Below are 140,660 nucleotides of genomic sequence, written 5' to 3'. Positions count from 1 at the left end.
CCTTAATTCCTGCTGATTTAAGAGATCCAAATCATGAAATACTTTTTTACAACAATTTACTGAAATATGTATATATTTATGTACTTATTATTATTATTATTTAAAAAGGAATATTAACCACTTTGGGCCTAATTTAAAGCACTCTATCATCCAGACTGTTGTTGCTGTGAGTATCAGGAGACACAGTTTCTTGGGCAGCTTGCACAGTTTTCCTTCTACTTTGGACAAATTGCAATATGACTATGTATGGTTTCTCAAGAATGCGTATAATCAGCACAAACCAAGCCTGAGTGGACAGAGAAATGTCCTCTCGCTGCTTTTACAGTTTACTTTTCTCATATTCTTTTACATATTTTAATACAGTGGCACTATTGTGGCACTATTAACTATTAGGATGTTTTATTACACCTTATTATTTCACCCATGCTCATTTCAATACACTCAGGAGTTTTGCAGCAAGGCTGTACTTGGTCAGGAATGACCATTATCTTATTGTGGCTCATTTTAGCTAATGTTAGCACAAACTTAATGCCTAATTAATGAATACTGTTCAACATACTGACATGACTTCATCACTTTGCTGACTTTATTCTCTACTTTTGCTACAATTGCACTACATTTTAGCATTTTAGCATTTACCATTATCCTGTAATAGCACTTATTGCCACAGTGGCCACTGTTAGCTAGTATGCTATTGTCCGACGTGGGTGCAGTCAGTTAACTTGATTTTATTATATTGCAATTGGCTTATTTAATTTGAGAATTTCATATCAACTTAAATGATGTTAGCAATATTGTTCTTTTTCTTTGTTACATGGACTGACTAAGCTAACATGATGCATTAGCTCAACAACTAGCTTGTTGCTATTAGTAAATGACTAACGGAAGGAAATGGCTTGAAAAGTAAAATAATGTGTAAAACCTGCTGTAAAACAGACCAACTCTGAATCTCGTACTCTCTCCTGCACATGAGGACATCCTGTTTTGCCGGGCGGTGCATTCTCCAAAATCTTCTCCCTTGAACAACTTCAAATTAGTGGATGTTGCCATATTTATATGTGCCTCTGAAGAGGAATAAAACATTAAAGCCATGCGCACATGTTTAGGACAACGACAAATACAGATACTGATTCAAACCTCTCTGTTTTTACACCAAAAATATACTATTTACCAAAAAATAAGAACATTTATTTTGTCACATGTAAATGATTATTAGTTACATTTATTATATGATGGTTTACAGAACACAAGCAACACATCGTTTTGTAGATGGAGAGATACTGTATATTCACAAGATATAACACAATTATTTATGGATGTTTTCTTGCATTCTTGGGGTTTGTAGTATGTAACGTTGTCCCATTTATAATGTTGCTGAGCTGAAGTCTACAAAAATGTCTCCCATAGCCACATAATTAATAACTGATGGACTTCCTCCAGTATACCTCAATTAATTAACAAACAATCACATGTACAGTAAATATTTTAAAATTTTGGGGCAAAAAAGGAGACAGACAGATGGTTAAAAGCTTTGTTTTTCTTTGTTTATCAAATACAAAAACTGTGTACACTGTATTTTATATCATATATTTATTTATAAAGTGCTTAATAGGCATAGATACTTTATAGTATGTAATCATATACTGTCATATTAGTTATTTTGTATGTTGTTGGTGGTGGAGTATTCCTTCAGCAATGTGAAAGCTGTTATTTACATAATGTATACAAGTCCCAGGTTGGTACGCCCACGTCCTACCCATGGTGGAGATGGGAGTGTGGTTCTGCTGAAATCACGACAGTGAGCAGGTGACGCCAGCATCTTCAGAGTGGTCACAGTTGTGCACATTCCAGGATATATGGGAGCACTCCTGCAGGGAGGCCTCCGCACCGCTGCACTTGAGATTGTCCAGCAGGATTGTTCCTGTGCCGGGGCCGAAGAAAGCTTCTCCCCGTGCCGCCGTGGCCTCTCCGCAACCCAGTTGGCGACACACGACCTGAGCGTCGGGGAGGTCCCAAGCGTCATCGCACACCGTGCCCCATCCAGAATTTGAGTACATCTCCACCCGACCCTCACATTCGTGCTGGCCGTCAACCAGTCTCACCGTTCCTGCACAAACAAAGGAGAGTCATATAAATTCTTAGCTAGAGTCTTAGCTGTTTTTGAGATCCAGTCTAGAAATGGAAATGGGTTGATTTTGAGCTGGCTGAAGATATATCTAACCTACCTTCAGAGGGTTGTGTGGTGGTGGCGGGTATCCTTTCTGTTACTTTAAAGTCACGTCCATGTGCAATGTAGTATTCAAAAGCTAAGGGAAGCAGAGGAAAGCAGAAAAAACAAAGTGATGCATCAGGGAATATCAAGTCACAAAAGCAATAACAAGGCTCTCTTATAATTACTCTAGTTATCAATATAGGAAGCCTCTTGTTTGGCTCCACAATACAGAGATTTTGTTGTGATTTTGATGCTTGTATCCCTCATTGTCAAGCACAGATTATGTCCCCTTTGCCAACGACCTGCTAAAGGAAGAATTACTTGAGAGAACTGAATAAAAACCGCTGCCTTGAGAAACCAATGTATAATCATTTTTTTCCGATCAACCGGAAACCAAGGATGTGCTATCTAAGTAAAGAGGAGTCTGTATGTGCTTTTGATTTAGCCTCAAAGAAGGGAAATTTGGCCTGCAGGCATGCAGTGACGCTGATGTGCCTTGACTCATCCACTGTATTTTTTATGCTCTCTGAGCTGTCTCCTCCTCAGAGTACTACAGTCATGCATTGCAACAGGACAGCTCAGCAGGGCGGGCACAGATGACTGGATGAAAAGGAAGTATGAGCTCCCAGGGGAAGTGATGGCTTGCGATAGAGGTTTGTGATACAGACATTCCCTATGTTCAGTATTGTATATGTTCATGTCATAAAGGCATGCCCAATGGAGCCTGCTTTAGCCCCACATGATGTTAGAGAAGTCCAGTCAGGTCTTACGTGAACAGATAACTCCAGCATCCTCATGATGGCCACAGTTGTGCTGACCCCAGCCCAGGTGGAAGCACTGGGACAGCTCCGGTTCAAAGCCGCTACATTCCACGTTGTCCAGCAGGATCGGACCCAAACCGTACCCGAAGTAGGCCTGGGTCTTGGCCGCGATGGCCGGGCCACAGCCAAGCTGCCTACACACCACGTTGGCGTTGGGCATGTCCCAGTCATCATCACACACCGTCCCCCAAATATTTCTGTAGAAGACCTCCACGCGACCCTGGCAGCTACTGTTACCATTCATCACACGAATGGCTGGTTTGCCTGCACAGGAATCAATAGACAGGAAGATCATTGTAGAGTAGAAGTGCCTTTTCTGATCAAATCTATATGGCTGATCATTGCATAAAAGGCTATAATGTTGCCTGGTCAGTCCAAAATTGAAACCTACTGTCTTTGTGTTTACAAAGCAGGGATCAGTTTAATATTGTTACCTTTTGTCTGGGCAGTTGTGGTAACAGTCGTTGTAGTGGGTGGCTTGGTGACTGGAACTTTATCTGTTGCTGGAGGGAAAATGTAATATATGACAAAATGACTTGGTGGCTCAATACACCAGACTACCTACTACTGCACACTTTCGCCACCATATTTTGTGGCACTGTGGTGTAACACATTTAAAGCGGGGAGAAATGGCTCACCCTGTTGGTCATTTGGCAAAAGTGCACACTTTTTATTATGGAAAAAAAAATCCAGCTAAACCAATTGGACGTGTTGAGGCAAAGGAGTAATAATCAGTGTGTGCTTGCTTGCTTACAGATAAACATGTACTGTATGCTGTGTTCGTATACCTTCAGTGTTGTATGTTCCCCAGAGTCCTCTCTGGTTTTCTGTTGCCAGAGGAGGCACAGTAGTGGATCCTGAAGTGGGTAGAAATGGAAATTGAAATATACTTTTTACATGTACAGTACAACTTCTGCTATTATTACTAATATTGCTACTACTTGTTACTAACACAGATACCAATGCTAGACTACTTCCATTGTAAACTCTTCTTGTCCTCCTTATTCAATATCCCCCCGAGAATCAATAAATTACCATAAGATTTTAGCTTAACTACACCTCCACAGTACTAACTGACTAAATATTTCCACCATTAGTATTTCTTATTATCTCTAGTACAACCACTACTATTATCACAACTACTAACTTTACTATCATCATATAGACAGAAGAAATTACACAGTAAATGGTTGCTATAAGAAGTGGTTGTCATACGGTTTCTCTCTTGTGAGCATGTTAGCTGATATTAATAAGTACAACCTGCCAGAGCTGCTAGCATGGCTGTGGACTCTTAGTTTAGTTATTTGTTTGAATAATAAGAATAATTCCTGGTTTCCATCTGTTCGGCTTGTGTCAATGCAATAGTACCATAACTGAAAGCAGCGTACCAGTGCAGGTGACCCCAGCGTCCTCGTGATGGCCACAGTTGTGTTTGCCCCAGCCCAGGCTTTTGCATTTAGTCAGGTCCTGTTCGGTGCCGTAGCAGTTGACATTGTCCAGGAGAACCAGGCCGGTCCCGTAGCCAAAGTAGGAGTTGGTGTGTGCGTAGACGGCAGCACCGCAGCCTATCTGTTGGCACACCACCCGGGCATTGCTGAGGATCCAGTCATCATCACACACTGTCCCCCAGTTTCCCTGGTAGTAGATCTCTACCCGGCCCTGGCAGGGGTTCTGTCCATTCGCCAGGCGGATGGTGCCATCTCCTAAACCGAGAGGGAGAGGGAGGGATTTACAGGGACTGCCGTTGAATATCTTTCTCTACAGCATATTTTTTACTAGATTAATTGATAGTACGTGCTGATTTGGGGGGGTATCAGAGGACACTGTAACTGCTAGGATTTGTGCGTGAGTGTGTGTGAGACAGAAGAAATGACTAAGAGACATTGATACAGAGACAGGAGAAGGGTGTGGGCCTATACAATACATACTGTGGCTCCAGAAGAAAAAAAAAAACCCCACTGAAGCAGGAGAGTTAAGGTGAACATCAGATATTTCACTATGCACAGATGTTGTCATCTTATGCCTCGGCCCAGACAAAAACACACCTTTAACGGAGACAATGGACCCCGTCCAGCATTTCAAAATGCTCTGCACCTGAAAGGAAGCCGTGAATCGGGATGGCCTCACCGCATTCCCTGTGGGTTTTAAGGCCACCGGAGAAATAGCTGGACACGTCACTTGTTAACTGAATTTGATTCCTCTCTAGTCTCTCAAGGTCCTTTGGGGAATTAAGGGGAAACACAACAGGTCGGCCACAACAAAGGCAAAGCCAGTAAACAATAAGGACGGCCTGGAATTCAAGAGGTGTATTGTATGCTTTCCCTGAAGACGTCCAAAAAATACTTTCCACTGAACTGAAAAGCCTTTGATGCTGTCTCACATTGTGTAACAGTTTTGTATAACTGAAATAATACATCCCTTCAATTCAATTTCTGTTTTCTTAATAAACCTATTTTTTAATTAAGCCTGACTGTGTGCGCTGATTGCATGTGCATTCCTGCATTTTGGACTCACAATGGCCAAATAAGCCATCATTCATTATTTAATGAAACCTGCCCCTGCATTTTGTAGTAACATCTGGCATGCCACCTGTCTGCTAGATTTGGGTGTGTGTGTTTTTGATTTTGATCCTAGAGCATAAAAAAACAAAAAACATGCAATCAAACACAGAGAAAAGCTGGCCTGTTTAACTCAGTTTAATTAAGTTTAATTCATTTGAATATACAACTTATTTTCCTCTACAGTCAGTAGTAAGTTTTTTTAGCATTTTTTACATTTGCATTGGAATGAGATGTGAAATAACAGTCTGATCTGCTTATTTAGCATCTGTCCTTAAACCTTTATGCAAATCAGCCTGATGGCACGATTCCATTTTTGGAGGTGGACGTCTAATCTCATCAGTTGGCCAGATTAATGCCACATACACGTGTGGTTTGTGTTGTCAAATTAGAGTTTTTTTTTGTTTTTACTGAAAACAGCTCCCTGCTGTGGCCAAAAATGATGATATGGGAGCGTTGAGAGTGAACCAAAACAGTAAAGCTGAAGATGCTATAAAGCTCCATGGAGCTGAGGGGAGCTGCAGTTTTGGTTCCATTTCTCTGTGGATTTATCACTACTGTATGACACCTTTTACATACAAGTAGTTATGTAATCCATTGAAATACTGATTAGTGCAGCTTTAAATTTATACAGGAAAAAGGTTTCAGTTTATTGTTATTTCCCTGTAGTACTGTTGTTTCACTACCTGAGGGTTGTAGTTATACACATCTGGTTTACATAAGTATTTGTTTTTACATAGTTCCTAGTTTATTATCTTAAAATCATCTTATTTGTTCCTGGATTTTGGCCATTTGCCTTTATGCTGTTTAAAAAAAGACAAATTCATCCCTCTGACGTTTCAGGTTGGCAGAGGACCATTCTCATTTAGATAAAAGCAGGGAGTACTTACGTAAACCGGACTTCTCCCTAGGCGGTGTGGTGCGATCCTCCAAACCATTTGTCCCCACCACTGCTGGCTCTAGCAGCGAAATGAAAAGGAAGCGGGTATTTTAGTCACTTTGTCCTCTATTCTTTCCAGGTTTATGCATGAAGGGATGATTCACCACTACGTCAGCCAACTCAAAATGTATTAAGGCTTTACCTCTGCAGGTAACACCCACATCCTCATAGTGGTAACAGTTGTGGACGCCCCAGCCCAGACTATGGCACTGGCTGAGGTCTGTTTCACTTCCTCTGCAGTCCACATTATCCAGCAGGATGAGCCCTGTGCCTTGTCCAAACTGAGAGCTGCTGCCGACCGCCACTGCCACTCCGCAGCCCAGCTGCTGACACACCACATTGGCATCCACCATGTCCCAGTCGTCGTCACACACTGTGCCCCATGAGTCATTGTAGCGCACCTCCACTCTCCCCTCACACCTGTTACGTCCATTCACCAGTTGTACTTTGGAAAGATGAGCAGACAATATCTGTCAGATTCATTTTGCCGCCAGTGTTTAATCACAACTCCATTCTCTGTCTTTGAGTGACATGAGGATGTTCAGGTTGTTTGGTTACGATTGTGTCACCTCACTGAAAAATCCCATAAAAGCTCTTCTGTTTGAGGGACATTTTAACAACATGTTTGTATTTGAAAAAAAAAAAGAGAGAGAAGATGAGAAGACGGACTAGCATGGCTCTAATGTAATGACAGTTAATAGCAAGAAAAAATCCTTCGGAACACAATGAGCCACATGACTCCTTGGAAGTGAGTGAGATGGATGCAGGCGGGTGGGAGGTTACATAGCAAATAAGTGGGGATTAGGGAAACGGAGAGCTCGGAAAGTGACCTTGTTTAAAAAGCCCCAGGCACTGATCTACCTTCTGTACTCTCTCTTTCACTGACACACAGCACAGCCTGCCACTGATACGTTTTCATGGCGTGGCCTGGATGCAGACATATTTGTCTGAGAGTCAGGTGCGGAGGTGCTTACCTTGGTACTGCGTCCTCATGGGGGATTGCACGCCATTGGCTGAAACTGAAGGGAGGAGGGGATATGGAAGCGAGAGAGGGAGAGATTATTTGTTGAAAGGACCTTGGCCTTCCATAGTTACTGTACTCTATATCTACTATATCTATTTTCCTGTAACACTAGACACAGACTGAAACCACAACAGGAGGCCTGTTCAGACACCAGCCACAACAGAAATATGTTAGCCTGCTCCTTTAATTTGGGTTTTTAGCCATCCCAGCATTGCCATTCAAATTTGTACAGACATTCATGGCCCTCAGAGGATGAATCATTGTAAATTTGGTGATCCCCTGACTTTTCACCTACCACCACCATGAAGTTGACATTTGTGGTTTGAGTCAAATTTCTCTACAACTATTGGGTGGATTGCTATGAAATTTGGTCCACACACACATGTTCCCCACAAGATGAATTGTAACTTTGGTGATCCCCTATCAGCATGTCGACATTGTCATTGCGAGCATGTTGGCATTAGTATTTAGCTCAAGCGCAACCTCACAGAGCCTCTAGCATGGCTGCTGTTATTTTGAAAGTGAAACTCTTATCTGTGACGGGGGGAATACAACATCTAATCAAATTGTTCTCTCTATCATAGCACCTGTCTTTTGATGTTGGCCAAATTAATCAATTAAAACAGTCAATAAATATTCTTTATGCAAAACACAGAGGGTCCATGTAGATCTGAGCTGCCATCTGTGAGAGACATACAGTCACACTGAAAGTTTCTGGACCTGCGCAGAGGACAGTCTAACGCCTGAAGACTAATATCTCAGGTTTCAACAACTCACAAAGACACCAGAGAGATTTTTCTGACAAACACACCCAATGTAGGTCGATTCACAGGCTTCTCCCATTTGTTTGTGGCGTTGAAACATGTACAGTATGTATATATTAAACTACTTATTTTAGCTTCAGGTGCTGGTAATGCATCTGTTTACGGCCTCAGGTTACATTCTGGTTTATATACTGGGGAGACCCAGTTCTTATTGTAAGGAGGATCAGAAAGGTAAAATCAATAATAAATATTACTCACTGGATACAGCCCGTCTGCTTACTTTCATGTCTCCTGCAATTTGAATACAACAAAAATATTAGTAAGGCACACATTTATTTATCAAGAGACAAAACCAATAAGATGGTGTCGGCACATTGAATAATGCTCTCTATATATTTGTTGATCCATAATGTCCAGTGAGTGGAATTGATCCTGGCTCCCTTCGGAATAAGTGCAGGGCTTTCAGCCAGCTATCACTGGTAAACACAGGGCAGACAGTAACAGTGGACACAAAAGCACTCATCTACAGGGAGTTCGCTTGCAGGTACACCAGGTTCTTGAGCATTATCAACGTCCCAAACATGCGGTTAAACACACTGACACACAAGAAATCATCTCATGTGTCACATTCTCTTTCAGTCTACGGCAGTATTCCCTTGCAACCAACTCTTCAAATATGAAACGTAGCATCTCAAAAGGAATTTGCCGTAGTCTATGGACTGGAATGGCCAGCAAAAAGCATATTGAAGAGTTTAAAAAGCATGGGCATTTGTTTAATATTACAGTAGCGACAGTATGAAAAATGACCCCTTAAGGGAATGACATACTGTAATAAGCTGTTCTATCCGACACTTGCCAATGAGAACAAGTGCACTAAACTTTCATGGCCTATTACTTTTCCATATATAGTTCATTACATTGTTCCCCTTAACAAAGAGAATGCATCACAAATATCACTGTCCTTCGCTGTCCAATGTCCTTTAAATATACATTAAAACTTTTTTTTTTTCCTAATCACATGTAGTATTCTGTATGGCAGAAGGTGAACTCCTGATAGTCCACTGTAGTTTCTGGACAAATCCAACATGGCACCCCCGGTCTCACCCCCACCCACATACTCACCGAGTCGCAGCACACTGAAGGCCACCAAGACAAGGGATCCCAGCAGGGACACCAGGAGCCAGACGGCCGGGTTCCAGCACCTACATTCGCTCTCCACCACACGCTGGCCTCGCATGGCTGCCTAACTGACTATCCGCCTGCAACACACACACACACACACACACACACACACACACACTCACAGTTAGTCTCTCTCATCAAGCTTTTCAAAGTCCTGAGCTATTTGTGAGCACATCCCTAAATGTAGCAGACTAATGTAGTAGACACTTTTCTACTACTACAAAACAATCGCTACTTTTTGTCCTGGTTCGGAGTAGCCTAATTATAGTATTGGATTGTTTTCTCTGATGAGCCTGCAGCTGTTGGTGTAGTGCTGTAGTAGCTATTGATGGCAGTCTGAGGTCAGGCTTGGGAAATGTGCGGCTCAAAAAGAAATCGTTTCTAGACAGTCATGTGATGCACTTCATCCCCTATGGTCATAAGAGAGCTGCACGGATGTTCTCGTGGTATACTTCTCGGAGCAAACCAGAAACTGATTATAAACATAAAGTCACCCCAGTTGCCCAGACATGGGCTTGTGCCACCGAAAAGTGCTGCTGTTGCCAATGATACACCAGGAACACGGAGTCGTGTTACATCGCTGTTTTGTAAGCACAAAATGGCCGCCATGCACCAACCTGGCAGCAGGTAAGAGAGGCAGCAACAAGAGAATCAGTCTGTTCCACTGATGGTTAGAGCTGTGGAAGTTTAATTTCCAAGCATCATCAACAGCTGGGGACAGCTTGTGTTACAGACAGAGGCAGGCACCTGTGGCGTGGCTTTTGATAATCAGGGGGATTTTCCTTCAGACAGAGAATATTGGGATTCACTGCCAATCACTCAATAATCAGAGTTAGATAGTACTGTGGTCAGACACTGAATACCCTGCATTCTTCTCAAGTGAGAAACTGGGATGAATGAAATGTATCTAACACTGCAAGGGAATTCAAACACTTCAAGAAAATGTGCTGTAAGATAGTAAGGCATGCTGTCGTGTGATGTTATTGAAAAAAAAACATAAAAAGCCACATTTTTAACACACACTGCCAAAAGGAAAAGCAATGCAATATATTGTAACGTTTCTATGGGGAAGTTGGAATGATCCAAAGTTCAAAAGAAAATATCCCAGAAATGAATTGAACAGATAATTAGAGGCATGTTGTCATTAGGAGACCACAGTGTGTGGCTCGGCCTTGGGTTGTTTGTCTCTTCACTGATGCAGAATTCCCCCTGACCTTACACAGGAATGTGTATTAGGGGATGATGAGGGGAGAATTTGATATTGGCCCCTCGAGATAGTGGACATTCCGGGCCCAGGGGGCACAAAAAGACATTTCTGCTTTCTGTGGTCCCCATCGTCAGGCATAAACGCTGCTTCCTGCAATCTGTCACTAGAACCCTCCAAAACGCTTAGGCACCCGATGACACTGCAGGGGCGCCTCTCATCTCCTTGGAGAGCAGGAGGCAGGAGGGAGAAGGGGGGATGTTCAAATCTTGAGCCACTGTACTGTATAAATACAGTTATCTTCAGCTTGTGGAGGTAAATCTAACACACAACCTTTATGGGGCAATTGGTGACAAGAAAACAATTAACAGCAGCCATAGCAACAACTCTGGACAGTGCAGTCTTCATCCAGGTCTTGTCCTTTTTTCGCTGGACTGTGGCATTGTCTCAAAAGGTGCAGCGCAGAAGGCCAGAGGCTCACAGAGAGGTCATTGTGCATCCAATTGGGAGGTGGGGATTTTAACACCAGCACAGCGCTCGAGAACCACTGCTGTCTCATTTGCAGACTGTCCCAACAAACCACTCGAAACTCTGGGACAAATGGCTCAGTTATGAGGGTTGAAAAATAATCTAGTCCCCAATGTTATGTTTTTCAATACTCCATTCATAGTAGGATGTAGCGCAGATCCGCTGGGGAATAATGTTGCCTTTTGTGTCGGCTCTGCTTCCCCTCCCTTCTCACTTCCCTGTGCTGAGAAATAGCTGAAAGATCTCGGCCCCACAAAAATACCCCTTAATGTCTGAGATAAACCAGAGAATAATACTGTCAGTCTCTTTAACTGAGACAATCCTATGCCAGTTAAACAGAGAATAAATGCATTTGTCAGCACGTATGTCTGAACATAACCTTTTATGAGCAATATCCTTTTTCTGCAAAGTCTATTTAGTTTTTTTCAGGAATGTGACAACAACTAACAGAAGAGTACATCTTGTTGAAAATATGGAAATGTCTTTGTTCAATAACAGAATTTAAGGTAATAATTCACAGAATCTGAGCATGTTTGACATTGTATGATCATTGTATGACAAATATCAGCCTTGCAATGACACTGTAGACTCTGTCCCTTCACATTATGATGAATGTGCAATTGTAGAGAAAACAACTTAAATGGCTAGAAAAGCTAGATTTAAAGACACAAGCATCCACTGATATTGTCACAGAGCCGGGTTCATGTTGAAATTGATCATTATAATCAAATTTAATAAAGCAAAAAACAACAACTCATATTTCATTTTTAAAAAATGATACATACCTGTTGTGAAAGTATTTATCTTCACAATAAAAAAACTCAATCAAAATAAAATAGGTTTCCTCCCCAAAAAAGGCACTCAAAAAATGTCCTCAGAGCTCAAATAGCAGGCAGCTTAATTCCACAAGTCACAAAGAAAACACAGAAACTTTGTGTAGAAATGGAGGCAGGACACTCCAGGTGTTTCATCTCCTTCACCCCGCTTGACTATAAGTACCTGGCTTCAGTGACAGAGATTACGTAAAACAATAAATACCAGAGCATTGTATGTTAATATTCTAACGCCCTGTACCTGTCTATGCTTAAAAGAAGCGGGAGGGGCAAAAAAAAAAAAAGACAAAGACAATGAAAGCTAACCCTTCACTGGTACCCCTGCATCTCCAGTTTCAGGTAGCGCTCACGGAAGGTGCGGTCCTGCTCATCTCTGCACACACTCGCAGAGGAAGACCAGGCTGTGGCTCAGGGTCCTGTGTCTGTGTGTGTGTGTGTGTGTGTGTGTGTGTGTGTGTGTGTGTGTGTCTGTGTGCATAAGGACTCTCCCACACAGAGGTAGTCTAGAGCAAAAGACGATTAAGAGGCAATGAAAGTTACAAATCAGAACGTTGTGCACAGTAGTTCCTGGAGAGTTTTGGAGGTTTTAGAAATCCTCCAGTCCTCCTTTAGTCCCACAGAAAACTGATGAGTGACGAGTAATACTGGATCCACCACAGTGGAGTGAAAAGACAAGGCAAACCAAACATGAACACCTTGGCTGCTTAATAATGCAGCTTTAAACTGCTTTTTGTTTTAATCAAAATATTATGACCTGTGGGTTGTCAGCTTTTGACCTTTGAAGGTTCCCGCAGCACCTCCAAAATTGTTATAATCTTCATGTGTCACCAACATGATCTCAACCTCAGCACAGCACATCCCCTGAAAGACACATTACTCCTCAAATTCCTTATTCCATGAATTCCTGCTCTCCATCTTGTACAAAAATTCTCTCCTTTGAGCAAGAAGGAAGTGTTATTTCAGGCATACAACATATTCTATTATAGTTCTTTCAATTGCATGGCATCTTACAATGAAAAGCCCGGGGCCTCTCTGAATTGTTCAGCGGACTAATAGCGATTGCTTCCGAACACTAATCCTTCCTGAGCCGTGGAGAAACGTGCAAGCTGCCCATGGCCATTGACAGGCTTTTCAGGGACCAATTCAGGGCTCCTTCCTGCGGTGTCACCCGAAACAGCGGTTGATCCAAAACACGGGGATTCTGTTTCACCAAGCTAATTTTCTGAACCTCCAGGATAGGATTGAGAAAGCACCACACAGCCAAAGTTACCTTGTCTTGCCTCGAAAACACGTTTTGCTTTTTGTGTGTCTGCACCTTCTTTTTCTTTACCGAAGAACTGGTGAAGCTGCTGACTAGTCAACAGTAAACATGTTTTTTATTTTCTATTTTTAAGGTGGGAAGCTAACAAATATGAATATGTGTGTGGTTTTGAATCAATCCGTGTGTTTCCTTGGCAAACTTGTTTGAGTGTAGCGCTGACAGTAGCCTAGTTAAGCCTGTAAACATACCAACCATTACACCACATTACTTAATCATTGAGCTATTAGCTTCAACTACTTTACTACTTTTTTAATTTTTACTTTAATCCTAAATGACCAAATTTCTTGATCACTTTGGGGCCGCGTAAACCAGCTGTGAACACTGACATATTATCACCTTGTAAAATTGTTATAGCAAACGTGTTAGCAAACAGTGGCCCCTCCAGGAGACACTGAGCAACATCAGCATTCATGCGGAGTCATGTTTGTCACTTTTTTTAGCTCTGTTTTTGGTCTCTACCAACGTCTGAGGGTAAAGTCTGGCTCTTTAGCTGCTAAATGCCTCGTTATATTCAGTTGCTAACTTTATCTGCTGTGTGGTGCTGAGCAGGTAGTGTACAGTGGGTTTAGCAGAGTTTTTTTTCCCCCACTGAAAACAGCTGCCTGCTGCCTCAAGGAAACGCCACTGACGAGAACGCTGAAAATGAATCCAAACGAATCAAAAAGTTGCGGGCCATGACCCCAAAAGAATGAGCTGAGAAATGGATTTCGTAGAGCTGAGGGGAACGGTGATAATTCTCTATTGGTTTGTAACTACGAGTGACCCCTCCCACATAATATAAATGAAAATACTGATTACAGCCAGTTATATAAAATGAACCTTCATTCATTCTGCACCTGGAAAATAAGTGTTTGTGGCCACCTGATGAATGTAGGTCTCTCTTTTAGCAAATACTCTCTTTAAAGATGTGTCCCTTCAAGAAATATTCACTGTACCACACTCTGAAAGCAGCCACTTGATTCTTATCGACAGCCAGGCAGAACACTAACTGTGAAGAAAAAAGATTCTGTGCATTATAATCTGCCCCAAAGGTGCTAATGTATGTATAAGAAAGAGCAAGAAAGTGTTTCCCTTCTTTATGACTTCTCTCTCTTCTAAATAACAATATGTAACAACATGAAAACGTTGCTGGTCTATTAGATCCACAGTAACCACAACTGATATCATTTTCGTTGTTGCCGACTTTCTCCTTTGCTGTCTCCTAGCTTTTAAAACTACACATGCGGCACGCAGTCACAGTTCATGTGTAATCTACAGGTGACGCCCCCATCCCAGTTAGTGACAGCATGTGTTGAAGGGTTCAGGTGTTTCTGGACGCTTCCATACACATATGACAAGGATTCCCAGCTGTGCTAAGAGAGCTGATCGGTTAGCTATAGTGCAAGCCTGACCTGGCTGATCTATGGCTGTGACTGTGAGTGTAAAAGCCCCCCCTGTCTTTTTAAGTGCTTTGAAAGGGACTCTTGTGGGACCAGCTCATGTTAGCTTCATGGACCCACAGTGACAGTTAAAGCTAGATTCCTAACCTGTAAGAATTTGATATATTTTTTTGCAAATACGTACGATGAGCTCAGATGTTTGTGCCCGTCTATTCTACAGTTAATAGAGCTAAGATGGAAAGAGGAAACAAAGCCACCACAAACAAAAGGCCTGAAGGAAGAAAGGGCTCAAGGAAGACACGTCACGTCATCTCCCAGTTGAATTTCCGAACAGAGACACACGCAATGTGGGCAGACGGGCCATTCTCATGTGGGGATGGTGAAGTTTCTGGAATAGATGTCTTGTAAGTGTGTTGGTGATTTGGCGAGGTCAGCTATTGTACATGTTCTTGGAGTCTATTTTACATAACTGCCATAATGCATACTGTAAGGAGTAGCAAGTTCATACATCACCTCGGGTTATATGTCATGGTGTCAAGCTCTCACAAAGATATGGGTAATCTAAACGCTTTTGTTCCCTAGTTACGAGGGTCTTGAATTTGAACTTGACACAAGTAGTGCAGTGTGACATCCTGGTACCTTTGTCTTGGATAACTCCTTTAAGTGGGCCATGAAGACAGGACGTATTCTGTGTCGCAGGTGGTGAAAACTGTGACACAGTTCTCAAAAAATAATGCACACGTCAAGACTTTAAGATTTCAGTCCTTTACTGCCATGTAAATCCTAAATTCCTTAATTACAAATGTAGGACAGCAGTGAGTTGTATGTATATATAAATATGGGCTCAATAAATAAACTTGATCTGACTTGATCTGGATGTTTGTTTTGAAGATTTCAGTAACACAATGTGGTATATTACATAACCTGCGGGGTATTATGTTTAAGGTAAGGAAATAGCAGTGTTGTGCAAAATGATCGTCTGAAGCCCTATGTCCCACACAGATAGTGCAGCATATAGTGCCAACGCACGACAGGATGCACACTCGTGATGAAAAAGGAGATCCAAAAGTCTTGGAAATTGGAAAGACTGTAATACAGCACTATACCTGCCTCCGGTCATTTGGCTTTGTGTGACTGAAAACAATATACTTGAAATACTGTTTCGGTACAAATTACAGAACATAATACATCATGTAGATTCACAGCTGGTATAAAAAAAAAGAAGACACAAAGTTACAAAAGACACTTTATTCTTGCAAAAGATCAGATTATAGCAGATGAAACTACAAAGAATAAGGAAAGGAGGCGGCGAGCATCACACATGTTTAGGCAAATATATAATGTCGTGATGCTTCTCACAGTCTATATTCAGAATGTGCACTGGTGGCTGTCACATTATGAAATGCACAGAGAGATTTACAGAAATGAGTCAGGGCACGCAAATGGGGATTCACAGATGGTATCATGCTGAGTTGTGTCCAGAAATACAGAAACCATATGTGCCAGAACATATTGTACATCTGTGCATGGCCTCAGATCAATGTGTCCAAAGATACATAGGTGAATACTGCACGTACATGTCACAGTCAAGGCAGACGTGCAGTCCAGAGCAGCCCAGAACACAGAAACAAGGTACTTATCTATTTGCAGGGAGGTCATGTCGCTGTTGGAAGCAAACTGTGTTAAATGATTAAGGAGATACAGCAGCAGGCATTGGGATTTATTTTGCAGTGCATGTGCTCTCCCTCTCTCTCTGTTCCTGCCTCTTCCCAACAGTCTGCCACACGTGAGCAGACAGAGATGGAAATGAGAGAGGGAGCGGCCCAAGGACACCCTGATAACACAGAGTGGTATGCTGAATCTCTCTGTCTCTCTCTGTCTCTCTCTCTCTGTCTGTCTCTGTCTGTCTGTCTCTGTCTCTTTCGCCCTCACAATGAACACAAACCATTGGAGATGCTCTCACCTAATGCGCTTGCACCGCTGATGTAAAACAAACAATGCTGCAAGAATACAGCGTAAGAATACAGGCTCATTCTCCGCCTATACAAATGCCACCCAGTGGTCAGACGTGGCAATGCTCTGTCTCTTTGATGGATTTTTGGCAACATGATATTGAAAAGGTATGTACATACCTTTGAGGATTTAAACATTTCAATATCATTGCCTTTGCCAAATAATGAAATCTCAGGAAGCATTTTATCAAGGTCCCAGGGATCATATTAAACAGTGCATTCCTGTTGATTATATCCTCACGTGCAGAAAAAAAAAGTGAGATATAACATTGGGATGACTGTAATAGTAGCAACCGCACATTAGATGGCATGCATATTGTGAAATGAAGCTCTACCAGGCTAATAAGCTGTTGTGACAAAATAGAACTGTGGCCAGAATGTAAGCACAAAAGCATGAAGGATTCAATTCCTGATAAAAGGAAATGTAAGATGGTACATATGGTCCTCACCCATCAGATCAGGTAACATAAAGTGATGAGAAATCAGGGCTATGGGAAAAAAAAAACAAGGAGCCATGCCAGCACTGTCTCCCACCACCAACAGACTCTCCCTCCCCAGTCCCTGTTTGTCCTTCCCTGCCTCCTCATTAGCCACTTGTTCCTTGTTTCCTAATTAGCCTTCCTTGGTGTATTTAGACCCTGGGCTTGTTTCCTCTGTCTAGCTGACTGCTAAACCCCACTGTCATCCTGTTTCCTGTCTTAGTACCAAAGTGTTTTTTTTTTTGTTTTGTTTTTTTTTCATCACATCCTGTGTGCCTGCCAGTAGTCTCCACGAGCTTGACTTTGAACATTGATTTAGTAAACTTATTTTCAGCCCAATCTGCTGTGTTCTGTGTCTGCTGCTTCCCTCCTTCCTGTTTGCCAGTTATCCAAAACTGTGACACAAGGGACGTTTTGTGACTGCTTTGAAACACATGCACACACACACACACACACACACACACACACACATATCATAGGTATTCCTCTGCCATTAAACACTGCGCAGACACCTGAAAAAATAAAATTATAGGTAAGAGATGACAAATGAAAACAATCGAAGGTTTAGTGTTTATACTGCAATGTATGGGAAATGTGGTTTCTACCGAATAGGCCCTATTCACAGCAGACATTTTGACTTGTTATAGTAAGAAAAGCACTAGTGTTAACAACATTAACGATGGCTTCGTTCAAGTGTCCAAGTAACTCATGATAGTGTGACTGTGAGCCAGGACGCAAAATACCTGGACCCTGAAACTGAAGCAGCATCATTCATTTTATCATTTACACCTGAGCTTTTCCTCCTGTGTCGCTGGTGAAAAAGGAATTTTTGCAGATCGGCCTACTGGATGTAATTTTGGACATACTGGTTCTATAAAATCAGATAAGTCATAACATTGGACATTGTTTTCAAGAAAACATACTGTAGCAGATTCATGAAATTGTGTTTTTGTCCAGAAGATACCAGTGACATAACATATAATTCTTCCTCCCAGAGGACATAATTATACCGGTTTCATAAGACTGGATTCTTCTTCACAGCACATCAATATACAGATCTATTTAGCCTTGACAGAAAAGAAAATAATGCAGGTTGTGTATGGCCATCGGTCCGCTGACTTGACCATCAGTTAGTACTTAAGGAGCATTAGGAGAATGCTTTGTATTAAAATATAGTTCAAATAATTACCCCTTTTTCGGTGGTGAAAGAAGTACTCAGATCTGTTATGTAAATTTGAAAAGTACAAAAGTATTTGCATCAAAATATAATCAAAGTATCAAAAGTATTCGTTATGCAGAATGGCCCATTTCAGAATAATGTATATTATATTATAGGATTATAATCATTAATAGATTAATATATGTATCACTTTAATTTTGCAGCTGGTAAATGTGGGGCTACTTTAAATGTCTTTGTATATGTTACTGCTGTGTAGCTTAATCAATAACAATATGTCACATTTTATTCATTGATAATATTTTGTATTATGTAGTGGAGTAAAAAGTACAATATCAGTATCAGTAATATACAATATGATGTATAATATGAAATGTAGTGAAGTAGAGGTATAAAGTAGCAAAAAATAGAATTATTCAAGTAAAGTAAAAGTACCTCAAAAGTGTACATGCAGACGGCCCTTTTAACAATTAATTAAAAAATGATCCAATACAATGAGCCCTCTAACAGCCCTGCACCAGCAGCCTGTGGCCACTAGTGGTCACCCAGCTCACACAAGTTGGTTGGACTCAATGATTATGTTGCTTTCAGTGATTGTCGGAAATACTGCAATTACTAAAAAAACGCACATGAACTCAACAAATCTGTGAATGCACACAAGAAAGGCGGAACTTTCTATATTAACAAGGAAGTTTAGGAGTAGAAGAATATGCAATTAGAAGTAATGGCAGGGATATAAACAATGACACCGGAGAGATGAATAACTGAAAACTTTACAATACACATTACTCTCCTCGTTCTGTTGTTGTAGGACAATGCGAATCCATCGCGCTTGACTTTCAAAGTTCACATGAAAAATGTATTTATTTTGGTATTCCTAATCAAGGATTTAAATGTTTGCCTTTTAATTAGGAGACAAGGGCGAAGCGCCCCTGAAGGCAGCACTGTTCCTGGACGGGCCAGCAGAGTGACGCCGGACACGGACTGTGTGTGACACTGGTGCCTGACAGATAAACAAACCCCCTCCTGCATGGCTCTGTGGACCTTTAACAACTTACGTTATCAGTCTCAGTATTGCTAGACAGCGCCTTTTAATGCCGACCAAGGTACCTCGGTTGAGAGAGGATAACTCCATTGATGAAAAGTGAAATATAAGAGTTGAGTCTGCTGAGAGGTGAGTTTGATACAAGTTGTGGCTGGAAAACTTAACGGTTAGCTAACCCTGGCTAACAAGACGTAGTAGCTAGTATTCAGGACTTCTTTCAGCTCCAGTATACTACAGACTGTTATTCACGTTATTAAATAGCGTTACCTACATTAGCATCAGGTACCTGACCACATAGTAGTTTGCTAAATTAAGCTAGTTAATTAGCCATTGACCGAAGTCCCATTCTCTGTAATATGAGCCGTATCTCAGCGCCCATATGGGCACCGCTAAGTTGAGCTAGTGATGGGTAAAACTGGCTACAGCAAAGATAGCTAACGGTGCGGAGCTGGTCGCGCTTTTCAGTGGAAGTTCACCAGTTCACTTGTTGCATCCCCTGCTAACTCTTCATAAGCATAAGCTCCATTAATGGTATCTCGTGCTGAGTAAATATAGAATTGTTTGTTTTTATGTTGTCATCTGCTTAAAGGTTGTGAGTGCTACCATACATCTGCATGATGTGGACATCAGTTCATTAAGCCTGGTGTAGATAGAACATATTAATACAATATATCATCATTTGCTCGGTAAGGCTTGGCACAGCGAGCTACAGTATTGCCACAGATTTCTTTGCTCCTCACTGCGTAGAGGGGGTTTCCAGAGGCACATTATTTCTCCATTTATAACAAAAATCACAAGTTTTCTTGCTTTCCTAAAGCTGTTCAGAGTGCTACCCTCTCTTTTCTTCCTGAATTCTCCCTCTAACAGAGAGGACCAAAAGTGCAGTCATCCCCTGTGCTTTCTCCATGCTGGAAACATTGCATTTCTTGTTACTACATTCATCTAAAGCAGTTGATAAGACCTGACCATTTCTTCAATTCTCTCACATCCTCCACTGTCTCATATTTCTAGTGACCTGGTGTGATAATTGCATGCAGCATGTCTGATAACCACCCATCACCCACCTGCACCTCCTCTCTGTTCCGATGCATGGCCCTTCTTCAGAAATGAAAAGGTCCCACCGCTTCTTGCATGTTGTGCTGTGAATGTGGCGTCATGAGGAAAGACAGGGATAACCCTCTGGCACTGTCATCCAAGAAACCATGCCAGGGCCAGGCAGACTACGGACGAGAGCTAGAGAGGCTGCATGCTGATTTGGAAGCAGAGAAGAAGCGAACACGGCGGGACCGTGGACACCTCTGTGTGGCGCTTAGGCACCTGCGGGAAGAAGCGGAGAGGGAACAGCAGAGGGCTGTGAGGGAGCTGATGGTCAGGCGAGGGTGTCAAAAGGACAGGCACTCGAACAGACACTGGCGTCTGCTGGCTAAGGAGGTGAAAATTAAAGACAGCGGACGATACACTGCGGTTGATTCCACAGCGAAAGAGGCTTTTTGTTTTGGAGAAACGTATACAAAGCTGGAGCAGTTGCTGCTGACGCTGTATGAGAAGATAAATGGTGAGCAGGCAGTCTATAAATTGCATCACAGGGAGGAATTGGAGCTAGAAAAGGCCATCTTCCTCTGCCACCTGCTAGAGGCCCATGGAAGACTGGTGCAGGGGAGGCAGAGAGCAGGACACCCCAGCTACATTTGTAAAAGTCTCTCAAGAAAGCCAACTCAGGAAGACAGCAGGAACTCCTGTCAGACAAAGCCTCTCCTGACCTACTCTCGGGCTTCACTACAGAGTTCCCAGTGTGCCTCCCCCTTACCTAAGAAGAAAACCAAACCAGATCGGCGAAAGCAGTCTTTAGGGAGGGCCCCCAGTGCAGCTGACCCCTGCACCGCTGCTGCAGTTGTGGACACCTGTCGGAGCAGCTCTCTGAAAAATTGTCACCCTCACAACGCTCCCCATGCAGGCTGGGACAACCAGCCCCCCCACTGCGAGTCCTCTGGGTCAGGCATGTCATCGCCCTCCAAATGCATGGACAGAAACATGGAGGTAAGCTATTTCATATTTGCAAATTCCACACGTGGCTCCAAAATTTAATAGAATGTGTCCAAGTGAATAAATAAGTAAAGTACGGTTAGCATATGTTTTGTCAAGTGAGGAGTTGTATTAACAACTGAGTCCATAATATATACAAACCAGCCGAGGCTTAAACCATTTATGGTTTATGATTTTGCATATGAATAATAATTCCCTCCTATCTGAGCTGAGCTTACTGTGTGGTGTTCTTCTCAGGCACCACAATTTTGTAAAGGCAGCAGTGTTGTGTAGTCAGCAGCAGTAAGATGGAGAACGAAACAACCAACAAGTAGCATTTTCATTTGCAGTTGCAAATTTACAATTTATTTTATTTTTTGGAGCAATTAGATTAGAAAGGAGATTCAAACACTAGCTTATGTTGTAGCCTTTAGCCTTAGACTTTTTTATTGTATTGTATAGTGTAAATTACATTTCTGTTGTCAGAGACAGAGAATTTTGCAGGGTGTGAGGAGAGAGGGGGGTTAGCGAGCGTGGGTGGATCTTGTTGGAGTGGCAGAAGTGGGTCAATGTGCTTCCATCTCTTAAATTTCAGTTTGAAGTTTTCATAGAGAGGAAATTGAATAATTAATCAAAGCCTCAACTGTGTCTAAACAGCAGTGCCCGCTTGCCCTTACAGTTGTTTCATGTGCATTGCACAGCCCAGCTAAGGCATCACCTTTGTTATCATAGCAACTGGCATCAGGGTGAAGAAATGGGATTCCCTTTTTAATGGACTGGCTCCCGCGTGTGTGTAAAAAGGCATCTACTGTAATTCATGTTAATTGTTGTACAGCACAAACATGCCAAATTTTCATTCCGTTATTTTTTGAATAACCTGCCTGTGCTATGACAATGTTTGTTTTTTAACGTTATTTGCAAGGAGAAATATATTTATCATGAAGCTATTTAAAGTGCAGCAGTGAGGATATAGTCCTACATTTGTATTTTGGCTATACAGACATGTTCATGGTATGTTGGTGTGAAAATGGAAAATTGGCTTTTTGGATTTGTGATAAAACAGAGCAAAGCTATTATTTATGTTGCGTGATATGATACAACACAATTACTGATGGATCCATGTATCTGCTGTTGTATCTGAGAGGTGTGGTGATACTGCAACAACACAATCAGCTAACAGTTATTGAAAGCTTTTTGCTAAATTGTAATTGATCTTTCAGAGTTTCTTCTCTTCCTCCCTGTCCTAATTTAATTTAGTTTATTTTATGTGAGATGTATTTGACCAGCAGCCGGCTCTTTAGTCTCATGACAGACAGACGGGGAGACTTTGTCAAAATATGTCAGTGTGTTAGGATGTCAGTACCACTGAACCATGATGGACCTGGCTACAGCCCATTTCTGTGCAGAGCATATGCTGTTTGACATGCATGAGGTTATGCTGACTGAATGCTTTTCTTTGTTGTATGCTCAGTGAGATGTTTTCTGTTTACTGTGTGTGTTCTGTGTACAACATGCGATAAGAGCACTTGCTGATGGCAGCGCTCATGTGTGCAACAGTAATCTCACATATTTACTTCTTTGTTGGCCATGTTGCTGTCAGCACCTCTGTTCCCGTTCAGAGAGTAAATTGATATTAGCAGAGGAGCTGAAGCAGAGTAGAAATTGCGTTCAGTGGAGTTCGCTTCAGGCTTGGTTTCAGTCTTTAGGCTACTAAAGCCATGGTCTTGTGAGCACACTGTAATCAATATGGGAATAGACTGGAGCTGTGAAATGCAGTTTTAGGGCAAAGTAAGAAGCCCATTTCTGTGGCAGGAGCTTGGTCTGTCTGGTTGAGGCCCTTCATTTTTTCTTTAACCTTTCTGTCTGTCAAAATCAAGCCATATTCCCTGTGTTACATAGTAACATACTGCACATACTTGTCAAAGAAAAAGGATGTCTCTGGGGTGTCCTGCTCCCATTATTAATGATGATACTTGAGGGAAAATGGATATCACTCACTCATTTCCAGAGCGAGCCTTTGTAAATGTAACAATCTCAGTGTTGACTGCACTGGCAATGTACCAGAAAAATGCCTGTTGAAAAAACTAAGGCAAAATGTCTATTTTTAACTTTGCTGCACCCAGCTATGGGTTTTCTAACAGTGACCTTTAAAGGAACAGAAGGTAGACTGTTGCACTCTAAAGCTTCAGCAAGCTTTGTGACTGCAGCAAAGCAGTCGCAGATACAAATACATCTTGACCTGCCGTAGATGAGTTGAGAATAGGCTTGAAAAGAAGTGTTTGGAGTGATACCTGAGATGAATGTGTAACTACATTTTACTTACTGTGACATAACTATGTATATAGCAGCGGGCGATATAAATACAATCTTAGAACATGCAACATGTCATTATATATTTCGACAGTGCAGTAATTACATTACATACATCTGGATTTGTAATTGATAAACTATTTAGAGACAGACTAGCCCGATGAGACTGCCTGTGTATTCATTTGCAACATGCCGACAGTGGCCTGAAAGAACCTGAGATACAATATTAAGTATAAACAGTGTAGCAAAACATGTACCAGCTGACAAATCTCCATTGCCTTTTGGTATATATATATATATATATTGTCTCCCATTCCTAGTGTCTATACAATAATGATTCTAAAGGTACTTTTGGATAGTTAGTCCGATCCGATATGCCAGATCGGTATCTGCACCAATGTCATTATAAAACGATGTGTTTCCACAACCAGTTGCATTCATTCCGTACATGGAAATGATCCCAATGAGTTCCATGCAGTGAGATATACAGATTTTAAATGTGGGAAATAGAAAGCACTGCAGTGGTTTGGTATTTAAAATTGGCAAACGCTCTTGAGTTGAGGTATCAAAATCGATTTAGGAAGAGAAAAGTTGGATTGGTGCTTTCCAATTTGCCCTCCGCAACTTGTTCTGTGACCATGGCAAACATAGAAGGAAAAATGATGGTGGTAAATTAACAGGTATTATTATTAATTGTCACCAGTTGTAAACATACTTATAAATTAACAAAAATAGTTAGCTAAGTTTGCTTTACTGAACATGTCATATTGCTAACCATTTCTGGCAGTTTAAGCTACAACCTGCTCTATTTAGCAACTTAATGATGAGTAGATGGATTGCAGCAGCCTGCAGCGGACGGTACAGGTTGTTCGTAGGTTTGATACCTACAGCAGTTGAGTTGCGCCCTGCTGCCTCCCATTCAAAACACAGAACACAGACGTCAATCAGTGGCAGACTCAGTGCTTCTCAGTCGCAGTCTGAAAGCAGCTTAAGGCTTCTGTATGATCATTCAACCCCTTAAAAAACACCCCAAATAAAAGGGTCTAGATCCCTTCTGATTATAGTCATGATCTTGTAGTTCACTTTTTAAAAAGTCAGTATTAGTCTTGGTGAAAGTGAACCAAATTTGCAGAGGTACAGTAAGCAACTGCCACAGTGATAATGGGATCCTAAATAACTTAACAACCCCCCCCCCCGGCGCTGCTTGTTAAGGGGATTTATTAAGCTGCCTTGCTCTTTTTATAGACAATTAGCTGGAGTACCTGATGGTACCTCCTGTAGTGAAGAGGAGGGCAGTAAGACCAAATGACAAGTTCGATTGTAAACCACCGTTGACTCGTGACAGAGTTTGTCTTTTGCAGCATCAGACCTACAGATTTACATGTTTTTTTAATGTCTGTGTCCAAGGCTGAATTACTTAAACATGAGTAGCATTCATCACCTTGTCAGACATTTTATTTGTTTCTCTGGTGCACAACTGCAGTAAAACATTAGAATTAGTCTGGGCTGGACACACTTGTTCCTCTGCCTGCCTCCTGCAGCCTCCCTGTGTTGCAGTGTGCGCTGCCTCTTGAACAATCAATAGGCAGCCAACACCATTCCAGCGTCATCTCCATGGAAACGAGCTCTAGTCGTGGTAATGATTGGGCCCCGACTCAAAGCCTGCCTTTTTGTGATAGGACGATGGATGCAGTCCTCCCTACCCCCTCCTCTCAGCGACACTCGCCGTCTTACACACACACACACGCACACATTTTTCCCTTCGTCCTCTTTCTTCACCTTTATGGCGCTGTAACCAAGATGGGATTAAGCAGCCTGTCGAGTCTTATTGCATCTGGATGAAATGCTTTTTGACACAGCGGCATCAATGAGGACGGACTCACAGCTGGAGAGTCAACATGCCACCCACGTCTCAGCCTTACTGAGAGAACGGGGACTGGAGTGAGACCTGTTAGTTAGATCGTTCTCTTGTTTTTTCTCTTCATCGCACATCGCTCTTCTTGTTTGCTATTTCAGTTGGGCCTACATGCGCTGTTTCAGCGTCACATAGGGTAAGAAGTCGACTGGTATGTCTTATCCCTTTACTGGATGAGTATCTATGACGAACCCCAGACAACAGAGCGGTAAGGCATGAAGAAACAGTCAGTGTAGCGAGCTGGACTCTGAATCTGAAACACTGTGATGAATACTAACCACAGTATGTTCAAGAATACTACCAGGACGATGACATTCGTTGAATTTCCTTCACAAGCCAAGGCCCAAAATATGTGATATCCCTTTGGAGCTGATTGTCCTCATTTTGGAAAACGTCACAGCGCAGAGAGGGAGGAGGTACTTTACAACTCCTGGTTTATCTGTAACTGGTTTTGTCTTGGACATGGCTCACAGACTCTCATTTTAGGCAGCTTCACTAGTGCCGTTTTTGTCAGCTTAAACTTCCACTTTATAGGGATTTACTTTGTTTTAGGCTTTGGTGTTGGGTTACTGAGAACTATGGCATTAACAGTCCTTTGCTTGGTTTCAGACACTTCACCTTAGCTGTAAAAAAAAAAAACGCTTCTGCTCATGAGCCGTTGGAGAAAGGGAGGACAGTGACATCTTTAACGTTTTGAAGTCAACCTGCCACAGCTGATCCGTGTAGTTCCCCTCCAGCAAATGAAAAGCCTGCGATGGCTCGGTCTTGGCAGGGCACCTCATTTGGTCATATCGATCCCATCTGCGCTGTTTGACTTTGACAGAGAGTGATGTACGACCTGTGCACTCGGCCTGAGCAGCCAGAGCCGGCACCGGCGCACACAGAGATGGAGAGCGGTGAGGTGGCTGACGCTCTCGGACGTCAACAGCAGGAGCCGAGGAGGTCGGGGGAGCAGGATGATAAGCAACACGGGCTCTTGGACAAGGCAGTCCCGACCACAGCTACTGTCACCTCGACGTCTTTGTTAGGGAAAAGGCACCACTCGCTTTATGCAAACCTTAATGGTTTTGAAGTGGAAGGCACACGCAAGGTAAGTGTGGAACATTTGTTGTGTAATTAGTTGGTATGAAAATGTTTGGGGCCTTGAGATGTGAGGCGTCTTGTTCTCCCACTAATCTTAGAGAGTAACAGACATAGTGTATGTATTACAGGATCACCAGTCTTCAAAAAACAAAACAAAGTGTTTTGATGAAAGATTTTCAGACTCTTTTCACTTTGCAAACTATAATATATTGTCAGGGTCTGGTCTATAAAGCAGAGGGATCTTAAAGTTACAGGATTATGCAGGAGTGTGTGCAGCACATTTTCTTGACACTTAATCTGGGACAGCACTGTAGCTGACTTATTGTGACCTTGGCCCTAATTTCACACCTCTGCATATCCTGTTAGCACAGAAGATCCACTGAATGGGAGCCAAGTGAAAATCAATAGCAAACCCGTGAGACTTCCATGTTGCTGATGGGTGCTCATGTATGTAGCTTGTACAATGTAAGGAGCTATCAGAATAACTTGCTCGCATTACTCCATCTATTGATTGTGGGTGGTTTTAAACACAGTTAGTAGATACAGTATAAAGGTTGCAGATAGTGCCTTGTTAGGGAAAACAAGCCATGCTAGACTGTGAACAGCAACACATGAAGACAGCTGAATCAGCTTGAGCCATGTTGAGCTGCCACTCAGTAACCCACCACGTACACAAAACATATACTTATATGTGTTTTTCTACACTGTCATTTCATCGTATTTTGATTTTAGACTGTTTATTCTCAGCTGAATTTGGGGCTAGCTTATTTGAATCATATGGTAAATATGTTGGAAAGGAATACTAGCAAATAATTATCAGCATTTTTGGGCCATATTTTCTACTGTACTTGTACCACAGTATTTCCCACCACCAATTATTATTATTAGTATTTTTTTTATTGTTCGGTGGTTTGAATGTATCCTTAGTTGTGGCAGAGTTTCATCATTAAACCAAGAGAGTAATCTGTGTGCAACATTACCTTGTGTCGTCTCCACCCCCGCCACTTCATTATCCCATCACCACAATCACAGTGTAGTAAAAGCCCCTAATGAACTGTCAACACACAACATGGGAGAAGATCTGTGGCTACAGAAGCAGAGAGGGAACATTAAATGATGCATTAGAAATTATTTTTGGCCATTTCAGACCAGTGGGGGTCTGCAGTTGTGTTTTTCAACAGGGGGCTGTCAGTCTTGTGGTTCGTAATTAGGCCGTTATTTGCAGTGGGGGTACTGTGATCGTCCTTTTGTTTTCTTATCACCAGTTCCACCCATAATTGATGACTGTGTGTGTTCCTACAGCAGGATGCATTTTTAGAAGAATATAATGAATCTGTGTAGTACTATATAAGAGGAGTCAAACATTGCTGCTGTATTGTACAGCTGAGGGAAAGAAAATAGCATGATATTCAGCAAACCCCCATATGAATTGACTGGGTTATAAATGGAGTATATAGAAGGATGGCTGGTTTTACTGTGTAGGTGATGTTAATCATCAGATCTGCTTGATCCAGTGTGGCTTAGCCCACAGAGCAGAAAGCTTTCCATATATTGTATTCCACATGAAGCTGTTAAAGGACTGTTTTGGTTTTGTTGATTGACTAAATGTTTGTTAGGAGAATATATGTATATATTATCCTTATATCTTCTAATAACTAATGGACATTTTCATCATTCTTTTAAAGCATTGTGGGGATATTTAAGCTTGGAGAAGTTAGGAATGAAGCCTTTAAGGAAGATGAGCAAGCTCCTTCATATAAATGACTCTTACATTTATTTAAGATTCTTAAAGCTCATCATAGAGATTTGAGTTTTTTTAATCCTGAAAGTTTTAAATACTGGGCTTCTGAAACTTTTATGAAAATGTCACAGAAACTATGGAGAGGTTGGTAATGTGAGAAGTAGTGATTCATCTTTTACTGTATAATTACTGTGACTGTGTACACGGGTTCTCAAAATACATGAGAGCACTGGAGTGCTCATTTAAGACGTGAATAGACACCACCTGCCAAGTTTTGGTGCAGTGGTACGAGAACATATTTGATGTTTACTTCACAAAAAGAGCAGATCTGTTGTGTGTAGCTACTGCATGTGGTGTTGCACTAACTCAAAGCTGCAATGCTTAAACACTGCTAAACTTATTTTTGGTAATCACTAAATGTGTGCATCTCCTGACATGAAACGAGTTGGTAAGGGGACACGTGTAAATATATTTGATGCCTTTATATTTGCTCTTATCCTTATTCTCGTTCATTCAGTCAATTTTATTTTGCTGTGGCTGAAACTGAAATAGTCAGATTTGAATATCCAAGTGAGTCGGGATGATGCTGATGTACAAATGTGGTCAATTGCCCGGTATGATTATTACAGTGGCTGCGTCTGTCATGTAGAACCATTGTAGAAGACTTATGTTAGTCTGTGGGTTACATAAAGCAGTTGTCAATGTCAGTCTTTCCACTTCATGCATGATTCCTCTGAAGGCTAATGAGCTTGTTGGCTGTGTGGTCCTCTGTGATCCCAACTCTTTAACACCTGTCTGGAAACCATATGGCCACCTCTCTAATGATTGTTGGGTTTACACACTATGAGTTCCAAATGGAGCTACAACTAAACCCTGTTTCTCCTAAATACCTCCCTGTATTTAGCTGTGATCCCTTCCTGTGATTATGAAGCTAAGGCCAGGCTGGCACAGTTTGAGATCTTTTGAAAGTGGTCTTTCCTTCAGTGTTGTACCAGTATAAGACCTTTGTCCAGTGGCTAGGAATCTTGGTATATTTGCCACAGTTTAACTCCAGTAGCTGTAAACGGTTATTCTGCAGCCTTTAGGAATATCTGGTTCGGCTGACTTTGGAGAATGTGCAAGCATGTTTCAGCTCTGACAAAATGTTGACCCTGCTATATTTGGGGTGCTTCTGTTCACACAAGGGATACCGTTACCTCAGTCAATCCAGTTAGCGGGGGCATTTCCTGCCTTGTAACCCAAACGTATGAGTACTTGTCGCTCAATCTGGCGTCAGCTGTGGTACTGTAGCCTGTAAATATAGGCTTTGTTACCTTGTCAACGTGTCATTTCCCCTGCTGTGGACATAATGACATAACTGATGCTCAGCTAAAATTCTGGAAAGCTATTTTCACCCTACTCTCAGCTCTACAACAAGTGCAGTCAGATTTTTCAGGGTAAACCACAGTATTGAAAGTCAGTTTTACTACTGACTGAGTGTTGGGTGTTTGACGCACTGACGCCAGCCTTACAGGTCACTGCCGACCCAGTTTGTACCTGTGGGAATACTGAAAGTGGAGCGGTGTGTCTGTATAGGAGACCTGATTATACTAAAACTTTGCTTGTATTCTTCTGAAATGAATCACGATGTGTCCATGTGATGAGTGTTTGAATTGTGAGTCATCCTGATGAAGTCCGTGATGATGAGCATCCACTGTTAAGACAGACAGGTATAAGGTTGATTAAAACAATTCACTTTTTTTGTCTTTAGTCACATGGCTATTATGGATCTTTTCAATTGGCAAGTCAGTAAACTTTGATGTAATAACAATGCTAAACAGTGGCCACTTGCACTTAGTATTGAGCATGCAAGTTGAGATGGATTTGCCAAATAACCGTATTCTCTGTGAATATTTGGATCGTTTTCTTTCTCTTTGCTAGTATTAATTGCACAGATATGCATTAAAGGTAGCAGCTAATGATTATTTTCACTATCAATTCATCTGTTGATTATTGTCTCGGTTAATCTTTTAGTCTCTAAAACATCAGAAAATTGTGAAAAGATCAGATGTCTGGTTTTGTCTGACCGACAGTCCCAACTCACATCTATTCATTTTACAGTGATATAAAACAGGGAAAGCAGCAAACACCACATTGGAGAAGATGCAACCAGAGGATTTTGGCTTTTTTTTTTTCAAAGATTGACTCAAAATAATAAATTCATTATTAATTTTCTATAAATCAACTAATCGATTCTTTCTATTTAAAAGGTCACAGTTTTTTATGTTTTGACTATTTCACTTAACAATCCAGATATGATTCATTCTTGTTGCTGATTCCGTATTGCTCATGTTTGCCACAAGGTCCTACAATGTGTGTGTGTGTGTGTGCGCGTGTGAGTGTGTTTTATTGGCCAGCCATGTAATGACTTATGAATAATTGATAGAGCAGTGAGAGGGGACTCTCTGGAGTATTTGTCTCTCACCATATCCCAGCCCAAACATCCCTGTCTGTCTGTCTGCATCGAGCTGTAGACTCTCTCTATGGAACAGGGGTCAGGCGTTGTGTTCGCTGTCACATTCATTCGCAACTGTGGAGTCGGGGACACATCCACACACATATACTGCACTGTATGTGGGAGGTCCTGAATATATCCTGTTGATCAGTCGACTCGTATGCATTTACTCCGAAGTATTGCTCACTGTTGCACATATTTGCCGTGACAAAGATTGAACTTGGAAGCTTTTATAAAGCCCTGTTGCTCTTTACCACTGCAGCTGCCCTTTAGTGTATATCCTCCAACAGCTAAGAACATCTTAGGATGCCCATTATTGTTTCCCATTTTCCTGTCATCGCCAACTAACTGTCATGAACCTAACTTATGACACCTAATTCCAACGAATTAGGTACAAGTATAAGAACACATATGTTTATGTTTTGGGCCTGCAGCATTTGCCTCTTTAAAGGCTTTTGCTAAGACCTAATATCACTCAGAGTCTGTCTGGCACTCCCTCCTCACGTTCACATTCACTAGCCTGCATCCAGACTGCTGCACATTTGGTGTCTTCCACGGGCTCTCTGCTGTCTGTGACATTTCTGCATTGCTTGGTCCTGCTCCCAAACGGCTGGTGAGATTAAACCCATGATTACTTGTGGTTCACTCACAATGGGCAATGCTTTTTGCCTGGAGGAGGAAAGGGAGACTCATTTTGTTGACGCACTGAATGTCGAGAAAGGTCAATTTGGCTTTTCATTACGGGAGTGCCTCCACTAGATGTACATCTATTGAATGTGACTGGTTGTGGACCACTGTAATAGTTTTCAGACATTTGAGTGGTGCATTGTTGTCAGAGACTTATTGACTGTCTTGACCCTCTGCTGTCCTGTCCTAGACAGGGTGTGTCTGTGTGTGCGTTTTATTAATGGTTCTGCTGTCTTCCAAGCCTGGTCCACCCCCTGCTCTTCTGAATATATTAAATATACAGTATCTGCCTCATGGCTAAGCCTACTTCTAGATCATGATATCACATGATTTGCACAGTATAGAGATATACTGTATTTTTAAGGTCAACACATTTCCTTCCTTTTGATTGTTGCCTTTAAACGAGATGCTACCTAATTAAATGTATTGAAGAGAAATGTAGTGTTAACTCAAAGTGTCAAGGGCAGTTCAATCAATATCTTGTGACTTTGCCAACAGAGAGATCAAATAGACTACTTGAACTCAATAAGCTGTGAACTCTTGAGTAGAACAGTCATTGACTAAACACCAGTATGATAGTGTTCAGCCATTTAGTTTGATATAACATTAACATACCTCTGTAAATAACAATGGTTACGTATGTTTGCACCTGTCTGGTGATTAACGGGTACTTCCCCTGCTCACTGAGAACATGTCTCTAAACTGGAAACGTCTGGGGGGAATTTCCAGCTCTTTATCAGTGAGCTCTGGGTGATGAGATGCTGGCAGCGATGACAGTGACAGAGTAGGAGGAGTGATTTTTGGCAACATCAAGAATGGCAGGAAGGTCCTTGCGGGGCCTGTTGGATGCATTTTTTTCAATTAATTTTATGCACTTCCATTTCTGGCTGAGTGCATTGTAGCTTGTGGAGGTCAGCCCAGGCTGTACAATGAAATTGGCTGTTGTTGTGTCTGTTGTGCTAGACCACAAATGAAGTTGTTGCCAGTGTAATAGCGGGGGGTCGAGAGGGCTTGTATGCATATGCAATTTTCTTTGACAAGATTAAGGGTTATATTCTTTTGAAGCTCTCAGGGTTGAACCTGTGGAGGGTCGGAGGAGAAACAAATCATCTATACTACAGTTTGTCTCCCCTCTCTCCATTTTCTGCTGACACTGCACTAAATGGAATAATCTGGCAACCCCTCCCTCTGTTCATCTTTTGACTTTTTAAAAGCCAGATGTTCTCTGCATGTCTGACATCTTATTAAGCCCTCAGGGAATTGTGACATTTTTATTTGTGGACTGTGATGTGATGAGGCAGCCATGCTAGTATGGATTTTGATTACTGTGTCAGTAGTGCAGTGTTGTAATGGCTTTGTAAGAAAGAAGAGAGACAAGATCTGAGGGCTGATCGGATGTTATAATTAATACACCTACCACGCATTGCAAATGCTGAAACATAGCTACCATGGCTTCCGTGTTGATTTCTTCCCTTGGATTAAAATCACTTCTTACATAACAGATGAATTAGCCCACTGCTACATGAGAATGCGTCATGTCTTCAGAGTCTGATGGTTGGAAATCCCATCACTGCATGTAAACTAGGGTTAGGGTTAGGTTATGTGCAGAAATGTATGCACATCTCATATTCTAAACTTAGTGGAGGGGAAAGGCACTAACAAGCATTTCCAGACAGTGCATTTCATTTTTGCACAGCCTCACCCAGAGGACGTTTGTATGAGGGGTTGGTAGAGGTAGATTGCTGGGCATCTGGGGGAAGTAGAAGGGGTGTCTCGTGTTGGCTCTTTGTTCTCTAACGCCATAAGAGAGACCCCCTAATCTGTCACCGTCAGGTGCCCTGGGGGAGCTAGATACAGGAGGGGATTTGAGAGGACACTTAAGAGGGCTTCTTCATGACTTATATATGAGTATAGGGAGAGAGCTGCTGTTAATAAAATACCTCGGGCCACAAACAGCTTTGTGGTTCTTTTTAAAGAGATCTTTCTCTGCTTTTTTTGAGACTGCTGTAGAAAGCAGCCTCCCCGTTCCTTTACCATAAGGACACATTTTGCAATGCCCCAGATCTCAGATGAGCTTAAGCACTTGCCATAGTCTAGCTTTTTGTCCTATGAATAAGGTGAATATTGCATATGAAAATAATATGCAGTAGAGCATTGGAGACAAACATTTCTGAGCATTCTTTGCACTGGCAAATTCATGTGCAGTGGAGCGTTAAGCCACAAGAGATGTATGTGGTAATAGAGTAAAACATAAAGGACTGCTATTCTGTAATGTAGAAGATCAAAACGCTTTCATTCTTAAACTTTTTTCACGTCTTTTGAGGATGCAGAGCAGTCTAGGAAACCTCAACAGAAACCCACTGATGTTGTCGGAGACGGAGATAAAGAGAGTCATTGATCTGGCTCTAAATTATAACGCTTCACAGATACTGTGAAGTCCATTAGTGTCCACTTCAGTGGGAGGGGGGCCATTCCCAGTCTCTTCTGGATATAGCTATTCTGTTTCTCGCCTCTGCTGGTAATTAAAGCTGTGTTCAGGAGTAATTTCTCCGACCATGCGGTGTTTGAGGGTTGGGTCTACGGGACTATTATTGCTGGGAGCAGACAAGGCCTGGATTAATTAAGGCACATTTCCAGATTCAGCAGACTGCCTCCTTCATGCCAATGCTCTGAGCGAATGCTGCTGAATGAAACTCAGCAGCATGTACTTGCAGGCTGTGCATTGTGCATTTCTAAAAAAGAATCTGTAGTTTTCTGAAAAGCCAGAGTACAAAATGTAGGATGATCATAACTTCACATCAGAAGCTCTCACGATATTGAGTATATTTGAGAACCTGATGGACTCTTTTTAAAAATACAAATTCTTCTGCATCTCTGAAAGAAACTGCCTCTAGTATCAGGTTTTCGTACAAGTCCCAACCCACACTTGGTATAATTACTGGTGTATTAATGTATTGCTTTAGTAGTAGACCCTGGGATTGCTTGGGTTGTAATACAGACTGTATGGACTTTGGCTGAAATGATGCTAAAATTGGAGCTTCAATACTTCCACTTCAAATATGTCTAACAAAGAGTTCACATGGCAAAACATGTGTGTGTGTGTGTGTGTGTGTGTGTGTGTGTGTGTGTGTGTGTGTGTGTGTGTGTGTGTGTGCATTTGCTTATGCACATCTCTGTGTCTTTGTCTTGCAGTCTCCTTAGAGGCTTATAGTGGGGGATTTCTAGCTGTCAGCTGAAAATGCTGATGTTGGTGTTTCTGTAGACATTTCCATACGCCTTACAAAAGCTCGCCGTGGATTCCAGACAAAAGGATAATCTGGTTGTGAGACCTTATGAATATGTAAGAACAAGTCCACAGACATTTAATGATCTATTTGAATCTTTGTTGATAGGTAACTAAAGGCACCTATTATGTCACAAATATCTCCTTTCTTTACAGCCTTTCAATTGTTCTTACATTTACTGTCAACGTTTCCTGCATTTAAATTATTTCTGCTTTTTTTTTCTGCCAAATAAACTATATAGTAAATAGTTCTGCAAAATATATGCCTAACATTTCAGGGGGTTTACATTTTCATCTAAGAAACCCCTCTTTTAACAGCTGTGTGATGCAGGAAATCACAGCACAGTGGAGATAGGGGGTTCCCAGTTGGTCAGGAAAAATTAAACAGAAGAATGTACGGTGGCCCTGAAAGCTCAACACACTGCAAATAGACAAAACACAAGCAAATGGAGAAAACATGCTGCAAAAACTGAAAACAACGAAATTCAGAAACTTCCTGCAAATACAGAAAATGTTTTTTTTTCTAAATGCTGTGTGTGTGTTGTCCAATTGATGAAGATGTTGTCTGAATAACTTAAATGCAAAACACTGTTTTATTTAATAGTATTGCTAATAAAACAGTTACTGCATGAGCCCTAGTGCATGCTTTGATAGAACTATTAGAGCAATTCATTTAAAGTTTCCCTTTGTTGGTATTCTAAGTATGCACAGTTTTAGAAGCTCCAAATAAGACTTGTCAAGATTTGTCTTAATAGGCTGGTTTCTATCTGGTGTCTTTCTTTAATCTACCCATCGTGTCTGTGTTGCTTCTCTACTAGCTTGCAATAAAATGCCAAAGACGGGATGAATTCCAGAAAACCCTCAGCTATTTTAATTTAGACCCTTAGAGGCATATAAAACAGCAACTGACCCAGATAGACAGAGGCAATTTAGCCTGCTCTCTTTACGAAGCTCAGTCTTGTCTGTGTCAGCTTGTTATAAGAGTAAGTAACGCACGTGGATAATTAGTAACAAGTCACTTCTCTTCAATGTTACTGTTTTGTTTTAGTGCCTAAAGGTTCTTTTTATTGACCTTTAAAACTTCATTTTTATGATAAACGGGATTAAAGTGACTCTGAATTGCTCCAGTTGCATTTACTAACAAGGTCAGTAACATATGTTGGTGCTGGAACAACCTGCTGTGTTTCCAAACTGTGACAGCCATGTGATGGTGGAGTTTGTCCTTCAGAGGGTATACTTAGACTTTTGAGTACAAGTGGAACCTGCAGCATTGTTTGGTTCAGCTGGATGAGTGTCTCTCACACATACAGATCTCCCATACAGAAATTTCAGTGTCATTGTAGACTAAGGTGTTTGTGTGAAAGGGGCGTCTGTGTGAAAAGCTGTTTTACAGACCTTTCTTTGTAATAATGTGAAAAGCGCAAAGTGATTCAGCTCCTCTTCGTAGGTAGAGAGAGCAGCAGAGAATGGCCTTATGATGAAAAGCTGACCCAGATGCCATAGAGGTTTTTCACAGCGCAAAATATCTCACGCTCCATTCTGCTTTTATCAGCTGCAGTCTCACAAGAGCTCTCACTGCAGAACGAGGACTGTGATAGGAATGGGCAATTTTGCTAACTGTGTAGCACATTTTAGGCATTACATAATCACGTCTTACTTGGAATTCCAGATGATTTCTGCCTTAATAAGTTATGTATGCAGACAAAAAAACTATTTTCCCAGCTTCACAATCAAATAGAATAATCAGCTTTTCCATATTGACAGCTATTACAGTGATACAATACAATACAATTTAAAATGTTTTTAAAACGTCTATGGTACTTGAGGATGTGGTCTGGACCCTGCAGGCTGTAGACAGTACCATTACGGTAAGCAGTGTCAGTTATGTGTATGGTGTCAGTGTGCGTTTTATAATCTGTTATCTATCCACAATTATTGCAGACAGATTCAAACAGAGCATAGGGAGATGGCTCCATTAGGCCCGTCTGCCCTGCCCAAGGCTCAGGCTCTCCTGACAGACGCTTGTGTACAGACCCCTGCCCTCCTGCTACTGAGTTACATCTGCCTTGCTTACTGAGCCAGGCCCATGTGGACGCAGCGCTGCTGTAAGAGAGGAGAGCTGGCTGAATGCTAATATATTGGCCTTGAGTGGACCTCACCACCTGCAGCCCTTTTCTGTGGCAGCAAGAGAGGCAAGGTTTTTAGTCTGTAAGAAGCCAGCATTACCTCATGCCTAAAGAAGAGCCTCCGGTGTATTTCAGTGCGATTCCCAGGGAACAATTACAAGACATGGATGGACTCCAACATCATTAGAATCAGAATGGAGGCAGGCGGAGGCTGAGTTCACTCTGGCTGGCCTTCCTGTGAGGTGATTGATTGGGCTTGAGCATCGTCCTCCTGAGAGGAAGACTGGGACTTTGGGGCCGGCTGACTCCTCTAACTGATGGCAAAATAACTCTCAAGGACACAAAGTTTCAGGTTAGCTGAGGCTAACTCTCTCTGAGCCGGCAACATAACATCTCTGCTTAAATCTGCTCATTTCGGCTTCAATGACATTAGGTGGTGTTATTAAGTGTAAGTGGTGTCTTGTGTCCTTTTGCCATTGCCTTGGTATAGCATACTTTAATAATGGCATCCTGTGGTGTGTCACTTCTAACATTGCTATGATAGGAGGGTCAAAATATTAATTTGTTTTTACCTTTTACTGCTATGTGTTACAATTTTCTAACAACTGAACTAGTAAACGACTGAAAGACCTTTATTGTCAAGCAGCTACAAGAAGTATTGACAGAACCACTGAGGTTAGCGGCTGACTGCTCTCTCCTTGCTTGATTAAAAATTGGTCCATATCGAGATTTGGATATTGTCAGCAGATCAGTAGAAAATGTTTCAGGGGAGTGAAGGCAGAGAGGCAGCCACAGTGAACTGGGCAGATGATGAGGTGTGCGCAAACCTTCTTGCTAAGCCATACCTTTAATTGTACAATCCCTTTATTGTAGAAATGCACCTTTCCTGTGTCATTCCTTCTGATCACAGCTGCTTGCAGCACAGCATGGTGCGGATGTCCCAGCCGTAAGGAAATCCAGTGGCATGTCTCATTTGAATTGGTTGCTGGTTTTAATGTTAATGTTATCCTTAACATTACAATGCGAGAGATAAATCAAACCAAGACAGTTGAATAAGCAGTGTCCCTGAAAAATTCATGTATCATCAACAAAGCAAACAGGCTGGTCACGAAGTGCTGTTTGTAGGTTTTTATGACAAGCTATGCGCTTTTGTGTGCAGTTTCACTACGTGCCCTAATACATTATCTAAGGAGGATGCCTTTCCTGCACATGATCCTGTGACAGATTTATTACAGAAACATCTCGTTCATGTTGTAAAATTTTCATTCATTCCTATAGCATCATGAATCAGGAATAAGACCCATAAACAATATGATTTGACATTTTTGTCTTGATTTTACTACAGGCAGACTTACTTTATATGCTCGCAATTTTTACTTCATAATAACTACACATAAAAAATGCAGCTTCCTGCAGCTACACAATAAATGCCACCCTGTGTTTCACCAGTTGAAATTTTAATGTGAAGCAGCGGCAGCAGGATGTTCTGTTTGCAATAGCAGTAACTTAATACAGCTCTGACACAGTGCAAAGAGAGTGAAGGCTGTTATCTGTAGAATAAATTCTGCTCAATGACATGTATGTATCGTTTTACTCTTAATCCCTTCAGAGTCCAGCGTGGGAATTGTGGAGTCTGCCACTACCAATAAAAACTGCCATATAGAGAGATGATTACCTAATGTAAATGCATTAACTGGCTATTGCAGAAGAAATGCCAACCATAAATAGTAAAAAATTGGGTTTGATTTCATGAAAATCTTAAGGATGTAACTTAATGTCAAAAATAAGAGGTGCAGTCATGCTTAACCAGAATAATGAGATGACATTGTGTCTTACAGTATCTTAGCTGGTGCCCAAAGAGAGAAATCAAGTTTAAGGAGAATGTACTTGCTGACTCAATGCCTGTATTGATTATAAATGTCGTCCAAGAAGCATCTTTTTTTTTTTGCCTACAGTGACAAATAGTGATCACATCTTTGCTTTGACTGCAAGCTTTTCACAACTGATTCAGACAGTATTGGAAATGTACTAAAACATGCACTTACTTTAGGGAACTGCCCCGAGTCATTTTGCATTTATAGCTGTGCTGTGTCCCTCGACTATCTTAAATTTCTGCCACTTAGATATGGAAGTTTGGCAGATTGTTGCAAATATTGTGACTTACCCTGAAAACTTATGGTCTTCCTGGCACTAGTTTGTAACCCACTAACTAGATATTCAGACAGGATGTCCAATGTTACCATTACAATGGTACTGGAAGATGAACACACTGGAGCCTCAGCTGCTAGTTTAGTAAACAGCTGGTCATTAGCGTTGACTTAATAACAGGTACAGTAGCATTAAAAACCCTCCAGGGAGCCGCCAGATCGCCCCTCATCTGCAGTCACCAAGACAACGCAATCTCACAAGATGATGCTCATATGACTTTTTACAGCACCATGTCACCAGGATGTTTCATATAACGTTAGTCTTTGTGCTGTTACAAAAATGTCATTGTGGCAGAGGGCTGTTTCAGGTTAGTAATGAGGTCCCGAGAGTATAATGGATACTCAATGGAACGCGTTTTAGCAGGTTTACGGGTGTTTCACATGTGGAGCCATCTGTGTGTGCTTTTGTCATGCTGAGATATGTGGTCTGCTACAGTCTAGGCACTTGGAGAAGCTCTTGTCTTACGCATTATGGGTAGGGGCATGCAGACCGTTTTATACTAGTCAAGCTGACCACCGGTAACATGAGGCAGTGCTACCTTGCTCTACAGTAATGCTCTCTCATCATACGTAAGCATCCAAAGTCAGTATAGTTGACTGTTTTGTTGAAGGTGTTTATCTGTTCGCCCTGCCTGTCCATCTGCTCTCGCTGCAGCCAGTACTCTCATGTGTGCCAGTTCCACTCTCAACCCTTCCCTCTGAGCCTCGGGGCTCATTTAGAGCATCCCTGTCACAGAGGCAGGATGCCATCGTTTCCATCCAAATCTGAGGTTTCTACCACTTCCAGGTTTCCTCCACGTGGGCGATAAACACCAATGACAGTCTTGATCACCACATTGACTGTCTGCCACATGTACTGCTGCTTTGTTGAGCTGTCTGTTCACTAAGCGCTAAACTAAAAATCTTATTTGTATAACGCCCAGTACTATTACACTACATAAAACAACTATGACACCTCATAATGTGTATTTGTTTCAGTACATGACAACTGACTGCAGTCATTAGGTATATTCTGGGTTTGGAAAGTGTCTCTGGGAAATGGACACCTTTCTCAATTCTTTATTTCTAACCAAACAACAATCACAGTCCATGGCCCTAAGGTGCCATCCTCACTTTCACTAATTTACTATGTATGGTAATGTCCCGTCCATGTAGTCATCATTAGCACAGCTAAAACAGCACTGAAGTGGCTGTGGGACGACAGCTAAAGCTCTGACTTGAGCTCAAACAAAACTCTATTAAGAGACCTGAAGATCACAAATATTTTAAGAGCACGTCATCACTGGATGGCAGGGTGTAGATTGATGACAAAAATATATGAAATAACGAGCTGAGTAAAAACTTAAAGAATATGTGAATCCATCTGTGTGTGATCGCCTTTCTCTCTCGCTCTGTCTCTCCTTCTCCTCCCTACATAGCTCAATATGAGATGCCGAGTTAGTGGGATATAATAGGTGTTCAGTGCCAGTGGCAGGCTGAGTGAGTTGCTCTAATGAAGAGCCATTTCAGTGGGCTGTCGTCTGCCGGCCACCATTAGATAGGGCTATGTAAACAGTGGCGGACGGCTGAGGGAGGCTTTTCTGCAACTCAGAGACTGAACGTGGTTTAGGCAATTCCAGAGAAATGAAACTTGATCCCTGTTTCACTCTTCAAATAACAGATACACTGATAGTCTTGTGTTTTATAAAAACAAAAAAGCCAGTAGTCGGTAAACTCTGCATCTGTCTTGTTTTTTCAGAATGGCACCGACTATGGTTTCCTGGTACGTCAGAACTCTGAACTCTTGCGAGCCCTGGATGAGCTGGAGAAGACTTGTACCACACTGAGGGAGGAGAATGGCCTGCTGGTAGGACTAAAAATAACAGAGAGTTTGTAGTCTTGACTAAAGGCTTCGTAGAAAGTAGGCCAGGTGCACAGAAAGGGCGAACAAAACATTGAAAATGTGTATTGTTTCAGTTAGGTGCTGTTACTCGCCCCCGATTTCTTTTTTCACAGTCATTTATTCAGTTTATAAATCATCATTATTTTTTGATCATTATTTTGTCAGCGTGTGGGCCTTCCCCCATGTGTCTTCTGATTTCCACTGGTAACAAAGGAAGATGATATAAAGCGAGGAAGCATGCAGCTGAGTCCCTCTTCAAACCATTAATAAGCCTTTCTGAATAACTGTTTTTGTGACTTTCTTGTTTGCCGTCGCTGTGTGGGTGTTATATTATTTGCTGCAGGCATTGTCTGATGATGATATTTGTTTCCCGTGTGTTTAGCGGAAGAGCAGCGCCCCAGAGACCGAGGAGAAGGTCAGGCGCTTGAGGAGAAAGAACACAGAGCTGGCTGTTCTTGCTAAGAGGCTGGAGGAGAGGGCTCGAAAACTGCAGGAGGCCAACCTCAAAGTGGTAAACAGCAAACAAAATACCTCAAACATTGTCACAGCGAGCTGCATTGCCCAGCGTGTTTGCCCCCATCCTGACCCAAATACTGGGAGTGACTAATTATCACGCATCCAAAATCACCACATCACCATAACATCCGGTAATGACTTGAGTGGAATAGTTCAGCATGTGATGAATGGCAGCCTTGTTGAAAAATACCAGCACCCTACTGAATAATTTAATGCATCACTAGAATGGCTACAAGAACTCAGTTTTCAGTAGAAAGTCCAGGAAGTCTCTTGAGAGGTAATATCTCTACAAAAGAGATTACATAAAGCAAACTACAGCTCAAACAGTCGAAGATGAAAACATTTATATTCCTCTGTGAAATGTTTCTTGAATGCAGTATTTTAAAACCTGATATGTCTGCAACTCCTCCAGATGGATGTTATGTTTTACTGCGGTTGTCTTGTTTCACAGCGTAGTTTGCCAGTGAGCTATCAGCTGTACCTCTACATAGACATGAATGTCAGCGTCTATTTTTTCAGATCAGGGGATCAAGATTGAAAAATGTAATAGGTTACAAATTTGGTTATACACTGGTTGAATCCCTCAGCGTATGCAGAAGCTTGTCAGACAGACTGTAGCTTCAGCTAAACTTCTGTTGAAACTCAACTCACTTGCTACTTTTAATACAGTAGGTATAAATGCCTATGCAGTGTTTCTGGGCATCTCTTTATTGAAAGAATGCAGATTTGTGACGTAACAGAGTAGGGATGCTGAGTGGTAAAGAGCCTCCAGCACAAGTCTGTCCTGAAGAGCAGAAGTGAAGAGTGCAGTAGTCTAGCAAACAGTTCAAGGACCACCTATCTGCGTCCCGGCTGCTACGGTCACTGGCTGATATGTATTCTGAGTGCACCTGTTCACCAGACTGAGGGAGGGACAACCCCCCCCCACCACTTCTGCTGCTCACTGAAGGGCAGAGCAATGCAGTTCTGACTAATCTACACCAACAAAAGAAAGACTTGTAAGAGCAGGACGCGTTCGTTAAACTACTGTTTTTGGGCCTAATTTAATAGCAGATTCTTTAGAATCTCTTTGGTATTACTTGTAACCAAAGTGAGAGCCATACATTCCTCACAAAACACTGACAGCTCTATGCTCAGTAGCTGGACAGTATTATTACTGGGCTGTGTTAATAACGCTGCCTCTGTATAATATTAAAGGATTTTATAGTTTTTTGCTGATCTTTGACTATAACCACTGTCTTCAGCAGGACAGCACTAGTAGCTCTGCTTTCCCTTCACCACCTGCCAATAGTCTACAGCAAGCATTCCTTCATGTTGTTAAAAGAGCTTGGTTCATGTTAAAGTTTAAGAATATTCTGATGAATCCAAGTCATTTTAAAAGTATTTCCAATGTTTATTTTATTATTAATTCCCTCTGTTTAAATGTGTAAACTGTCAGTAAGGGTGTATTCCAGACTTCTTCCATGAAACCTTTCTGGCTTAATACACACTTCCTTCTTGTTCTTGTGCAGGTGAACTCCCCGTCACTGATGAGACCCGGGTCAGTGGAACAGTACAAGAGGGCGTTTGCCCGTCAGCGAGCTCGTGACCTCGCCCAGCACGCCGATGCACTGCTGTCTAAGGACAAAGAGATTGCTGCCCTACAGCAAGAGTGCAGAGAGCTGGAGGCTCGGCTGGGCACCACTAAGGTACTCATAACACAACTCCTCAGTAACTCAGTCCACATTCTACTGTGGTCACCAATTTGGACTTGGGCTTATTCTCAACTGAAATCCTCATTTAGTATATAGACCACCGCTCTCCTTAACATATCTCTGATCTTCATTGATCTTTCAAGTTTTTCCCATAGTGTTTCATCTAACCCCACTCATCATCCCTGCCTCAGGCTCATAATGCCACAAGCTCGCTCTCTGCTGGACAACATGGGTACTGCTCATCCTAACTCCCTCCTAAGCCCGTATTACAAAGGCTGCGTCACTGCTGATGACTAGATGACAGTGCAGGAATGGGCTGCCTTTCTAAGTGCCTGTTTTTAATTACTGGCACAGTGACTTAGCTCATTCTCCTGAATGTGAACATCTGTTGGGTTTAATAACGACGGGTCTTACAGGGTGAGCTGTGCATTGATCTAGTGAGGATGTCTGTGCACATTTTCACCCTGTGATAAGGATTGACAGGGAGGGAGGGTGAAGTGATCTTCTCAGCTTGAATGGGGAAATTGAGATGCAGCAATCACTAAAATTAAAATACCAGCAATGTGCTGAATTGATGACTTTGTTGTCTCATGGCTGTCTTTGATGCATGTGTATGTGCCTGTGCAGGGCTCCCCTGTTCCATCTGGCAGAGTGGAATTTGAGAGGCTTCTCAGGGAGTCTCAGAGGGAGGTGCTGCGGCTCCAGAGGCAGCTGTCGGTCACATCATCCAGACAGCAGCACGACCATAGCCCTGACCCCGGTGGCCCAGAGAAGTGTGGGGAAATTGAGAAGGAGGAGGGGGAAGAGAAGGTAGAGCCACCTCCTTCATATCAGAACGCAGCACAACGCTGACCCCTGTTGGTCTTTAATTAGTGAACCTTGTCTATGCACACGAAAAACTGGTGACATCAAATCAACTGTAATTTTAAGACATGAGCTCAAAATAGCAATGGCTAAGCTAATTCCATCATAGTGAAATAAAAACACTAACAATGTGCCTATACTGTAACCTAAGTGAGTGGAAAGGTGCAACTCTTCATGAAGAACTGGTGTGCTGATATTGTTCAGCTGGTTTGAGGTTCAGTATGTGATTGCAGACAAACACAGACTAGGTCATGTTTTCACAGCCCGGAGCGTGATACTGCTGGTACAGTATTATACGTTGTTCGGTGATGTCAAGTTAAGCCCACTGAGTTTTTCTAAAACCTAGTGTATATTTATGCTGGTGTGGATGCTGTTTTGCAGTGTTATATAATGGCTTGTCGTTGGACCCGATACTAATCTGCCACAAGCCATAATGAGATGATTCCCTGTCTTGAACTTGGGCCTGATCAAAGATACACAGTCACACACTCTGATCCTCTCTGCATTTAATACTGATCTCCTCTCTATTCAGTTCTTAGAAACAGTTCTCCACCGGTGATGTGATGTTCAGATATATCAGTCACAGGCAGAAAAAGTAGAAAACGCACATAAATATTTTGAATAGGTTACATAAAGCAGAAAGGATGATATCTGTAATTGTGAAATTTAGTTAGCGACACCACTGAACATCTGTAATAGGGGGAAATGTCATTTACCATGTCTTCTTGAGAGGCACATTTTAAAGGTATCATTACTGTGCATCAATATGAGATGACTTAAAGGCATATGTCTCACTACTTCTTACATTTTTTTTTGTGAAATTCTCCACTGCCTTTGAAGTAGAGTAAATTCTCTGCCTGTGAAGCTCAAATGAGAATGCCGATTGTGGTAATCTCTCGTTTGTGGGACGCACACACGCACTCCCAGAGGCACGCGCGCACCCAGAAAGGGGCCATGTTGTGTGAACTCTAATCCCCTCTAACAACAGAATGGTACAGTCCAGTAATCCGCTCTCTGTTGCTGTGGCAGCGGTGAGAGGGTTTTGGGTGGTAGGTAAGACTCCAGCCGCACTAAAGACTTTTCTATCTCGCCCTGCTCTGGATAACTAGCAGGCCAAGGAAAGCCTTGACGTTGCCACAGATCACACGAAAGGGGTAGGTCATCTTATGAGTTTTGTTGTCACTGTGTGTAGGTCTCCGTGGTCCACTGTAGTTCTCCTTGGCAAACCTCGTATGTGTCTGCTTGGATGTGAGACTGAAGCCGTGCAAGGACTCAAAGTTGAGACTTAACACTGAAAACTAGTGAGCGTCATGACGACTCAGGAGTGTGAGAGAATTGGCTGAAGGCAGTGAGTGCATTTGTGTTAGATATTAAAACCGCCAGCTTATTCTGAAAGATTATTAGTACGTTAGTATGACAATATGACTCACAGCTAAGGGGATTTTTTCTTTTAGGTCTCATAGCTGTTGTTTTTTAATATTCATTTCAGTAAATCCTGTGGTAAATCCCACCCTTGTCTGTGATGGAATGCCACTTTCTTCCAAATCAGAAAGACGGGACGTGCATGAGACCTAGTCAAGGGCAGCCTGTCAGAAAAACGGTTTTATGACCGTCATATTCTGGAGCTTCCAGATGCAAAATTTAGACAGGCCGACTTAGTGACAGGGTGGTAGAGCGTTTGATTGGTGGACATCGATATGCTCCGTATTAAAAAGAAAATCAACGGCCAGGCCAATCCATTAAGGTGCTTTTAAAAGAAGTGATCCAGTTACCCGTTTCAGTAGTCTGCAGGGATTACACCAATGTGCTTATGGCATTCAGGGCCTGCTGAATGGGATCTGACCCTGCTTTAGTACGCATGGGCCCAAGGTGTACTTGATCCTTTAGTATACATGGCCCACATCAGTGTGAGGTGTACACAGTGGCACCTCCCTGTGTGAAGCAGGTGAGCTTCTAAGCTAGGACCTCATCTGACAAAAACACGACCTGCTGTGGCCTCAACATGAGGATGGACCTCAGACAGACTTCATCCTTCTTCAGGCCATTTATTGATCATGATTTGTATGACTGCCTGTATACATCCAGCAGGATTTGAGTATTTACTTAATATGGACAATATCCTTTACTTTAATTATTTTGTTCCATTCATTTTTGAAAGTATTTTTTACTGTGACTGAGAAGCTAACTGTCACATTCTTCATTCAATTCTTATAATAACCACCAAAATGACGAAATAAACATTTTAGTTTTAAAAGAAGCTCAGTTCATCATATCGTGTTAAACGCACAACAAGCACAGGAGTAGAGATAAGACGGGAGAAGGCCTTTCTGATTTTTGAACTTTAAACAAGTCTTCTCTGTTGTCACATTAAGATCTATTGTCATGTCTCATAATCACGCCACACTTAATGGCACACTATGAAAGGGAATTTAAGAAGTGAGCAAATGTCTTTGTATAATATACATTTATACTGTATGAAAGCCTGACATAAACTCAGTGCTTGAATGTATAGTAAACAGGTATGCTCACTTATAATGCTATAGCTCATATTCATTCCTATTCATTTCATACATTTTATAAAATAAAAGTACATATAAGTTAGACTGACTAATAAATGAGTGCTCCTTCAGGTAAAATATGTTACCTATCACATCCCTCTATTTAAATAAAACAAGTGTGCATGCCAGGGAGTTTTATGTTCCTCTGATTTTAGCATCCCAGCTCCTTATTAACTGTTAATCTGTAGAATATTGATGTTTGTTTGCTGTAATTGGTAATAACTGCAGGGTCATATAATTATGGACCCAGCACATTTTCAATCAGAATTGCAACCAGCTTTTGTCCCACCAAATGACTCTCATTGATGATTTATTTGACTCCAGTGTCTTCGGGGACAAAGTTTCTCCAGAGTGTGTTTGAATGTCTTGTCCTGCTCGCTGAGCAGAAATGGCATTAATAATACTCATTTGCACAAATATCTCCGTGTGTGAATTCCATGGAATTTAAGAGTTAGCTTTTGAAAGCTGGAACTGATATATTAAGATTTGAAGCTGATGCTAACCATAGCGTCTTTGACTGGTCGGTTGGTAATTCATATTTAATGAAAGACCTGCATGGACACAATAAATCAGCAAATCAATGCATAGTTTAACTATAATGTTACATTTTAGGCAATCGGCCTGATGAGAGCAACTGTTGAAGAGCAAGAACCAATCAAACAAACCACTGGTGTCAGTATCTAGCAGCTTTATATTAATGCAACTACATTTTCTCATTTCTAAGGGATGGTCATTTATTTTTAAACACTGACTGTTTGAGTTTAGGCCAATTCAAGCACAAACATCTTGAAAATATGCTGGTTAATTTATCTATTTAACGTATAGACTGAGTGGTGCTTTGGGGACTCTCTACAAATGTTTACATGTCCTATTCTAATCATGCTCTGGCATTTTATTAATTGAATTAATAAAAGTAGTTCATGGTAATGGACGTTCCTTCTGTTTGGCGGTAGGATTGAAACAACCGGTGATTCCTTCCTTTAGTGAATGTGATGCTGTTTTTGCAGGGTACATTTTGATATTCATCTTCCTAAATAAGAATCACAGCGAAATGAATCTTATTTAAGATATTAAATATGGATAAGAATTAATTGAATATTCATTGGAAAAAAACAACTTTGCTAGAAAGGGGCCATATTACTACCCAGATATGACTTGTGTGCCAAGAACTGTCAAGTCTTGATTTAGTTTCTTAATATATTATAGTTTTACTTCTGTATATGGGACTTTGAAAATGTCAAAATGCATTACTGTTTTGCTCAGAAACGTAACGATTTGTAATGTAATTTGAATGTGTTGGAGCTTTTGATGATCTTTTCTCCTAATTGTCCATATGAGAATAGAGAATTAAACACTCCATCGTGACCAAGGACATGCACGGTTTGTTAGGTCACACTAAGTTTTGTTAGGTTAGTGTGTTGGCACATAAACCTTTGAAATGATTCATAATAGCCTAAGCCTTGGTCTAATGCTCTCTATGACCGCCCCTTTATTCCTCATAACATTGTATAAATGAGGCATTATGTAATATTCCCTCCCTGTGCTCATTCGTCAAAACCATGTCGGAATTATATCACACATCGCCTGAACCCTGATTATATTTGCTTTGGACTCATCATTGTGAGCTCTCGCTTTCCCTTTAGAAAAAGGATTGCTCCTTTAGAGGATTCGACCTGGAGACTGACAGCATTGTATGTCATACTGATTACAATATGTTTCACTGTGTAGTTATATGAAAATATCTCATCGTCTTAAAGGTAGGAATGTTTGCTTCTCAGCAACATCTCAGCAATGGTATGAAAAGCTTTGACTCTCCTTAACTTCACCTGTGGTAGAAGTAGCTAAGCTGAATCAGGTTCACTTAATGCAAAGGAGTTAAGAACATGAGAAGAGCTGCAAAAGTATTGAAATAACAATTCAAAAGGATGGGGTTTGTTCTTATTTGCATAGGAATCTTACTTATCCTCTTGTGTGTCACTCCCACCTTGGCACATGGCTGTCAGGTTGTAGCAGCAAACGCCACACACACTTAAGCCTGCCCACTCAATGATTATGAAGTGCTACAAGCTAATTAAGAGTCACAAGAAGACGGACTGTTTTAACCACGACTGACCAAACACAAAGGTGGGCAATTTGCCAGGATGCTGGGATCACCTGGCATGTCTGCGCACGTGATGGATGTGGCGGGATCTTTAATGACCACCAACAGGAATCAGGAAGAGGGAAAATCAGCAGACTTGTTCAAAGCCCCCATGCCTGCGTTGTTTTTGTTCAGGGGCCAATGAAATTAGTGCCTCCTGCCGGCCTTTCGTCACCACTACTAACACCATCTGGTCTCCTATCCTGAAGATAAACCAGGGCAGCCTCACTTAACTTCACAGACGTGCCACCGATTTCGTCACAATGGGCCATCCGCACCATTTTGAGGTCCTCCATATCCGCCATGATGCTTGAACATGCGTCTTAGAAAGAACAAACCTTCACCCTGATGCAAGCGGCTTGACGTGAGAAAGGAAGCCAAGCTTACAGCATTAAGCACCTGCATGGCATTCAACAGATATTTAACAGTGTGCTGCCAGGAAACTTTTCATGCTGCCCCTAGTAGTAATACAGATGATGGATTTAAAGGACGCTGGGAACGGGTATCTTATATACAGTATTAGATAATATCAATGAAGGATTGTCTCCCATAGAGGGCATTCTGTCTTTTATTGCCAGGTTGCTTTTAGTGACAGTTTATTGACAGTTTATGGCTTTTAAAAATAAGCCAAAAGAAAGCATTCTTTTCCAATCAAGTCAGAAATCTTGCCATGTTTCAGTTTCTTACTGGAGCTGTAACGGCTGACTGACTGCAACTCTCTCTTCAGAATGTCTCTGCTCTAACATCATACATGAAATGTTTTAACAGTGGATTGGTTGGCAGTTTTCAGCTGCTCCACTGTAATTGCTTGGATGAATGTCTGTATCATGTGCATCTAGTGTGCGCAGGAGCAACATGTTCTCTGTGGCTGATACAGCGACTAACAATGTAAAAGAGAGTGTAAAGGAGAGATCCCCTGTGCAGCACGTGGCAGAGCGCCTTTGATCCTGTTATTGGGTCATGGCCTTGGCTGCACTAGCACAGTTCTACTCTGAGCATAAGTAGGTTTGCTCTAAAATTAGATACTGATTCCCGACTCTTAACCCCTAACCAATGTCAGCCTGACCCCCACCAGGATCCAAGTTAGACACATCCAACAATTCATAAAAATGAATGTAAAACAGTAATTGGTGAAGAAGAAGTAGCCCACTGTGAAACATTCATTACACCCAGCCTCATTAGAAAGGACATGCTTCCTGCTAATGTGTCGTAGTCATGTTGCAGGCTAGAGGGATTCCCCCTGGATTATTCATTGATTGTAGTTGGACCACTGGGAAGGAAGCTTGCTGCTAATCCCTCACTCACAGTGGGGGGTATAATGTGAAGTGTTACTGTCCAGCATAGCATTCCTGCATTTGTTCCCTTCTCATTAGTTGGTCACGTTCATAAGATAAGAACAGAAGCTTTTTAGTACCTTGGATATTGACTTCTCAAGATAACCTCAGTAAATGTAAAGCGACTTACTGAATGCTTATCCCTGTCCCTGTCAGGTTGTAGGAGAGACCCCGTGTGTGGTATTAGATGAAGCTCCATCCAGGTGTGAGAAGACTCCCGGAGAGGAGGAGGAGTCGGGGCTGCGAGTGACGCCCCAACCGGGCCTTAGCCCGACCCCCTCCCATCAGGAGGAACACACAGAGGAGCAGCGCCTACAGTTTCTGGTGAGAACATCTAGGACTATACACAACTGATATTTCACTACTGACGTGGTGCATTCAACATTCAAACCACATCAATGTATATCTTTTCCGGCGCTGACATGCAATATATATTTTTTTTAAGATTTTTTTCTGTTTGCACTTCAATATGAAATCTGGTTTTGCTATTGCTATCATGAGGACATGTTCATGAAAGCAGTTTGTTAATAAATATTCCTTATGTTATCCAACATAATCAAATAGAATTATAGATGTTTCTTGTGGTTGCTGAAATCAGAGGGTTAGTCACCGGCTCGGCTTTCAGATCAATCCTTTCCTCCCAGCAGTCGCAGGAGAGTCCTACACACCTGTTAGCAGCAATAACTGCGTGTTGTGCCTAATTGCAGGTTTCCAGCTTTGCTATCCACTTCGTATTTTCATGTGAAAGTGAAGCTTGAATTCAGTGCTGTGACTGAGCTGACTGCCACTGAAGGAAAAACTATGGTCAGATTTGTTATGTAATGCTGGGATTATTTTGATCTTGTCCCTTGGAAACAGAAGAGTAGCACATTGCCCTCGCTGATTCTGCAAGTGGGTCTCATGGCTTAAATAGACCAGATTCCCTCTCGGCTCTGGATTGACTTTCTTTATCAGGATGGAAAATGGAGATTCTACACATTAACTGATGTTGTTTTGTTTGTTGTTCGAGCACTGAGATTGTACATCACATCGGCTAAAATTAAAAACACGTACGACATATGAAGAACTGGTTACACAGTAGCAACGGTATCAGTAACACGCTGCATGTTTCACCACCCTTCACTGAGCCTTACACATGCAATTATTGTGTTTTCTGTCATTTGTAAAAAGATTGTAATTTGTGTCCATTAAGATGATATCTGCAGTACCGTCAGTGCTCTCACTGATGTGTCAGTAGCATTTTGACAAGCTGGTAGTGTAGCTTTCTGACAGTGAGAAGAGGTCATAATTGATGTGCAGATGTACTGTAGTATTTTCTAAAAAGTGATGTGCTGCTTTTAAATTCTGCATCATTTCTGTACACGCAGCTTTTCTCATTTCACTAAGGTCCTAATTAAGCCTGCAAAATTATGAAGGGAGTGAGCAAGTATACATACATTTACATTAGTGAGTGTACACAGTCTGGCTGCACAAGGAGTAACTTCATTTATGTGCGCTCTTTTTACAGGGCACATGGTGAGGATGGCTTCAATGTAGCTTGAATGTTTTTAGCTTTGGTTTGTTGAAAGGATTTTGCCTTACATCATAGACTAGCTATCTTTCATAGAGCACGACTGAATCATGAGGAAAAAGTGGGATGTCAGACAGTGGGACATCGTAGATGAGTTAAATGAGTTACAGATGTAAGACAAAGCACATCAGCTGAGTAAACGCTGAGCTCCCGCACTTCTTTAGCCACGCTAGCAAAGACTGAAATATCAGCTATGGGACATATTGCCATGACATTCGGTACAGCCGTTCATGATGCCCAGAGGATGAACTTTAATAACTTTAGTGATCCCTTCATTTTTCATCGAGCGCATCATCGGATCAAAATTTTAATGTGTCCAGTACTTTGGTTTATGACCAAATACCTGCTAAACTAATGACATTCCCATCAGCCTCAGCTGTGCTTTGTCTTTAGTGCTAATTAGCAAATGTCAGCATGCTAACACGCTAAACTAAGATTATCAACATGGTAAACATTATACTTGCTAAACATCAGCGTGTTAGCATAGTCTCTGTGAGCATGTTAGCATGCTCACATTAGCATCGTTGTGCTCAAGTACAGCCTCACAGGGCCTCTAGAATGGCTGAAGACTATTTCTTTTTCAGGGAATTCAGGGACACAAAAAATAGCTCCTGCAAAATAGCCTCTGTGCATGGTTTAGAGTATAATAAGAAAAAAACGGGGTTAAGAAAGTGTAGAGAGGAAATAAAGTGGCAGCTGACAGTACATTTATGTTCCAACCGGCGCAACCCTCGTTGTCAAGCTTCACAGTCATGATTTGACTGTACAAAAGAACATCCTTGCTTGATACAAATGATTCAAAGCTGTGACTGATGCACAATCAAGCAAAGCAGACCACAGATTGCAGTTTAATTATCGTTATTGTCTTGCTGTCATCACTGGTGAGAGTACAGCATCTCTTCCAGTCAGCGGCTGGTGGTCTGCAATTAGCCTGTCTGTTCTGTAGCTTCCCCCCACACAGTGACAGTGGTAATACTTGATTGAGGTCCTGTGGCCACACTGAAATAAGCTGATTTCTCCTATGCATGTCCTGCATGTAAGCTGCATTTAGAATAATTAAAGGATGCTAAGCTTTGTAATACCTCATCACTATCATGTCAGAGGTCAATATGGAGCCTAAAAGCCAATGTATTCTGCATTGGGAAATATAAATCCACATCATTTGTCATTATATTACATATTGCTTTCCATGGTTTTGCTCTTACATACAGCACAGTACAGTATATCCTGCTCTTTGTTTGTTCTGTTTAAAACCATGTAAAGAACTAGATCTTGTTTTAGAACAATATTAGATTTCAAAATGAGGATTTTGTGTAACTATCTTTGCTTTGTTGTCATTGTCGGCACAGGAAAGTGAGCTGAGCAAGAAGAGAAAAGAATGTGAAAACCTTGAGCATGAAGTAAAGAAGCGACAGAAGAGATGTCTGGATTTGGTAAGCCATCTTCTTGCTCCAGTACTTCCTTCTCACTTGCTCTCTGGCGGCACTCCAGTCTGGTTTAAGCATTACCGTAGTGGGCCTAACACTGATTTCCTCAGCTTTATCTGAACGTTGGTTTGTGGTTTGGTGACAGGAGAGCCAGCTTGAGGATGAGCGAGGCAAAAATGAGCAACTAAAGGAGGAGGCAGATCTCCTCAGGAGGAAGGCACAGCTGCTCGACCAGGTCAGTGTCTCCCTGCCCTGTCCAACAACTCCTCACTTTCAAACTAACCAAAGGAATGATGACCAAAACTGTGAAAATGGTTGCCAAAAATGTCATATTCCTATAAAACAATCCGTAGTCAGGTAACCTCGTTTTGTTTCTCAGACTCGGGCTGAGAATGAGGAGCTGAGGGAAGATCTCTCTGAAGTGACCGCTCAACACAATTCAGTTCTCGAGGAGAACCAGAGACTCCGTGCCAAACTGGAGAACCTAGAGCAGGTCCTAAAGGTACTGCTGCGGTCAGATGCTTTGTGTATTATTTTCAGTTTCACTCCTGACCATGTTACTTGATAAAATCTTTGAACTTTTCTTTTTTGCGAACAGCATATGCGAGAGGTCGCCGAGCGAAGGCAGCAGCTGGAATTGGAACATGAGCAGGCACTGGCTATCCTTAAGTTCAAACAGGATGAAATCAAACGGTTGCAGCGGGTAAGAACCACAGCCTCTTGTGCCCTTTACAAATATTTTACTGGCTAAAATCAAACCCTCCTGTCCCAGAGGCTGGCTTTTAGCCTATGGGAAATGGGGGGCTTTGTCCAGCAGGAGGCAACCTTTGGGCGCCAATAAAGCATTGAGTTTTGTCAATGGAGCTGGCTTTGCTGTGGCTTAAACTTTTTTGAGCGAACAACAAACTTTACACTGACTTTAATGTCTTTTTAACCATCAGGCTCAGTTATTCGCCAAGAGGGAGCATGAAGGAGTGGTTCAGATGCTGGAGGTGAGTGTATATTATACTGCTGTGACTACTCAGCAAAAAGAAATGTTTTGGGTTTTTGTTTAACCATGTTGTGCTTTTATTGCCACACAGTGAAGCCCCAATTTAGGATGACTGTTTATTACTGTCACACAAAAGAGCTGAAGTCAAATCACTCAGCTTTAACATTCGAGAGAGGAGGAGTGTTTGTCAGACTTCCTCAGTGTTTCTCTCATGCACTAGTGAATTCCTGTCTGATGAGATAAAGTCTAATACATTATTGAAGAAGTTGTTTCTTATCTCCCTAACACCAAGCAAAAAAAGAGTGTAAATATTTAATGGTAGTGGACAAAATATGTCCCATTGCCACTGAAGCAGCGTCGACAAACTGTACAATGGGCTCTTTATTCTTATCTAAACACCTGGCAGAGAAGCTGCTGCAGAAAATACTTTTTTGTAGCGCTCATGGGCCTGGAAAACCGTTTAAACAGATGGCTTCCGTGTGACGTTTGTACTTGCTCTCAGTGTGAGTGTAACACACTTTGAATTCAAAACGATAGTCGATGACAGTTGAAGTCCCCGTCAGTCTGATTGGCTGCTAATTTTGAAAGATGAAAAAAAAAACAACGTTCAAACAGACTTCAGAGTCTGCAGCCGAATCTAAAAAGCCTTTTTTTGCCACTGTGCATTTTGTTGAGAGGTTTTTCCTAAATGAAGTGTGTATTTTATTTTAGGAGTTGACTCAGCTTGTGTTGCGGAGGGAGCTGGTAGAGTATAGTTGCCCTTGTTTTAAAATACAGCTTGTTTCCTTCCTCTTGCTTTGTTTCTCTCACGTTCTGTCTCTGTTTCAACCCAAAGCATCACAGGAGAAAGTCTCTTTCCCTCCCAAGAACCTGAGCTTTGTTGTCAAGTCAACACGCTGCCTTTTGCCAATCTGTGAAAAACGGGAAGATTAAACAGAATTTATGTGTTCATTCAAAAGGCAGGTGTTGGCTGTTGACAAGACACCTTCTTGTGATACTGGCTCCTGATGGGACTTTCTTGCCAACCTGTTCTCAGACTGCTGTGTTTCTACGTTATTAATGTGTTTTGTATTTCCCAGATTCATTGTTTCACAAGCATGTGTTCACGTTTGTATACCTTTCTTTCCCTTTGCATTATCTTTTTGCTAACCAGAGTACGCTGGACTGCATGCAGGTACTGTTAACCTTTAGCCTGCTTGACCTCCTGGGCCAAATTATTTATCTTCTTGTCCCAAAACCTTCCCTAGCCTCTGTAGATAGAACCACCAAATCCCAATTATTTAAAAACAAATTACTTTGATTTAAATCCTTCAAGTTGACAGAACTTAACTTGGTTTGTACATCATGTGTGTTTTGTCCATGTACTTAAATTGGAAGCAGGAGTACCAGCCATGCAGTAATTACTGTAAAACAGTCTTTCATAAATGCCTCATGTGGCCGCAGTGGTCCATTTGATGCTGATGCAATTTCTTTCTGTTACTAAAGTGTGTGTAAATCAGGTCATTCACATGAGGCCAGATAACAGTGTATCTGTGGCACAGTTATCGCTCCCAGCTGCGCTGAGCACACTTATCATGCTTATGTTGTTGTTTGATCTTATTATGCCGAGGTAGAGTCTCCCCTTGTGTATATTCAACACATCACTGAGCCCGATTGCTATTCGTAATGATGTATTCATTTGAGCTTTCTAAGTGATTTGTGTTTCACTACATTACCAGCCAGATAACAAGTGACTGTAGACTCGGCATCGCGTAGGTGAGAGCTAACAGGAAATGTTGTTCAGTCAGTTTCGTGCTGAGGCTTTTGTCAGATCGGCCTGCCAGGAAACTCCCACCACAACCCGAAGTGAAATCAGCCGCGTATAGAAACTCAGTGGGGCTAAGCTCTGCCGCTGACTAGTTGCTTTGTTAAAGTGAATGCAGTGTAAGACAGAAGCACAACACAACTTCTCATAACCCATGCCCCCCCCCCAAACTCTGGTTTCCCATCTCACAGAAAACTACGCGCCTTTATTTCCCTCCCTTTTTCTTTCCTCTGGACCTGTAATTCTTTGTCATTTGAAGTGTTTGACACTTATAACAAATGTTTCACTGACGGTTAATATTGTCTGTCTTGCAGAAACCTGACTTCATTATAATGTGGAAACACAACACACACAAGCAGCAGTGTATTTGCTGTGTGTTTGTCAGACTGTGTTGTTCCATCTTTTCAGTTCTGTTCCGATGTGAAATTTGATTTGTCAAATGTGTTTTTATCTATGATAAAAGAAAAGTTTTGCATAGTTACCCAGTAAGTGGCTGTGTAGGCATAAAAGGTTTCTGCATGACGCTGACACTTTACATACAGGGCCCTATTTTAATCGCACAACGACAAAAGCAAAGCGGGCGTCTTGGGCGCACAGACTGCGTGAAGGTGAACATAGATCGGAGGGTGTGGTGATTAATAAATATTAATTAATTTGCATGTAATTTAATGAAGGTAAACACAACAATGCAGATTTATCAGTGCATCTGTTCTGCTGCCTTCAGATGGCTGCAGGGATTTAATGAGCTTAAGGAGAAGCTTTCCATTCAGTATAAAGCAGCTGTGGATTATTTTAATTTATAGATCAATGCAGACCACTTTACCGGTGTTCCCGCTTTCACATTAGTGAAGTAGAAGTTATTTAATGACATGACGCCAATGTAATGACAGCTGAGTGACATTGTGCTAGAAATAGAGACGTCTTGTCGTAGTGCAATGTTCAAGACATATTTTACACCTGACTGACAAGTCACTTTGTGCTGCCTCATTTAAATGAAGCCAATTTCAAGGTCAGGAAAATACCAAGCAGTCCTAGCGCTGCCTGCGCTGGTCGTTGCGTCGCCATGAAAATAGGGCCCAGGGGGTTAGATCCCGCAACATGATTGATGTCTTAAGCATAGCTTAGTTCACTTGCTTGTATATTTAAAAAAAAAAAACACATTGTAAACAAAAGTAAATTATAACTCTTTTCATCACACAGTTGCCCCTGAGATGTATCAATTACCACATATCACATGATATCCGTTATAATGGTGTTGAAAGGTGGAAAATGGATTTCCCATTTTAAAGTGAACTGCTTGAAAACTTTTTACCATATGTCTGTTCTCCTTGTCTGTTACACCACATGTGTAGTCAAAGGTACGAGAGCTGGAGGACAAATGTCGCAGCCAGAGCGAACAGTTTGGCTTGCTGTCCCAAGAGTTGGAGAAGTTCCGACTGCAGGCCTCGAAGGTGGACCTGGCCGGCTCTAGCCTCCTTAACAATCCCGGCCTCTCTGTTCTGACCAACGGGGTGGGCCTGACTACTGAACGAGGTGAGCCACACCACCATGACATGTATTCACACCTGAACGTACAACCTATATAGAGAGAGAATATTATTTGTTCAGGGCTTTTGCTTCCTCACTGCAATTAGCTGCATATCAGATGATACTTTGTGGTCTCTTCTTGTGATAATGTGGGGCTTTAAAGGTTATTTAACAACCAGGTGAAAGAAATGGATTGCTTTGGTTAATTTATAATACCCACAAAATGCTGACCTGCATATAACTGCATATGAGCTTAATGTCAGTGGTAAATGAATGAGTTTGGTACATTTGAAAATACACTGTGGTGTCAACAACCGTGTTTCTTTGAAGTAACAGCTTCGACTGATTGATGAGTCTCAGAACAAAGAGGTGAAGTCAAGTAATCGGCCTTAGTCTGTCCGGTTTCAAGATAATCTAACAGTTCAATCATTGTCTAACCATAATTCACCTTTCATAGTATATAATCGTTGTTGGTTCTCTTTCAGTTCCAAAGGAAATTGACCCCTGGCATAAAGCATGGCTTGGGATATGTAGACCAACAGCATCAGTCCACTGGTGGACAAAATGCATCCAAATCCATTGTTAATCAGGGATGCGTCCTTTCAGGTTTTTTCATTACTGACTTTGTAGTTTCCTTTTAAACAGTAAGGGCACCTGGAATGATGCCAAAATTGATCCTAATACCAGTCTATCTCCTTTGTGTATCAGTCATACAAATTGAGCACTATCTCTTAGATTTCACAGGCCTTTTAAATTCCTTCTCACCAAACAGAGCAATGTTTTCAGGATATCAATTATCATATAATCCCAGCCACGTAACAACAGTCCAAATCCAGTCCAAGTCTGTCCTACTGTTTGTATCCCACAAATGTATTCAAGCTCTCTCTCCTACGCTGTTCATGTGTTTTAGACTGCACTGGTGGCTCATGGGACATGGTGTCTCTGGGTGAAATAGCCTTCTGGAGTCTCGAGGGAGGTGACACTCTCTCCTGCCCTGAGGGTAATGATCTGCTCGGTACTCTCTCCGTCACTCATAACATGTGTTGGGCCCTGTCACTACAGCATGGCATGTTCTGACCCGTCATCTCACCCACACTGTCACAGTCCACTGTAACAGAGCTAGTCTGTAATGCTCGCCATCACAGGAGGGTCGGTGCCCCCGTGGGTCTGCGGTGAGAAATGAACCAGTAAGCCCCTTAACAGTGCTGGTGTGACACACGTTGCTACAAGGTAGTGACCTCTGACCTCAGACAGATGGAGACAGGATTTTTCCTCCACTGTTTAATCAGCAAGGTTCCACCTTGAGCCTCCTGCATGTCAACCAGTGACCTCACCCACCTAGCTGCTCATGGATTCAACCAGTGAGAGGGCCGGGGGTTGTCCGTTAGCGTCACGTATTATGTATTATCCTCTTCCTCCCTCTCTCCTGCTAGATGTGGCCGCTGCCCTGCGGATGGGGGCCACCCCCCACGCTGCAGGGCTGTCCAGGGTGGAGCGCTCGCCCGTCACCAAGCATCGAGAGCTGCCCACCATCAGTGTCAGCAAGTCAGGCTCTTCCTCCAGCAAGTCCGACACCGCGCACCTCACCCCCAAGTCTGACACCCACCTCAGTCCGCACAAATCAAGCCCAACACATGAGGTACCAGCCTTGAGGATGTACAGTGCATCAGTTGTTACTCATTTCAGATTTAATACTTTACTATATTCATCATTTATCAGTGGCGACACACAAAAATTAAATCACAATATACAATAATAAGTTTGTAGGCATGGCTTAAAATTATTTTTTTTCCTCTATTTGAAAGCTGCCAGCCGATTCAATGCATTTGATGGGAGGGTTATTGTTAACTTTAAGCCCTGGTTGGAGGTGGTTGTTTGTGATAATGCTCCTGCAGTCTCTTAATGTTCATTGTCATTGTGCAGGACTCCTCCCTGCAGCTCTCCAGCTTTCTTTGCTTCTACATAGATAGGCAGATTGCTCATCAAGATTACCAAAGGCGGCCACGCACGATGGCATTGATTGTGTGGATTTAATGGATTAAAAAGCCCTCCTTAACCTCTCTGTCATCACGCGAGTACAGACCGGAGCTGAATATGCCTGAGCTCCCTCTGCTCATTCAGAGGAGAAGTTATTTGGGTCTGCTGCCATGATTTAGTATTTTTCTTGTGTAGTGTCTCCAAAGAGTCAGTGTCTGGTCTTGCATGGCAGACAGCTTGGTGGTCTTTTCATCTAGTCACTCGTATGCCCTCCGTTCAATAAAGCTCATATTTAGTGAGATAATCCACTCGCCACTGTGGATTATGAAGGTTATACTGTAGTAGTTGTAAGTGATTATCCTTAAAAAGGTTTTCCCAGGGCGCTATAAATATACAACCTCTCTTATTGTGTTGTGTGTAACCGCTATGAATGGAAAGCAACTCCAAACCAGGTATCAAGGTGATTCATCGATTAGCTCGCCATATAACAAGAATATGGTACGCAGTATTTTCATGTGAGCAGTCATGTGTACAAGCAAGTAACTAGTTTTTCCAGAAATTTGTAGTAGAATTTGTAGAAGCTTGTAGTGAAATAAAACCGCAGTCATTCACAGTCAACAGTCAACCGTCATGGCCTTGACTGAAATAGAACACTTTTTTTCTTGGAAGAATAAAATATATTTTATATATCCCTTTTTATTTTAGTTTATCTTTTTTATTTATTTACACGTTTTTTTTAGACAGTAAAGTGTGCAATTTTAGAATTACCTAAAGGTCCAGCACTTCACCCTCTGTTCACGGTGTCCTCAGGTGGACACTGCCAGTGAAGTAGAGGAGCTGGACATCGACGTAGCCCCGGCACCTTACACAGCCAGCAGAGGAGCAGCAAAGCTTCAGGTTTTCATTGCAAGATACAGGTAAGCATTAAAGTAAGGCAAGAGTTGTCTTTACTACCTCAACAGTTTGTTAACTTGTGATCAAAGTAACTTCCTGCTAAATTCATTTTCAACAGCTATAATCCATATGATGGCCCCAATGACAACCCTGAAGTGGAGCTTCCACTCACTGCTGGAGAATACATCTATGTGTATGGAGACATGGATGATGATGGCTTCTATGAAGGTGAGTCTGGAGTATCAACTGTTGCATCTACAATTTCAAATGTCTGTCTCTACATGGTGTTACATTCAGTGATTTACTGTGGCTCCTTACAGGTGAGCTGATGGATGGACGGAGAGGGCTGGTCCCCTCTAACTTTGTGGAGCGCGTATCGGACGACGATGTCATGAGCACTCACCATCCAGAGACAGGGGACATGTGCCACAACTCCCTGCTAGACAGCAGCCTGCACAGTGCCAGCCACCAGCATCACCTCCACGTGGGCGTCAGCGCCTCAGAAAGGACAGAGGTCTCTGCTGCCTCTGGCCCTGCCTCAGCCCCTTCAGATTCAGCATCAGCCTTGGCTGTCCCAGCCCCCCTCACCAACGGCCTGGACTTGGATTTGGAGGAGGTGGGAGTGGACATTGTGCCTTACCCACGTAAGCTCACCCTCATCAAGCAGCTTGCCAAGAGCATCATCATCGGCTGGGACCCTCCGTTGGTGCCGGCTGGGTGGGGCAATGTGTGGAGCTATAATGTTTATGTGGACCAGGAGCTGCGGCTCAATGTGCCCTTCGGTTCCCAGACCAAAGCGGTGCTGGAGCGGCTGGACATAAACCTCAAGGCCTACCGTGTGTCAGTGCAAAGCCTGACAGAGAAGGGCCTCTCAGACCAGCTGCGCTGCAGCATGCTGGTCGGTCGGGACGTTTGCGTGGCGCCCACGCAGCTGCGCGTCGAGAGGGTCACCGCCACCTCTGCCAACCTGACCTGGCTGCCCAGCAACAGTAACTATGTGCACATTGTGTCCTTGAATGAGGAGGAGTGTGAGCTGGTGAAGGCTGGCTGCTGCTCGCTGTGCCTCAATAACCTCTTGCCCAGCCTGCAGTACACAGTCAAAGTGGAGGCACGGCCGCACCGCACGCCATGGGAGTTACCTGTGGAGCGACGTGAACACAGAAGCGCCACAATCACCTTCACCACACTGATGGCAGGTCAGGATTCAGTATTTTATCTAATATCAGATGTTCTCGTCCTAACCACACATAGTCTATGGGTCATGAGTCAACATTCTTCCCCATTTAATTAAATCATATCAAACATTTCTGTTGGACAAGAGTGAGTACAGTAATGCTCAGTCTGGCTCAAATGTTGATCCAGAATAAGGGGTTTAGACACCTTTCTGAAATCCTTTTCAAAATAATAACTGCAGCCTGTAGCTATACAAACACAGCTGATTCCATTAAGCTGATTCTGATGCACACATTTCTCCACATAGGTGTGGATCAGTGTGGCAATTAGGAAGTACATTAATGGTATAGGATTTGTAATTCAAACACAGACATCTCAGTTAGATGATTACATTCTCTGAACTTGTATCATCCACTGAAAATGTTTGTGTATCAGCTCTGGTGTGTGTGTGTGTGTGTGTGTGTGTGTGTGTGTGTGTGTGTGTGTGTGTGTGTGTGTGTGTGTGTGTGTGTGTGTGTGTAAGAAAAAGATCCAAGATCCTATTCAGAAGCTCATAAAAGATGTTAGCATAACCAAAGCACCTTGGCAGTTCATGTATTGCTTTAAAGGGAAGGAAAATAGGTGACTTGATTGGTCATGACAGATGCCATCCTCCACCACGTCTACTCATCAAGTATTCCTACTGACGACGTGATTCAGAGAGAAGAAGGGCTCTATTATTGTGGCACGTTTGTATTTTCTCACAAAGCATTGCGCAAGAGTGAAAGGGGAGGCTCAAATAATTGTAATTCCATGTAAATTAGGAAGCTAACGAGAGATTTTGGTATTTAGGTGAGTCACTGATGTTGCATGATGTTGACATTATTTGAGGTCAGTTTGTGGTGCCATACTGTCATTCTGCTCCTCCCAGCCAACAATATTTTATTTTTCATGAGTAAACCTTAGACCTGTAAAATGCATATTTGTGATCAATGTGTTATTAGGTTTGAGTTGTATTTCTCTAAATGATCATCCAAATGTGCTTAAGTTTCATGCCCACAGTCTGGGATCGAAGGTATATGGTTTCTAAATGTCTTAATGTCCCTTTAGAGTGTTAGATGGCTTTTTTTTGTGTTAGAATCACGTGCCCATTGTGATAAACATTTCTTATCCCAAGCATTGTGTTTTCCATATGAGTGAATCACTTGACCCTATATTAATATAAAAACATTTTTGCCTTTCAATCCCTGCAGGTCCCCCTGATGCTCCTCTGGATGTACAACTGGAGCATGGTCCCTCCCCCGGGATTGCCCTCATCAGCTGGCTGCCTGTCACTATAGATGCTGCCGGGACCTCCAATGGAGTCCGTGTCACTGGATACACGATATACGCTGACAAGAAAAAGGCAAGAACTTGGCGTTTTTTGTGGGACTTCAACATTACTTTCAACCAAGCAGTATTTCATTATATATTATATTTTGATGCATATATCTGTCTGTCTGTGGCTTTTTGTAAGCTGGTGTACAGTTTTATAATGTCAGTATGATGTGGGAATTTTAAAAATGTACCTGTTGTTCTCCTGTTCAAGGTGCTGGAGGTGTCCTCCCCAACAGCCGGCAGTGCCCTGCTGGGCCCTTCTCAGATCCAGTCCCTGCTGGCAGCTCAGGAGCTCACTGTCCGCACCATGTCCGCCCACGGGGAGTCCTGTGACTCTTTGCCAGTCAATGTGCCCTCCAAGCTGGCTGCCATTATGGCAGGTCCAGCTGTCACTGCCCCAGTTGTGCCACCCCTACCCTGCACCCCTGCAGGTTCCAGTAAATTGCCCTCACAGACGTCCTACGGGAACTCCGCTGCCAAAGTCTCTGTGCTGCCCAGCATTTTGCCATCAGACACACACATCACTGGCCTCACAGTGGAGGCTGCTGCCAACCCTCCTCATGCTCTCTACTCAGAAGATCTTCTTTCATCTGCCTCATATGTGAAGGCCTGGGCCAACCCCTCTTCTGCTGCTGCCTTGGCTGTGTGTGAGGCCACATTACCAGTAGTCTCCACCATAACTCCAGTGGTAATCCTCACTCTGTAATCCTTCTACTGTATATATTAAAGGACTAGTTTATTTTTCTAGATCAGAGGTTTTCAAACTGTGAGGCGTGCCAGAGAGGGCAAGGGAGAGTTGAATGGGGGGCGCAGAGGGAGAGACTTGTGGCAAAGATACAGTGTGAGGTGAAAGGGGCCAGTGCATGCCTCACTGGAAGTTAGATATTGTAGTCTGGCCCATTGATTTGGTCCGCTTATCGACACGGTCAGCAGTTGGAGCTGCAGCAGTGGCAGTTCATGGAGGCAATTAAGGTACTTTAAAACCCTTAGCACCCGATTCCTGCAATGACATCAAAACTCTGTCAAATCTGAACACAGACGCGATACCCACATTTTTAGATTCAGTGTGACATACACTTACACTTTCTGTGGATGCCATTATCTTCTTTGTCCATCGTGGATAAATATCCATAAATCTGCTTAGAAGAGCTCCTTATAACAGATAACATGTAGGTTTTCTTCAGTATCAAAGTAATCCAGTGATATCTGTCTGTACATCCATGGGTACACCACAAACAGGACCTGCTAATAGCTAATTCAGCATACTTTTAATGGTGCTAACTCACTGACTCTATGGCAACATGGGGGGGAGTGACGGGTTCAATGAATAGTATTGTATTGACTATCTTTCTCGTCTTCAGGTTAATATGACCTCCCCCACCACCTCACCACCTCAGCCATCTCTAGTAGCATCACCAACACCAGTGGTGGCGGCAGCAGTAGCAGCAGTGTTGGAGCAGCGCAGAGACACCGACAGCCCTGGAACCATACGTCCTTTCCCGTCTATGACAGACTTCATCGAGGACCCCAGTGCCAAGCTCGGGACCCCTGAGCGCATCCCTAGTCCACCCAAAGCCCCGATCGCAGACCTCCTTAACCCTCAAGACATTAACCTCCTCCGACCCCCCAGCACTTCACCGCTGGATTCAGAGGTAGAGGAGGAGCTGGAGAATACTCGCTTGGTGTCCATTGAGGAGTTCTTGAGACAGGACCAAGAGCCAGCGTACTGTAGCAGGCAGCAGGTCAGCCCTGATTTGTTGACACTATTTGAAAATGATGTGCTTTTCACTACCAAGGTCAATGTAGTATGTAGGTGTAGCTGAGTCCAGTCACTGCTGAGAACTGATCTGAGCCCTCCAGAGGTGTTGTCGAATTCACCAACAAACATCAATGTGATGACATCCTGTAAAAGTGCAGGTTATATATTAAGTGTATGTACTCTACATATACATAAGTCTGATGGAGCCCTGAACAGTTTATCCTAGACTCAATCAACATTGGTCGTGTTCAGCTCTTTGATCAGGTATTGATCTACGGGGATGTCATAATGTCCATCAAAGTTCATTAGGTTGTCAAATCTCGCAGATTTGAAGGAGGAGAGCGTTAACAGCTTATCTGCAGGCCTCGAAAGTACTTAAAAAGTCTTAATTTACAAAAGTCTCAAATACTTCCTCTTGCCTGCCCGTAATATTAGTTATAAAATGTTTTAGTATATGGTTGGCGCTGTCGGGAGAAGTTATAAACCTATAAGCTAACAGCGGATTGTGCGCAGAGGAGAGTTTGAGTCAGCACCATCAGACCTGTAACACTGTCACTACCGCTAGCTATGGTATTTAACTCATTGTGAGCTCATCGTCTCATAATGGACAAGTAATGGACAAACGTAATAAAACTTCAATGAATTCTCAATATTTAATTTGTTAATCCATCCATCCATTTTCTGCCTGCTGTCTGGGTCCAGGTTAATTTACTTCATTATATCATCAGGAGTTATTGTTTTGTACTGCTTCATAGTAATAAAGAAATCATATTTTCATACTTTGGCAGACAGTAAGACAGGTGTTAAATTGCGTTCTATGTGGTATTAAAAAAGGTCTTGTGCAGACTTCACTTTATCCTGATGGATTAATGGAGACGATACATAATACAAAGTTTCGAGCATGTACTTCTTGATATTTTGCTTGCATATTACAGAAGCCTAAATCTTGCAAAGTTAATACATTTGCATCATATTTCATTCAAGTGAGCTCTTAACCAGCACTGTTTCTCAAAGGTGTATGCAGAAACAGGCCATACAAAACTCAGTCATGTATATCTAATAAGTTCTGCAGTACAGCTTTGTTTCAAGTGTGCACGCAAGTGTGTATCTGCAACATGTTAACTTTCTGAGTTACTTATTTTACTCATAATGATTTCAGATGAATTCACACTGTTTTTCAGAATGTTGTCGTATTGCTTTGCAGAGTTACAGCAGAGGGCTTGTGGAACCTCTCAGTGACTACCACGCAGACAACAGTCGTTCAGATCTGTCTGACATCCTGGAGGAGGAGGAGGAGGACCTTTACTCTGACCACCTCGGAGAAGTGCAGGCCAGGGGCTACACAGTTGGTGCTAAAAGGGTAAAGGAATGAGTGCTCTTCATATGTTTTGGCCACATTTACACAAGCACTTTGTGAGTTCTGCTTTTTGAATGAAGGATGCTTCTTTCAGTTTGTCTTGCATAGTCAAGTTCTCATTTACTGGCCTTGTTTCATACTTTTGATCACACTGCATTGAGATTCTCTTTGTTTTTTCTCCCTCTTTCTTTTCTCTTTCCTTTGCATGGCCGGGTTGTCGCCTCTTTTGTCTGCACTTATTTTCACTGAACAATATGATATCCCATCATCACCAACCCATTCTTGTGGCCCTTGTAGTCAGGCAAGTTGGAGCCTCCAGACAGTGATGAGGAGGTTCTTGAGAGGATCCTTAAGTTGCCTCCTCAGGTCTCCCAAAGCAAGCAGCTGTTCAGCATTCCAGAGTTGACAGAAGAGGAAGATAGCAGTCAAGAAGAGCCTTTAACCCACCACAGTCAGCCTCGGCCCAGGCCCGGCCACCTTCACCCCAGAGACTCAGAGCGCCACCACCATGCCCCCCTGCATCACCCGCATCACCACAACCCACACCCACACATTCCCCCTCACCATCACCACTTCAACAGGGATCCCAGATCCCTAACCAAAGAGCCTTTACTCAGGCACGGACCCTTGCAGGCCAAGCCTAAGACGCAGCACAGGGTGCACTACGCAGACACAGTTGACACCATCAGTTATCCTGAAGAAGCAAACATGAGTTTATATGATGGTCCCACCAGCAGGCGGGCCTCAGCCCGCTGTCCTCCCCAGCCGACCCCCAACAGCAAAGAAAGAGTACTGCTCAGAGGGCTAGGGGACCGCCTTAGGAGGGAGGCCATGCTCAGGAGTCAGATGGCTGTCGCTGCGGCAGCCAACCCCGGCTATGGTCATACCCCGCCAAGACCCTACCCAGTCAGCAAAACAGTACGGACTCTGAGGTCACCTGTAGGTCGCGGGATGGAGATTGACGTGGAGTACGGCACAGATGACAACGAGGAGCCTGTGGAGTACAGTCCCGGGGAGGTGGTGCTGGAGCAGATGAGCTCTGAGTGGTGGGTAGAGGGGGCTCAAATGGAGCCCTGCAGACCTCCTCACCGCCGAGGGCTGAAGGCTGATCCGCTGGTAAATGTCTCTGCAGGCCAGCTGCAATGGGTGTTTTGTCCCAGCCCCCTCCTCCTCCCTGTAGCAGTGTGGCTCTAACCCTCTGAGTCCTTTAGTGGATATCACTTAACTCCACCGCTCAGTAGACAACTACGTTTTTCATCATCATCATCATCACTGCAGTGGACAGAGGGAGATCAGGTAGCACATTGTGCTGTTGCAAAAGCAAGCAAAATGCAGTACATTACTTGGAAATGGTAGTTGAGTTGCCGAGAAGTGGCCAGGAAGTGGTGGCAAAGAGTTTAAACTAGTTCATCATCACCCAGTGACTTCTAATCTTTCTAAGATGTGTCAAAGTGTAGCTGAATCTGTTCTCCCTCTGTCTGACTGCACTAATTCCTGTTGCATTCAAATTCTCCTGCACCCTGGAAAGCACTCGGCTCTCGTCTTTAACCAGTCAGTGCTGCCTTGTCCCGCCTTAGTTTACGGTGGATGTGCTTTTGTCTGTGTCAGCTAACACCAGCGCAATGCAAAAAAGGAACATGTTAATGTTGACAGTAGAATGTTGGAAAGCAAAATACATAACCATTCAAATGGATTACCACTAGATGAAGCATAGATTATTGAATATTGTTTTAAAAAATAGAAACAGCTGCATTTGCTTTTTTTCTTCTGAACCGCGAGGTGTCCTCTCCTCCCACGTAGGGATTCTGTTTCTGTATTCGATGTTTCTCTTATTGTCTCTTTCTGTATGTTGAGCAGGTGCCCAGTCAAGTCCCTCCAGCTGAGGCAGGTCCATCGTGGGGAGCCCAGTCTGAGCTCTCTTCTAAACCAACGTGCTTGCAGGCCAGGCAACTCAAAGGTCAGAGACTCTTTCCTCTTTTGCCGTCTTGTTTCCTCTGTCTCTTAGCTAAGATATGCAGTGGAAACGTATGATGCGATGCTGACACACCTGTGCTCTCTGTTGGCAAGTCTCCCTCTCTCACACATGATGGTAGTCAGATTAGCACCTTGTGTAGGAAGGGAGGGGAGGAGGGGGGGGGGGGGCTCAGGGGGAGGAGGAGGTGCTGTAGCTGCAGTGAAGAAGTGGGAGAGAGCCTGCTAAGCTGAGAACCGGCTTAACCCAAAGTGGCTTGTCATGACAGGAGGAAGTGACAGACATTAAAATAGTAACCTCGATTAACCAGCAGGGAAACGGCCTGCAGCCTCTCTCCACGTCTCCCCTCACTCTCTTCTTTTCTCCTCACCTGCTGTTGTGATGCCACGGACTGCTGTAAAGCTCAGTAAACCTGACCTTTCTGGCGTATGTGTGGGTGCACAGTTGACTACACACACACACACACACACACACACACACACACACACATGAAAGCACAAGTGTACATGTGCACACAGATAGAGGAAGGGAGCAGGGAGACGTTGCGTCCTATCTACTAGAAAATCAGTGAGGATGTGAAAGTGTGCAAGTTGTCTGCCCGTGACTCTTGCCACAGATGGGCTGATTCTCCCTAATGAGATAGAGAACGCGTCTCTTCAGTGCAGCTTAAAGTCTCACTACAGCTCTTCAAATTTGTAGCTTGCCGTCAAATAGGCTACAGTTGTAGTTCTTTCAGCCACACTGGTGTCATGCCTCATGCCTGCTATGCTGTAGACGGTGCCACAAGCCGAAGCTAAAGGCTGCTTTCCGTGATCTGTGCACCTTTGATGATATTAGTATTCTTTTTTTATGTTTGCTTGTGTGTTGTCAGTAAACGTCCTCAGATTTAGATTAGAGAGTGGGTCAAACGCTGTTTCCCCTGTTGCTTGCTTGCTGCAGATCATGAACGAGTGCACATTTGTCAAACGGCTCACACAGCTTAGGATCAGTGGTTTAGCTTGATTACCTCTTTTAAGGACATGCCTGTGCTCGGCACACTGTTCATAGCAGCGCTGCAGTTGGTGGGTGGTGGGGGAAGGGCAGGCTGGCTATACTATTTGCAGAACTCATTGTAAGCTATGCATAGCTTGTGTGCAAAGTATGTAAGTATGTGTTGTGTTGAAATATAGTCATCAGTGCTAATAGTAGTGACAATAAATTATATTTCAAGTTGATGAATGCAATGTTTACAAACGCAAAAGAAAAGACAAATTAATTGCATGGAAACAAAAGCTTACATAAAATAATGCATAAATAAAAAGAAGGAATTATATATTCATGTTTGGTATAAGAAACAAGTCACACATCTTAAACCTATAGAAAATACTTTCAAGAAGTAACTGATTTAGTATGGGGGCCATCATTTAATAATATTTATCCTGTAAAGTATTGTGACCGTGTGTGTGTGTATGTGTGTGTGTGTGTGTGTGTCTGTCTGCAGGTGGTGTTGATTCACCAAAGATCAGAGGAGACGGTGACGTACGCATCTTTGTGGCCCTCTTCCCTTATGATCCTGCCACTATGTCCCCCAATCCTGATGCTGCTGAGGAAGAGCTGCCCTTCACTGAAGGACAGATCATCAAAGTATGTCCCCACACCGCTCAGACACTACTCAAATAACCTTGGCAATCATGTCTTTCATGCAAAGTGTCCCTGATAAGCTCACATCAACAGAAAGGCTACAGCACGCACACGGTTGAATATGCCTCTGTAGAGAGACATTACATGTATAAAAAGAGTCATTCTGGAACATTCCTGTAACTTTGACATATGTTTGAAAGTCCCAAAGCCATGAATTGAAATGGAACTATATATATAAATATATAAAGCCAGCAATGTCACGGGTGTGTGTGTGTGTTTGTGAAAGAGGCTTTAGAGTTTATTTTTACACTCCTCTCCCCAGGTTTACGGAGATAAAGACCCAGATGGGTTCTACCGAGGAGAGTCTGGTGGTCATCTGGGCTTTGTACCATGTAACATGGTGTCTGAGATCCAGGTGGAGGACGAGGAGACCCGGCAGCAGCTGCTGCAGCAGGGCTTCCTGTCCACAGCGGCCTCTATGGAGAAGATAGGTAGGTGAAACTGTCAGTCAAAGACTTACCAGCTACCTAAGGACGGCAGATTTTGGACCAAACAACACACAGTGTGGACTGTGTGAATTCTAATCATGTGTGCTGTTAAATGTGTTCTGGTACAGCTGCAAACTGTTACATTTGGACACCCTTTACCATAGGTGTAATGTAATGTTTTGCTCATGATGTCATCATATGTTCATGTTTAAGTGGTAAGTGAAAATAGCAGCACAATCCAGACCTTCAGACATTCAAATTGGCCAGCTGCATAAAGAGACACATTGACATATTTCTGTCTGCAGCTGATTGGAGAAAAAATGAAAGCTGTTTGATGAGAGGAGGGGGAGTGAAAGCTCCCTCTGGCCTGTTGACCTTTCGACCCTACAGGAAGCACAAAGCAAGCTCTCATCAGATCAGACTAGATTTCGGTTGAACTAAATTAAAATGGACCAAAAATCATGTTTGGATGGGTTCTTGTTCCCTGTGTTGCTATTAAGGAAATCATAACCATCTACGTATTCTCAGTCCCTGACTGCGTTTTCATGCAGGTGACTAAAAATCAACTAAATAAACGAAATAACAAATAAATAAACTGCAGTCAAAGTGTTTGACACTTTGCTTGTTTCCTGCTTTCTACCCAGAGCGGTTTTGCAGATGGTTTAACCTTTTCACTTCCACTTGTTCTCACTGCTGTGTCTGCTGCTCACTGGTTGTCATTTTTTAAATTGCTTCTCACTGGCTTTTCATTGTCTACTTTGTCTGGTCTGCTTCTCTCAAAAATTGCACCTCTGTGTTTCTTTTTTTTGGTTTCATTTTTTTATTTTACTTTTTGTTTGGTTGTCCTTTCTAAAACTCCATAAAGGCACTCGCACACACGCACAGCTTCCGCGTCGCCCTGTTCCACCGCCGAAACCGAGACGATCCAAGAAAGGTGTGTCTCGCTGCAGATTGTGGCTTCCCACCTCCCTCCTTTTATTCTCTCCTCTGGTTTGCTTCTCTTTCTGTCTCTTTGACTTTAGCTTTTGGCTCTTCCAGTTGCTGCTTCTCACTCAGCGACCAGGTTTTTTTTGTGTGGGTCAGCTACTGTAGTAATGAAATCAGACAGCTTCCCAGCATCATGGTGAAATATTAGCACTGTGAATACTGCAGTACAGTAGTTTCATATTCTATAGTTAAGGCCTAGTGTTACACTGTCTTTTGTAGAGCTTATAGGCTCTTCAGAGTCATCTTTCCAGAGGTTCACTTTTTTATGATTTTGATTTTGTAGCCTGTGCGACAGCTTCACGAATGTTAAAAGGCACATACATGAGTGCTGAGTCAGTCCTGCCAGCTTTTCATTGGATATCCATGTAATACAGTGCAGACATAGCAGCAGAATGTGGCAGCATGTTGCTTATTGATCGATAAAAGAAAATCCTCCTGCCAGTATTCTGCTCCCATGCCGCAAATGCATTACATGACCACCTAAAGTTCACCTGCTGAAACATTCATCCCCTCTGATCTCCACCTATGGCTTAGTGAACTCCAGTGTGATGACTGAGACGTGCTGTAACTTCAGACAGGATTGTTCTTTGGCCTCTGAGGTCTGTCTTTCTGTGATTGTGCTCATGCACTTTTTTCCCCCCCTACCCCATCTTTTCCAGTGGAGTCTGCTGCACTCTGGGAGGAGAGCGTAGACTCCTCCAGCCAAGGTTTGTAGTTAGCGCTTCGACCCTCTGCCTCTCTGTTTTCATCTGCATGATCGGACGACCGCTGCAGTGTCCACTGGAGGACAGCATGTGTTTATGTGCCATTTTGTGACCTTTTTTTTAATGAGAACTGTATTCTAGCTGCTGATAACACCAGGGCTCACCTCCATTCATTCTCATCAGAGACTGTTTGATTATTTGGGGGTATACTGAAGAATCTTCAGTAAAGGAAATAATGTAAAATGTGTTTGGGTTGGAAATGACTAAAATAATAGAATAACAATAGAATGGTATTTTTGAGAGTAGCATAAATGAAAGTACCAAATCTAATGTCTTTGTTCTTACGTTCTTCATTAACCCCCAGTTCTAAATGTCAAGCAGTCTCTTCTCCTAACTCCTCTTCTCATTTCACAGTTCAAGTGGCATCATTTAATCATCAACTCACTTCAGTAGTCTTCATTTTCACTAACAGTGTTGCAAAGAGTTACGTGCAATCTTCATCCCATGGCGAATGTTTGCTCTGATTGATTCAAAAACAACAGCACAGCTCAAGCTGATAGGACCTTTTTAACTCCTCCTGCTAATCTCCTGTTGTTTTTATTTTGATCCTCACGTGTTTGACTGCAGTGGTGGGACTTCTCCTCAGCTTAGCATGATGCTGAGTGAGTCGGACATGCAGACACGATGCACTGCATGCTGACGAGCTAAATGGAATTGCAGGGAGGTGTCACTCCACTAATTATCAGCATGTCAGACTGTACTGTTTGCCCCTCTGTGTTTGACTGACAGATCCCAGCCAGACGGCCACTGCTGCTGCAGCTGTGGGGAACCCAGCCCCTGGAGCTCGCCGGATGGTCGCCATCTTTGATTACGATCCACGAGAGAGCTCCCCCAACACTGACATAGAGGTCAGACTTGTACATGCATAATATATACTGCGTATATCTATATGTGTGGTAGTAGCTTTTGCTCATGATCTGCCTTGTTTTTATGACTGGGTTCAGGCTGAACTGACCTTCAGTGCAGGAGACATCATACATGTGTTTGGTGACATGGACGAAGATGGCTTCTTCTATGTAAGTGTTGACATGTCTCCAGAATGGTCTGAGTGGTCTGTTTTTTTTGCCTCAATTTAATAATAAGTGGTTATTTTTGCACCGCACTTCTTTAAAAAAATGCAGTTCTTCTTGTATTTATCATAAAAACATTGTTAAAACTGCAGAAAAAATACAATACATATACATACAATACAATTCCTGTGTGAAGGAGGAGTTCTTCTAGAAAACTACATAAGATAAAATGAAATAAGATAAGACTTTATTGATCCGCAGGGGAAATTAAGTATTTAGATTAAATAAAAGAAATTAAGGAAATTAGAGATACATGTAAAGCTATGTACGATATTTGCTGAAAAATGTCCATCACAATTTCCTGAAGCCCAAAGTAACATCTTCAAATATCTTGTTTTGTCCAACCAACAGTCCAAAACCCACAGATATTGAATTTACTGTGATGTAAGACCAAGAAAAGCAGCACATTCTTACATTGGAGAACCTGGAGCCATGAAGTATTTTCCCCTTTTGCTTGAAAAATGACTTAAATGATGAATCGATTCAACTTACAACAATAGTTGTTGATGAGTTTTTCTGTCGATCGACTAATCAATTAATGTTCAGGAAGTTCAGAACAGCAACTGTCAAAAGTCTCATAAACTAGAAATGATTTGAATTTGAACAATTACATAAATAGTAACAGAATATGGACTATGGAATGAATTGCAGCCCTGTTGTTAGAAGGCGTCCTCATGTCTTAATGCTGTGTTTTTCTACCAGGGAGACTTGAATGGACACAGAGGCTTAGTGCCCTCCAACTTCCTGCAGGCCGTGCCAGAAGACGTTCCAGCAGAACTTCTCTCTGCTCCGCCTGCACCAGAACCTAAGAAAGAATTACAGGTAGCTCAGCATTTCTCTCCATCCAGCACGCACTGGGCGACCTCCTGTCCTGCAGTCATGCATTATGTGCCATTTTCACAAATTGTGTTTTTCTCTTGCACATATTTGCCGAGCCCGGTCGCTGTCGTTTTCTGTTCTGTTTCTTTAATTCTGCCTGTCACGTTTGTTTTGCCCCGCTGTGTCCTGCATGGCCTTCTGCAGAAGCAGAAACGAACTGTACACTTTGAGACTTGATCGTAAGTGTTATCAGATAGGACTATAGCAGCTCAGTGATCAACACTAGTGTCCCCTGTTCACTCCCTGTTTATGTCCTCTTCCATCCACCTTAGCTATAGTTCTGCACTGCTCCAATGTATTGATGGTTTTAGTTCACCAGAGATCTGCCTCCACTGCCTCCTCCTTTGAGCGTGTCCTATCCTTGTGTTTCCCTTTGGTATTAGCAGTTTAAGCATAACTCAATACAATAAATCTGAAATGCTCATTCTCAAAGTCTTACTTTCTTCTCGAAGGGCACCTGGACGTCTTCAACAGAGCCTAAACATCCTGGGCCCTCAACACTAGAAGAGGCTTTGCACCCCCAAACAGAACCTCCTGTCCCTGACCCAACGGAGCACACAGACCTGCGACCCAAACCGACACCCACCGCAAGCCCCACGTCAGACCTGGACCCTGCTCCAGGTCCAGCTGCAGCGGAGGCCTGCTGCTCCCCTCCGGCCCCCCTTCCGGCAGACAGCCCGACACAGACAGACTGCTCTGCACAAGCCAAGAAGAAGAAAGGCTTTTTCTCCAAAGGCAAGAAGCTGTTCAAAAAGCTGGGATCCAGCAAGAAAGAATGAGAGTCAGGACGTCTGACTCTGAATACTCGCGTCACATTGAAAGCACTTTTTCTATCTTCACTGTTAGTCTCAGTCGGTAGTCTGCGCAGTTCGTGGCTGTCACATCTAATAACTGATGCTTTATGGATGATACATTTGCCTTAGAGCACTGCTAGACCAGCTGTTAAATTTAGAGTACTTTAAAACATCAGCTTATGGCATGTAGAAGTGCATGTTGACGTGTGCAAACTCACAAATATATTCTCTAAATCTCAGTACGTAAGTATGTAAGCATTTGCAAATGTTCTACGCAGTAGAGGCTTTAACGCTTGATGTAAAACAGATTCATTTAGAACAATGTGATACAGGGCGATATGAAACAGCAGACCAGACTTTCAGCCCAGCTCAGACACAGCAAATGAAGTATTAGCTTTAATGCTAATGTACTGGTGCCACTTTATTTATTTGAAGCAAACGGAACAGAAGCAGCAGTCCATCTCTTCCCTCTGTGTGACTATAAAGAATGCACTAGCCATCCTGACTGGATGTATTTTATGTATTTATCTGTCTGCTTGTCCCTCACATGCGTTTCTTATTTATACGGTACTTTGTACAGAACATGTTATTTATTTGTATCAGACTCTTGCCCTAACCATCACCACATTGCATGACATGACATCAGGGCAGGAGGTCAGTCCTACAGAGCTGTCAGAGACAGTGAGGAGCCACTTTGATGTGTGTAGTTTAGATCTAATCTAATGATGGGGTTTGAGGTTAACAGTCAGGACTGTCTATTGAAGTTGAATACTGTTAAATGTAAAGAATGTGTGTGTGTGTGTGTGTGTGTGTGTAGACCCAGTCCACTGGTGAGACTGAAAACAGATGCCTTTCTCAGACATTAACACAGGAACTCTTGATGTTTGTGACTGCAGTCACAACTGGCCTAAATGTTGCATACAACATATTTTCTGTCTGTGTGTGAGTGTGAGAGAGAGACCTGCAGCGAGAGCAGAAGTGATGTAGTATGTCGTGATCAGCAGGCTGCTCTGGTAGCTAATGAGGCTGCAACCAATGATTATTATAAAATTATTATTGATTAATCTTTTGACTATTTCTTCGATTAATAGTAAAAAACATCAAAAAACAGGGAAAAGTGCCACTCGCAGTTTCCTACAGTCATCTAATGTCTTGTTCAAAACCCAAAGATATTCAATATACTGTAATGTAAGACAAAGAGATTCAGCAAATTCTCAAATTTGAGAACCTAAAATCCATCATATATTTGGTGTATCATGTATCTGTTCTTTCTCCATCTACTAATCCGGGGGTTTTCAAAGGGGGTTTTCAAAACATGATGATTCTCAGGCAGGTTCTGGAGTTCATTTTTCTAAGTGAATTTAGAAAAAGAAGTTTATTTGCGATGGACATCAGCGATAATGATATCCGCAGGAAGTGTAAGTCACACTGAATCTATAAATATGTGCATCATGTCTGTGTGTTCAGAGCTATGACCCCCCCCCCCCCCCCCATCAGCCACTGCTGCAGCTCAAACTGCTGACCATGTCGATAAGCTAGCCAAACTACAATAACTAACTTCCTGTTGTTCTCTCCCTCTACACCCCTCTCACAATTTGAAAACCTCTGGACTAGTTGATTAATTGATTAATTGACTAATCGTTGCAGCTCTAGTTAATTTAAACTCCAGAATCACAACGCTCAAGATATCGTAGTTAAACTTGATGTCCAGATGTCCAGAGTGAAGCAGTGTCCTCAGTGCTGGTGGCATCAAAAACCACATTAGGTAGCAGCCTGATGCTAAACATACATGAGTATGCTTTGAACGCAGCATGTTGGGTGTTTTTACATTTAACACAGCTAACAGGAACATTGAACCTGAACAGTTTTCAGTCATGGCGATGGTGGTTGGTGGCTCTACTGTACTGTGACAGACTCTGCAGTAAGTCCTTCGTGTATCTTTTCTTTTGCCTCCATGACGCTCAGCTTGGTGGTGTGTGAATGTTGGGTCCAACAGGCTAAACAGTGTTTCTAGCATCTTTACCAGCCCATGCAGTGTAGTGGGGAGTAGTTGTTTGTGTCCACACATCTGCTTAAAGCTAAATAAAACAACTTCAGCAATACAGCATATCATGTACTGCAATACTAGAACCATTCTGTATCTTTAAATGGTTTGTGACAGATGATGTGAGTGTGTGGACCAGGCCTTAGTATTGTTAGTCAGTTACAACACATGCAGTGATTGGATCTTCTATCTGTGTGACACGGGGCTGTTAGGTAACTTCTCAGGTTTTCACTTGTAGTTTCTTATTAATGCTGAGCCACCCGTTGACTCTGGCTGTCAAAAAAAAACAAAAAAAAAACTGCAGAATATGCCAAACTCTTAGGTGCTTTGCCTGTTACCATAGCAATGAGAGGCCAAGCATCCAGCGGCGCGGGGGATATTCAGGGGACTGTGGTCTGGGTGGAAGCGTGGAGGAGGAGTTTTTGTTTCTTGAAGATCAGACCTGAGTTCGCTCGCGTCGTCGAAGTTGCCCCACACGGGCAGGTGGGCGTCACACCTGATGACACGAGTTGGAGGCACATTTTTTTCTTCAGTGTTTTAATTGTTTGTCTGTGTCACGTAAAGGGAGCACGACGATGCCAAGAATAAAAAGGGAGGGGGGATCGAAAGAGACACTTTAGATGTGAGATAGCCGGGATAGAGGCAAGACTGAGGCTGTACTGTATGTTTTCTTTATTTATGCTTGTCTTTTGTTTTAAAAGGAGGGGGGGGGTTGGATGCTCAAAAGTTGCCGAAATGTACAGCGAATATTTGTACTGATCTTGTATTTGACGGCCTTCAATGCACAAGTATTCCTCTACCTGCTGTGTAGTGAGTAGACGGCTCCACTGGCGACTGAATAGGACCTAGACCCACATAGGTAGTGTTTTAGCTCAGTTGATCATATTTAGCCTTACAAGAAGACCTTGTTTAGTCTTAACATGTTGTTTACAGGATGTTTATTGACTGCATGCATACCAATGTTATACCCATGTTCGGCCTTATTTATGTTACTGTCACGTTTCTGTTGTTCTCGGCTGACTTGTCTACAACATTTGAGTTGTAGATTGTCAATGCAGTGGAAAGGAAGCTGTTGGAGCTGTGTGTATATAATGAACAGTGTTGGGACTTGTGGTATATTTTCATACAGCGCAGGAATTTTTTTTTTTTTTTTTTTTTTTTTGTCTTTTCCTGACCTGCATTCATTGTTTGAAACCAGTGGAAGATTTACCTTTTTATATATTCATGTTTTTATTACCCTTTTGGAAGCTCATCTGTAAATATTTTTGTTAATATTGTTTTTCAGATATTTCTTTTTTTTTTTTTTTTTTTTTTTGCATGTCCAGGCGTTGTGGATGGAGGAACAGTAACTAACAATGTAGAGGACTCATTGACTTGAAATTGTGATGGTTTCTTTCAATATGGATCTTTTTACAGGAATAAAGTATGTATATTTTCACAGAACACACTGAGTCTGTCATGCATGTGGTGCTCCTGGAAAACTAAAGTTGACACAAGGTACGTTGTCATTTTCATCTTTATTTCATATCACACAGATCACATGTACATGGTTATCTCTTTTTTGTTTCAGGACAGTTGAAACAGATGAATTATAAAATGGAGGAAAGAGTCGCAAGCTCTGCTCTGCGCCACACACCGCCCATGTGAACTGACTGGGGCAACACTCTGGGTAATGCGTGGCCTCATGAGACAAAGCAGCTTCCTCTTTTCTTGACTTCCTGCGCGGGCTCTGTGCCGGGCCTCTCCTCTCCCTGAAGCCAACAGTACACTCATCCATAAAGTAGGAAACACTACACTGTGGCGAGGAGTTTAGTAGTGCTTTCTACTTTATGGATGACTGCACTGTACATCCACTGCTCTTCTTCCGTCTTCTGTCTTCTCCCACTTCTGCTCTTCTTCTTGCACCTGCGCTCGCGTTTGCAGCTGCACACACACACACACACACACACACACACACACACACACACACACACACACACACACACCAACCCCCACCCAGCCACACACACTGTTACACCAAACCGAAACCTCTCAGCCCAACGCTCAAACAGCCTTCGCTTTTGTTAAACCAGAAAATGCACACTTCCTGATTTGTCTTGAAACATTTGCATGTGTGGTTTTCCAGACAGCTCGTTCAAATCTAAGCGAGGCTTGTTAACATTTTTTGTACGTGTATAACAAAAATCGTCCGAAGGACCCAACCATTGAGCCTCACAATGTTCAGGCAAAAGTCAGACTTAAACCGCTCACCAGAGGAAGCGCTATCTTGAGGAAGCCATTTTAGCAGGCATGAGTAAGCTTTTCTGCCTGAGCAACAGATCGCTTGGTACATTGAAAAGTCATGTAAAATAAGTCCAACAATAAGGGCAGACATCTGTTATCAGGTCAGAAAGAAACTGGAGCGAATGCAAAGATTAAGTAGACGCATTAAACACTAAACAAATCAATGAAATTACAGTAGGAAAAAAAAAAGATTGTTCAGTTTTAAGAAAAATGATTTTTAATCAAAATTCCAAATGGACTTCTGAATAGAGGTCCCTTGAAGCAGAAGTTAAATCAAATGAATGCAGAGTTAATGAAGTAAAAGCTGGAACACCAGCGAATAAAAAGCATCTTTATCATGTTGTCACAAATAATTGCGTTAAATAGCCAACGTCGTCCGTCATACTTTACCCCGTCCTTCGTTCTTTTTCTGGGCTTTAAGTGACGATTGTGCGGCAGCCCTCGCAGGTGTCTTCTGTCTTGTCCAAGGAGAGGATGAAGAAGAAGAAGAAGTTCTCTCCTTTTGAACCCTCCACAGCCACGTGATGTAACCACAGGAAGAGGTCTAACAGTCACAGCCGCTCTCTTTCTCTTCTTCCGTCTTTGCTCTCTGCCGGCGCTTTTTTAAAAACGCTGACAGCAACTAAGAAGATCATTTTACCAAACAGTTCAACTTCTTAATGACGCAAACTGCACGGGAAACAAATACTCTTCACATTTGAGATTTTTTTTTTGTGTTAACTACAAACATCCCAGATTTCCTTTTACTTAGTCAACTTCACAATCACATTCTTTTGAGGCTTCAGCTCAATCTGTCCATCTTGACCATGTCTGTGATGCTGTGCTGCAAGCCATGATGTCATTCACACGATTGTAGACGTTCTGTAGCTTCATGCAGTTTTGTCCACAGCACAGTGCAATGAGGACTTGGGTAATAAGGCCATAATGAAGTGGAGAGAAATTACAACACACACTGTGAGCACATCTGCACCCTGAACTATTTACATTTATATCTCACATTAAGTTCATTTTATTAGCAGTTTCATGACTTCTTTTAGTGCTCTGAGCGCGCCCCAGAGACACAGGAAGGTATGGTTGAGAACGTGAAGTACCTGATGAGTAAAACAGTTCCCGTCAGATGATGGTTTCACTGATAATCTGACTTTCCTTTGGTGTAAAAACGATAGAAGCTACAGGAGGAGCTGGCCCGACAGCTGCATTTTTATTTTCAGTTTGTTCAGAATTAAACCATTTGACCTGAAACACATCGTTAAAGGATAATTTTCTCAAGTCTACCTTAATACGATACTCGTGGTTATTGGTGTCTGTAATTGTTCTTCTTGTCCACACTGGCAGCAAAGAGATCCCTTCCTTAAGCAATCTCAGTGACACTAATGGGGAGGGGGGGGCAAAATCAACAGTCACTGCATGAATGCATTTTTACACAGAAGGAGGATTGTGGATCTTGTGAGAGAGGTTCTCTTGGTGGTGTGCAGGTGGATGAAACGGAGAAACAGTTACAGCGAACAAATGTACTCATGGGCAAGACGGATTTGAAAAAATGGGACCCTTTTAAAGTGAAAACCAAACGCAGCCAGCATGTTTTTTGTTTTTTTTTACCTGCATTCTCTTGTTCACTGTGATATACCATCACCTCTCTGCCAGGTTTCTAAAGTGAAAGGCCTCAGGTTTCAATTCCTCGTAAATGTAAGTCCAACTGTCACCGCGTGGTTTCTCATAATGCTAACAGCAGGTCAACAGGCTCTGTGGATGAGGGATTAAAGTTACGCTGGTGACATTTAGTAATGTGGAAACATCAAATGTTCAGTAGAGACACTACGTGCACCCTATAAATCATTCATTCAAATTAGTCTTCATTTTGCAGTGAGGCTGTTCATATATAGAACAGCTATATATTTCACTTTACTTTTAACCTCCTTACAGCTCCATTATAGTGTGTTATAAACTGTTTCATAAATGTGTGTATACTGCTTATGAATGCTACATGGGGGGTTTAAAGTGTTACCGTGGTAAGATATGCAAAAAAGGTTTGGGGCACAGTTTTCTTTCCCTTTCCATTATATTTAGTCCTGACACGGGTTTGTTTCATCCCTGCAACTGATATATTATTATATAGATAATACTGATGTATCAATGTGTAAGAAGCATAGTTACAGTGGAGGCTTGACCAGGTGGAGCTAGTTCTAGCTACTTTATTTATAATGAGGTAGTTTAAGTCCTGTGGTCCCCCCCCCCCCCCCCCCCCCCCCCCCCCCTCACCAGATGAATCTGAGATGATTAATGGGAGAGGAAAGAAGAAAAAACAAAGTTCTGAAGCACAAATTGATACGATATGATGATGAAGCCATGTGAGAAGTGTCTCTTTGGTGTAGCTGCTAACAACTCATACACATCTGAAATGTGAGTAAAGTTCAGTGTGCGCAGGGTCCGGGTGCATTCTCACAGTTTCCTGTGGAGGATTTGAAACAGCATGGGTGTGTATTGATGTGACATCGTTAGGTAGACTATGACTTTATTCCCATGACTTCTATTCCTGTTGGGAGTTCATGGAGGTTAATGAGAGAAAAAGAGTGGACGTCATACTGACATCAATACCTCTGAGGGCAGTGGATGTGGGAAACAAACCCTTCTGCCTACAGAATGTAAATGTGTGTGTGTGTGTGTGTGTCTCCACTACACAACAAAGGCATCAGAGTAAAGATGTCACAGTTATGACACCAAATTCATAAAAGATGGGGAAGGTGACATCAGCCGGTGTACCAGATAGACGTTAGGAAAACACGTGTCGTGCCTCATACTGTGAAACAACATGTACCTCATACTGAACGTACTGTCTCAATAAGCCTCAACAGAAGCCTCCTGTATGAGGATTCTGGGTATTTGTCTATTTATTCATATTAAAGGCAAGGGTCATTGGTGATGCTCCGATCACAAACGAAACAGTCCCAATGAAGGCTTGTTGAGAATATCCAGCATATGGCCTCTTTAAAAGCCACACTTTTTTTTTTTTTAGCCTTTAACCCTCCAATCTCCTGACCCCTGCCCTGCGTTGTACTAATCCCTGCCCTCTTCAACTCACTGACTCACTGAAGTGCTTCAGCTGGCAGACGACCACTAGCGTCTGTGCATGTGCATGTGCCAGTGGGGAAGTGAATCCAGCTCCCTGTGTGAAGAGTGTGCTGGGGCCTTTCCCGAGCCCTCGCTGCCTCTCATGATAGACCTTATCTGGGCCGGCAGCCATTTCCCCTCCCTTCCCCCTGCGCTCTCCGAGCTCCTCCTGGGCCGAGGCCGGGTGTCGACACCACCGAGCGAGCCGCTCACGAGGTTGCGTCCCCCCTCCCAGCCCTGCGAGCCCCACAGAGGCCTGAGCTGCTCTAAACCGGCTTCTGCAGAGCACCCCGTGGAAAGTAGATTTACTCAGGAACTGTTATTAAGTCGCATTTTTTCCCCCCACTACATTCGGACAGCTATAGTTTTCAGAAGCAGTGACTGGTTGGAGCTCCCTGTCACGTAACAATGTCTTTCAAAAACATTTGTTATGGTCTACAGACAAAAATGAGCTTTCTCAGCTTGTCGACATGATATATAAATAAAGTTATGTTACTTTAAATAAAACACGCTCAATGCATTCACCGATTAATAAACAGACTCCCATTAAATAACTGTTAGGGGTCCAAAGAGGTCAAATGATCTACTATTTCACAAAAAAAAACAAAGATTTGAAAGAAGTCCCAAAAATGAATATAATTTTGTCTATGATTCTGCATGCAGGACTTTTACTAGTAATCGAGTATTCTTGCATATTTGTGTTGGTACTTTTACTCATGTACAGGATCTGAGTACTTCTGAGCACCTAACATGCCGACGGTGTGAAGCAGATGCCGGCATTTGGAAAAGGAATTGAAATCCTTAAATATGACAAGCTGCTCTCGGTTCAGTAGCTGATTTGTAGTCTGCAAAAGAGAGGAAGTTTTGTAAGCCTTATGAAACACGCGCACACACACACACACACACACAGTTTGAGTGTGTGTGGCCTTCTGTTGATAATGTCCACCCCCATGTAAAATACATCCCCTCACTTCCTATCTCCACTTTATCCCTGTCGGGCAGAGCACATTTCAGGACTGAGTTGAAGAAACCTCCTCTTGCTTTTTCCCTTTTTAACAGAGCTCACCGAGTAGCCACGGCACCTTGAGTCAACACCTCGTTTTCTGATCTAATACTTTCCCTTTAGCTTAAAGCCTTGACATATCCTAATAAGGGCAAAAGCCATGGCTGCGAGCACCAATGAGGCCATGGCAGACAGGCCCGCGGTCCCTGCGTGAAAGTGTGAAAATGAAGGGCGTGCTTCACTCAGATGCTGGTGCAACGTTTGATGTGTGGAGGAGAGCGCAGGGGCGGACCTGAAAGCCTTCCTGACAGCGCCTGTGGTCGTGGAAGTCTTGCAGCACTGAGCCGAGCCGGTTTTGTTTTTAGTTTGCAGCTCTCATGAAAAGAGGCTCAAATCACATGGAAATCAAATGGAAAAAAAGTGATTAAAAACTGCTCTTTAGAAAGGAATTGTTTTGTTTCACACAGCAGGAAAGGGGTAAAACTGAATAATTAAATAATGTTGCACTCATCTACACATGCACCCTGTTCTGCACTGAGTTATAGAAACCCACATGGAGGTGTACAGACTGACTTGTGGTTTGTCTCTCATTTGATTACAAACTGCCCCCAACCACTGGTGCTAGATTCTCAGTTCAAAACGTCTCTGTTCTGCTTGTGATGGAAAGAATGAGAAATGTTTAACATTCTGCACATTTGAATAACGGATACTTGATTTGTACGTCTTTCACTTCAGTTTTTGATTCTGTTCAAAACTATAAAGACATTTCATTCAACAAAGTGGCCGATGGCACCAAAGTGTGTTTCATATTCTGAAGTAAAAGAGGAGACTCAGGTCCTTATTTAAGACTTTGCCATATGGCACGTTTGGTTTTTTTTTTACTTTAAAAATGGCAAACTAATAGTGAAATAGAGACTTTATGTGGCTGCACATGCAAGAATCTTTTTATAGCCATGTTTTCCTGTTTCAGACTCACGGGGGAGGAAGGTATTCCAGCACGCACCGGGCAGAAGATGGAGAAATAATCCTGAGTGGATCATCATTCCAGGACAAACAGCCAATCACACTCCCCATGTACACTGGGCTGAGCTGCATGTGGTCTGTGTCACACAAACACAATGTCTACAGAGCCGTTATACCAACCTGTGTACGTTTCGCAGATTCAGAACATAAACTTTATTTATACAGCATTTACAAACAAACGCATAGGGTGCTTTCCACGGGCAGACTGAGATGGGTTACTTTTGATTTGTTGTCCGTGCACATGATGGTGAAATGTTGAGGCCAAAGCAGGGGCTAACATTCGTTGAAGGCGGCTTTGCAAGCTGATGGTTAATGACAGGTAAGTCTTTCCGTTGGTTCAGCTGCTGTTTGGTTGTTGACTTTGACCTCTGACCTCGTTGTGGCAGTGGAAGGGAAACAAAAAACCCCAGCTCAGCAAACATAACATTTTCTTAATAACAGTGCCTCTGCATGCTAATCTTCCTGTCTGTTCATTGAACAGAACAACTCTAACTAACTGCGGCCTCACACGCTGTTCCAAGCTGCTTCTAGTGGAAACATGGCCACTCCTACACATCCTGCACTACAAGACACCTTATGAAATCACCATTGTTGCAGGCAGAGAATGCAGAGGCGTAACTATGGTATTTAGCGCCCTTTATTTCTCTTGAGTTAAAGTTCAGTTTATGAACCAGTTATATTTGTATCTGTCATTGTAGATACACATGATGATATCATAATTAAGAACAGATGCATAAAATCTCCTCTGGACATATTGATATTATTTCTTATATTATATTATACATTACTTCCTTGTTCATTCCAGTACATAAAAGTATATAGTTTGATCAATTTAGGTCACGGCATATGTTCCACCTCATTCCACCTCGTCCTCTCGTCGTTCCCTCCACCAGCCATTGTAGTGTGTCCAGAGAGGTTAAGTGAGAGATGTTCCTGCATAAATGGAACTGGGACAGATTTACTGTATATCATCTTACAGAAGCGTTTGCCCTTTTTAGGCTCCTGCTATTTTACTGAATTTAAACTCCCTGCTGGGAATAAATATTAATTTATTTTTGTGGTGGCACATTGGCATCGCTCTTATCTGTAAGTCACAACGTAGCCCTTTGAATTCCTTCCATATACATCTTTCTGTGCTGCATATCTTGGACGGATTGTCATGGTTTTCTGACAATATTTAGGGAGTGTGTTTTCGTAACATGCACTGATAGAGGATCCTGATATAAAACCATCTGCTTCACTTCATTAAACCATAACCGGTTTTTTTTTTGGTTGTTTTTTTTAAAAAGCTGTTTCACTAACCATGCCTTTGCAATAAAATATCAGCACCAGGTGCCCAGTGCAATGAAACCCTGACCTAACAAGACAATAGCAAGAGCTTACCGTGCTCACTTACAGAGATTTAAAGAGTCCACAGTGTGCATGACCCCGATCCATCAAGTTACAGTGAAATTAGACAATGCCTACACCCTCTGGCAATAAACAAATATTGTTTCTTCCTAAACAGTAATATAAGCCAACAATAGTGCCTCAGCTGAACAGTACCTGATACACAGAGAAGCACAGGATGACAACCTGAGATGTTAATACAGGCTATTGTACAATGCAACAGTAGCCACAGCAGTGGCTGAAACTGGAAAGCACTTCAAATTTAACTGGAGAAACTATTTATGACAGACAGTAGGTGAGAATCATGCAACTAGATTCACAACACTAATAATTTGGCTTATGGTTCCCCCTGCTGGCAATGTTTGGTACTGTATGTGATTTCAGTATTCAGTAACAAGCACCATTTTGTGGCCCAAATAATTAAGTACAGGGATATTTCATTAGCATTAGTTCAAACCAGAAATGATTTAGTGCGTAGTTCCTCCACTCTGGTGTTTCAAATCAGTCACTAATTCTGTAGTGAAAGACTACAGTGATCTCTCTCTCTCTCTCTGTACAGTGAACTGATAAGTCAGGGATCTGGATCTCACCAGGATTCTGTGGTGATACATGAAGATGTAGTGAAGCAGACAGTGTGGATTTGAGCTACATGCTAACAATGACCACGTTAACATGCTGATGTTCATCAGGTATAATGGTAACCGCATCCACCATTCTACTAAATGCAAAGCACAGCTGAGCCTGATGGGACCGTCATTTTTGTTGCAGGTATTCGGTTATGAAACAAAGTTCAAAATTTGACCTGATGATGGCACTGATTAAAAAGTTAAAGGATCACCCAAGTGACTACAATTCACCCTGAGGGGGACATGAACATCTCTAACAAATGTCATGACAATCCACCCAGTAGCTGATACTTCAGTCTGAGCCAAAGTGGTGGACCCAGTGGCCAACATTGTCATCCCTAAATGCATGTATTTGTAAATGAAGTTAGGTCTGCTCTCTTTAATGATTCCACTACGTGTGGTGTTTTGTGTTTGTATATGGAATATAGGAAGCTGTTCATAGGGACATTTTCTGGGGGAGCTTCCAGTGGACTGTGTCATCTTTGGCACTGGGACACCTCAGAACATGTCTGACACCCAGCTTACTGGGAGTGATTACTTGGGAATAGGAAGATGCAGACTCGCAGACACTGTGTTTGCAGCTTACAGAAAATAAACAGTACTTTTATGACAATTACTCACATTTATTATAAAACAGACCTTTATTTTTTCTCAATCATTCAAAGAAATAAAAAAAACATCCACTTCGTCTCCCTAATAACCACTAATGCTAATATTTCCAATCACAACAAAAAACAAAAATTGAACAGTTGGAGGGCAAGACATCACAGACATGATCAAATTTAGTTCCACTGTGGCTAATCAGATAACTGGAAGCAGTCAGGCTTATGTCTTCACTGCTGTATCTCTGGATTTGTAGATCACTCCTCTGCTTTTCAGCTCTCTCACCACGCCTTCGGAAGAGGAGAAAGAAATGTTAGCATGGGTGTGTGTGGCTTGCTACATATTGAGGCAGCACAGTTTGTGTATGGTGTACCTGGAGGTAGTCTGCCTGTCACTGACACTGCATATACACCTGGCTTGAAGTTGCCTATAGGATGGAGCAAAACATATACCCACATTGTAAGACACACAGAATTGAATTGAGAATGACTTGAAATAACATTTTTAAAAAATGCAATGTTCTCCCTGCTATAGGATGAAAATGTTGCTTTGTGTCTGCTGGATGTGTAAGCCGGCAGCTATTTATAGGTTTGCTGCAACAGCTTTATAAATATGTCAGGGCTGCGTGTCTCTTAAGAGTTCCCCTGCTCCCTCATGGTCAAACATCGATTAATGCAGCTTTAAGTATAGGCCCACATCCTTACCTATCCTCTGCCATTTAGCTACCCAACTGTCCTCAGGACTCATCATGGCTATCACTCTGTGGACATACACACAGCATTGGTAAACATTAAGAAAACAATCCAGTCAATGTGCAAATTCCACCTGAAAGTTTTTCCAATGATCAATGCTGAATGAATGTTTACCCGTCAAACGAGGAACTTGTGCATTCATAAACCATCTCTCGGTTCCCCTTCATCTGAAGGTACGACTCGCAGTTGTCACAGCCGTCGTATTCAAACTGGTCAATGGTCTGAAGAAGACGGTGAGCGACAAGGAGAAGAGTGTGTTGGTAAAGGATTATATGAATCCAGGACAAAAGGGAAAGAGGGAAGAACGGACAAAAGACATTTAAAATAAGATACAAACTGCTTCTTATGCCGACAGGGATGGTTCTGAAATGTTTTACTTGGGTGTACCAAGACTACTTCTAATCAACTGTTGTGTAAAAAAATGTTGTTTATGTATTAGCATTACATGTTTAACCAAACAAACGTAGCTTGTGAGAAGACAGAAAACAAACTAAAGTGTCATGTTGGAAACGACGGCAGAAACCCTTCAGTCTTTCAGTGATATTTAGAAAGTAAAAGTAACCATGAAAGCATTACTTTTAAAGTTTTTGTTCACGTGAGAGACAACGCAAGGAAAACAGAAAGCGGCTACACGTTAGCAGAGACGCTAGCTCGAGCGTTTCTTCCTCGCACCCCAGCTTACCTTCACTAAAGAGCAAAGGAGACAAGCTCGCAGATGGCGAAGGTCTTTAGGGACCGTTTCCAATGCCATTACGGTAAGCTCCCCGAGAAAATACTACTATAATAATGAAATAGGAAACAGATTAATATTTTGAATATTTTCCAGTCGCTGGGGATTTTACGTCACTGTCTGTGAGGACCTAGTAAAGGACCAGCACAGAGGCGTCTCCATTGTGCGCCTGTATAAAAGTCTTTCGCCATCATAAAAAACAATCATCTCAGTTACAGGGATTATGCTTGAATTATTTTGTAGAGTCAAAAATTTCATATTTGTTCCACTGTGTCTAGAAACGTGATGAATGTATGAAACTGTGATTGTTATTTATTTGGCCATGCAATGAAAACTTACTAAAATAATAGATGTTCAAATACAAAAGCAAAGACATGTCATGGATGGATGGACAGAAGGATGGATAGACAGAGAAGTGGATGGATGATGGGTGGATTTTTTATTTGTGTCTCTAAATTAAGACCATCTGGGGGCTTTTTATAACCGTATGCCTATAATTTTAATCCAAGTAGATTAGAGCAGTGTGACTCCCTAGCTCCCTGTTGGTCCAAGGCTACATGTTAAGAGGTATAGTCATAGACTTCCCCATGACTGTACTGCTGATAATGCTGCCATGATTATATCTGTAATAGAGCCCTTTGATCCACACACTCTGCAGTTTTCTACAAAAAGGTTTTGCTCCGACGGTCCCTGTTAATCCTTACCTTTAACTAAAATCTGTTATTTCAATTCCAATAGCTTTTAGTTGTAAACACATTCACAAAATGTCATTTTGTATTTTTCCCTTTTCTGGTGAATTTTAAATTAACGATTAATTTATATTAGCAGATTTCTTATTTCAGTTTCTCTATTATTATTATTATCCTTAATATTATTATATCACTGTGTTGTTATATTGTTATATCACTAATCACTTCAACCAAGTGACTATTTTGTATACTTTCACTGGTTTATTTAAATTAAGTTAGCATTTATTTAAGCATGTTTCAGTTGTGGCAATATAGTAAACCACATTTTAAATTGCAACTGCTAAAAAAAATACACATTTGGCACTCTCTAGATTTACATCTTAGATTTACATCTTGGGGAAACTGTATTGAACAAGTTAACTGTTAACTGATATCATGCTCACCTTTAATTGTGGCTGCCTGCATTCCATTTAGATGTGCCATTTCCAGGCTCCTGGCATTGTGCATGTTGGCTCACTGGCATAGTTTACTTGACAGTTTTTCAAATAAGGGAATTGTAGGTAAATAAAAAAAAAAATCATACAAAATATTACATAATATGATGTTAGGATGAAATATCCCCAAAATCAAAGCTGCAACCACTTCCATGTTACTGCTTCAGTAATTACAGTATATGCCAATTATAATTCTATAAACCTCTGAAAGGGACACTTCAACATATGGAGCAATTTTACTTCTGATGCTTTTATTCTGCCACCAACACCTCTGTACTCTTTTAGGTTACAATCAGATTGAAACATTTTTGAACTTTAAATTATAGCTTGGACTCGAATACTTTTTCCACCACCGATTTGTCCTCATCAAATAGACACACAAACCTGCGTTAGAAGAGTCGCGGCCTGTCCTCTCTGGCTGGACGATGTTACAGGACAGAGGGCCGTTGGCACCAGAACCAGCAGCAGATGAAACGTTTGAACTCCCAACAGCTCCAACGGTTCGGGAACTTCCAACGGTTCTGAGAACAGGAGAAGGTCATCTCTGGCGACCCAGGCACGCTTGTCGAGGTGTGTCTTCTTGGTGTAGCATGACCCAAAACACCCACGGTTACATCGAAATAATTTCATGCAACCTTAACTAAATTTATAAGAAGTGAGTGTGCTAAAAATTAATTTCTAATACAGAGCAGTTCATTTTAGAGCTAGCTAACGTTCGCCTAAGGTTAGCTAATGCTAGCTGAGGTAATGCCAAAAGGTAGCTTTTTCAGGTCTTGTGACTTGAGTAAAGTTAGCAATTTACAGCATTTTATTTTTTTTAGTCAACACTATCATTAACATTAGAAGTTTGAACAATGGTGCTGAAGTTTAACGTTAACAACTAATTAACTTTATGGAAGTTATAGCTAACGTTACTTCATAACTGTGGCAGTAAGGGTGTTATGGTGGATTATTAACTAGTTAGCTAGTGTTAACTGTTGACAGTTGTCCTGATATTCAGATGAGGCGAAGCCTTGTGTTCACGTACATTTACGTCCCTCTGTTTCCAACTCTAAGTTACAGACTAAAGCATGGATGTTGGTGAGAGTTCACTCCCTGACAGCATAAACCCGAATAACTTTCCTGCCAAACTGTGGCGTTTGGTGAACAACCCGGCAAACACAGCCATCTGCTGGGACAGCTTCGGCGAGGTCGTAATCATTGATCAGCACCTCTTCGAGAGACAGATCCTGTCTCCGAGCTGCTCGGACAACGCTGACGCCTTCAAAACCACCAACTTCTCAAGTTTCGTCCGTCAGCTCAACCTGTACGGCTTCAGGAAAGCAGATCCAGCCGTTACAGACAACCATCACCCCGTTACAGACAGCCATCACCCCGCCGGGGACAGCGGGGCCTATCATCATTTCCACAACGCAAACTTCAAGCGAGACCACCCTGAACTTGTTGCGAGCCTGAGGAGACTCACTGTCGACAATAAGGCCAAGCTGCAAGCTGGTCTGGACGTGAACTGTCGGCCCCCGAGCCGGTACCAGCGATTCAGTGGGGATGGCAGAGACAAAAATGTGAAAAGAGGCAAGTGTCACTGCATGACTTCTCATAGCTGTCTTTCAGTGGGGAAGTCACACACGTGTCCCTATGGTGGTATAGTGGATAATAATGTAAAACTAAACTATTCCTCAAAGCTTTCAGGGACTTGAGAGGCCCCACAAACCCCACTTGTAAAATCATTATAAATCCTAAATGTTTTATCGCCTTTCATCCGAACTAAATAGATAGAAATCATATAGAAAGCTTACTAACTAGAAATATTACAAATTGGCATGAGATGTGCACGGCCCAGGACAGGTGGGCTCTGCAGTGGTTGACTAAAACCGCACAGAACATCATTGGTACCCATCCACTGAGCATCAGGGATATTGGTGAGGTGAGGTGCCTTCGTAGAGCCCGAAGGATACTGAGAGACCCACCCCAGCCACAGCCAGCTCACCCTGCTGCCGTCCGGCAAGTGATATAGAAGTATCCGGTGCTGTACCACCAGGCTCCAGAGCAGTGTCTTTCCCCAGGCTGTGAGATTTTTAAATTCATCCCCCTCACTCCATCAAAATGAATAGCTTTTTGTTATGTTTTGGACTACAAATGCAACTTTCGCTATACAACCTTGTGTTGTAAAATTACCATTACTTACCCTTGGACCCATAAACTGCAGGTTGCAATTTTAATTCCACACTCCCGTGCTTTAAATGTATTTTATCACTGTCTAACATTGTTGTCATGCTTTACATTTTCCTGTTTCTGCAGGCCTTTCTTCACTACTTAGCCCCACACATCAGGAGTCAATTCACCCTTACTATACAAATAAAGAGAAGGCCGTGATGACACACAATGGAACCCCAGTCCCACCGCGATACCTGATAAGGGGTCATGGTGCAGCTCTTTCTCCTTCTGTCTTTGGGACAGACAAAGGGATACCAGTATCTTTAAGCCACCACTATGCTGGAATAGCCTCAAGCTCCAATGCTCTGCACATTCAGCAGAGTTTACTGGCCCATGCAAACCATGGAAATCCAAATTTCGCCCAGTTTAGTCCTCCTAATGCACAATATCAGCCTGACTACTATTCCCCAGGTGAGAAGAACATTAGTTAACCTGTTAGGAGTATGTTACGTCACTTCAATTAAAGTGTACACGAGTAGGAAGTACTTGTAATGTACTAAAATGTACTAGTAAGGATCTGTTTGTTGAGGAAATATTATTTATTAATCATGAATGCAAAAATGTAGGTCTCAACTCCAGTAGGCGCCCAAACCAAAACTCTGCATTTTCTAATCTAAAATATGGTCTTTTGTCCTTCTTGAAGTTTGCCAGTGCTACCATCCGAACCTTGTGGCATCACACATGACAGGTAGTGGCCTTCAGACTGGGCCGTTCTCTCCCCACAGTTATTACCAAGTAGGTGAACTGGAGTGTATTCACTTTGTCATGTGTCCAGTGACTTTTTACGACAGATCTGTGAGAATATCAACATGCACTGTGTCTAAAACATGTATTTTTATTTCACCGTTTCAGGCAAGCTATCCTGTGAATATGTTGTGTCGTGGGGACCACAACCAAGACTTGCAGAGTAAGGAAAACCAGCAGGTGAAAAAATGTGACATTAACTTGGACACAATTTTTCAGATAGCCGATGAGGTGATGCAAACTCCAGCCAATAGCTACCTGGTTAGAGTTGCGACCCCAGAGAAGCCAGGCCCCGTGTTGGTGCCATCCTCCAACATCTGTCACACCGTTTTGTATGACAACCCCGCCAGCACCGTGAAAGCTAACCCTTTGTGTGTTGGACCCATTATAATGGCTGTGTCAGGCAATGCTGATCTAGTCACATATGGACAGCAGGAGGAATCTGTGGTTTCAATACCTGAGCAAATGCCTGAAGATGCCATATTTGAGGTAAGCCTCTACATTTGTAGATTTCCTGAAGGCGTTTAGCTTTATTGTTTCTAAAGGCAAGAAACTCTTGTCAGGAAAGGCTGGGTGACGTGCGTCCAGCACTTTGCCAATAGAAATATTTACCCATGATGTGTACTTTTAGGGTATGTATATTTATTAGAGAATGTGTAACAGCTTAGCGGAAGACCTGTACATTATGTGCTGTGGTTTCCTATGTGTCCTGGCAAGGTTACCAGTGATGACGCAAAGGACACTGAGGTTATAGGTGTGGAGGTTAGCGACACTCTCATGGACACCAGTCAGGCTTACAACAGCAGCTGCACAGGAAGTGAACCTGATCTTTAGGTAAGATACTATTGAATGTTTAGGGAGCACATTCAGAAGAGAACTAGTGGAAGGAAAGGCATTTCAAGTTTGAATGTATGTTTGCAAGTCATCACTGCAACAGGTTTACTGACTGTTGGTTATATTCTCGTTTTAGATCTCAACTAGTTGATTTGATAGGCATGTGACAGGGAGCCTTGATTCACTGCAGGATGTGTTCTCACTATTGCCAGACTTGATTCTGCTCTTAAATGATTCTTTGTCGTGAAAAGGTTTATTGCTTTGTTCTAATTGAAATCTTATTTTTTTAAATTTAGCAAAAGTAGTCAAATGTTGTACATTTTTGTGTATTTTCATAGCAGTGGTCTTCCTTATTGTTAGTGTCTTGGGAAATACATTCATTTGAGTAACACTCAAAGTCGTACATTCTGTTTCTCTAAGAATTTAAAGGACTTGTACCACGGTGTATTTTGAAAAAAAAATTGTAAAGCAAGGTTTTACCTCTACATTTTTAACATAGTATTAACTAAAATGTTTTTACCAACTTGTGATGTTTTTAAAGAATTGTAATTGTAAGTAGGACTTGCAGCTGTAGGCCTACACTCAGCCTCTCCCCATTTTAATATGCACACTTTTGACTCACAGTTTGTTTTTAATAACATAACTGGTAGTGTTTGTCACAGCAGGTTGAAACAAGCTGCTGTAATGGGGAGAAAACATTGAACTATTGTATGAAAATAGAACTTAATCAACTAGTGATTGATTGCTTTGTTATGGTGACCAAGTGGTTGCAATCTCCCTGCGTTTTTATTTTTCACTGCATCATTTCAGACGTGCAGGGTTTTTAAAACGTGTAACTGACATGTTTTTAAAAGGCACGTGTGTAAAAGTATCATCATTAAAATGACATATTTTCGACAATGCAGCTGGATGGTTTGTTTATGTGTATGTCACTGTTTCTTGATGACGCTGCAGCCATGTACTGAAGGTGTCTGCTGGTTCTGTAGGAAGTTGTACACTAGAGGGAGCCACTCACTCGTCTTTGATCAGCGCTGCTGCTCCGCCCTCAGCCTCTAATGTGGCCTTCAGGTGCTACTCGGAAGCTCCTGTTACGTACAGGCTTTGATTCTGTAAGGTTTGAGTTTGAGGTTTTGGGTTGAAAACGGAGCCTGTAACAAAAGTGTTATTTGATATCTTGTTTATTATAAAATAAGGTACGTGCTTGTTGTAACCTTTACTTTGCATTTCAATAACAGGCCCAGCGCCATAATAATAAGAACTTAAAGCACCTGTAACACCGCTTGTTTACACGGTTTACATCCTTCCCCTAACTCATCTGGTCGTTCATGTGCACCGTTTTGTGAAAGTCAGAATTTCCGACAGCACGGGAAGGCAGCAGGACAGTGAGCAGGTAGAGACTGTCAATGAGATCCCAGGGGAGCGAGAGACAGTCCCGGAGGTAGACTTTTGGGACGGTGTCATAACTGTACACGGTGTCTCTCCACTTGATCAACTTTAAATGGAGACCACAAGGAGTTTGGACCACTTCTATTTCGTACTTTCTGTTGTGTTTCTACTCTGTAATCGTTGATGGTTTTGATAAACGAGTCCTTTTCCCCCCCTCTGTGTTCTCAGGAGGATCGTATCTAATTTCTCACAGTGCAGCGGAGGCACTGAACTCTTTTTTTTTGTACAGCGAGTAGGTTAAAGTGAAGACCGGCCGTAGAAAATCAGTTGATGGGTCTGTTAGAGAAGCGGCTTTGCTTTCGGACCCAGCATAATCACCAAGTTCTAAGTGAAGTCAGGCGGCGCTGCGTTTGCTTTAGTTAATAATTAGATAAAGCGGTGTGCTGAGTTGAACAACTTCTTCGAGGATTATTTTTCGCAACTCCTTGGCTGTAAAAGATATTACCCAACTTGTTGGCGCTGCATTATCAGTCAGCATGCCTTATAACTTTCCGGCGGCAACCTGTAACCCAGCCTTTGAAGTTCAAGTCGTTGCTCTCCTGCGTTTTTTGTGGATTTATCCAGAAAACGTGGCGCCCACGGGATGTGCTGCCTTTTGACGCTGTTTGTCAACTCGCAAAATGTGATTGTAAAGTACAGTGACTGGCGCACACTGTAATATTCATGGTAGCTCGGACACGGATGAGGAGCCATACCCCGTTGCCAGGACCTGCCCTTCTGGGAGAGGATACCGCAGTTCAGCTCTAACGCAAACACGCTGCAAATGAGGACATTTGTTGTTTATCTCATGAAGACCGGGCTGCCGGACACCAGCACACACTTCAGGCTCTAACACAACACAACGTGTCTTCACGGTGCATTTGAGCGTACAATGTTTCGCCACCCACGTTAATGACACTGGATAAAAGTTCATTCACGCTCATTTGATCTCGGGAGACACAGTTTTCTGCTCCATGCGGGCACTGAGTGACATGCGTGTCTATAACGCGTTTGAATATTAACTCTGGTGCTGAATGGAAGTTTTAGGACACTCACGCATGAGTTCTGATGGCAGTCCTCCAGCTTTAACAGTTTGGATTCTATCTGTTTCGCAGTAGCGGTCGAGGCTGAAAGAAGCGGGACGTATTAAAACATATATATATATATAGAAATATTTTTCCATTTTGTCTATCCGCGGTGCTTGCCTGCTTTGAAGTCCACCATGTGCGGCCGGGCACCGCCGCTACAGCCGAGGCCATGACCGTCCCCCAGCGGCGCCTGGCCGGGCTCTGGCCGTGGCTGCTCATGGCGGCCCTGCAGGTGGTGCTGGGCCAGCCGGGCCTGGAGTCCGAGCGGCCGGCCCTCAAGGTGGCGGTCATCAAGGTGGCATTGCTGAATCACGAGCCTCCGGGGAAGCTCATCACTCTGGAAGGGGTGTTCGTGGGAGGAAGTGCCGGCTCCGCGGAGGGAAAACTAATGCAGGTGAGGTGTCATAAACGAGTGCCACACCAGGGCTCCCCATTGTCACACACCATTTACCTCCAAACATATACTACAAAGAGGCATTTTGTTACAGGGGTGGGCACCTGTTGTTTTTCAGCTGTTTGGGGGGGGGGGGGTCTTCGCTCCCCTGCAGAGTGAAAGCTGTTTGGAATGTAATGCCTTGCTCAAAAACATGTAAGCAATGTGGATATGTGGGAATATTTGGTCTTCAACTCATGTGTTGCATTTGAAAGACAGCCTCGCCACTTGGCATCCCCTTGTGCCTTGGCCTGCTGCTCTGATGACCATTTTGTCCAGACAGAGACGCAGAGTTTAGATCAGGATTACCGAACTTGAATTGATGTTAAATGGTGTCATGCTTTGGGACCCCCTCAGGAGATCCTCTCCACTCCTCTCCACTGCCATCACTGATGCAGACTGGGGGAGTAATAATCTGTCATTCAGAGCCCCTAAATCAGAAGGGGTCCGCGTAAAAAGCGTTCATTTTAAAAGTTTGAGTGAAAAGTTGAGTTTTCAGAACACACTGTCCTGTCTGTCTGTGCATCAGTCCCTCTGCGGAGTCACTGCTGGCCCCCACATGTTTCTCTAACCTAAAAAACAGTTTACACAGCATCCACTGTCTGATAAACCAAATGATGTTAACACCTGTACTTGTTGCTATACACCGTCAAAATACTGTAGTGACCATGGGTTACAGCACGCTGTATCTTTCCAAGAGCTCCTCACAACACCACACGTCCCACTCAGCACTCAGCATGTGATGACAGAATATCTAAATTCCTTTAACAATAGCGATGACATACAGGTGTTATTGAGGTTAGTTCGTTTTCAGTCTATTTTTACTTACCTCAGAAAAACATTGGTGTGGTTGAGGTTGCCAACCTTTCTAGGTGTATCTTTTCTAAGGTGACAGGTTTGTTTTGCAGTAACTATTTATGGCATCTAAAGCTCTTCCAACAATTTTAATATCAAGGTGTGGTTGTAGACTGTTAAACAACACAGCAAATCATGTTTAGACCCATGCAAACCTTTCATTTAAGCAAAAGTGTTTAGGGGGAAAAAAAGCATGGCGGTACCCTGCAATTGTAAAATATGTGCTCTATTCAGTGTGCATATTTAGGATTCAGGAGTGGATTAGGGTTCCCAGGGCCGTCAAGCCTGACTGTGTCCATTTATTTACTGTCTCCAAAGAAACGGGAACGACAGATATGAGGCACTGTAGGATCTTGTCTCTTCTCACTCACCAGGCGTGGGAGGTTTTGTGAATGGCGAGCCAGATGCTGCAGTTTGCCATAATTGATAAGGATTTACATGGCTTGTCCACAGAGAAAGCCCCTGTATTAAGCACAGTGAAAAGCCATTGCTGTTTTCCTCTCCAGCTCTAACCGATTTGGCTTTTAATGTGTCTGCGTGGGATGTTGACGGCATGTTATAGATGCGTATCACAGTGCAGGTGAGATCAAAGACGCTTCCAGCTTTCTGGAATTTCCAGCTTTCTTTATCCCCCCCCCCCCCCCCCCCCCCCATAAAACCTTTTGTAGTGTTCCCAAAATACAAATGTGCCATAGAGCTAACACGAGAGGATATGAACCCCCCCTTAGCAGGTCTCAGCAAAGAGCTTCAGCAACACACTGTGCATGTTAGGGGGCTGTACATATTAAGGTAGCACATGGGTGACAGAGCTTGATCAAGATTGTAGCGATATGTGCCCGGATTTCCCTTATCGTGTGCAGGAAGGTGCACCAGTGCCACATTCAAACTAATGTTTGTATCTCTGCCATAGTCAGAATGGCGACGGCCTAATCCTCTGCTGATAAGATCTCTGTTTTCTTTTTTCTTTTTGCCGGCTAAAAGGTCTGTACCGTTGGTTCTGTCCTCTGTTTTTCTGTTTCCCTAAGTCAGACCACTGATTCTGTTCGAGGCCAGTAAGGTATAGTTTTGTCCGACTCTCTCTTCCCGGGCTGTTCCCACAGTGCACAGAGGTGGTGTTATGCTGCAGGATGCTCTTTGTTGCAGTTTAGGCCTGTCCTGACAGGTCCGCACTGCCTCTGCAGGCTGCTTTACGGTCCTGCTTTATGTTCTTCCAGTGGATGGGGGGGCGGAGGGGGGGTGAAGGCAGGAAAGGAGGTCGAGTTCCATAGATCTCTGCCTCAGTCTGTCTTTGTCCTGTTTCTATCTTAGATTGCACTCTCTCAGTTAAGACTGTCCAGACTTAATGTATTATCACGACCACAAAGCCACATTGGTTGATGCATGTCTTCCACGAAGCTTAATTCCTGTCTGTGAGTACAGCAAGTGTACATTAGGAGTCTCAGAGGCGACACCAGATTTTACTCTTGGCCACGCTGAAGCATGACGGCTACTTTTCATAAGCTACAGGTATTGCTACTCATTTTGAGCCTTGCGTTGCCTTGCTGTTTCATTAGAATCGTCTCGATTTGGAGGTTGATGTCTCGGAGAGCAGCATCTGGCATTAGAAGTTAAACTGAAATTTCATTTGAAAACCGCATGAGTTTTGTATCAGTCACCTATTGCAGCCTTTTGGCAATAGTACATTTTATAGAGGTAGAGGCACTGGAGTTATTTCTTTTATAAATCATCAGATCCTGTTTTGATTATGTTTGCTAACACATGTAAGGAACAAACTCCAGAGAGTACTTGGGATAGAAGACGTTCCCAGTTTCCCTCAGTGTATTCGAGTCATAAGACTTTGCTCCGGTACGCATCTCCCTCTGATCTATTAAACTGTGATCTCCCTGGAAGTATGCCCTGTCCTCTGAATGAACACGTTCATTGGAACACTGGCTGGGGTCTGGCCAGCACTATTTGGACAAATACAAGTGCAGAGGAATTTTGACTCTCTCCCCAGTCCAAAATGAAGCTTGCATTGTGACCAGCGGAGAAGTGCAAAGGCTTCTGGGATACCTTTGAACTTGAGAGGATTGCCGTCTGTCCTCCGGCCTCTGCTGAGAGAAGGAGTTTATCCTCCATCGGGCATTGTGCCCAATTAAAGGACATCATAAGAGCTCCACCTATTTTAGCTTCAAGCCATCTTGACTTTCTTTTCTTCCTCTTGCTGTATTTATTTGGTCTTTGTGCTTTGAAACATTGAATTGACCTTTGAGAGCTCCCTTGAATACATCAGCTATAATTAAGGCAGGCCAGGCAATTGACTGAACACCAGTTAACTCTGCACCACTTCACATTCTTTCCTCTCCCTTCTCAGTGTCCCACAAGGTACTGCATGCCTCCTCGTCTCTCTCCCCGAGCCTTCGACTGTCAGAGGCCGCTATCTGCATGTCCCCCCCCCCCCGGCTGGCCCTCAGCACGGCCGTTTGGGAACGAGGGATGGGAGGGCGGAGGGGGCGCTGAGGGAGATCATCAAAGTGTGTCCAGTTCCGAACGTGAGCTGGGGTGATTAAAAAACGGAGACTGTTTACACCGCACTTCCCATATGGGCCCTCTCCTCCCCCTCCCTCTAGATTTCCTGTCTATACTTCCTATCTCCCTGGTTGAGATAACAGCCAGTCCAGGGCTCCTCGGGGCTCCTCACTGCTTTACATTGTTGGAGGTGCTGCTGTGCATAGTTTTGCTTTTGTATATGTATAAAATAATATAATATGTTGAAAGGTTTCCTGATTTGTGTGCAGATGCCTGGAGCTATTTCATATCAACCCTCTGAACTCCTTGTGTGAGAACTCATAGATTAGATAGATTCAAATTGTTCGTTGTTGATGAAAAATGTTGAAAGGAAGCTCTTGACAGTAAAATGGCTGAATATAGGATTAGTGTGGATGACAAGTGCTGCATTTTCACATCAAACTTAGTGCTTTACTCTCACTCTTATAGTTTCTTGCATAGAAACCTCCATTTATTTGCTTGCTAATAAATCTGGCGCAACCTCCAGATATAAACTCACACATTGGATTCACCCGCTGAAGATGCTCATGTCTACAATACAGTAGCAGTGAGAATAGCTGTAGAGTGGAAGAGGCCTGCTCTGAGTTTTGCTGCGAGCCTCAGTTCACGTTCGCGGTGCTCATGTCTGGCGTGCAAACCTCTGCCATGTCCACTGGTATGGACACCATATGAGACCTCAACATAAACAGCAGTAGAATCACGTCCCCATCCGTCCTATCTGTCCTGCGGCGACACTGGCAGAAATATAAAAGGTATGAATGAAATCGCTATAAGCTCACAATTTCCCCCTGCTCTGCTTCAGCGCCTGTTAAAAAGAACGTGGGCTTCTCTGTGATTAACCGCTGGAAAGGAAAGCTATCCCGGGACAAACGTCAACTCCAGCCAGCCTATAACATAAGAAACATGCTCAGCGCATTTGATACAGAGATTATTCACATTCCTTTATGTGGCCAGCTCACACAGACCTGCTGTCAAGACGTGTTTGTCTCTTGTATTTCCATCAGTTCAGCCTGCCTGCTCTTGCTTTTTCGATGGTCTCCTTCCTCCAGTGATCTGAGACTACAATTCCATGTTGCCTCTGGCTCTTGCCTTGAACAGACCCCCACGTGTGTCCAACCTATCAGACAAGCTCTGGACTAATGGTTTCTCCTGAGCAGGGATCTGACAAAGCTGCAGCCTGCAGCACAGGAAGCAAGGGGCTAGTGCTGTCCTGTCCACCCTCTTCCACAAGAGATGGCTGTTGAGATGTTTCTTAGGGCACTGGGAAGAAGGGAGAGGCAGGTAGGGGAAACATGGCAAATCTCTTAATCCTGTCGGCCCCCTTCTTTTTAAGTCATTAGACCGGGTCTGGAATTCTTGAATGTTATACAACACATTCTTTTCTACTTTTCATAGCTCTCCTCATGCAAATAACAAGGCAAAGCGTCTGGTCCTTCAGTGTGCACTCTGCCACCATCACTGTTCCACTCATCCAGTCAGTCCCTCACACATTTGTGCAAAAGAGTCACATACTTCACTCCACGTTTTTTTTGTAGCACACCCATGTGGCGCATGCAATCACACACATGCTAAGTACACACACAATGCAGTATGGTAAAGGCATTACTACGGGACTTATCCTTGAGCCGGCCCACAGACAGGCTGAGTTGGAGAGGACGTAAGAGTAGAAAAGGGAGCATCAGAGCAGGAACAAGCAGCATTACCAAATCTCACATTAAAGTGAGGGCTTGTCCTCCTACGCCACTGTGTTTGTGTGTGTGTGTGTGTGTGTGTGTGTGTGGTTGTGCGTGCTCTCACATCCACACACTTCATTGATCTCAGGCGGAGGTGGCGGAAAAGCTTGAAATGGCGCACATATGCGTACACACATAAACACACACTTAAATGAAATGTTAATGATACAGTGTTTGCCTCGCTCTTCTTTTCGAGCACTTTTATTGTCTGTCCTCCGAGAAAAAAAACACCAGGGCGCTGAAGGAGTAGCAAATGTGCGCAGCTCTTTGAAGTTGTGCCATCATGTAGCCACGCATCCATTACAATAGAGAGGAGTGAGTCACCGCAGACTATAAAGGAGCACATGCACGCACTCGCACATACACACACGCGTTCATTTTCCTTCGATGGCAGCGTATCTGACATAGGGCCAGGCAGGGCCGGGGTGCTTTCAGGGCCAGTGGAATTCAATTATGTAAAATGTCCAGGGTTACACAGTCGAGAGTACCTTGGCATTTTTGCATTCACAGTGAGATGGGTATCTTGTGCGACCTTTCAGAATTTGTCCTGACAGTGCAGGTCAAGTGAAGCACCTGTCCTCAACCTTCCAGTTGAAACCGATCCACTGGGAGTACAGAGGAAAGCCTGCTGATCCATAGCGGGCGTGGCGGCCAAGCTATCCCTTCCCTGGGGATCAAGGCCACATTTATAGAGATTTACAGAGAACCGTGTTGCAACAGATGACAATTGCACCATGTGGCAGTAGAATTCATGTGCTACTGGTGGGAGAGTGACTGTGTCTGGTTTGTTTACTCCCCGAGGTGAAGGCTTGTGATCACTGGGGTGGATTGGCCAAAATGTGAATGAATAAAGTTTTCATTATTGTGTCATGCATATAACTATGCCTAACCTGCATGGGCTTACAAGACATTACTCATTATATATAAGCCAGACGCAGAATGCTGTGTAGACATTTTCAAACAATACTACAAAAATGTTTCACTTCAAATCAGATTTTCAGAACTTTGCTGCCTACAACAAACTTCATAAATCACTGACACAACTTGGACTGTAAAATGTAAGAGAACTTTTTGAACTTTGATTCAGGCTGAAGTATGTCAACAACTACAGGATGTGTGGCCATGAAATTGCTATGGACATTCACGGTTCCCAGAGGATGAATCCTGATGATTTTGGTGATCCTCTAGCTTTGTATCTAGCACCACCAGCAGGTCAGACTTTTCACTTATCCTGTGAAATAGCTCCACATCTAATAGACAGATTGGCACAAAAGCTTGCGTAGACATTCATGCTCCCCAGATGACGTATTCGAATGACTTTGGTGATCCCCTCACTTTTCCTCCAGTGCCATGAGGTTCACATTTGTGGTTTTGAATAAAATGTCTCAACAACTGGTAAGGGGTAGATTGCCATCATATTTGCTACAGACATTGTTTGCATGCTGACATGCTAAACTAAGATGATGAACATTGCAAACATTATACCTGCTTCCCACCAGCTTGTTAGCATTGCCTTTGTGAGCATGTTAGCATTCAATTCAAGCACAGCCTCATAGAGCTGCTAGCATGGCTGTAGATTCAAGGTCTTGTTTATCATCTGTACATCAGATATTCTTTTGTTTTTTCCAGCCATTTCATGGTTTATACAATCTCTTTTCCTCCTGAATAGTTTTGAGTCTGACAACCTCAATAGCCAGAGGAAGAATACCAGTTGTGCAACAAAAGATCTTTCTTGGCTTCTAGATAAGCAAGATGTAACGTACGATCAGGGCCAAACTTTTGTTTAGTATGCATGTATGCCTTTAATTTTGGTTCTGACAAAATATTTTTCTTTCACGCTTACTTTAATGGAGTTAACTTCTGCCCCGCCTGCAGTGGCAAGAGCAGCCCTTTCTGCTCCCGCTAACATCAAAGGCTCAGAAGCTTCTCTGCCGGTTTTCATTTCTCCGTTTGTCTCGCTCTGCTTTCTCCCACAGCGCTGCTTCAAATTCCTCCTCCTCACCTCCTCTCCCCTAACCAGCCCTCTCTTGTTTCTTGACAGCTCTTTAAAATGGTTGTAATTCATTGCATGTGCTTTAGTTTCAAGGACAAAAATGGCTACGTGCACTCAAAAGGCAGGAAGCGCTTTAGTTTGCTGAGAGGTTGGAGGAAAAGAGTCATCACCATACCACAGATAAATGCTCTCTGACAAACTCCCTCCCTCTCTCCGGCTCCCTGTGGCTCCTTCAGCCACTTTTTTTTTCTTTTTGTATGACTTTTGTGCTTGCTGCTTTGGCAAATACAGCAATAACACCTCCCAGCAAGGTAATTTCATACAAAGTTGCTCGGCTCCTGTACGAGACGCAGAAAACAAAACGTTGATGACAGATACACTTGCATCAGAGCAGCAGAGGGCTATTGTTAAAAGGCAGAGTCTGCAGTGAGCACAGTCTTCAAAGTGGAAGCACATTTTCTACTTTTCTGCTTGAACGCTTGGCTCAGCGATCCGCAAGAAGAGGAGCTTTCACCTGTGTGACGGTCTGATTCTTTATGTATGTGTGTACAAGCATGAGTGAGTCTTTGTGACTGTGTCCAGTGTGTGTGTGTGTGTGTGTGCGCGCACAGGAGGCGGAGCTCCCATACTGAGATCATTTACCAAACTCTATTAAGCGGGATCAAAGTGACTTAGATGTTTCAGTGCTGCATGACTACAAAAGCTATATTGTAACCCCAGATCCAGGGAGATAACACTACTGACAAAAAATGCTTTATGTGTCCAAAAGTCACATGGTCACTTCCAAACAACAAACAGCATGTCCCGCTTTTGACCTTCTTTTTTTTTTTTGCCTTCTCCTCAGAAAGGCTTCAGTGTTAGTTTCACTAATGGTCCTCATACTTCTCTGCTTCATGCAGAGTTTGATTTATTGAATTAGAAAAGCTGTTTACAAATGTCAAATTTTACTGTATACCCTCGATGACAAAGATGAAATCTGATTCCCTGAACTAAACGTGTTGAAATATTGGCTGTAAAATGGCCTTGCAGAACTGTAATACACACGATCACTCACACATGCCACATGCCACCCATCATGGTTGTATTAGTGTCAGTTGGTGCAGTGGTGTAGCCAGGTACACGTGTTTGTTCTCCTCAACGTGGGATATGCAGTAGCTGACAAGTAAAACCATAACAACTCGCTCAATACAATTTAGTTCTCCTAATTTCTATGGTGGTGATGATGACGTTGGTAATGTCTATTCCACAAATGTCAAATTCTATGGAACTTTGAAGATGATTTGGCAACGAGATACCATCACGTGTTAGCCGATATTGGGAGAGTAAAGACAGAAGGTGCCTGTGTTTCCTTGGGCTCAGTGTTGTAGGGCCTGGCTCATAGACTGAGTTGAAGTTGTAATCCTAAAGATTTCAGTCCGGGTTGATTTGTCAACGCCTGTGGTTACTGGTGGTAACAGAGAGTGCAGTTTAATACTACAGGTCCCAGAATTCTTGGAGCAGAAAACACCTGATGACCAGCTACCTTGTTAGCCATACACGAGAAGAGCAACTGGTGTATCTGTTTACAGTGCAGCCAAACAAACGCGTTATGAAGAGCATGCGTGACAAATGAATTGTGTTTCCTGTGACTGCTTCACAATAAAAGCCACCCCGTGTTTCGCCACTTCAGTGTTTTGGACGTAAACTAGCAGTTTGCATTAGCAATAACACAGTTCTGATATGGTGTTAAGAGAGTGAACAGTTAACAGTGTGGCTTCTATCAATGAGATATAATTACAAATAGCAATCCTGGATTACGTGCTTGCATCATTTCCTGTGAATCCCTTGTGCATAGGTAGGTAGTTCCCAGAGGAATGACGGACTCCGCCACAGATTCTAACTTTAAAGGCTGATGTATGACTGCATCTGTATCCCTTGGTAACTGTTTAACTTGCATAGTTAAGACTCATCACCCTGTGTTTTTTTAGAGAATGTTGTATTGTTCTCTAGGCAACAGGTAGTGTATCACAATATAAAACACTGTAAATGAAAATTTACTTTTACATTTACTTGTTTTTGCCCTCTGTAGCTGCTTGCCTGCTCCTAATGACTGCTGTGCGAGTGGGAGGTGAATGATTGCTCTCTGTGAACATGGCTAATCATCATACATCCAGTCACATGCCTGCCAGCATGATAGATGGCTGTTCTCTCAGTTGGACCAAATGAAAAGTGCATGCTTTTGAATCAGACAAAGGGTCAGTATGTCTGCCAGAAAAGTGTGTTTAACTGATGTGTGTCTCGGTTCACCTGCAGGGAGAGTTTTCTTCTTCCCCTTCAGGGAGTTTTTGTTGAAAATGACCACTCAGGACTGCAGAGACAATGTGAATCCCATGTGACTTGGTGAGAGAATTTGAATATGTCACATGGCCTCGGGCCCGACATGCACATATGCATATGCTCACGAGTACATTTCACACAGTTTTCCCGTCCTTTGCCTTCAGTACCACTTCTCAGCCTGCCTCTACTTGTTCATTCGCGTCCATGCTACACTGCAGCACGGTGGTCCTGATCCAAGTCACACAAATCCAGCAGGCTACATACGTTTTATCAGGGGCAGCAGAGTTGCTCATGTGCTGTATGTACAGTAAAAAGTTTTATGCACATCAGGTTTGAACGTGAAGACCTCTAATGAGCATTTAACGAGCATTTAGGAGGGCAAGTGCCAAAAAAGATGACTTGAGAGGCCAGCAGAGTCCCCGTCAAAGCTGGCAACTGATCTAATCACTGATTAAGTTGGGCTGTCCCAGGGAGGAGTAAAATACTGTTGAAATAAAATAAGTAATAAACGGAATGTTCGAAAAGTATCCAACTTCAAACTGACACTGTCCTAAAACATTCTATGATTGTGAAGGGCCAATCACAGAAACCACATAAGTAACCAAGGAATACGACCCCCCCCCCAAAAAAAAATTACTCCAATTACAAGATTGTGCAGGACTCTTCATAACAATGTTTTCAAAGGCTCTATAGCCACTGTAAGGCCATTTTTGAGCTCGATACTCGGTTGAATGCAAACTCTCGGACGCCTTCTTGAAGCGTGCGATAACAATGCTGCCATCAGCCGTTTATTAGTCTTAACCCAGGTGGAATAAGTGATTGAGCACAGCTATTCAGTGACCTTTTTGCACGCTCCAAAAACAACCAAACCCAAACCTGACTGTGCCTGGTGTACTGTCTAACAGCCCTCAGGAGAGGACCGCGTATCTAGGAGACCCTCTCCAATTGGCCATGACCTCCTGACTGGCTGCTCCTAATTAGAAGCAGTCCCTCACAGTGCCTCCCTCTCTTGTCCAAAGTAAATACCTTGGCACCCAGCAGGAATGCTGACAGTTTGCTGTTTAGGGTGCTCTGAGAGAGGCTTGGACAGTCACTGACTCCCCTCATGTTTAACCCTCTGGAGCATGGTGCAGCCAACACTAACAACTAACGCCAGGCAGCAACGGAAACACAAATGACTTCATTGTTGAGCTCAAAATATGCATTACTATCTTGGCTATTTCATGCCAGCATGCTGTGTTGGTTTTCCACTTGGAATGCGTTCAGATTATTCTCTTCAAATGGCCTTGACCACAGAGTGGGACTTTTGTAGGGAAGTGATAAAACCGGCTTGGGTTACATAAGCCGTGTATTTACATTTACTCCAACATTAGGCTTCCTGCAGCCTCCAAGTAAAAAAACAGATCCGCGCTGTTTCAATGTCAGCTGCCCTTGGTGCGCAGGGGTTCACTGGAATCAGGTGGGCGGATCAAAAGGCAGTCTGTATTTGAGAGAACAGGGCCATGATGTCTCATCAGGGCCGTTCACCTGATAACCCCCTCTGTGGGAGCCGCTCCAAAGCAGCAAAAAAAGTAGTACTTGACAGCTAACGAGGCATGTTTTTAGGGCTGTATGGAGTCATATGGGCTCCTTTTCTACTTTGAGATGGTCTGTTGGTGACTATAGCTGCCAAGCCTCATTCCCTCACAGCCTGCTATTTAAACCCCCAGATTGCTGTGCGGGAGTGGAGTGGAGCATGGTGTTGCTCTTTGTTCTGGGCCCTAGGTTAGGGTTAGCACAGCATCACACCACAGCAGCCCTGAAAGCCAGCTCTAAAGAGTAAAGCAGAGCTGTGTGTGGTTTGGTGTTTGGTCTGCTCACTCTGAGATTAGAGCAGCAGGTTGGCAGAGGATTGGGTAATGACATGTCTACCGCTCTCGAGTCCTTGGACTGTCTGGGACATGCAGAGAGGCTTGAAAGCAAGATGCACACACTCTCTCACACACACACACACACCTACACACATAGAGCACTTCTTCCTCTACTAGGTTAAATTTGACAATGAAGAACCACCAGGACCGGCTAACATTGTGGTAACAGAAACAACACAACATTTATAACCTCTGCCAAATGAGATGTGACATGGTCAGCCACTAATAGTCGTGGACACGCAGATGACAAAATCTTACTTTCCAGAGCATTAAGTCTCGATCAGATGAGGGGGGGGGGGGGGGTTGTATATATGAATATAATAATATGAAAATAAAGCAGCAGAACATGAGAGGAAGTGTGTAGTCCCAATAGCATGTTACTATAAATAACATCATGGCGACTGTGGCGGTACTAAAAGTTGTATGATGAGAATTATAGTAGAGGAATACATTCATTTGAATCATTGTCCATTACCCTCTTATACTCCATTAACAGAAGAGTTTAATTTTCCTTTCTGTGCATTCTTTCCGTTTTACACACGTGTGTTTGTACATGCTTGGAATGTTCCACAGTGAGGATCCAGTGTATTCACAGCATTTGACGCTGCCTATGAATGCGTGTCAGTAGTCACCCACGTCTTGATTTATCTCATTCCTAATCTGATCCATTCCCCTCAAAAATCAAACAACAAAAATGTCACATACTGTGATCCTGTCCTGAGGACTGTTTACATCCCTCAGTGTTTTACGGAGAAAAGTCCCGCTGAGTGCTCATTACAGCACTTTGTCCTATATGAGTCAACAGCTTGTTTATGAAGCTCCAGTTCAAACCTAGGAGCCAGGAGCTGAGCCAAGAGTCCCAGTGCAGTGCCAGATCTATCTGGGGGGGGGGGGGGGGGGTTGGGCTGGAGGGGGGCAGCAGTGTGTCTACTGCAGTTCTCTGACCTACCTCCATGCCGCTGACTTCCACTGTTTGCCCACTCTGTTAACTATTACCAAAAGGCTGTGTACCTTGGCTGCAGCCCAACACTCTTACACATACTGTGGCCCATTATCAAAGGAGACCTGCACTACAAGTTCTGGAGTCCTTCCAAAAAGGCCACAGCCACAGTTTCTGCTTCAAGACCTATCCCAGCACTGCAGCACTATCTGAGCACTCCCTCCTGTTTTGTCTCCCCATCCCTCTCTCTCTCTCTCTCTCTCTCTCTCTCTCTCGCTACATCCTCCTCCCATTCTCTCTTTCTCCTAATCCCCTTGCTTGAACATGCACATGTTGGTTAAACTGTCCTTGGCAGGCACCTCACCCACTCACACTTCTTTTTATAATCCCTTTTATGTTTGCATGAATTTTCTTTGGTGTGGTTGCCGTACAAAAACCTGAGTGCTTCACCTCAAGCCATGAAGTGACTGTTTTTTAGGATTGAAATGATCTGTTGTAGTCTTGTATTATTAAAAGTACCCATCGATTTGCTGTTATGCTGCTACTCTCATGCAATGCCACAATCTATTATACATGTAATAGAGTTAAAACACCACCTTCACTCTTTATTGATTATTGTCTGTATTATGTCAACCTTTCATACAGTTGAAGCTTTTGGCTGTAGCACCAAACAGGGCTGTAACTATCGATTACCGTCCTTATCGATTTATCTGCCAATTATTTTCTTTATTAGCCGACCAATTGTTAGGTCTCTAGAATATCAGAAACACAGAGCAGTAGATCTCTTCTTTGTCCAACCAACAGCTTGCTATCACAGAAAAAAACATAGCAGATCTTCATATCTGAGAAACATCACATGGTTGGCATCGTTGCGTGAAAATGTATGCGGACTCATTTTCAGTCAATCAACTAATCATTTAAGCTGCAGCACCAAAAGGTCTGTGTGTCAGTATGTGACAGTTTGATCACAATATCTGGAGTGATATTAAGAGCAGTTTTTTTTATGTCATACAAGAAAAAAAGTTCTTGTCTTTTTAAGTCCATAACTGGAAAAAGTATCAAAAAATAAATAAATCTAATACTGGTCTAAACATACTGGGGTCGACTGGAAGTATAGTAATAAATATGACATAAAATAAATGGGTGCTGGTATTCTGCTAATAATATTGTTAAGATTGCCGCTATATTCTCATGCTGAGAGCGGATGTAGTTGTTCATAAATGTTTTATACCAGTTCTCTCATAGGACATCATAAACGCAACATCTGTGATCCAAATGTAAACAACGATTGTCGCCCCTCCTCCTCAAACAAACAGACAAGACTGGAACCTGCTCTCACGCTCAAATCGTTGTCACAACTTTATTATTTAATTTTGTCGGCCCATTATATTGCCATGTTTAGATATCAAACATTAAGATCTTACGATGATCATGACTTTATTATCTCGTTATCTTCGGGTCTACTCTACGAGGAAGTGAGCGTAGACAGGAGAAGGAACGACTGATCAACTAATCCGATTTTATATCAATCAGTTGTTGACTTAAAAGTCTAATGAACAAATAATGAGAGAGCCGACTTGTTTTTTTGGGGGGGGTTTTATCTACATCAATCCAATTGGATGTGGAGAAGCCATGAATTTGCTTTCACAAGATAGTGAGATGTGTAGTTCACGATCACAAGAAAACCTTTTTATGTGGAGGTGATTATGTAATGGCATCATTAAATGGGGCCTTTGAGGAGTAGAAAATCCCAGTTAGTCTCTGTCATGTCAGAAGTAATTCAATACAACATTACAAAGTTCCGTAGATTGAATAATGTAATATCGTATTTGGAATGACCATGGAATGAAGTAATATTTCCTGGATCTACTTTGCAGCATTTTTGTATTTATTATTAGGATTTTTTGTTGTTGTTGTTGTATTTTTTGTATGTATTTTATAAGAAATGTAGGTGAGAGGAGCTGACTTCAGCCAGGTGAATACTGTGAATATGTGTCCGTCTGTAGTTATAGTTATAGTGTATTCTGTTGCTTATTTGATCAGGTGGCAGCCTCCAGGTGCTCACCCATATTAGGTTGAGTCTGTCCGTACACATGGCAGTCTTGATGGCGTGTAAACATACTTTGAAGTGTGGATAGTTGTGTGTGTATTAAACTTGGAATCTGATTCTTTATGATTGACATGTAAACATAAAGTGCTTTGTAGTGTGTGTGTGTGTGTGTGTGTGTGGGGGGGGCACGGACTGTATCTGAAAGTGTGATGTCAGATATCCTCGGGCCGTGCACTGCTCTGTTGGTTAAGTGAAGCCTGTTAATGTGGAGAGATAATCCCTCTCCCACCCCCTCCCTACCTCCCCCAAGCTCACTTCCTCTCCCCAGCAGGAAGTCCTGGCCTTTTCATACCCTGACAAAGCAGTTGAGACAGTAGTTTCTCATCAGAGCCTTATCTCTGCAGCTTTTAATTAACTGTGAGGTGTTCGCGCTTGGCCCTGTCGTCCCTGCCTTTTGATGCCAGGGGGTAAATGATTAGGAGCACAATAAAAGCAACAACTGTGTGACTTTAATCCTTGACCTGAATGTGGCTCATGATGTATACTGAGGTTATTTTATATAATAGCTCACCTGCAATTGTGAATTATATAATACACAATTCACTCAAACTGCATCTGCTTTTATACCAGCAAGTGGGCACTCAGACTGAAATCATCCTTTTGTTTAAAGATTGCAAGGGGCTGCGTTGGTGGGGGTGCGTTGCTTCAAGTGCCGGTGAGACATGACATACAATCCAGGATCCCAGTTAGAGCAAGAGGTCGATGATCCTGATGGCTTCTCAGACGCCAAAACACTGCACAGTGCTTTATAATGCTTTGTGACAAGATTTTACAACAATCACAGCGGCAGTTATTTCATCTTTTTATCTCTGATCGCTTTATCATCGAGGTGATTACAGGGTAAATGGAAGAAATACGCCTTTCAGTTACAAAGTAGTCAAGCGGGAATGTGCCTTACAGGATGACGTCAACTTTTTTGCTGGACAACCCTGCGTTGTTTTGCCGGACCCTTCTGTGCTGGCAACGCACTGGCAAACCGCTGTGCCAACCGGAGTAGCCTCATTCGAATAAATGAGGGAGCTGCATTTTTTTCATGCAGAGCCAAAGTTTGTCTGTGTGTTTAGTGTGTTACCATGCTAACATTTGCTAATTAGCATAAACACAGGTATTTGGTGATAGACCAAAGTATTGGTGACTTAAAGGAAAGTAACTTCAAATTTTGACCTGATGATGGTAAATGAAAAGTCATTCCTGCTAGATTACTTTGAAACTGAAAGGCATATTTCTATGGTTTACCCTGTGATCACCACGATGAAAGATAAAATAACTGCCGCCATAATTGTTGTAAAATCTTGTCACAGAGCATTATAAAGCACTGTGCAGGGTTTTGGCGTCTGAGAAGCCTTCAGGATCATCGACCTCTTGCTCTAACTGGGATCCTGGATTGTATGTCATGTCTGATCACCAAAGATATTACAATTCATCCTGAGGGGAACATGAACGTCTGAACCAACCTGAATAGTTGGCGTTGACATTTCACTCAAAACCACAAATGTCAACTTCATGATGGCTCTAGAAGGGAAGTCAGGGGATCATGTAAGTCGTTAGGATTCGTCCTCTGGGAACCATGAATGGCAGTTTATCCAATAGTTGAGATATTTCAGTCTGGACCAAAGTGGTGGACAGTATGCAACACACCAACATTGCCATCCATAGAGCCGTGAACTCTTTATTTGACTTTAACGTGTGTGTGAATGTACATATAAATGTCAGCTTGCTGTTTCATGCACTTTATTTGGGCCTGTTGCAGAACTCTTTGTAGTTTGTGATAGAACAGTTTGCATACAGCACTGTAGCAAGTGTTGGTTGCATGAGACCTTTGCTGAAGGGCTGGTGAGTTGGCTTTGACTTTGAGGGGGTCAGCATCATTTAACTGGTGTGTGGTTGGTGCCCAGAGGACGAACAGTGGTAGCACTTTACAGCTGGGTATTGCTAAAGACTTCACAATACAATATGCACAATGATGCATGGGCCACAATATAGTAAAATTACAACTCTCCAGGTTAAGTGCTGTTGCCAGTACATAATTATGTGTAAAACACACAGTTACTCACCACCTCCCGAACACAGAGCTATTGCTTTAAACAGTCTAATTAGGCACAACTTGAAAATTGATGACTAGTTAAGATTCCAAACGCACCACCCACACACTTGCACTACACACACACACACACACACACACACACACACACACACACACACACAGACACAGACACAATATACCCTGCAGGGACCCAGTAGTTCCAGTCTACATGGCGAGCAGGGAGGAGAGAGGGCAGTACCCTTCCGAGGGTTTCTCCTCCACGCCTACGATGCCTTTGTTTTCTCGCATAATGTTTTCCTTTTGGGTCACTTCTCCAGCCTTTTAGGGCACTGAAAGTGGATCTGTCCGGGGCCTCTCCATTACATAGCCCATCAGATAGAGAACGCTAGATAAGTCCCCCCTGTATAATAAATGTCTCATATTTGATCTTCACAGGTGGGAGCGGTCTCACAACACCGTAGCCAGGGTGCCTCTCCTGGGACAGCTTGCACAAACACCTGCTCTTAGGAGGAGAAAGGCACGTCTAGTTGCCTTTTCCCATACACTGTCATACAGACACAATTCTTAAAAACACACACCCTCATGTGGCCATTTCCTGCGATACTGTTGGTGTGTTTATTCAGCCCGACCAACCTTTCAGGAAGCTTTATGGTGCGAATCGTAAACGAGTTAACCCCCAACCTAGAACCCTCTCCCCCATGCCTCACCTCCCTGCAGTGTACGAGAGGGAGAGAGCACCTTTGCCTCGTCGGTTCAAAGTTCAGACGCAGGGCCCGACAATCATTGACACAGTAAAGCAACACCACTTTAATGGAGGGAAATGTGCCGGGAAATCAAAGGGCAATATAAGAAGGGCTGGCTCCAGAATAGACAAGAGATCATAAATACAGTGGAAAGTAAATAGTGGAGGGAGAATGTCAGGCTGCCTTGTTAGCAGGTATAGTATTGCACGGTTGTGGTCTGAATGGGAGGCATCGGAGACATGGGAGGCAACCCTAGCTGTGAGTTATGTTTCCCTAGCTGCACGGGTATGCAATACTTGTTCCCTCCTTAGCATTCACCAGCAGTCAAAGCTGTGCCCTGTCAATCATTTTTGAGGGTGACATTTTCCTTGGAGATCATTGGCCACCCGGGCCAGGGGTGTGTTCCGCTAGACAGCCCACTGCAAGCTCTCCCTCTCAGCCCCACCTATTGCCTCGGTTAACTCTTGGACACTTTGTGCACTGGTGGAAACACAGTGACCTGCTTTTGTGCTATGCCTGCCACCCTGGTTGCACATGATTGTAACATTTAACATACATTTAACAAGGGCAGATTTCAACAGCGTTGAAAGTTTTGAGGAAAATGAATTAGTGCGGCAGGTTGTTGGAGCTGCATAACAAAATCAACAGCATTAATTTACATTGCTGCAAGTCACACAACTCTTTGTTAAGCATACTTGAGATATGGCTTGGAAACTCTGCATTGTTCGTTGTTTTACTGTTATTCAGATGGCTTATCTAATGTAAATAGATCTAAGTTTCTTTATATCGGTCAGCTATTTTAAAGCCACAATCAAAGTTTGTTTTTCCAGCAGTGGAAATAGTATGCGATGCCTCCCTCTTTAAAGAAACATGGATTACATTAATAAAAAAAAAATGGCATTCAGGCCGTATTTCTATATGGTATTCCACAGTATGTATTGAAGTGATACAGAGCATTCAGTTCACTGAAGGATAATCCACATGTACAGGCTTTAATCAATAGCAAAGTTAACTGAGGAGCTGACCCAAGGCCTGTGTTGTTGTTGCCAGTGTTTGTATCCAGTAGCAATGGAAACAGGCATTTCCCCGTTTTATCTCCCTCTGTTTCCTCCACCATACAGATTCAGTCATTGTAACATGCACGCTTTACTCTGTCATCGTCTACCCGCTTCTTTCGCCCCATATATTTTTAGATCTCTTATCTGATATTGTCATGGCAATGCAGAATAAACAAACCGTTCTGATAGCTGCAGGTTTTTCAGTTGGAACCTGTCGGTGGGCCCTTTGATCAGAGAGGCCTTTTATTCTGCCAAGAAGCTTGAGAAGCCAGGAGGGGGCTGGGGCGACAACGAAGCAGCCAGAAGAGCAGCAATGTGCCACCACTCCTCCCTGAATGTGAGGAGGAGGGAGCAGAGCTGACAACTCTCAGCAAAGTTGAATTGACCTGGAAGTGTCATAATTCTAATATCAGCCCAACAGATGTGCGGAACGTGAGTGTCAGCCGCAACAATAGCTTGTTTTGACCCATGTAGTGTGTCATAGTGGAAGTCGCCCAGCACAGCACGTGGGAGAAAAAAAAGACTTCTCTCAACTTGCCTTCTCGTGTCTAGTGTGACAACTCCTGAAACGCATCTGACACGTCATAACGTCTTCTCTAAATAAGTTGTAAAATCAAATCCTGTCTCGTAGAATTATAAACTGCTGTGCAGGGCTTTGGCGTCTGATAAGCCTTCAAATATATGAATCTATTACTCAAACTGGACCTCCCACATCACGCATGTTGATGTGAGGACACCCTCTGCACACTGTGTGTATGTTGCGCACCACAACACCCACCCTATTTCTACCAACTGGGAAGGAAAGAGACAGAGCACACCGAGTGACAATGAATGGTGAACATTTCATTGTTGGTGCTGTCAGGTGGAACAGCGAAGTCGTCCTTGGCACCATCCCAATCACTTATCTATGTCATGCAAGTGGAGAAAGATGGCAAGCTGTGATTGGATCGGGGTCAAGCGTGTAGTCTACCACTTCTCTCGACCAAGTAATGGCGAGGATTAATGGCTCTAAAATCACGTAAATATCAAGTGGCAGCCATGGTAAGAGCTGGCCAGTTCTGTAAATACTATGGCTTCCTTTCCTGTCTTTTCATAAGAGAAAGGAATTATTGCTTGAAAGACAATTCACATTTTGGTGTTTTGATTTTGGTGAAACCTGGAATGGCTGAACCATCTAGTTACTGATTGACACAAGGCATGTTTTCTTGTTTATCCTTGTGTGTTTGTACATGTCATTGTGACTTAGCCAAAGTACTTGAGTTCTGGTTGGAGAGTGTATCAGCTGGAGTGAATGACAGTGGCATTGTGGGATAGGGGGCTGATGGCATTGATGGAGTAGGTGTGTGCATGCGTGTTCACGATTGTGTTTATGTGTGCCAAAAATGTAGGTGTGTGTGACAATACGTGCGTGTGAAGTTGTGCATGAGCACTGAGCCTCTACATGGTGAGGTCATTGCTCATTGGCCCTTTTGTGGGGGTAAGGTTGGGAAGCAGTGATGCCTGCCACAGAAGGGGAGTGTGGGAACCAAATGGCCGGTGCACAGAGGATGGGGGTGGGGGTAAAAGATGAGGTAAATGTTCTGAAGCCCAACAATCAGCATGTTGATGTCTTCACTGGGTGGCCTAGTTCTATGGGGGCTGCAGGACAGAGCAGGTCGCTGGGTCTCAGGGCACTATGGGAGCTCTGGGCAGGGACACACTGCACCATTCTGCTGGATGATGGATGAGCTGTGCTCGCTGCTAAAAATAACAAGATGGAATCATTCCATGAGGTGTCAAAATATGTACTCCACTTGATACTGAATCCAACAACATGCAGCAAATGAATGGACTGAAGGGTTGTTGTGCTGCTGTTTGAGATTGTAGGATAAGCACAGTGATTTCTTGTTGAAGTGTCATGAGGTTGAGATTCAATTATATTTCCCCAAGTAAATGTTTTATTCAGTGATGAAAGCATAGCTGAACTGGCAAATTTCCTTTGAAATATTAACTTTATTTTGACAAAGACACATGCTGTCAGCGGCACCTCCAGTGTGATCGGGCATTGGCAGGTGGGAAGTCAGTGAGGGCCCTTGTTGCCACAGTAACCTCCTACTGGTTTGTTGGGGTGGAACTGGGGGGCATCGGCTGCATTCATGAAATGTTGTCAGAATAGGAAAAGCTAGAAAACCTCATGTTTTTTCAACTTGGGAGAGTTGATGCATATTCTCAGAAGCCACCCCCCCCCCCTCCCTAAATTAGCTACTTTCACTGGGCTACATACAATGTTGGATTTTATTTAGATGCAGATGTCAGTGATGGAGCCTTTACTGCCTTTGCTGCCACTGTCTGTTGACAGTTCTTTTCACCAGGTGGGAAATTATGACATGAAAAAGGTCTGTTCTGAATAATACACCTTCCTCACTCACTATTGTTAGTGCCCACTTGTCTCATCATCTGTTAGAGTTATTTATACCACATATAGTGCTGTCTCTCACCATTTACCACACAAACTTCTGTTTTTCCCTCATTAAAACACAAACCTGTTACACAACAACATAAACAGCGTCTGTGGTTTGACCAATATCACTCTTCTTCAGATGTTTTCTGTAACAGTAAACATTTACTAACATCTCCTGTTGGTAGACATGAGAGTGCTGTTTGTCCTGTGCTTTACCCGGATGTGATAGTACCCAGCTGGCTCATTTTATTTCAGCTCTGCTAACACGGCTGTAGTCCACAAAGTCCGTCTTTTATTGTGGGTGGGGCAGTGCTATGTTGGCAAAACATCACAGATTATAGTCTTGGTTCTGTGATTTGTAGCTTTGGCACAGTTAGCCTTGCTTACAAATAATGATTAGCCTTTGCTTTTCTCTAGAAATAGCATGCGCTGTCATTGTGGTAATAGCTATAGTCCTCTCAATAACTCTGTTGAGGCAGCATCGTTCCTCCCTGCTCGACCGTACAGTACCCCCCAACAGTTTTCCAAACTACTTTACTCCTTAGCATATATTTATATTTTTTTCCAAGCACAGTTGGCTCCTGTTGGAACAATGTCAAAGCCCCCCCCCCCCCCCCCCACCACCACCACCACCACCCCCCACCCCCCCGTTTGGAGTGAAATCTTCACTGCCAGCACTCAAAGCCTGTCAATGAAAGGCCAGCTGTTCCCCGCCCTCTGCCGGCCTGGCCAGGCCTCCGTTAGATGCTCGCCTCGATGTTCGACCCCCCTCCCCACCACAACTCGCAAACACACACACAGACAGCCCAGGCTCGTGTGAAAGCATGAAATGCCATTACCGGCAGGCGTCAGGTTACGTGGGCACAGCACCAAGCTATGTCCCCGCTGCTAACGAAGGATGTGGCGAGAAACGTATATGCTACATGCTAACTGTGCTCCCAGCATGGCACTGCTGCTCTGCACTCGCTCCTTCACACACATGCACACGGTTCTCGAGGCCCCTGGTTGTCGGGGCACAATTCTGTAAAACTTAACCATACGACATAAATAGAACGCAGCAGTCTTTAATGTTAGAGTGTCCTCAAGAAAACACAGGCTGCTGGTGGGACCCCTTGGAAGAAATGAAGGCTTATGTGGCCAGCTCACATGTTACTGTAGGAGAAGAGATCTTTGACTGTTTTGAAGCTGTGGCTAATCAAACACAGTGTGGAGGAATGTCACTGTGAATAACAGCCTATAAAAAATGAATTACAGCTGATGTATGACCATGTTGTTCACTCTCATTTTCAGTCACTGACCGCCTCGACTACAGTCACACTGAAACAGCCGTACATTTGTAACAAATCTTTTCTTTTTAGCTATGCTAACAGCGTGGCTAATTACCTGAAAAACTCATGATATTCTCATCAGCCCCTTTGTGTTTAGTGCTAATAATTAACAAATGTTAGCATGCTAGCGCCCTAAACTCAAGACGGTGAACGTGGTACACATTATACCTGCTAAACATTAGCATGTGAGCATTGTCATTGTGAGCAAGTTAGCATGCTGATGTTAGCATTTAGCTCAGTGCAGCCTTACACAACCGCTAGCCCAATATAAAAGTCACACGTGTTAATGAGTTATGCATGTAAATCTAGCAGATGTATTTATATCTACTAATTTGACCATTTATTTTGGAGTTCACTTCTAAATGAATGAATATTGTGCACATTATTTAATTACACAGGTAACGTATAATTATACTACACTGGTTGTTTATTCAAAGCCCTGTTATCTTTATTATTATCAATGTCATTGTTGAAAAAAACATTAATGCCTCCAGAAGTCATGTCCTCCCAAGTTATTACATTTTTTTACACAAAAATATTGTAGCGTTTATTATTTTTTGTTATTACCAGCCCAGGTTTCCCATAATGATTTAAATACTGCTATATGCCACACATGTAACTGGATTCTCTGTCTCTTGATGATGATGTGATTACACCCTTTTGTTAATGGATTCCAGCTTTGGGGAAACAATTGCCAGTGTGTTTGTTCACGTGTTGTTAACGTTTTGATCACCTGTCCAGGATAGCATACTTAATGCAAGATAGCTGTCAGTTCTGTTCTATCGTATGTATTTAATTACATCATGCATTGTAGACTGATACCACACTGTTGTTGCGGATAGTGGTGGTGGTGTTATTGACGGAGTGGAGAGATTGGTTTCATTTCCGCACGTGGGAGGCATGCTCTGCATAGCCTGAGGATACAAAACCAGATCAGATGCATATGATATCAGCTCATATCACTTCTTGAGTCTCGTCCATCACAGGCTGTGTTACTGTGTTTCCCTCCACCCCTCCAATTCTTTAATCCGTCATAGAGTAAATTTCCTGACTGTTTAAGTATCAGTTTAAATTTTTTTCATGTCTGCGTTTCATTTTTCGATATGTTTTTCCTTTCTCCTTACTCTTTCCCCACGTTTCTCTTTGTCAGAGTCGGGTTAGCTTTAATGAGTGGACTCTATTGTTACTTGGGGCGGCCGCCTGCTTGCAGCTGTGGATGAAACTATTTGGTGTATTTGGCATGGCGCCCGTCTTCGGCCTCAGTTTCTAACAGGAGGAGGAAGAGGAGGAGGCGGAGGCCAACACATTGGATGTGCTTGATGTGGACTGATGGACAGCAGACAGCTTGCCGTGTCTGCTGGAAAACAAGAGTGCTTTCCTAATCTACTTAGACAGGAGTCCATGGAAACCAAATGCTGGTGGAGAAGGACAGGGAGTTACAGTAGATGAGAGCTTGATGTCAGTGGATCTTCCATATTTCGTGTCTGATGTTTTGCATGTTTCCATGGCCCATACAGTATAATCTGCTTGCACAGTTTTCATGCTGGAATATGTGACAACATCAAGCTGCAGTGTAAACTTTTCCTTAATCTATGGGCTCCACTGTCCCATTAGTCATTATCACGGCCCATCAGATGCTGCTGACAGTCAAAACACTAGGATCTCTCATCATTTTATCCCCATGGTGCATTACTTTGTTTATCATGGGCTTTCCTAGTATCTCTGGAACTTTATAAATCATCTCTGACATCAGCTGATGGTCCCTGCGTCCTCATCTGTCTGCTGGATGAAAGTGATGTCCTGAAACTCCCATATTACACATCACCCAAGTCAGATAATACGTAATGTGTGAAGTCATCTACAGAGTCTTGTGTTGAGCTCCACTGAGCTCTCTAAGCAGCACTGTGAGAGCCCAGGCACAGCCACCACCCCTCTTGAGTAACCTTTCACTTTATATTAAAATAACATTAGATAGTTCATTTGAAACTGATTAAAAGCAGCTCTATTCTGGCGCAACTGCAGCACTCCAGGTCTGATCAGGCCTGAAAAAGGGCTGAATGATTGAGGAACATATATATTTATAAAGTTTTCTGACCACAATTGCAATTGTGATTTGAATTGTGATTATTTTCTATAGAGTAAACTCCAGGCCTGATCATATTATCACACCTTTAGTTGTGATATGTGATGATACCTACTGTTGACAGCTCTGCAGAAAGCTGCTTGAGCTATCATTGAAGCTAGCTTCACAGACTAAGTAGCCTCATAGCTCTGAATCTTAAAGGTCCAGTTTAAGAGCATTTAAGGTGAGAAGCTTAAAACAATGACATGATGTCTTAAAAGTTTGATTGGGAGATTCCAATAACCAATACATAGAAAAAGACTCGCCACTGCCTATGTTTCTTTTCCAAACATTGAAAGTGAAACAGAGTGGTGATTCTCCTTCCACAAAACCATCTTTGGCTGAGTGACAGACACCCATACGCAGAGAGCTAATGTGCTCATACAACAGCCAGTTGTTTCGCCCACTGACAGAATTAACGTTAATTAACTACAGCTGAATACATTTACAGGCAACAGTTGTCATTATAGAAGGCGTAATTGCTACAGCTTGTTGAGACACTGTTCATCATGGAAGTTATAATTAAAGCAGCAGCTCTTGCGCTTTGAAAATTGTCCTCTTTCAAATCGTGATTTTGATATAAAAACAATGTTTATTACACAGGGCCATCGTCACCATAGTTATAGCGGATTAAATCAATTCTGTCAACTTTCACTGAAAGCTTTCGCTGCTTGGTGGACGCGAAATGTTGCCTTTTTTAACCTGTCTAACCTGCCATCTAACACTGTTCGCTTGTATCACTGTCCTCTAAAATGAATGCATGTGGAGGACTGGGAAGGATCTCACTGAACACACTCCGGAGTATTTACATGTGTGTTGGGAGAGTCTCGAAATTCCAATAGCTGAGGAGTTTTATATTTGTTCCAAAACAGAATACGGGCTGGACAGTTTGAACGCCAAAACATCTGAACACCTGGTGAAGTAATTGTTGAGTCATTGGTATTTATCAGCATTCATATTGATGTGTTGTTTTTGGCTTCTAGACTTCTTAGTATACTTATCTTTTTTTTTTTGCATTTCTGCTATGCTGTCACACACATTAGGGTAGCCACATAGAGAAGAGTATCATAAAGTCCTGTGTGTCATGCTCATATGCTGGGGGAGATTTGACCCTGCAACCTGTGTCTCTTGTGTAGCTTGTGTACAGTATATGGTGTTTGTGCAGTTGTCATGCCACTCTGATCAGCAGCAGAGTGGTCTACTGTAAGTGGCCAGGGTGGAAATAAAGGATAGGGATGAAAGGGGACAGATTGCATATTCATCTGGCCCATTTAGAGGAAGCGAAGCCTACAGAGATGCCTGTCGGAGCACACCGACGAACCCAAGATTACTCACAGGTGCAACTGTGAGACACACACACTTCCATCGTAGTCTTTTTCTCCTCCTGTCTCGCTCGTGTTTCGCCACCTTCAGCTCAGTGTGTTTTATCGCTGGCCCTCATCTCCCTGGTCTTGGCGTGTTTCTGCATGTACAGTCTTTGTCTCTTATCGCCAGTCTTACCTCGCTTATCAGCCCCCTTTTATGCGCAAGTTTTTTCTTTTTTCCCTCGTCTGTTGTCGGCATGCTTTTATTTTTCCACAGTGGCTCATAATAAAGTCCTTTACAGGAAAGTCCTGATCCAAGGCCAGTGATACTGAGAGACTTTAAAACAGAAGGGGCACAGCGAGGACGTCGTTGTCATGAGGGAGATACAACATGGACAAATGGGAAAATTGTCATTTTATATTACGATTATATGTGAATATGCTGTGTTCAATAAGTCTTTAACCTACACTTGTATGTATACCTGAAACAGTGCAGGCCTCATGGGTTAGGTCTTGCTTACTTTACTTTTGTCTTTTTAATATATTTCCTTACATACAATTAGTGAAGCTAACTGAAGCTATACATACAGCCTGAATCGCAGCTCTCCTGTAATTCCTATGGTGTATTGTATATTGTCCTGAAGTATTTTGTATAATGGCAGGAGAGAGACAAGTGTTGGTTGTAGCAGGAAGGTTAGGTCCTCACCTTGCATGAACAAAATACTTGCACTCCCAACACATTGCCCGAATCATGATGGATAGGATGAAAATCAATGTTTCAAACGTTTTGTGCCAAAAGCTGCATTCAAGGGGTTGTTTGCTGATGTTACAGATCTAAATGTGTTTAAAGGTCTTGCGGAGTAGTTTTCGTAGCTCACTGCACTCACTACTTGTCTACAAACACCATAGTTTTTCTTATACTTACTGTATATTCTTTACATTCTCTGATATGAGACATTTGCAGACAGCTCAGAAGAGACAAGTACATCCATTTACTGCTTCAGCTTATTGAACACTCACTCTGCAGCTTATTTCACTCAACGGAGCATAACGTCTGTCTCTCGTCAGATGAATTCAGTCTGAGTCTACAGTCCGGAGAGATTTATTGGCCAAAATCCACCTGCACTCTACAGCGCTTTGGCTGCACTGACTACAGCAGTGTGTGAGAGATCTCTGGTGCCCTCTCTCTGTAGACCAGTTGGTCTCCATGTTAACAGATGGCCAACTTGCTCTGCATCATGTTGTCAGATCTCTAATGAAGAGTGATATGTAGGTAACTTCCTGAATGTGCTAATTTGCTCCAGGCCCAACACAGAAAACTATCCACACACTATGAAGAACTAGTTTACTGGTCCGACAGTTCTTCTGTTTTCACAAGTGCTGTGGTAGAACAGCAGCATGCAAACTGTTTGCAGGGCTGCGGCCTGTTCCTTTCAAATCCATTCCAAATAAATACCAAAACAAAAGGCTGTTCCGTGTGTGTGCTCTGGAAAGACGGCAACACGATTACAGAGGATTGTTTGTCTGATAACAAGGTCAACACTAAAATGTCATCAGTCATGTCTCTTATAACATTTGGAGGTGTTCCAAGCTAGTATTGAACTGAGGGCAGTCAGAATCAGAGCTGAACGTCCGGGCGTACCAACACTGACGCATTCACTTAATGTTGTGCGTACTGAAGTGCATTGAACAGTGATGTGGCCGCTTAGCTTGGGAAAAAGTGAACTATATTCTATAACTGTATTGTTAGTGAATCTTTGAACTGAACTAAGTGATTTGAATCAGCAAAGTGCTTCCATGATTTCCACCTCTAATAACCTTATCAGTCAGATTTACCGCCTCTAAAAGACAGATTGTGCACTGGCTCAAGATAAACTTTCTTGTTGGCTTCATGCGGAGCAGTCGGCAGCCTTATGGTGACGACAAGGCTCAAGGAAGTCACTGCACCCAGCCAAGAAATAGTACCGCTATAACTCAATAACTATAATGAGCTTTAGAGCCAGGCTAGCTGTTTCCTCCTGCTTCCAGTCTTTATGCTAAGCTGAGCTAACCCACTCCTGGCTTTAGCTTCATATTTGGCGTACAGACATGAGGGTGGTGTCGATCTCCTCATCCAACGCTTTCCTTCAAGCTGTGCTATTCAATATATATGAACCACAAATGCGAGAGGAGAAGACAGGGCGCTTCTGCCATGAACCTTGTTCTCCTTGGGGGTCTCGCAGCTTGACAGGCATGTTTTTTGATTCATACCTGATCTACCTGCCTGCTCCTCTCTCCCACGTTCTGCCTGATTGGCCTGAAGGGCCAAATAGACAGTGCGCTTCTGAGCGGATCCACACCAAAGGAGGGCAGCAGCTCAGCTGTCGCAGGTCTATGCCTAGGGCCAGATCCATCGCGTGCAACCACTTCAGCCTCTAATTAAGCTTCTGAAGGGAGCGACAGCCTTTATTAAGAATAGAGATATTTTACCTCCTTCGTATTCCACGCCCCAGCTGCTACAAAGGCAGGAAACAAAATGAAGTGTCTCCCATGTAGGCCACTTTAACCACTATGTAGCTTTGTGTATCTGATTCATAGACTTAATACTAAAAAAAAATGTCTTGTTAAATTTGTGCATGAAGAAGTGTGAGTGTGTGGATCTGATTGTGCTTTTGCATTGTGTTGGGGGGGGGGGGGTGCAGCCTCTGGTGGGGGATGACTCCTCCAGATGATCTTGTGTGTAGCAGCAACAGCGACGCAGCTGGAATTGTTATCTCCTTTGATATTAGGGCTGCATGTAATGTGGAAAACACCCTGGGCCGGCTCCACTTCCTCCTCAGACGATAGGGGTTTCACATGCCAGTTGGTTTTTATAATCCCCTGGAGATTTGTAGTTTATTCCACTGAATTCAACCTTAGCTATGTGAAATATTTTTTAAGGCTCAAAGAACAATATGGGGATTACATTTTGTCCTGCTCTTTCTAAATCAGTTTGCTTCTGAACACACTAAAGTAAAGCCATCTGCACCTGTGGTAAAACTGGAAAGTGTCTGATAAAATGATGCTGAACTCTGTGACCAAGTAGGTGGGGCGGTGTATTTTCCTCTGGGCCTTTACCACTAATATGGCGCTCCCTTGTGATGAATGTCTGAGATTCTCGGTCTGTCTCTCTCTCTACTTTAACAACATGTTCCTTCGGAGGGAGTACGAGGGAGGAAGTGCTTTGGATGTCATTGCCCGTCTACCCAGAGGGGCTGCATGTTGAGACACACCCCTCCCTCTTCCCCCCGCCTTCCCTTCCCGCCTTCCCTTCACACCCCTGGCACTGATCTCCCAGCCCATCCATCTCTCCTGAGGCGACAGTCCCGTCTCCTTTACTCGAACTGTCTGGCCAGTGAGGTCCACGCAGTGAGACAAACACACACTCACGCTGCCAACATCACTTCGCGCTTGGGCCTGTGAATGTGTGTGTACGTGTGTTCATCTATGTCAGAGGAATGTCTAAAGTAAACCAGCAGTAGAGAGTGAGGTCCAGGCAGCTGTTGTAGTTCCCTGTAGACGCAGATGTTTGCTTGTATCTCAGCATTGACATGAGAGAGAGGATGGTCCTCACTGCATCATGCCCGTTACACAGAAGCCACATATAGTATATTTAAGGCCCCTCCAAATAGTGTGTAATACATTACAATAATCATCTGTGGTTCATCCATCTTTGGGTCTCCACCATTTGGCCTGTAGCATCCAACAAATACGCGCCACTAAGGGAATTCATGATCGCTTGATTCTAGTGTTGAGCAAGTTACTAGAAAAATGTAATCAATAGGAAATTACATACTTATTGAACATGTAATTCCACTACTTAATTAATTACTCAGAAGCAAAACAACAGTGGTTTGTAGGCATTTACTGACCACCACTTTATTCAAACACCTTAATAAGTCATGCGTTACTGCTTGATTCTTTAAAGAAACAGTTTGACATTTTGGGAAATGTCACTTTCTTGCTGGGAGTTAGATGAGAGGATTGATACCACCCTCACATCTGTCAATTAAATATGAAACCAGAGCCAGCAGCTGGTTAGCTTAGCTTAAAGACTGGAAGCAAAAGGTAACGACATCATCCTACCGGCACCTCTAATGCTCACCAACAGAAGGAAGTAGTACGACACATAACACCCGTTAACGTTCATCATTTTTACTCTTTGTTTTTTGTATAAATTTAACTAAAAATATAAAACATGTTGATTAGTGAGCTTTGGAGATGCTGGTAGGATGATTTTATTACTTTTGGACAGAGCTCCAGCTGTCTCCAGCATCTTGACATCTAACTCTCAGCAAGAAAGCGAATGAGCGCATTTCCCAAGATGCCAAATTATTACGTTAAGATGGTGTCAACTGGAAGAAGCCAGCCCACTTGTACGTTGAATTTTTGTTGCTTGTAAGAGTGCTGAAAATTCCTTTCCTGTTGCCAACAACTACCAACTACTATGCTTTGTAATATTCAGCTTATTTGTGAGCTACTGCATTTAGTTTCAGCAACTGGGGTTTTAGTGGTATACATTCAGGATAAGTGTTAAGAAGAGAATACCCAAACGATGAGAAAAAAAATCACAGTTAATTAATAATGAATTAATAATGAATTGCCTTTAAACAAGAGGGAACGAAAGGCTGGGCTGAGACCTACCTCTAGCATAGTAAATCAGTGCCTTGTCACTTTTGAGTGTCCCGCTTTGAGGAATTAAGAACTGCCAGTAAAACAGCCATCACATGAAAGAGACCCTGGGGCTAAGCAGCACTGAGTAATACAACAAGAGAGGCTCTTTTAGGGTTCTGGTCTTTGTCAAGAAAATCTCGATGATTTCTTTTCATCCCACTCTTGCTTAGTGTCTGCATTCGTTTTCTAAAACGTTCCTTGAATTGAAGCAGGAATTGCTGAAAAATAAAAATAGAAAAAGCTTAAGTTTAAGCCTGTTTTCTCATAGAACAAGCTCAGCATTTCAAGTCAGTGAAGATACAAATACAAATACAAACAAAAAAAATAGCTCTTATATATACATATAAATGTACATATATATACATATATAAGTGTATAAGTGTGTGTGTTTTCGGTGTTGTTCATGAATGTATTAGGGCATGAGGAGTAGGACAGCAGGACTAATGATATATCACTGTTTTGTTAACCTGAGTGACGTGTTTAGCTGGCACCTTGGTGGAAAGCGTGTCTAAAGCATGTTTGTGTGCCAAGAATCACAGAGAGAGCAGAGATAACCACTTAAGTTCATAGCAACACTGCCTAAGCTTGAACAGTAACGCAGCCTGTGCTATCTTTCAATATCGCAATGATAATATGCTGGCAGAGTGTCAGGATGACTAAACATCTGCCTGAATCACGTGTCTCCTAGTATTGATTTAATAGCTGATGCTAGGCTATGAGACTGTACTGAATACTGACATACATAGAGGGACACACCTATAGCTTACCTAATGCTTTATCAGATTAATTCCTCTGTAATTACTGAGCTTATTGAATCCCATGACTCACACCTTCATACAGGCAGATGAAGTCAATTAAACTTAATAGAGGGTAGATCAGGAAACAAACACTGGATTAGTGTGTTCAAATTGTGATCATGAGGTACTGAAAAGTCAACAGCATGACATACATTAAACAGTATACTGTTTGAGACCGGTGACCCACCATTGTAGCCTCCTGAAAATGACATTTTAAACAATGTGAATAAACCAAATAAAACTAGAGGACAAGAAGCTGAGAAACCCACAGCACTTTGCCATGATATATCAACATATGCAGTAGTAATGGCCAGCGTGTCGGCAAAGACAGTAACCAAACATGACGTCTACTGACACTTCCAGTAGCAATAGAGCAACATGGCCATCCCATCGGGGTCCATTGTTCCCTGGTGTTTTTGCTCTGGTTTAGGTCCACCAACTCAAAACATCTGGCTGTCAGAGCTTGTTGAATGTTTGATGCTCTTCAACAGATTTCTCACATTAGGCCAGCAACATTGAGCATTCAGCACCGAGGTTGACATTTTTAACGATCTTTTGCCATTTTGCAAACCAAGCGATACACAGAGAAAATAAGGTTAGTTGATCGATAATGAAAACAATCGTTAATTGCATCCCTGGACTTATAAACACACACACTGGCGAACTAAAACAACTAGCTAAGAGTGGCTGAGAGCTGTGTTAAGCTGCAGGATTAGTTGGCAGTACTAGTAACTCCCTAAACTGTTTTTATTTTATTTGATATTGTCAATATGTTCTGTTTTAAGAGCTTTAAAGGTATCTTCCTATTATAGCAAAGCCACAAAATAGAAACGTGCTGTGGATAATGTGAAAGAAATGATTCATGTGATCTGAAAAACTTTTCCTTTTCTTCATTGTTACCTTTCAGCACACAGACAGATGTTTAACATCAGCAGAACACCCACAAGAGCTCACTTTGAGCTGTTTAACTAAAGCATTTAGTGTTGATGCACTGCCCCCCTATCCGCAGCTCTGTTATTTTACCATTATCCTGCAATGATAAGCAGGTGTGAATGGGAATGGGAGGGACGTGACAATCGGGAGGTGATGAGTGGTCTTAAAGGTCAGGGTTGCTGTTGGTTTGGCTGTGATGTGGTTTACCAGGAGAGAGCTGGAGCGTGATGCAGTTTGGCGGAGTTGCAGCTGGCCTTTGCCACACAGCGCTGATTCCTCTAAGGGACAGGCCTGTAAAAGCTGGTTCTGATTTGTGGCCCACCCACATAGCAGCGCAGCTTGAACGGACCTAACTGCGTGAATGCTGTGCTTTCCCTCAGTCTTTATAATTTCCCTGCCAGGAGTTTAATTTTATGCGGTTATTTACTGCGGTCTACAGTTGAGTTCCATGGCTTTTTTTTCTCTGCTTTTTTTTCCCTCTCCTCTTCTCCTTCTTTCCGCCGGGTGCAGGTGTGTGTGCACTCGACCGAGGAGATGTGTTGGCTTGTCTACAAAGGCTCCGACATAAAAATGGATCAGGAAATTCTGGTTCCACTTTATACTGAGTCCCTCCCCTCACATGGCAGTAAACGCCACAAACCAACCCCCTGACCCACCCACAGCTGCAGGAAAAGGTGATGAAAAGTTATTGCCACATTGTTGTTGTCACCTGCCCGCTGCTTAGTAGAACATTCCTTTCCAGTAGTCTTCAATTAGCACGAAACTTTAATGATTTGATCAGTCGGACAGAAGGTAGGAAAAACCCGATACAGGGTTGGTTTTTTTGTGTGTGTGCTTGAGGCGGTTCAGCAGACGAACTTGACTCAGATGACAGTTATTGACAACTGCAGGACTGTCAGCATTGTGGACCCACCAGTTGACTCCAGTTGAGACAGGATTCTCGAGTCTCCTTTCATGTCATATGAGGTCACCTTCTTTTGTGTCCACTGCACACACACACACCGTCACCGAGACTCACAGATACCCATGGTCCTCACGCCCTCGGGGCTAGAGGAAGGAGACCCAGCAGAGGAAGTGTAAAGGTCTAATGTGAGACCGCTGAGTGACTCTGGAAAGAGAATAGATCAGGTTGCGGGGGCCAGCCGGGTCTTTATTTTAAAGATGAGTTGATCTGTCTCTGTGAATGGGCCTTGTCTCTGTCAGCAGGGTCGTGTTTGTGTTGTAGACCCCTGGAGGGCACTTACAGCCGAATGCCACAGTGGAAATTTGAATTCCTTTGTAATACAGAGGAATGCCATTCATGAATTTTTTGACTTGAAAAAAGATACTGGACCCAATGATTCCTGACATTGTGTTTTTCTTCCACGGTCTGACACATTTTGACACATGAACCAGGATGTATGGGTCACATTTTAAGGTTTAATTGAAGAGAGGTTGCTGAGGTCATCCCGAAATGTATTTTGTGTTTTTGAATTCTTATGTACATCCCCAAGTGCGAGCTAACAGGGAAAACACTGTGATGAGAGTTTTGGAATTTGAAGAGAAAAGGAGGAGAAATTCTGATATAAAATGTATTTACTTGTGTTACTTACGTTGCTCCTGGCACACAGCAGTGATATTAAGACGTTGTCCAGCCTGCTTTTTGGTTACTACCTCGGAAGTGGAATTCTGCAATCTAGTGCTCCAACTAACAATGAGTTTCATCAATGAATCGATTCATTGTTGTCACAGTTTCCTGCAGTAAAACTCAAGATGACGTCTTCAAATGTCTTGTTTTGTCTGACTAACTCAAATATTTGATTCACTCTGATATAAAATTCTTATATGCTTTCCTCGATCTCATAGCATTGTGTCTGCCAACTGCAGGATCCCTTTATACTGAATAAAGTCTCTGTGTGATTCCAGCCCTCCTGGTGGCAGCCCGCTGGTGTTTACATGCTCATGGCTTGCTGGTCAGGCCTGTGAAATTGTAGGCAAAGGATATGCCCTCAAGGATTGCCAACTCTCTCAGTGTCTGTGAGTGATGGCCTGGGCTTGTGTCCAGAGCAGCTGGGTTAGCCACCAAATTAGAAAACAAAGGAGGTTCAAGTGATAAATCCACCCCGAAAGACAAAGCAAGGACAGAAGAGGGGGAATGTTTTGATGATGCCCACAAGAAAGGACTTGGGAGTGAAGAGAGTGACCCTGTCAAAAGCTGAGATTGAAATAAATATTCCACCAGGAAATGACTTAAGGAGCTGCCTGGAACTGACCCCAGACTGGCTTAGTCATTTGCCAGAGGCTAAGAGACAGTAGCAAAGAAAGGGAGGCACACTTTCTGTCAGGGACATACCTTCTCTTCTCTACAGAGGACACAGCATTGAGGATGCAGAATCTCTGTTTCTGGTGAACCTTAGCCAATGATAGTAAAAGAGAAAAAAAAAAATACACACAAAGCTCAGTCTGGGTTTGTCTGTGATTGAATTGAGAGGCCTTCTCTGTTGCTGCCAAGAATCGGCAGAAAAACAGCAATGTGTTGTCTGCAGGCCTAGAGAGCTTCCAGGTGAGGAGGAGGAGGAGGAGGAGGAGAGTATAAGGCATGACTGAGGTGGATGAACTGTTGCTGGGTTTTTTTATGTACCTTACACTCCTGAGCAGGGTTTCCTAGTGTAGACCAGTCGTGGAGTATTGCCTACTTGTGGCATCGGCTGGCCCCTAAATCACAGACGGACTGTCCCTGCTGAAGAGATTCATCTAGCGCCTACCAGAATACACCATGCAGACCTGCCCTGCCAGGCAGCACAAGTACCAATTTAAAAGCTTTCCTATGATGCGACAGCGCAGCGGTGATGACAGGCCGCACTCTGTTCTGGGCTCCCCTGCCGTACCTTTCATCCCACAGAATTCAGAGGGAGAGCGGAAGGCTGCGGAAAGGCCTTTAAAGTAGGAAGTACTGCACCATAATGTTGCCGCTGCGGTAGAAGGACGCCTTGTGTTTTGTTGTCTGAGGCAGATCGAGTCTGGCTCAATAAGCTCAGCGTGCTCTTCCCCTTCTGTAATTATGCGCCAAATATATTTTAATGAGGAATGAGGTCTGAATAAATGCAATTTGTGCAAAGACATTCGGTTCTCTTGAGCCTTTGGAGTGTATTTTGGATGTTGCTCTATCTAAACCGTTTTTTTTTTTCACTGGCGCCCAGACAGAACTACAGTAGGTGAATGCTGAGGAGTTCATTCATGGGACTCGGGAGTGTGTGTGCTGATGTCCAAAGACACTCAGACTCTTCCTACTGAGATGGCACGGCTCTGTGAAAATGAAAGCCCTCCAATGGCCGACAGCAGCAGCAGCAGCAGCAGCAGCCACGGATCAACTTTGCTGTGTTAGTGTCTGTGTGTGTACTGTATACACACTGTTACCAAGTGGGACAAGTGATTTATGTGTATATGTATGGATGTGTTGAGTGTTTCATGGTGGCGCAGGCAGATGTTATCATGCAACCTTCCGCGTCCAGTAAGACCTCCATCACCGAAGATAAGCACTATTATTTACAGTAATAGGTCTGACTTCAATTCAATCAAATTTGCATGGAGGGAAGGGATATAACTGATCCTTAACCGCTTTGTATGGGACGTTAGGTTTGGTACTGTACATAACTTGTTTTGATTAAGTACACAAAATATTAACAGTCTAGAGTCTAATACCGCCTAATTACAGTTTACAGTTAGACGCAGGAAGAATATACAGTAAATTCAAAAAGCACATTTTGGCAGCATGTCAGTTTGTGGCAGTTCATTTACGACAAACGCAAATGATTCGCCAAGTGTAACTTCTGGGTGCTGTTCCAGAAAAAAGAAAAAGAAAAAAAATTTAAAATCACATTATTGCAAATGACTAAAGATCCAGCCGAGCTCAACGGCATGTGGTACAGTTCAGTTCACTCCTTTTTTCTAAACAGCAAAAATCAAAAACTATGTTGTTATTTGATATCTTTGTTTTTAGTGGCCTTCAACAAACACTATTTCTCAGCTTGACCGACAGGCCGGTCACGTGATGATCTACTGATGCAGGCAGAGGCAGAGGCAGAGGGGGAGGACGAGCCGAAAAAAAGCTAAAAGCTAAAAAGAAGGAAAAAGTTAGAGAAGTGGGCTTGTGACCATGAAGGGCAGTGGTTCGACCCCCGGACTGGTAGGATCAGCCTCAGCAGTGAAATAGCAGCGCTCATTAAGCAAGCTTAACCCCCAGCTGCTCCAGTGGAGCCGCTTAGTGACCAACAGGTCAGACTGAGGTTGTACTGGGCGGCTACCATGTATGAATATAGCATTATATAGCATTGCCCTCAGTGAAGCCAACCCTGGATATAAAGGGAAAATTGACATACAGTATTTTGTGCGCGCTGCCGCTGCCTGGTTTTTCAAATGCTAAAAAATGTGCTTAAAATCACAGATGGTTCAAATTCGAATCCCTCGTTTCTCTTCCGATATGGATGGAAACTCCAAGAACGCGTTTCACTTTCTCAGAAAAGCCAGTGAAAGAAATCCCCGCTTAAGTTAATGGTGATGTAACTTAAGTAATGATGACTGTTTAATGTTCAAAATAATTGGACAATAATTTTTTCTATTGTACAGAAAACAAAACAAACCGTGACTCCAAAGTATTGAACCTCAGTTTTGCGTGTCTTTAAACCCCTAGTTGAGAGTGATATAACTTGTTCATTTACACAGTCCCTCTCTCACAGACACACACACTGGTTGTAAGAGAGAGTGGCGTTCCAAAGGGCAGCGCTGTTTACCTGCCCACTTGAGTGGATTCCTCAGCCGGCTGGCTCAGACGCTGAGGTTGAGGCTCCGGTGCCTGCGTGTCTACTGTCTACACCGGAGACATTCTTAGCCTGATATCAGTGCCGCACGCTCAACAAAGATGTTGAAAGGCCATATTGAAGCAGGACTAGGAGTGGAGGGGTGGTGGTGGTGGGTGAGCAGAAAAGGGAGGGAGTATGAGGAGATAGATGGACTCGGCTCATAAAATCCACTATCGTCAAGCGGGGCCGGAAGCCTTGAAGTGTTGTGCATGCAGAGGGAGAGCAGGTGTGACTTTCTGTATATGTTTTTGTGAGTGTGGACGTGTTGTATGTGGCTGCGCAGGCATGTGCGTGGGCGTATGTGTGTGTGTGCTCATGTGTTGAAGTGGGTGCATCTGTGTTTGAGTAATAAATAGTGTAAGTAGAGTAGAGTGTAAGTTCCGGCCTGGCGGATCTTGAGCTGGGCTGAAAACACACACACACACACACACACACACACACACACACACACACACACACACACACACACACACACACACTCTACACGCTGTGTTTTTGAGGTTGTATTCATGTCGCCGCCCAAACAAAAGCAGAGCTTACTGGTCACTAGTTAAAATCATGCTTCCTTGGTTAATCACACTGCAGTAGGTCATGGGTGTGTGTGTGTGTGTGTGTGTGTGTGTGTGTGTGTGTGTGTGTGATAGGGCGATGAAGCAACTTCAAAGCGGCATGGCAGCATTCTCTCAGCCCAGCCTGTTTACACTGCTCAGTGGAGTCTGCATTCCTCTGTCTCATTTTTCCATGGCATTCCACGAGGAGCTCCCTACTCCTGGCTGCATGCCCACGCCTCAGCGACGTTTACCCCCCCCCCCACCCTCACCCACCTCCCTCCACCCCTATCCATACAGTACATACATACGTCTGTACACACAACTGTACACTCCATTTGGCCTTTAAAACAAGACAGAACCCAGCTGGGACTGGATCATGCAGCTCCCAGAGAACGGGGAGGGAGAAGGAGGAGGTAAAGGGAGGGATCACATGCACCGTACCCCCCCCCCCACCTCAGGTGGATACCCAGATGCATAAATGTTGGTCCGGGTCTCAGCGATGTAGGGGCAGAAACATCTGCGCTGGTTTGTCTTGAAAAGTTCTCAGCACATTCCCTGACTGTAAATCAGGCTGCTTCAACGCCTGCCTCAGAGCCAGAGTGAAATATAGCAGCGAAAAAGAAAACAATTATGCTGCCAATTACAAGGTGTGTTGCAAGCAGCCGGCGGCCACATCAGAGAAGTTCTCTGCTGATGTTTTCGTGACTATTTACTGGTGGGGTTGCTAAGGATGCAGCGTGTGTGTGTGTGTGTGTGTGTGTGTGTACCCGGGCCATATGGCCACATAAACATTTGCAAAGAGTAAAAATAACATGTAAAAGCCCTTTATTTAGTAGTTGTGTTTACTTGTTCTTTGCCTTTATGACTGCATTTCTCCGACATCAGCCAAAGGTGATTATGGGATTCCCTGTGGGGTGGAGAGGAGGGATGGTGGCAGACGGTGACATCTGTGGAGAAATATGTCACTGTTGTTCTTTTTTCCTTTCCACGGGATCCTCCCCTGGATTGAATTAGAGATCTTCCATGACTGGATGGTAAGGTAATGACAACTGCACAGTAAAAACTCCCATCTGAAAGAGTGCTTTCATGAAGTTTTTAATCTTAAACTTCTTTTTCTCACTGGGGAGACCTTTCGAAGAAGTTATTTGCTAGCCTCTCCTTTGTTTTATGGCTGATTTCCTCTTTCCAGGAAAATAAGATTTAAGGCTGAACATGCATCTGCATGACTTGTTAGTTTGGAAAGGCTTTGCAGTGTATAAGAAGTGTACAGATGTTAAAAGAATCAACTGTTAGGAAAGAGGAAGTCAGTGGGTTAAGTCATTTTTGTTTCATTTGTTTTGAGCAGATGGGAGGATGGGAATGCCTTGGAGGGTATTTCAGGGAAATGATTTATGGTGTGAGCTCTAACCCCGATAACTGAGCTTTACATTTCTCTGCAACCATTTATAGCTAATTCTCATTTGCATTGTGTTCAATAGCCAGCAGGTGAACCACACCTGCTGCCAACTCGTAGATGAGGTGGAAAACAGCCTGTTCCATTGTACAGAACCACACACCAGTCAAAATCATTACACTGGAGCATTGTTAGCGAAACTTTTAAGAATGTGAAAATGTATGAAAATATGACGGTAAATGGGGGAAAGCCAGTTGCACACAGATTTATTCTCTTTATTCATTCATTGATTTTAAAAGGCAGTTGTATAGTTAAACATCCACATCAGGGGTTTCAGGCTGTCCTCACACAAGGCTTTATGAACAAAGGAAGGCTCATTGGCTGCATATGTCACTGTACAGTGGCATTCAGTTTCAGCCCACAAGCTGCGTTTAGGGTTTTGAGCTTTATGAGGCTGACTGGAAGAACAGTTGGAAAGAGGAAGAGGGACGAGAGAAAAATGGCTCCCTCTCAAATGCCATAATAAAGTTTGACCCCTCTTTAAGCACAGCATATTGCTGCAAAAGAGACATGTTGGTGGGTGGGTTCAGGGGAAACACGGGATTGCATTTCCAAATGAAAGAGGGATGTTAAAAACACCCCCAGCAGCCTACTGTTTTTTTATTTTATGTGCGAGTGTGTAAAAAGGGCACCTGTCTCTCGTTAAAGAGAACCCTCCTCTGGTGTGACTTTTTTCTGTTTTATGCAGTAGTTTTATTTTGAAACGGTACCCTCTTCCTGTCCGTTTGAACTGATCTACAATCAGGCCCTCATCTTCAGTGAAGGTCCTGCACCAGTTGCTAAGGGTGAAATGTTTCTTCCTGATTAGCTACAGCATCGGTTTACATATGTTTAGGTCAGGGTTGGTCACATAGGTTTTTAGGGGTGTCAATGTCAGTCAGTCGGTCGTTCCACCGCTTTGGTCTAGATTGAAATACCTGAGCAACTATTGGATGGATTGCCATGCATTTTTGTGCAGACATTCATGGTCCCCAGAGGAAGGATCCTACTGGATTTGGTGATCCCCTGACCTTTCCTCTAGCACCATCAGCAGGTCAAAGTTTGCCCTTATCCAGTAAAATATCTCAGCGTCCACTGGATGGATTGGTTAAAGTCTGGTGTACGTCCATGGTTCCCAGACCATGTATCCTCATGACGTTGGTGATCCCCTGACTTTTCCTCTAGTGCCACCATGAGGTTCACATATTTGGTTTTCCGTGAAATGTGTTGACTTTGTGTCTCTTCCTCCAAAATATGTCACTCACATGATACAATTAAATAATAATGTTTTTGTTGCTGTTAGCTATCCAATTAACACCTGGTTGCCAGCAAGGCTAACAACCAGGCATAAACAAACAGCAACAATGGACAGCCTTTGGGCTAATGTTAACTTTGCTTGAACATGTGAGTTAATTAAATGTTGAATTACTGATGTAAGAGACAAAATATGCACTGTGATTCAGAGCCTCTGATTGAGTCTAGATGCATTTTAAAACGGAGCAGTTAAGAGCCCCAAAATACCCAAGTGAGTCCTGAAATAAGTCAATAAAAAGCTCATCCTTTACAGTAGTTATGGTACATAATATAACTTCCTGTTTCTCTTGGTCTCTCCTTCTGCTATAATTTGGAGTTCCCTTCTGTTAACACCCTTCCTCATTCTCCCGGCTAATCTCTTTCCACATAGCTGACCTGAAGTAAGTGATTGACACGTTGAGAAGTGTGGGTTTTCTCTCAGACTGACGTCGTGGAACCCGAGAGAGTTTGAGAGTGGTCCTGCGGGCCAGGGACGGGCCGGAGGAAGCCTGGAGGACGTGTGGATGTGGCCCCCGTGTCTACAGGGAAGAAGGATCACTGCAATACTAACAAACTGCGGGGTTACCAAGCCACTGGCTTGTTATGACAGGGAAGTGCTGTGTTTATGTTGAACTCAGGGCTTTGAAATGTATAGTGTAGCGCTGGCCTGAGGCTGATGGAGTGGCCCTAGTTGTTGGTGGTGGTTATGTTTCGGTGTGTATATATGCAAGCGTGTGCGTTTGTGCAAGACCTCAGAACCTGTGCGGGAAGTGTGGAAAGGACACAGGGCTCCATCTTTAAGCAGTTTCCGTGGTGATCCCAGTGCAACTAACACACTTTACCTGTTGGGTGGCTCTAAGTGCCTTGTCACTAGACACAGAGAATGAGAGGGGGGTCATTCTGCTATGATTTACTGTAGCAGCCAATGTGTAATGCAATCCCCTTCAACTGATCAGCAGCTGGACAATATTTACTGTATTAGGTTTGCTACAACATCCATAGATTTTCAGTTTTTTGTGCAAATTTGTTGAGTAAACTTTATAATATGGTACATTTGTCAATAAATGAGTGCTCATCAGTGTACTGTATGTGGGTGTGTCGTCACATTTTGGGCTTTAGTGTATATGTGTGTATATAATATTAAGCACGGTTGCTTGTGGCAGCTATAACAGAAGAACATAACTTTAAGAGTTAAGTTAAGAACACATTTGAAGTACATGCATTGGAGGCAAATTTAAACCTGAAGCTTCTTTCACATCCGGCGTTTTTAACTCCCCCACTGAGTTTGAAAGTACTTTCAATGACTTTTGCCAGCACTGATCAAAGCACAGGTGCGGCTGTATCTAGCTAAATTCATCCCAGTTACATCAGAAACAAGGGAAGCAGCTAGTGAAGAAGGCAAAGAAAAATGAGCAAAAGCTGGATTTGAGGAAGCGCGAGTTTCAATATATCACAACATGGTCTCTTTTAAGTATGTACCAGCATCAGAAAAACCAAACATTTATTCCCTCATCCGGCTTTCCACCAGTACGTGTACTCAGCGACTTTGTTTAACGACAACATCCAAGCTCAGCTTCCTTTCTTTAAGACCAGCTCCTCTTCCCTCTCCAGGCTCTTTCTTCTCTCTTGTCTAATCCCTTTTTATAGAACAGAGAGACAGTCTGACGGGCCTGGAGTTGGGGGGAAGCACTCCTACTTAAAGAAAGCGCCCGGGCAAATTTGGGGCTGGTGGTAATTATTTGGGCCTCATTATGGGATCACGTTTCCCTAAGTCATTCTCTGTGGTAACCGTTACTGGATATGGGACTGACACTGTCAATAAAGCAGGGGGAAGATGACACGCCTTTTGTTTTGACAGGACCAAAGCAGTAATGCCTCCTGTTCGTTTGCATTTGCAAAGAGAGGAGAGGCAAGGGCCTCAGAGCCCACTTTTCCAGATGCTCCGGCAGAGAAAGACCCTCTGCCCCGCTCCCCTGGCACCGGGCAACCCGGCGTCACTCTCATATCAGCCTTTCATGTAAATCTACTCAGTGCCTGGTCACGAGATACGAGGCCGTTTGATTGGGGAGTGTGTATCTGTGTCATCTATGGCACTGAGAGCTTGACCGCAGCGTGTGTGCAGAAGCCAGCGCTGCTTGATTATTGGTCCAAGAACGGATATGACATTTGAGAAAAGGCACAGTGCCCCCCCCCCCCCCCCAAGTAACCGCTGAGATTTAGACACACACACACACTCCTGCACCCAGCGCGAGTTCCTCACTCCCCTGCAGGACCACAGAGGGACTTTTTGCACCAGTGGATCAGTAGACACACGTTCATGCACACGTATGTTCACATGCAAGCACTTGCTCAGGTGCCTCTAGCAACAACACATAGCTGTGCTCTCATTCATAAACCCATGCTCTCACACAGACTCTCACACAGCGACTTTAGTTAGGCAGACTTGTAAGACCGAGGTCACAGGACGGGAAGCAGTGGGTCAGTGTCTCAGCATGTCCTGTCCCCCCCTACATACACTGGGCCAAGTCTTTGAAGGGATCCACAGTAAGTATTGCCCAGTAACCCAGGCAACCAGATTCAGATCTCTTTCGACTATTACATGCGGTCTCGTTGCTCCTTTTGGCAGCCGCTTAAAACAAACATTTGCCGTCATTATAGAATCTCCTGCCAAGTTGAATAAGTGAAGGCTTTGATTCACTCCTTCTGTGACAGATATAGACATTTACTTTAACTCTAATAACAGAACAAATAAAACATTGAATTGTCACTTTGACCAATTATGTAAAATCCGGGAGCCATTCTGTTAACTTTGGCAACTAAAAGCTGAAGCCTGGTAGCCAGCCTGGTCTCAGTTTCTGAACCTACTGCTGGGCCCTGTTGCAGCACATGCTGACTCCTTTCTCACTTCACCAGCCAGCATGGAAGATTTTGACCCTGTATATAAGTGTGTGTACTGTAAGTGTGTGTGTGTGTGTGTGCGCGCGCGCACAGGACAGGTGTGTGTTTAATGGTGGAGTTTCAAGAGAATGAGAGAGACAAAGAGATTTCATTAGATTTAGAGCCCAGACGGAGACTGAGTCACTCACTGAAGAAGTGGGTCAGTCAGAACCCAGGCAACAGATAGCATGTGCTTTTAGGTGTGTGTGTGTGTGTGTGTGTGTGTGTGTGTGTGTGTGTGTGTGTGTCCCTAGATTGAATTCTTCCCTGATATGCACTAACCTGGCAGGCTCTCCAGGCCTCCAGGCAGAGCTCCATTGAAGAAGCTTTTTGCCTTCCTCACTCTCGGTCTTGATTTATACTGTGTGATAGAATAATTGCATGCTGATGTGTTTCTTTCATCTCCCACTCAACCAATCTGCTTCATTCTGGTCATTTTACATATAGCATTTCATCCAGTAGTTCTTTGAGAGGCCCTGTGACCTGAGTGGCTGTAATTGAGTGGTGGAGCTTGATGAGAGGTGCAAGCTCTTTTTGCGTCCCCCCTCTAACGCACACTGACATAACGGCCTGGGCCTGGTTCCCTGCTGGCAGCAGATGAACTAGAAAGCTCTCTTGCTGATTATTGGCAGATGAAAAAAGAAGATCTGCAGGGCTGAGCGAGGGAAAAAAAATATTATTGACTTCTCACCGCAGCTACTATTTATTCTCCCCTTTTTCTGTCCATGTATTTGTTTTTGAGGCTGTTAGATTCTTGCCTCAGAATATTTTTGGGGTAGTCTTTGATTGAGCTGGAAAGGAATGCCTTTAATCGCAGCTACAAAGGAACCGAGGGACATGTCCCCGTCAGTTTTGCAACAGATCTAGACAGATGAGGAGGAGGAGGCGGAACGGAGGAGTGAGCATTGTTAACAGTCTGTGGGGAACTGTTTGCGTGCCCTGTGGTTTCTAGTCCCTGTGAAATGGAGACTCAGTGATTTGGTTTCCCAGGCCCCTCTTTCTCAGGGCCATACAAAAACCAAATGAAGACGTTTCAGTCTGTCCTGGTTGCCATTTATAGTCCAGCGGCAGCATGTGCCTAAGTGGTCGATGGCACCATTGGTGGCACACGGAGAGTGTTCACAGCCATCTGATTGTAAGTGGTGTGGGTATATCTAAAATAGAAGATAATGCTTAGTCTTGTCAACGATGCAAAACATAGACGCTGTGACCATCGAGGTGGTTGCCCTCAGAGCCTCGGAGAGCCAGAGGAAACTAAAACCAGCCGCTCCTTCTGAGCCTGTGTGGCTCAGCTTTGGGATTATTATCTGCTTTATTAGGTATGATTGCCCTGCCCCATGCATCAACATGTTTGATATTACGGCAAGATCCCAACACGACCAAGTAAGCCTAAAGATTCAAATCAGCGTTGTAATTTCACGGTAAGGTCTGATTCTTCTCACTGAACGTAGCTCTATTTCAACATTTCCCACAAACCTATAGCAAAAAAGAGCAGAGGTCATGGCATCAGCAAAGTAG

General features: G+C 43.0%; 4 protein-coding genes across 4 annotated transcripts; 2 read left to right on the top strand and 2 right to left on the bottom strand.

Moving 5' to 3' along the window:
* Positions 1–1,790: 1,790 nt before the first annotated feature.
* LOC139295769 (scavenger receptor cysteine-rich domain-containing group B protein) lies at positions 1,791–9,568 on the bottom strand. Its single transcript, XM_070918026.1, has 11 exons — positions 9,442–9,568; positions 8,578–8,610; positions 7,506–7,544; positions 6,674–6,976; positions 6,482–6,550; positions 4,422–4,736; positions 3,822–3,890; positions 3,468–3,536; positions 2,983–3,297; positions 2,226–2,306; positions 1,791–2,107 (listed from the first exon to the last, which is right to left on the bottom strand). Exons 1-11 carry the CDS (start codon positions 9,554–9,556, stop codon positions 1,791–1,793), a joined length of 1,725 nt encoding a protein of 574 aa, XP_070774127.1. The 5' UTR covers positions 9,557–9,568.
* A 9,960-nt stretch (positions 9,569–19,528) lies between these two features.
* On the top strand, positions 19,529–74,729 carry LOC139295020 (peripheral-type benzodiazepine receptor-associated protein 1-like). Its single transcript, XM_070917073.1, is given in 35 exon segments — positions 19,529–19,608; positions 20,640–21,516; positions 26,550–26,816; positions 41,086–41,193; positions 41,612–41,740; positions 43,257–43,433; positions 44,067–44,249; positions 50,492–50,659; positions 53,255–53,338; positions 53,478–53,567; positions 53,712–53,834; positions 53,931–54,035; positions 54,274–54,324; positions 55,035–55,067; positions 57,480–57,660; positions 58,565–58,654; positions 59,088–59,293; positions 60,442–60,548; positions 60,644–60,753; positions 60,846–61,721; positions 62,726–62,752; positions 62,931–63,082; positions 63,266–63,742; positions 64,416–64,796; positions 66,018–66,173; positions 66,468–67,286; positions 68,028–68,127; positions 69,623–69,765; positions 70,085–70,253; positions 71,116–71,184; positions 71,897–71,944; positions 72,731–72,849; positions 72,946–73,017; positions 73,774–73,893; positions 74,403–74,729. Coding segments are annotated over 35 exon segments (7,224 nt in total).
* Positions 74,730–86,844: 12,115 nt separating this feature from the next.
* Positions 86,845–88,424, bottom strand: supt4h1 (SPT4 homolog, DSIF elongation factor subunit). Its single transcript, XM_070917783.1, has 5 exons — positions 88,258–88,424; positions 87,690–87,796; positions 87,528–87,583; positions 87,197–87,250; positions 86,845–87,113 (listed from the first exon to the last, which is right to left on the bottom strand). Exons 1-5 carry the CDS (start codon positions 88,324–88,326, stop codon positions 87,046–87,048), a joined length of 354 nt encoding a protein of 117 aa, XP_070773884.1. The 5' UTR covers positions 88,327–88,424; the 3' UTR covers positions 86,845–87,045.
* Positions 88,425–90,558: 2,134 nt separating this feature from the next.
* hsf5 (heat shock transcription factor family member 5) lies at positions 90,559–93,280 on the top strand. Its single transcript, XM_070916681.1, has 5 exons — positions 90,559–91,066; positions 91,787–92,113; positions 92,346–92,437; positions 92,555–92,935; positions 93,164–93,280. Exons 1-5 carry the CDS (start codon positions 90,559–90,561, stop codon positions 93,278–93,280), a joined length of 1,425 nt encoding a protein of 474 aa, XP_070772782.1.
* The last annotated feature ends 47,380 nt before the right edge of the window (positions 93,281–140,660 follow it).

This window comes from Enoplosus armatus, chromosome 13 (genome assembly GCF_043641665.1).
Source record: "Enoplosus armatus isolate fEnoArm2 chromosome 13, fEnoArm2.hap1, whole genome shotgun sequence".
NCBI lineage: Eukaryota > Metazoa > Chordata > Actinopteri > Centrarchiformes > Enoplosidae > Enoplosus > Enoplosus armatus.
Note: the sequence above shows the minus strand (reverse complement) of the source record. Positions and strands in the feature narration are given on the sequence as shown.

Coding starts and splice junctions, on each gene's coding strand:
- supt4h1 (XM_070917783.1), bottom strand. CDS start 88,326: ATGGCATTGGAAACGGTCCCTAAAGACCTTCGCCATCTGCGAGCTTGT. Junction 87,584..87,689: donor ACAAGTTCCTCGTTTGACGG/GTAAACATTCAT, acceptor GTATGTCCACAG/AGTGATAGCCATGATGAGTC. Junction 87,251..87,527: donor AGCTAAATGGCAGAGGATAG/GTAAGGATGTGG, acceptor TCCATCCTATAG/GCAACTTCAAGCCAGGTGTA.
- hsf5 (XM_070916681.1), top strand. CDS start 90,559: ATGGATGTTGGTGAGAGTTCACTCCCTGACAGCATAAACCCGAATAAC. Junction 92,114..92,345: donor GCCTGACTACTATTCCCCAG/GTGAGAAGAACA, acceptor TCCTTCTTGAAG/TTTGCCAGTGCTACCATCCG. Junction 92,438..92,554: donor CTCCCCACAGTTATTACCAA/GTAGGTGAACTG, acceptor TCACCGTTTCAG/GCAAGCTATCCTGTGAATAT.
- LOC139295769 (XM_070918026.1), bottom strand. CDS start 9,556: ATGCGAGGCCAGCGTGTGGTGGAGAGCGAATGTAGGTGCTGGAACCCG. Junction 4,737..6,481: donor TAGGGAGAAGTCCGGTTTAC/GTAAGTACTCCC, acceptor CTCTCGGTTTAG/GAGATGGCACCATCCGCCTG. Junction 2,108..2,225: donor CACCACACAACCCTCTGAAG/GTAGGTTAGATA, acceptor TTGTTTGTGCAG/GAACGGTGAGACTGGTTGAC.